This window comes from Vipera ursinii (assembly GCF_947247035.1).
Source record: "Vipera ursinii genome assembly, chromosome: 2".
Classification (NCBI taxonomy): domain Eukaryota; kingdom Metazoa; phylum Chordata; class Lepidosauria; order Squamata; family Viperidae; genus Vipera; species Vipera ursinii.
In genome coordinates this window covers 253873521-254017699 of record NC_139513.1, presented here as the reverse complement: position 1 = coordinate 254017699, position 144179 = coordinate 253873521, and positions in this window count along the sequence as shown.

The following is a 144179-nucleotide window of genomic DNA, read 5'->3' as shown; positions in this document are numbered from 1 at the left end:
ATTTTCATACTCACTCTCAGAATACACATCATTCAATTTTATTTTCCTGATCAATATCACTACAAATTAACAGATCAGGTTTATTAATGGCTATGTGCATTCTTAAGAAGCATTCCCTACCAACACAATAAAATGTTCAGCCTGGACCTATAAATTGCCTTTATAAACCAATTGTAAATACACGCTTTCCTAATTAATATTACAGCACGGCTACTTTTATAATTATAATATAAAATCTCTGGAGGAAAAAAAAATCCAGGATTTATCCCAATTATTATTTAGTATAAAATAAAACTAGATATTTAAACCTGGACAAAAATATGTGAGAATGAATGGTACGGCATCAACCTATGTCTGCAATTTCCTTGTGCTCAAATTGTATTTTCCCCCTTCAGTGTTATACTGAACAAGGTCCTGCCCTCTTGATTAGAGACTTTTGCATTAGAGGAAACTAGGTTATGTCTTCCACTGTCAGAAATAGAAATTATGAGCTGGAGTGCATTTTAGCCAGTCACTCTGAAAAATGTTAGCCCAAGGGGGTAATAATTAGAACTGTTTTTGTCAGGTGACTGCTTTTTAAGCAGAGATGTGTCTGAAAATCTAGCTGAGGGGGTTGAATATAAATATAAATATTTTTTCAGACAGCATTGTAGCTAGACATATTTTGCTCTTTTACGTTTCATTTCAAATGTAAGCCTTTCCCCAGAAATTATCTGCTAAAGTGTAATACCGCTTAGCATTACTGTGACCTGATAATATTATCTCCCTCATGAACCTATAATTCAATGCAGCCTGAGATATCCTTAGGTATAGCAGTAAACTGGCCCATTACATCTCTTTTGTGAATGTTCCTGCTCATTTGCACGAACAAATGTTCAGTGTGGTTTTTTTTTAAAAAAAAAGTGGCAGCATGAGGGAATATAAATTACATTATCTCCTCCCAGAAAACATGTTTCATTAATTTAGTCAGATCATAAGAGATTTGTGTGAAAGAAAAGTATTCGGTTTTAGAATGCAGTCCTAATCAGTTGTATTTGGAAGGAAGTTCTATAGAAATCCATTACAAGACAGCCATATAAATGTCTTAGGATCATGATAGTGGTGACACTGTCAGAGAGAGAAAATGTAGTTGTTGCAAGCAATTGCCAGTAAAAGATTAAAATCAGTGAGCCTAATCCTACCTTTTGCGATAGAATTGTGCTTCTTGACGGCAGATGTTTTCTTTTTTAAAAAAATTATACTTTTTAAATCTTTAAAAATGGAATAGAAAAAGCATTACTTTTTAAAAAACTGTTAAGTCTTAAAAAGCAATTTATCAGCAAATTTTATCAAAAAGCTAAACAATCAACTTTGTTAATAAACTATGAAGAGTCCACAAGGCTGAAGGATGGTATAGGAAAGATTCAGGGTATAACTTACAAGGTTGTCTAGCTATGTTATAGCATTCACTGAAAATAGAATCTATATACTATTCAGTTTAGCATATGCTAAACATAATGCACTGTCTTATTATGTTCCAACTAAGTTCTTCATGTCATTAATTTTCCTTTCAAATCCTTCATGGCATGAGCCAATCATATTTCAGAAACCTCTCTTCCAATGTTAGCAATCATCTTTTCGTACAGAACATTTTAATTTATGTATTTATATCCCATCACATTGTATTATAATTCAAGGCAGCAAACATACCTTGCTCCTTCCTTTCCCTAGTTTCCCCTCAGGTGAGTGGGGAAGAGACAGAGTGACTAGCCCAATACAGTGAACATTGCCATTGGCTTGAAAGATGCAAGACCATGACAGATAGGGTGCATTATAAATTGATACATTCAACCTGTAAAACGCTTTCTCCACATTTTACTTTTTAAACCAACTGTAAACAAGAAAACATTAAAACTCCATTTTTGTTCCTGTCCTGTATTAAAGGTAGCTCAGGTATAAGTTAATGTAACAAAAACATATACAGAGTGAAACCCTCTGATGACAACTGATAATGTCCAGACTGAAGGCTACCACGATGTGCCATTGGATATGCCCTACTGCCATATTGATCACTTTGTTCTAAAAAAAGCAATTGCCAACCACTTTCATTCTTGTGAGCAGATATTAGTGCACATACATAGTTTTGTGTGTGTGATAATGTGCATTTAAATTCAATATTCAATATGGAGGCAAAGCTTGAATGATTTCTAAATTTTTATCACCATTGTCTTCTGCAGATCACTGCTGGAAGTAGTATGTTTCTATAAACCTGGACATGGCCTAGCAAGACCACTGCATTATGTTCATTTTCTAAATATTGTTAAAGTGGAGCAGGCAGCAAAATATAAAAGATGAATGAGAGTTAGACCTTTATCTATGGATGTGCAGAAACAAGTCTTTTCACATGTATGCCCAATTAGATAAGAAGATACATAAACAAATCTTTCTTTCCTTCTCTCTGTCCCGTTCAATGTATCTGTCAAAACAGATAAATCTAATCCAACCATTGTTTAATGTCATACATTTTCATATATTATACGATTTCTTCAATAGTTTTGCAATTTTAAGCCACAAAAATGGTTTTGCTGTTATTAATAATGCTCTTAATATGCATAATTGTACATATAACTTGGCACACATGAAATCTTAGGTTATCTTGAGACAAGATCTAAATGGAATGAAATTGTTCAAAATAGAAGCATGTCAAAAATGGTAATCCAGGTTTTGAGATTTAACACATTTTTAAAAAGCTCAAAAAAAATAATGTTGGTCCACTTAATACAGCCATGGTAGAGAAGCCAAGTATTAAGTGATGGCTAAATAAAATTATCTAGACTTGTGCCTATGGACACAAGCTAAGGAAATTAAAAATCTGATTATGTTGGGCATGACAGAGGGATGAGAGGACTTTCTTATCAGTTCCTTAGGGGAGGGGCGGGTGGGTGGAGCCACTGGCCCAGAGCCTTGGTGCATCATGTGGTTGTGATTTGTCTTAGGGTGGGCATTCTGTCTCTGAATTCACAGGCATCCAATAATTTGCATAATTTTACAATTTAACTCTCCACCTCCAGAGGCCCATGTCTGAGGTACTATATAGTTCTTTATATAATGCTAATAGTTTAAAGCAGTAATTTATAATTGATACCACAAATATATTGCATTATTAGTCTTTATCCATTTCAAGATTTTGTATATGTTTTTTCACAGATGAAAGTGGGGTATTTAAATACTGATGCTTTTACTCTGTTTCTTCTCTCTCCCTTTCATTCTTTTTCCTTTTTCATCTTGGCTTAAAAAATAAATGGTATAATAGACCAAGGTTAATACCTGTCCTTGCACCTTGAATGAATCCATGGCAAGAATGTTTTTTTATTGCCCTGCCTTAGCTAAAATTGCTTAGTCTATACAATCTATAAGACACATCATTTTTCAAGGGAAAAACTTCCAAGTTTTATCAGAAAAGAGCACGGTGTATTTAAAGTGAATGACTATTAAAGTATGGGGACGATGCCAAACCATTTTCAGTTGAAGCGAACACAGGTTTGCAAATTCCATCTTATTAGGACATGTCTTTACATACTGAGATCTTGTTGCAATTAAAGGCTACAGCTATGAGTTCATAATGCACCATAAAGTTCATGATCATCAACTGTTTGAAAGTCAGAGGAGTGGGAGGCTAAATAAAACTTATTGTCCCACTCCTAAACAGCTTTTTGATCTAGTTAAAAAATTATCTGTGGTTCTTTATATAACCCCAAAGTTACATGAACTGCAAAATAATACAAGAAGCAACCAATGGCTATAGACTACATGTTCCACTCCCCAACCTTATAAAAATATATTTCATATTTAATTCAGCAACAGCATTTTCTGCCAAAATGCAATGGCAGACAGCCATTAAGACAAAAATGGACAAACTTTCTTGGATTGAGAACTCTGTGCTCTGAGAGCTAATCTGTTGGAGACTGCATCCTGTGTGGGCTGAAGCAAGCAGTGGTGGGGGCAGTCACTGAAAACACCCCTTTACTCTCTAGCATCTTTTTTTCTAGTCTGTCTTCTCCTATTCTTACAAAAGGGAAAAAATTACTGCTTAAATAGCATTTATATACAAGCAACTACTGATCTATAAAAGATACCTTTCCTGATCTGCAAAAATTAGCAATATAGCCCAGAATGAAGAATCAGTACACATACTAATACAAGTACAGTGAAATACATAGGGAACTAGAAACCTCACTACCACACAAATTTATTTTATATTTATATTATATTTATTTTTTATTTTATATCCTTAAGCAAGCCATTGTATCTTTAATTGTTCAGTTTTCTCCCCCATCACAAATGGTAAAAGATGAATCTGCTTTGAGTTCACTTGATACCTGGTGTTTCTATGAGTATGTTCAGGTAGGATTCTTTGGGGACAACATTGGGTGGTGGTGGGGAATGTTTTGTTTTGTTTTTTTTTACTTTCTAGTCTAGCTTATTGTTGATGATCTGTTCGTGTCTCTAATCCAAGACTGCCCAGATCCATTCAAGACTGGCCAGATCCATTTTTCTTAGCTTCTTGAGATCCACTAAGTGCTATCATCTAGCATGGCTAAAAATGTGAACTTAACCATAGTCAGTCATTTTATTTCAATCATTGACTAGCAAAACAAAACACAAAAGAGTCACAACTTTTAAGAATAAAACAATCTATAAAGACATATAATAAGTAAAATTGTAAAATTTAAGGTAAACATTTAAGAATTTGGGATGCAAATATTAATATAGGTAAAGGTAAAGGTAAAGGTTCCCCTGCACATGTGTGCTAGTCGTTTCCGACTCTAGGGGCCGGTGCTCATCTCCATTTCAAAGCCAAAGAGCCAGCGCTTGTCAGAGGACGTCTCCATGGTCATGTGGCCAGCATGACTAGACACCAAAGGTGCACGGAACGCTGTTCCCTTCCCACCGGAGTGGTCCCTATTTTTCTACTTGCATTTTTACGTGCTTTTGAACTGCTAGGTTGGCAGAAGCTGGGACGAGTAACAGGCACTCACTCTGTTACGCGGCACTCAGAATTCGACCCGCCAAACTGCCGACCTTCTGATTGACAAGATCAGCGTCCTAACCCACTATACAATTTATATATGGGAGCTGAATGGTTGTTTATACTAAAAGTTATGGAAAAATTGTAGTTAATATTGTATCGAGAGAAAATGTAGTGATGTAATGTATAAGGAACCATAATACATAAGATGAGTTAACTATATTACTCCAAACTCTTTATTTTTTTCTCACAATCTAAGAGAGACATTATGATGGAAAAAATAGCAATTGACTTTGTTAGAGACAGAGTTGGAAATTCAACTAGGTCTCCTCAATAATCTAGTAAAATAATTTACATAGTATGACCTTTTGCCTCAATAACAGAAAATGAATGAAGGAATGCATTGGTCTGATTTTATTTCAGTATTTTTCCCTTCTTTCATCAATTTAATTTTGACTCCTTCATTTTGATGTCTTAAGGTCATCCCACAACAGCTTACTCAAAAGTAGGTTGCATTGATTCTGAGGTGAACTACTGCCAAAAAATTGTTATTATAATTGTTTTGTTGTCTATAAGCACTCAAATTGGCTTACAGCAATAAAAAATACAAATATAAAAGCTTGTGCCAAGCTTTTAACAGTTAATTGATTTTAATTGTACTGATTCTATAAAATCAGAATCGTTAAAATCAATTAACCATTAACAGCTTGGCAAAAGAGATGCAGTTTTTTCTCTTTTCCTAAATACTGAAAAAATCATTCTGCCATACAGGAGAAGACCTTCTGTGGCACACCATATAGCTGTTCTTCATGATTGATGTTAGCCCTCCCAGGTAAACTAAACAGGAGACACAACCAAAATAGTAGTTGTACATTGTTGTAAGGCTAAACTTACAGAATCTTGCAAGTCTAAAAATACAAATCTCCTGATATCACTTTTGACTATCTGGTACATAAGTATAGATCCTTTTTCAGTTTCTTTCATTGCCCATTGAGCAGTTGTGGGCTCTTTTCCCTTTTATCTGATAATTCCTAAGGCAGCATCTCATCCCCTCACCCTCAAAGTTATTCTCACATATCATTACAGGTAATGAGTGTGCTGCTTGAAGATCTGAAGAACCAGGTTGGGAATAAATCATCATCAAGAAAATTTATCCATGTTGTTGCTAAGAGTCAATGACAACTTAATAGTATATAATCAGTTCAGACAAAACCACACTACTTTTTGTGGTAATGATGCATCTGTCTAGCTGAGTGGTGCAGTTTGGAGATGCTTCTAGATACATCACTAGAGATGTAACCAGAGACCAAATGGCCTCAGTGACATAGAGTGCCTTTTATCAGGTTTCGCTGATTTACCACCTGCAATATTACCTTCCAACAGGCCAATATGAATATACATGTGCACTGGCTGCCAGTCTATTTCCAAACAAATTCAAAGTGCTGGGTTTTTAGCTTTAAAACCCTCAACAGCCTGGGACTAGGTTACCTGAGGGAATGCCTTTTCCTGTATGTATACAACTGCCAGAACTTTAAGGTCATCCAATGTGCCACCCTCCCACATTAGGTCACCTCACCCAATCTCATTGTACACATGTTGTACTTTGATAATAAAGGTTCATTCAGATACAAGTGAAATGACATGAACTTCTATGAGGAAAAGAACTGTGGCAACTTTTTAAATGTATTTAACTGTATTTTAATTCTTAGTTTTTGAACAACTAACTTGTTGCTGCCTAGTATATATAGTATTTTGTTTTGTGTTTGGTTTGATATTATCAGATATGTTTTTTTAAATTCAGAGTGTATTAATTACTGTGTTTATTGCAAACCTCCCAGAGAGTTCTGTTATTTGGCTGTTTTAAAATATTAATAAATTAATTAAATAAATAAGTACTACTGTTGTGTTCTATACATTAGATGTGTTTATATAACATACATTTAAAGGCAAAATGTGTTAACTGAGAAGAAATTATTTACAATCTTGAGATTCAAATTAAATTAGCCTCATTTATTTCAAAAATGGCTTTTGAATAATTTTCAAATAGTCTATTTTCTATTTCAGTTCTTTCAGAAATAATTTCAATGTATCATTCTTATATTTTGTTGCACACATTTCACAATTTTAAAAAATGTTGCAATGCATATATGCACACTATGAATTTATATTATGATTTTTTAAAAAAAACAGATATCAATGGTATCCATAAAGAGGGCAATAGGAGGCAGATATGAGCTGGGTCATATAATCCTGATGCATGCTTTGCCCCGTCCTGTATGCATTCCATCATCACACACATCCAAAAGAGACAGAGCTTGCACCACAGTGTTGTAATGCCACTGACATCATTCTGACAAAAGTGACAAGTTGCCATAAGGATACCTGATAGCAGGAAATTCTGATAGCAAGAAAATTTTTCAAAAAGCTGAGAGGTAGGTATCCTTTCTTTGCACTTGAACTAGGTATTGAATTCTTGTTTTATGGTGCTGCAAACAAAACTGCTCAATACAGCTCCTTTCCAAGAGTAAATAATAAAACAGTATCAATTGCAGATCACTTAGGGATCTATTGAAACATGAAGCAAGGATGCGTAAACCTTTGCTTGCAATGGATTCTTGAACAACAAATACCTTTCTGTAGATGCAGTGCATTTTCCTGAGAAGCCCTTTTTACTACTCTGAGGGAAGTGACAATCTGATGATTTGCCAATCTTGGGTGAACATTTTATTACTACGGGTGCAATTACAGTACATGTCAATTTCTTGTATGTGTGTTTTATGTTGTATTTATATTGATTTAATGAATGGTTTCATACATCATACCTGATCTTAAGTATTGTACTATGGAATACTGGGGATACTGTAATTAAAAAAATAACCTTTCAGGTTATTCATGAACTATAATAGGAGCTAATGTTAGGCCAACACCTACTGTATATTAATCCCAAGTCACTTATTAACATTTTGGTTATTTTGACCCAGCTCAAAATGAATGAGACATATGACCTTCCCATTGTTTGCCTTCATTACAACTGTTAAGGTAAATTAGAGTGAAAAATAATATCTGGCCTTAATTCATCAAGAAAGATTCAGAGTTGAATGGCTTGACCCTGATTGTCTTCCACTTACTATAAGTAGAACATTTAGCAAGTTATGTCATTCCACATCACAATGGCATTATCTCAAAATAAGAGGATCACAAGATAATTGGGCATGTAGGCATACCCAGAGAGGAGATAAAGAGTCAATATTAGTATCAACGATCTGCCCTTTTTTACATGCAATACAAAATTGTATTGGGTTTTTTTATACCTTATGGACTCACATAAACATTCTGAGATTCCTATTTACTTTTCTGCTTTTTAATAGATATACATTGCCAAAAGAGAGAATGGAAGAAAGATTTGTTACAACTCATTTTTTCTGAATTTTTTTGTTTTAAACTGGATATTTTAGATTATAATGAAACTATGGTGGCAAAAGTCTAATTTACTGCTTCAGATGGATGTCTTGAAACATTATGGACCAATATTTCAAAAAGTTAAAAGATTTTGCCAGGAAAAGCTTTTTTAATGACATTTATCCATAAGTGAATAAAGATGGCCTTAATATCCCCTTTTCCTTCAACTCTTGAAAGATGGAAGAATATTAACCAAAAAAAAAAAGATATCTTAACTTCTTGCCAAGAAAAAAAAAACTGATCAAGACTGAAATGTTTTAGGCTTCTGATTAAACTTTCAATGGTATGTGTCTTTTAGACAAAGCATTTGTCATAAGTAGTGTGTTGACTAGAATATTATTTATGTCACTGGACTGAAATTGGTTGAATAATTTATGCTATTTATTGTTCAGAAAAATGATCTGGGGTTTTGTTTTGTTTAAGTAGAATGGCAATGGCAAAAATGTAAGAGCATATTTAAATGGTAAGATGGTGGTAAAACTGGAGGAAAAGTTATTTTCAGTGCTTATATTTAAAGAGTAAATCAAAGGAGGAAACACCTTATGCAGCAAGATCATTCTTGAGGGGATAACTGTTGTCAGCATATTCAACTAAACCAATTGGCTAAGAGAAACTGCCAAATAGGTGTGAAATTAGGTGAAATTACCAGGGAAACACTTTCTTTTAAGGTACTTTGCTTTGTTCCTTCCAATGCCTTGCAGCAAAAAATTTAATTTAAATACTGAAAATGGAATGCTGCTGTATTGATTTAAATTTACTAAGTCTTAGAATCTATTTCCTTTTTCACAGGCAAAGTGCATGTTCTATGTGTCGGTGTGATTTCCACTATTCAGATTTTCCACTATTTATGAGTATAACAGAGTTTATTAGATCTTGCTGTTCTGTATATTAGCATAAAACACATAACTTGAATTGTCAGTTTATAAAATTTTCAGAATGTACGATTATGGGTTTGCTCTTACTGTAAATTTTTACGCTGCTTGCATGATTTATCTTATCTGTTAAAACACTGGTTTTTATGTTTTTTCCCATTTTAACAGATTAAATTTAATACCCTGAGCCTATTGCAGAGGTAGTACTACAGACAAAAGAAGGGACGGGTAGATGAGTATGCAGGCATCGGAAGGGAAAAAAAAGATATGTGACTCAATTCAGCTGAAAACTATTTCACAGATAACTCACTTTATGCCATCTGGCTAAAAATATTTGAAATGTTTACAGGCTGCACAATATATATGTTTGACATATTAAAGCAGACTCCTATCAGCTGCTCAGTAACCGTTCCAGAGAAACTCCTTAAAAGAAATCAAGCAAAATCACCGCCACTAGTCTGCTGTGCTGTTTTTAATTTGAAGGCAAATTCATCTCTGACACGCAGCAGATTCTGTGCAGGTGGAAGTGAGCCCCTCACTGCTCCTCTCCCTGCCAGTCAAATTATGTCATCAGTGAAGGATCACTGGTTTTTAATGATACGGTGGCCTCCATACTGAGAAGCAGGTCCTGGCAGAGCAATATTCATAGCCAATAAAATGGCTGTCACCAAATTACAATTGACACTTAACATCACTAAATCTGCAGTGTAATTTCTTGTGACAGTTGTGTAGGTATATTAGAAGAAAATAATTTACTTCAAACCCAGCATGTAAAACACCATTTCCTGGAAATAATTCATGTCATATTTACAGTAGCCAAAGCAAGCGGTCTCCAGGCAACCTTAATTCGGGGAAAAGATCATAGATGCTAACATGTTCATTGGAGTATGATTATTTATGTCTGCAATAAACAAAGCTGGAGCAGTTGCTCATTGCAGGTTTTAATTGTTATTGGGGGTTTTAATTGTTATTGGGTTTTAAATGAATATTAGGCTCTTTTGCTGTAGGGATTAAGAAAACTATAAATATAGGGCAACATTTCAGTGGAAAACTGGCAACCATAGAAAGCATCTTGGCAGGTTCAAGAAGCAGAAACCCAGTCTGTGTTTTTTACTTTCTACTTCAATCCTTCTGCTTAACTGATCCTTGTATATGAACATCAACATTCCAATAATAATAACATTCCCCTACGCATTTGAAAGCATTAGTGGGTATATTCAACTTCAGGAATAAAGATAAAGGTGTCAGCACAATTGTCATCTTCCATATTTCCTTTCTCTTGAAATAATAATCTTGTCAAGCAAAATGTATGATTGGAGAAAAAAATACATGCCAGAGAAATTCTTTTATTCTGGAATGTGTATTTTGGTGCATTCATCTGAGCAGATCGGCAGCAAGTATCCTTCCTCAGTATTTTGAGCATATACAAACACGACATTATTAAAGGTCTCCACTCTTCAGAACCAATGAAGTGGTTTGAATATCTGACAAAATGGGACTGCAAAAAATTCATTCCAATGGTGTCTCTAGGCAATTCACCTTTAGTCCAGTGATGATATGACTCTTTTGCTAATGGGAAAGACACAATAAGTCAGGTCAGACACTCTTTAGGTTTCAGATGCCAGTTTGTTAGCAGAGTGAAGCAGGTGTAGTTGTATTGGCTGGATTAACTCCCTTATCAGAAGCTCTGAAGCTTTTATATCAAAATGGGCTACACAACTAGAGCCATGTGTATAATTAAGGTAAGTATAATTTAAAATAGAATATTCAAATTAACAGAAAATAATACATATTAGTAAACTGTCATGCTTGCATGGTCTTTTAGTTGAGACCATTTAGTTGAGAAAACAGTATTTTTCAAATAAGTCAAAACACCTGGAGCAAGAGTAATTAGGATTCTAGGCCTGGGTCTTTGACTACATTAGCTAAAGCAGAAGGTTTGAAGGACATCTGACTGATCTAGAACATACCGACTTGTATGAGAATTATAGTTCCAATATATGTGAGAAGTACAAGGTTATATTATTATTATTATTATTATTATTATTATTATTATTATTATTATTATTATTATTATTATTATTATTTAATTTCTATACTGCCCTTCTCCTGAAGGACTCAGGGCGGTGTACAGGGCAATACAATAAAATATAACATATAAAAGTTAAAAAATATTAAATATTACAGCCCAATTCAATACGTTAATACAATAACATTAAAATACCCCTAAACCCATCAGACCAGGCCGGCTTGTTCAAATAAATACTGCTAAGCTTGTAAGCCCCCCTGAGTCTTCGGAGAAGGGCGGGATATAAATGGAATTAAAATAAATAAAATAAAATAAATATGTTTTTAGGTCACGTCGGAAGGAGCAAAGGTCGGGAGCCATCCGGAGCTCCACCGGTAAATGGTTCCAAAGGTCTGGCCCGCCCACAGAGAACGCCCTCCCCCTGGGGGCCGCCAGTCGACACTCTTTGACCAACGGCACCCTAAGGAGGCCCTCTCTGTGGGAACGCACTGGACGAAGGGAAGTTGACCCATGCCATTTAGGGCTTTATAGGTCGTAATCAGCACCTTGAATCTTACCTGGAGGACAACCGGAAGCCAATGCAGCTTGCGGAGTAGAGGTGTTACATGGGAGTATCGGGACACCACCACCACCACTTGCACGGCCGCATTCTGCACCAGCTGGAGCCTCCGAGTAGTCTTCAAGGGAAGCCCCATGTAGAGAGTGTTGCAGTAGTCCAAACGGGAGGTCACGAGTGCATGAGTGACTGTGTGCAAGGCATCCCAGTCCAGATAGGGCCGCAACTGGAGCACCAGGCGAACCTGGGCGAAGGCCCCCCTAGTCACAGCTCCTATATGATCTTCCAAAGAGAGCTGTGAGTCTAGGAGGACACCCAAGTTGCGAGCCCTATCTACGGGGGGTAATATCTCACCCCCCCATAGTTAACGATGGAACAATCTGAATTTCCCGAGATGCCGGCACACACAGCCACTCAGTCTTGTCAGGGTTGAGCCGAAACCTGTTCCTCCCCATCCAGACCCGAACCGCCTCCAGGCACCGGGACATCACATCGAGGGCATCACTGGGGTGGTTTGGGGTAGAAATAAAAAGCTGGGTATCATCCGCATATTGATGGTACTCAACCCCAAAACCACGAATGATCTCACCCAGCGGCTTCATATAGATGTTGAACAGGAGAGGCGAGAGGACCGACCCCTGAGGGACTCCACAAATGAGAGGCCTCGAGGCCGACCTCTGCCCTCCTGCCAACACCGACTGCGAACGTCCCAGGAGGTAGGAGGAGAACCACCGTAAGACGGTGCCTCCCACTCCCAATCCCCGAAGATGCCGCAGTAACATACCATGGTCGATGGTATCAAAAGCCACTGAGAGGACTAATAGGACTAGGACAGAGGAGCAACCCCTGTCCCGAGCCCGCCAGAGATCATTCACCAGCGCGACCAATGCCATCTCCGTGCTGTACCCGGGCCTGAAGCCTGATTGGTACAGGTCTAGATAATCAGCTTCGTCCAGGAACAAAGGAAGCTGCTGCGCCACCACACTCTCGACAACCTTCGCAAGAAAGCGAAGGTTGGAGACCGGACGATAGTTGTTTAACACAGCTGGGTCCAGGGCAGGTTTCTTGAGGAAGGGTCTCACCACCGCCTCCTTCAAGGCGGCGGGAAAACTACCCTCGCTCAAAGAAGCAGTTATCACTGCCTGGAGCCAGCCTCATGTCCCCTCCCGAGCCGAATATACCAGCCAGGAGGGGCAGAGGTCCAATAAACACGTGGTGGAGCTCAGCCTCCCCATGAACATACAGCATGAACATACAGCATGGAATAATATTGGTGTGGGTTTTTTAAGTGCTGAACTGTATACAGCTTTCTAGTTAGGGAAATACCATGCTGTTAATATTTGGGTTGCAAATTTATCTGATATGATGATGGTTTAATGAGAACTATAATTAATTTTCAATGAAACTCCCTTGGTTTTAATGAAACTTTCTTCCAAATAACTTTGCAGAATATTATAGCCAAAATCCATTCCAAATAATTCAAAGCAATATCCAAAGCATTTGTTTATCAAGCTGCAGTATGATTGTGCAAAGCCTAAGCAAGCTCAGTTCAGATCTCAGGGAAATTAGTAATGCAATCTGCAATTTAGGGATAATAATAATTTTGTTCTCATATAAACATTATTCTGACCATTACAGATAAGGAACAGGCAGCCTATAACCTGTACCAGCCTTTAGAGGTTCTGAATGCAAATGGACAAGTTTTTCTCAACACTTCTGTTTATTCTTCTTAGCTCTGCATAAAAACTAGAGTGAGAGAGATAACATGGCAGAAGGCGGAGTACAGAGACATGGGGGACCAAAAACTTGACAGATTGAGTTGATAAAAGTGGGGAGAAAAATCAATTTAAAAGGCCCAGCCCCAAAACATATGAACAAAGTTTCCTGTTTCATATTTCTTTTCTCAAAATCTTTCTTTAGTGAGGCAGGATATATTTCTATATACATACAATGCAAAATACAAAAAAAAAGCCTTGGAGTTTCTTAACAGGCTATTGCTTCATGATAAATATGTCAAACCTTTTTACATTTGCAAGTAGATTATTTCTTTTCCAAAGGAAGGTTGAGAACATACTTAGATTATGAAGAAAATGCCACAAATTTGTCAAAAATATCAAAGGTTGCCATTATTAAATTATAAGCCCTCCTTAGTGTAAAAAAATTGTTAATGAATTGGAATAGGCTGCCCCCCCCCAAAAAAAAATTGACCCTACTTTTGACATTTCTACCCTAAAGACTCAAAAAACTTTTGGATTGCATGCCTTCATGAGATAAATGATTTGTGGAACCCTATCATACATAACATCAATTTTAATTATATGAAAGTACATGTGTTTTTTGCTTTTTTTAGTTACGTAGAAAATTGTTGTATTTGGCAAACATCAGAGCTGTTACTTGTTACCATATTCTGATTTGCTTGTTTGCTCATTTGTTTGTTGATTTTGTTTTTGCTGCTGGCTATGGATAATCAGCTCAAGGTCTTTACGTTGGATCTTCAGCATCTTCTTAGTTTGGTCTCTTGCTTCTATTATTACTCAGCCTTAGCTGAGTTCCATATTGGTAGCCTAAGTATGATAGCTGTTTAAATAAGTCAATTTCTACAAATTAAACATATATGCATTGACTTCCGGTGGCTGCGCGGCGCCGGAGACAGCCTTCCCGGGCTGCCCGCGGCTCAGCTGAGTAATTTTCACCCGAAACAGCGCCGATCAGCTGTTCGGGTGAATTTGAAGCCCCCTCCTCGGGAGAAGAGGAGGGGGTGAGGCCCCAGGTAGGGGTCGAGTTCTCCGGGGCCGCCTGAGCTTGTAGCTTGGGCGGCTGAAGAATTGAACTCCCCCGTAGCCTGGGTCGCTCCCAGCTGGTCAGCGTCTCTGCTCCGGATTTCTTGGAGCAGAGCCAGGCGTCTGCGACCACCCCTGCCTGAAGGAAGGACTATGGAATAAAGGGAGCAGGCAGAGCGGTACAAGAGGAAAAGGTGAAGAGGATTATTTTATTTTACTCTCGAGCTTGATGAACTTTTTTAAACTTAAAGTGAAAGTGCGTCACAATTGAAAGTAAAAGATGGCGGCTAAACCTCCCCCTAAAACTCTTCGGAGTGCTGGAACTTCTCCGGTGCAACAATCATCATTGCAGGCGTTGCATCCTCCTGATGTATTGACACCGAAGGATTTACAAGATGCTCTTGAAAAACATGCCCAGGTAATTCTGGAATCAATGGGTGATAAATTTGCACAGATGGAGGAGAAATTGGAGAAATTGGAGGAGAGAATGGAAGAGAGGATGGAACAGAAGTTCAGTGTGATGAAGGTAGAAATTTTGTCTTCAGTGCATAAAGTGGCTGAATGTGTGGAAGATTTGGATTAAAAAGTGGAAGATTTGACTCAAAAGAATGCCATATTAGAAGCAAAAGTTTTGGAGAATGAGGATTTAAGAGACAAAATGGATAAAGAATTGAGTCTTGCTCAATATTACCAGATGCAGTTTGCTGTTAGAATCAGAGGTTTAAAAGAGAATATTAAGGAAGATCTAAAGCAGCTGGTCTCTGAGGCTCTCGAAGTGGTATTGAATCAGCCAGCATCTGAAATAAAAGGAGGCTTGGACAAAGTGTTTCATGTGAATTCATGGATTGCCAGACAGCGAAAGCTGCCTAGAGATGTGGTGGTTTATTTTGCAAAAAGGGAAACTAGAGATGAAGTTATACAAGCTGCCTATGATACTAAAGTTGTGATTGCTGATCAAGAAGTTTTGGTTCTAAAAGAAATTCCTCCAAAGATTTTAAGGAGAAGGAAGGATTTTACATTTCTTGTGCAAGAGCTCAAGCAACAAGATATAAGGTTCAGATGGGAGATCCCAGTTGGGTTGATGGTGATGCATGAAGGTAAAAGGTACCGTCTGGTTACTGTGATGCAAGCGCGTGATTTTTACAATAATGTTTTAAAAGCAACCCCATTATCACTTTTGGAAGCTGCAAAGGGATCTGGAGAAGGAGAACATCAAGAGGCTGAAGATGGACAGACAGAGGAGAATGGTGCTGGAGGAGATCAAGCTACAACTTCCTTGGATGATCCTAGAGAGCAGAGGGTGACGCGTGCTGCTTTAAAACGATCAAAAAAGATAAAAGAACAAGATCAGCAGATGTCTATGGAAATTCCACAACGTACTTACAGCCAAGCAGTGGGAGGAGCACGGCCTAAAAAAGATAGTCCTATCAAAGCAGTGCTCCAAGAGCTTTGGGATGATATGTATGGCAACTAAATTCTTAACTTGGAACGTTAATGGACTAAATTCACCACAGAAGAGGAAGAAAGTTTTTCAATATTTAAAACAATTCAAGATAGATGTTATATGTTTGCAAGAAACGCATATTAGGGTTGTGGATCAAAAGTATTTATCGAACTCAAGGTTGGGTACGCAATTTGTCGCTTCTGCAATGAATAAGAAAAATGGAGTGGTTGTTTATGTTAAAAGTGCTCTAACAGCAAACTTAATCGAAGCAGATAAGCATGGAAGATACGTTATGATAGAGTTGCTGCTAGAAGGTAAAAAGACGCTTTTAGTTGGATTATATGCTCCTAATCAACAACAAGCTGACTTTTTTAGTTTACTTCATACAAAGCTTACCCAGTTGGATTATAAATCTTTTATTTTTATGGGGGACTGGAATGGTGTTTTGGATGTACAGATGGACAAGGCTGGAGCTTTTAAGCGCATTCCAAGTCATGCTAGACTGCCTAAATCTTTTTTTGAAATGAAGGATGACTTGGAACTGCGAGATATTTGGCGCGAGAGACATTTGCAGGAAAAGGATTATACTTTTTATTCCGACAGACATCAATCTTTTTCCAGGATCGATTTTATTTTGTTGACTAATGATTTTTTTTAAGGACTAAAAAGGTGAAGATTTGTGCAAGAACTATTTCTGATCATAGTTCAGTTTGGCTAGAGATTGATAAGGAGAATAGAGACAGGCGCTCGTGGCGCGTAAATGAGAATTTGTTTAGAAATCAGAGAAATGTGGAAGAATGCAAACAGCGGATGAAGGATTTTTTTGAAATTAATATGAATAAGGGCACTTCTATGGACATGGTTTGGGATGCTAGCAAGGCCTATATGAGAGGGGTGTTGATATATATGAACAATAAACATAGACGTGCTGTGGAAGCTAGGAGGAAAGAACTGGAGAATGAAATAAAGGAAAAAGAAAAGGCTTTGATTTTGAATTCAGAGGATGTGAAGACTAAGGAGGCTATTAAACTGTTAAGAGGACAATTTGATAAATTAATGGCTGACCAAGTGGCAACCAATTTGCGGTTTGCCAGGCATAATACTTTTTGCAACGCTAACAAACCAGGTAGATGGTTAGCCTATAGATTGAGGAAAAAACAAAGGGCTTCTAATATAGACAAAATTGAGTATAAAGGAACGGTTGTGTTTCAACAGGATCTTATCAAGGATGCTTTTGTGGATTTTTATTCTAAATTATATGCTAAGGAGAAGATTAATGAAAAAGATATTGATATATATTTGGAGAATGCTAGCATCCCGGTTCTTACGCAAGTACAAAAAGAGGAGATTAATCAATTAATTACAGAAGAAGAAATTTTTACAGCAATTAAGGAATTGAAGGTGGATAAAGCACCAGGTACGGATGGTTTGTCTGCGGCTTACTACAAAAATTTACAATTAGAGATGATGAAACCGTTAAAGGAACTGTTCCAGACAATCCAGAGGGGGGGAAAGGTGCCACCGTCTTGGAGAACAGCTTTTATTTCTTTGATTCCAAAGGAAGACCAAGATGCTACTCAAGTTAAAAATTATAGACCGATATCGCTTTTAAATACAGATTACAAGATATTTGCTAAGGTTTTGGCTAATAGACTGATGAGGGTTCTGCAACAGGTGATTCATGGGGACCAAACGGGGTTTATTAGTGGTAGGCAAATGAAAAATAATGCGAGGCATATAGTTGATGTGTTAGAGTTTTTGGAAAGGAACAACCAGATCCCTGCGGCGCTAATTTTTCTAGATGCTGAAAAAGCTTTTGATCAATTGAATTGGCAATTCTTGATGAAAGTTTTAGACAAAATGGATTTTGGGGAAAAATTTTTACAACCGATTAGGGCATTATATCAAAAACAAACTGCCCGAATTATAGTTAATAATAGTCTGACAGAAGCATGTAATATTGAGAAGGGCACAAGGCAAGGGTGTCCGTTATCGCCCTTGTTATTTGTGTTAACATTAGAGATATTATTGGTTAAAATACGGAATTCGGAAAAAATTAAGGGGATACAAATTAGAGATCAGGACTATAGATTGAGAGCATTTGCAGATGATCTGGTTGTTACAGTGGCCCAGCCAGAGAATTCTGTTGTGGACCTGATGGAGATAATAACACAATACGGGAAGGTTTCTGGATTTAAAGTTAATATACAGAAAACCAAAATTTTGGCCAAAAATATGACAGTTTTGCAAAAGGCTCTCTTAGAAGGATTAACTGGATTTGAGATTGTTAAAAGGGTTAAATATTTGGGGGTGCTTTTGTCGCCCTCTAATACAAAGTTATATAAAAATAATTATGAAAAATTATGGGGGAAAATTCAAAAAGAATTGGAGAGTTGGGAAAAATTGCAATTGTCTTTGTTGGGACGGATCGCAGCAGTGAAAATGAATGTCCTGCCTAAATTTTTATTTTTATTTCAAATGATACCGATTCTTAAGAAAGATTCTAATTTGGAGGAATGGCAGCGAGGTATCAATAAATTTGTTTGGGCAGGGAAAAGGCCACGAGTTAAACTTAAGATTATGCAGGATACTCGTGAGAGAGGTGGTCTTAAAATGCCCAATCTTAAACTATATTATGAAGCTGCTGCGTTAGTAGGAATAAGTGATTGGATTAATTTGACACAAGAGAGATTATTAAATCTTGAGGGCCACGACTTGTTGTTTGGCTGGCATGCATATTTGTTGTATGACAAGAAGGTAGACAACGTGTTTAGAGTGCATATTTTAAGACAGGCATTGTTGAGAGTTTGGAAGAAGTATAGACATAAGCTAGATTGTAAGATACCACTGTGGGCAATTCCAAAACACGCAATAGAAAATATACATGCTGGATTCAAACATGATGTGACTACGTACAAGGAGATCCTAAGCTTGGAAAGAAATGTTTGGTGTTTGAAATCATATAGCCTCTTGCGAGAAGAGAAGGTTGTTCAAAATTGGTTTCAATATACTCAGTTACGGGCCAGGTGGAAAGAAGACCAGAAAAATGGTTTTACAATGACTGATGAAAATTTGATAAAGCAAATCAGAAATCAGGGACCAGCACATATTAGACGGATATATCTTGCATTGATAGAGATTGATTCAGAAACAGAACTTGTTAAGGATTGTATGATAAAATGGGCCCAAAACATCCAGGAAGTTATTACAATGGACACGTGGGAAAAGATTTGGGTAAGGAATGTAAAATTTACACAAGCTCAAAATCTAAGAGAGAATTTTTACAAAATGTTTTATAGATGGCATTTAGATCCTAAAAAGCTTGCAAGTATGTATCCGAATTATCAGCCTAAATGTTGGAGGTGCGGTGATGAAGACGCAACATATTTTCACATATGGTGGACTTGTAAAAAGGTTAAAGCCTTTTGGATAAAAGTCTGGTGGAACATGCAGAAGATTTTTAAACAGAGGATAAAGTTTTGCCCGCAACTTTTTTTGTTGGGAATAATTACAGATGCTACAGTTGTGGACACTAAGTTGATGTTGAATTTAATTACGGCAGCAAGACTTTTGATAGGTCAGTATTGGAAGAAAGAGGAACTGCCGACCATAGAAGAGTGGACTTTAAAGGTTTCCGACCTGGCTGAGATGGCGAAGATTTCGGCCTATTTGAAAGATCACTCGCAAGAACGCTATATTATGGAATGGAGAAAATGGATTGAGTTTATCCAGAACAAGTATAGGGTTAAGAAATTTCATGTAGCATTTGAATAAGTCTTCTTTCTTTTTTTCTTTTTCTATTTTGGTTTTTCTATATATATTTAATATTACTAAGGGTTGTTTTATCCTATATAAGCTAGAGAGTGATGGATTTTAGAGTTTATGGTTGTTAGTATATGGTTGTTTATGATTGTTTTTTTTATATATACCTTGTATTTAGCTCTGGGAAGTCCAGGGGGAGAGGGGGGGAGGGGGGAGAGGTAGGGGGGAGGGGGAGGGGGGATTTTTAAAGAAAAAATTGTATGTTAAAACTTTTCAATAAAACATATATGCATTATGTCATTAATTAGGATAGAGATTTTTTTTCTCAATTTTATGTTGCTGTTTTTCAAACTGAATAGGAACATATCAATTATACAAAGCAGCTAGCTAGCAGTCAAAGCTAACTGAATAATGGTCGATGGTCAAAAGAATGTGTTAATATTTCTGTTTTATAACATGAGCTAATTTGTTACACAATATGGGGCTATAATACCTTAGAGTTTCTCAGACAATTTCTGCTCCTGAAGTTACTGTTGTTTTACTGAAATTTATGTTTTCATTCACGAGCCTTTAGGAAACAGTCACTTTTTAGAAGGTTTATCTTTCAGAAGGAAAGGGTAATACTTTTTACCATAGATGGGCTTGTTTCTTTTCTTTAAGTTCCCTATTTATTTGTCATTTCAACACAAAGTACTATGTTTAAGCAAGTTTGATAGGGGGAAAAATATTTCACTGATTCAATATCTAATTTCAGTGTGGACTCATGTTAACTTTGTATAGGAATTCCCCTTTAAGTAATCCCAGTGGCATGTGGTGAGGAGGGTACACTCATACCTGACTATCACTTAAAGTTGTTGTTGGACACAAAGATATCTTCTGCTTAACCTTTATTTACTTTTTACATCTTACTTTTATAATATAATTTTGCAGTGGGTACAAAAATATGGATATATATATATATATATATATATATATATATATATATATATATATATATATATATATATATATATATTATATACCGTATATACTTGAGTATAAGCCGAATTTTTCAGCCCACTTTTTGGGCTGAAAAATCCACTTCGGCTTATACTCCAGTGAACAAAAAAAACTTACCGAGGACTTGCATTCGGTGCTTCCGGGATCGCGCGCACCTCTCCCAAGCCGGAGACCTGCCGAAGTTTGGGGAGGTTTGGGGAGGTGCACGCGCACCTCCCCAAACCTCCCCAAACGTCGGCAGGTCTCCGGACCTCCGTGCCCTGCCTGCCTGCTTCTTTCCGCTGCCTGGCTGCCCTACGATGTAACCCGCTTCATGATCCAGTGCGACGCCTGCAAGGACTGGTTTCACGGCAGGTAACACAAAGCGATCAGGCCTTTCCTCCCCCCCTTTCCCTCCCCCCTCCCACTCTAGGGCAGAGATCCCCTTCCTATCGCTCGGGGCCTTTCGTCTCTTTGGCATACCAGGGCTGGAGCGGCGAGAGCGAGCGGCAGAGGAGAGATGGTGGGCTCCTGGCTGCCGCTTCTGCTCTGTGCAGTTTTCCAACAGGCCTTTTTGGAGAAGAGGAGGCAGAGGCTTGCGGAGTGCGGATCCAGCCTCCGCCGGTGGCAGAGGCTTGCGCAGCACGGATCCAGCCTCCGCCGGCAGCAGAGGCTTGCGCAGCGCAGATCCAGCCAGCGGCAGAGGCTTGCGGAGCGCGGGCAGCCTCCGCCGGCGGCAGAGGCTTGCGGAGCGCGGATCCAGCCGGCGGCAGAGGCTTGCGGAGCGCGGATCCAGCCTCCGCTGGGGGCAGAGGCTTGTGGAGCGTGGATCCAGCCTCCACCGGGGGCAGAGGCTTGCAGAGCGCGGATCCAGCCTCCGCCGCCGACAGAGGCTCGATCCGCCGTTCTGCAAGCCTCCGCCGCCGGTTAATACCCTGTATTCAGCTCTGGGAAGGGGGGGAAGGGGGAGAGAGGGGGAGTTTGGGAGGAGGGGGAGGGGGAGCTCCACAGTGCAAAAATAAAGCCCTGCCGCTCTTCGCGTTGCTTGCCCGACTGGCTGTCACGGGACCGCACAGATCGCCTCGCTCCCACCGGCAGCTGATTCCTTCGAGTTTGGTCTCGAGCGATTTTGCATTTTCTCCAGTGCTGAAAGCCACTCGGGGAACTTGAGTTACCGGCTCCCCGATCGCTCCACCCTCATCTTCTCTTCGTTCCCGCTTCCCCTTCCGAAGGTTCCTCTCGCCGTCCGTGACTAAAGTCCCACTCCCACCCCCTGCGGCAGGTTGGATCCCCCCCAACTATCTTGAGTACCTCCTAGAGCCCCGTGCTGCCCTCCCCCAGGCCACCACAGCCGGAGAGGACGGCTCTGAAGTTAGATATTCCGCCCGTAAGTCGCAGAGGGACCCCGGGTGTTCATAATTGATCCATAAAGACTTAATACCGAATAAAAGTACGATACATCAATAAAAAGATCCAATTTTATTTTCCCCCCCCCCGCCACACACACACACACACAGGTTGGAGACCCTCCGACTTGGCTTGGGCACCCAGAGGCTCCCGCTGCCCCCTTTTCTCCACCGGGCGAGAGAGGCAAAACGTGCACCAGCCCTGCCCCCATCCACCTCCAGTATGGATGGCTCTGCCAAAAGAAAAGCAGCTGAAGCAAGCCTCCCATTGAGAGAATGGGGCAGCGGAGGCTTGCAAAATGGCGGATCGAGCCTCTGCCGGCGGCGGAGGCTTGCAGAACGGCGGATTGAGCCTCTGCCGGCGGCGGAGGCTTGCAGAACGGCGGATCCCAGCCTCGGCTTATACTTGAGTCAATGACTTTTTCCAGTTTTGGGGGGTAAAATTAGGGGTCTCGGCTTATGCTCGAGTCAGCTTATACTCAAGTATATACGGTATATATATTCTTTTTTAAACATTATAAAATATTTTGTGGTACTATATTTATTTGTCAAACTTGTATAGCTCTTGATTTGAGATGACTTAAAGAATCAAATCAAGGAAACTGCAATAAAAGGGGAGAAAAAATTAGAAGGACAGACTAGATGGAAACAAAGTAAAGGGTTTTATCTCTAGCCAATAGCCTGGGAAGAAGAGACAAGTCTTCACAATTCTTCTAAACAACAGCAGTATGGGCCATTCAGATCTCAGGGAGACTCTTCCTCCAGAAAACAAGGTCCTGATAAATTTCATTGTTTAATTGAAAAACCCAGAGTATGCCTCCCCTATGTATATAAAAACACATAGATGCTCGTATGTCTGAGGTTGATTTCCCACCTCTGGAACTGGAAACATAACCGTACATAACCAAAACTAAAATGTCTCACTATTGAAATTATGTTCAAAATTATTACAGCTACAAAAACAGAATGAGACAAAGTTTAAAAAGAAACCAAAGATCCTATATATCTCCTTTCAGATACGATATTGCAGACGGATGATGAGTTGAAAGTGTTTTAAATAATGGCCAAATTTTAGCATTTGTGACCCAAAGGAGAACTTTATTCTAGCCAAAATTTCTTCATCAAAATATACTGTGGTGCATATTTCTTCATCAAAATATACTGTGGTGCATATGCCAAAGTATCTTATAATTATTAAACTGTCTTATCTTTTCTTGTCAATTGAGAGTTGCATTTCTACTGTGCATCAGATCTCTATATGACACAGGTAGTATCCCTGCATGTTTGATCTTTGACCTTAGCTCACAAACTGTTTTATGTAGAAAAGTCCTGTGGTTAGTGTCTTTGCTTTCTTTAACCTACTTTTTCACCTTGAAGTGTAAAGGGTCACAGTTAGGGGCTGCCTCTTATTACAACCTTTAAATGAAGAATACTCTATTAAAAGCACAGTGTTTTTATTTCTTTAGAATTATTGGCTTTCAAGTCTTTGAATTCTATGAAGTTAATTACTGTTTCTGCCCCCTTTTTGCCTGATATTTGATGCTGATGACTAGAATAAATTACCTGCCTAACAAGGAGTTTTAATTGTTAGTTGTAAGGCCAGTGTATGTGTTCCATACTATAACCCCTTATTATTTCAAAACCACCATATCAAGATGTGTGTTTTGGTTTTAATCCTTAGTTAAAGTTGCAGGCCGAGTACTGTTAATTTTAATCAACTGATGGGATATTTTCTTCTCTTTGTGTACATAAATTAATAGAGCATCTATGAGAAAGAAAGAAAGAAAGAAAGAAAGAAAGAAAGAAAGAAAGAAAGAAAGAAAGAAAGAAAGAAAGAAAGAAAGAGGAAGGAATCCGGACTTTATCTAAATATGCTTGTTCTTTCTTTCTGGTGGCTAGTTACTGTCATAATCCTACAAGTTATTACTTTTAAAGCTGCTATAATTTTACTTTCATTCTGATTAGAAGCTGACCAGTGACTATTAGTATTAAAATGACCACATATCCCATTAAAGCACCATGCACATTTTTTAAATATACATGTTTTAAATATACATATTAGGTCAATTGGATCTAATTGTAGGAAGTTTGCAATATTCAGTCTAATCCTCATGGTCCATAAAGTAGCTGGTGCCATTGTGTCAGTTTCCTGTACTTTGAATTATATGAATTATCTTTGGGAAAAGATAATAACAAAAGATTGTGTTATTATTTTGTATTACTAAATACATGGGAAAAAATACTTTCTAAAGGTAAAATATTGGCCATAGTTTTCATGGATATGAGTAGGAAAAAAATTTCAGAAACCCACTCTAGAGGGGAAACATACTCCTATAGTAATAGTTATGATAAATGCCAAGAAACATAAACTCTGTGTAGTATAAATGTACTGCATTTGTGAAGCAATGTGAAGATAATATAGTGGGAGGGGGTTGCCTACTCTATCCACCATATAGTGGTTTGGATTTCCTGGCCAAGATTTTGATGCTGGACAAAATGAGAAATGTTTCTCCATGAATGTTCTAAGGAGTGTGATACTATTTAAGGAACTACTCAGTTTACTACATATCTGTAGTTCCTCTCAATAATGCCATTAGCTATCATGCTACTCTCTAATAAAAGGCTCCATTTTTGTTATGTCATGATCTTTCCTACTGTTTGTTGATCTTTCAATACAAGGGAGAAGGGACGTTCCCAAACACCCACTCCCCAATCTTTAAGCAGCTACTGTAAAGAGGTGGTGTTCTTCTCAGCTGGAATGTTTAGAAACCCTTGGAGCTAAATACCTTGGTGTACTGCTTAAACACCAACAACCGCCTTATGGGGCCTTGCCCAACCTTAAACACCTCTTTTTTGTTGAGAATATTGCATTCTGTAGGCTAACCCTGGGCTCACATTAAATATACCGGCTTCATTGAAGCTTATTGAATTGAACTGAGTGGCTTTTTGTTTTATTCTCTCTTTACTTCACCCCCAACTGGGATTGGGCAGCCTTTCTTCCAACGGAGCGTGCTTTAAAGTAGCCCCAAAGAAGAGAATAAGAGGTGGAAGGAGAAAGAAAACCAAAAGGTGCTGCTTAGGCCCATAATTAGCCTTGATCCTTAGAGTCTAAAATATTTTAATGCCAGGTTTCTGATTGCAGTGCAGCAAAGTGGATTTGGGAATGCAGAAAAGTAATTAGGTCTGTGCACTGAAGTGTGGAGAGCATTTAAAAGTGAATGGGTGGTTAGTACATTCTTGGCAGGCTGTTTTTTATCTTTTCATGCTTCGCTGTTGTTCGAGGTGATGGGTTTATTGCAGTTTTAGCACTTTGGAGGTGGCTGTGTTTTTCTTAACCTAGCCTTTCACTTCCCTGTCTCTTAAGATGAATACTTGTGGCAGAATGGAGATTGAAGAAAAATGCTTAAAAAAGAAATCCTTAAAATGCTGGATTCCTGGAAGGAGGGGGAGGGATCATTTGGTGAAGGAGAACAAGGAGAAATAAGCCCAGCCTTGAAGTAAGCCATGTACAAAGAAACTGCCTTTAATTAATGACTTACTGTCTATAGAACCAACCGTAGATAATGGTCACCCTAAGGAGAAGCAAAAGAAAACATTTATTCTCTAGAAGGATCTGTTCACATCGGGTGCAAACCACCAAACCCTGCAGCCCTAACATCCTTGTGCACTTCAATGAGGCTTACATGACAACCCCCTGAATGAATAGAAGCTGTGTAGCAGCTGGGCTTTGGAGATTGCAACCACCGTCTCCAGGAGAAGCCGCCATACTTCAAAAGGCTAAATGGAGTGGTATCAAGATCACAAGTGATCTGGCATCTTGCAGTAATTTATAGATTACTGAAGCTTTGACATAAACACTGCAATTTAAAAAAATCTCACCAGGGGTCAGTTATTCTTTAATTGTGGAACCGGGCAGCTCTTTCATTTGCTATTCGGAATTTCACCAGTGCTGACCTGCATGTCATAGATATTTCCAGCTTTATTTTTAAAAAAAGAAAGAAAGGAGGCTGGTGAGAGAGAAATCTGTGCATTTTACTATTTTCCTTATGGGCAGTGAGAAAGACTTTCTGCAACTTCCTTTTGATTATAATTACAGGACCATCTTAAACAAGCTGTGATAGCAACATAGGGAATTACAAGATGGGCACTTGTTACCTTTGAACAATTGCCTTTTAAAAAGGCAAGAGAAATGTATTGTGTCAATGTAGAAAGGAACAATAGATTTATGAGGTATAATCCATTGGGACGTTCTCCTGAGCAACTCACATTACAATGCACAGGAGCTGCAGAAAAGCATTGTGTACGTTATTTCAGTTAGTCTTTTCTATGAACAGGTTTCAATGGTTGGTATCCTGAGAAATCCAGCTTCCCAAGTCAGGCTCGCTTTGCAGTTCTCAGGATTGCTAGCCAAGCTGATGAAAGATCACAGGTGCTAGGAGTTCTGGATATACCAATTGCAACAATTGGAAGGGAAATGTGATGGGGACAATTGTGATAAGTTGTCTGCAATGCTCACAGGTAAGTAGTTCTATTATACATAATTTTAATTCATAAAGGAGACTCGTCCAACTCCTTGTTGTAAAGTATTACTAAAATTTAAATGGGATTTTTCTAACAGTTTCAATAATTGTATAAGCAGGTTTTATCCATTTAGCATTATTTTTAGAAAAGCAATTTTTAAAAAGAGGATGGTGCAAGAAATAAAGCTTTCTTTATATTCAAAGCCTATTTAACTGATGGTATGTTTATCTATATATTTTAGTGTCAAGCATTACATTCAAAATCATATTCTACTGCTCAAAATTGTATCTATATGGAATCATTGACTCAAACCTCCTGTTCAGTGCAGAAATCCAAATTAAAGCATTCCTGAGTATGCATTTCAGCTACCATATTCTCAAAGTCATGTTCAACATAATGGCTAGGTCTACTCAATTTAGCAAAAAAACTGTAAGTTTGTGACATCTAATTGTTCAAAGATGTTTTTTCTATATCGTACATTTAGGATACATTTGGCCAATAAAGCCACCAAAATTGAATTTATTGCATTATTACAGTGACATGAGTTACATTTTCAAACAACCAAAATACTCTTATTTTCATTTGACAGTGTATCTAATAAGCAGTACAGAAATGTTAAAAAGTATCCACATGATTTAACTGACATCTGGCTAAATTCCATAGGAGGAGACATCGTATAAATGACTGTAATAAATAATAAATATCAAAACTCTTACATTGTATGGATAAGTAAAAGAGAGAGAAGCTACAACAGACAAATAGAATATGGACAAATTGATCAGAAATTATTCACTAAATTCCCTCAACTATTTTCCTAAGATTTTTAGACTGAATCATATTAAATGCATAAATATTTAGTTTTTCAAATAGCTAAGTAGAAAGAGACTTCTAATCACTTCCAACAAATAGGCCATAGTAATTAAAGACTTGGTTTGAACTGAGTTCTCTCATGCTGCCTACTATGAATATGAGCAGAAATTTTCAACAATTCTGTTTGATCTTAATGACCTCTGATCTGTCCTAGGCCTAATATTTAAATAGTAATGATTGCTAAAGAATGGAAGGCACAGGGAAACAAAAAGGACACCTGCAAATAGATGACAAAGTGCACTGACAAATATTTGGATGGAAAATCCTAAGACAAACTAGAAGGAACATGATATCTGAAGCTAGCCAATGTTTTTATTTTATTGAATGTAGAATACCCATCCAGAATGTTTGGAAAATATTAGTAGAAAGTTTTAATATTGCATATTTTTTCTTCCTTGACTGTTATAGTGAGACAGCAAATTGTCATTGCATCTTCTAACGCATAGGTGTCAAACTGCCGGCCCACAGGCCGGTTGCATCATGCGGAGGCCGCACCCACCCCAGCTCTGGCAATGCAAAAAAAGTCATGATATGTCGCGACACATCACTTGATGCAGCAAGTTTGACACCGTGCTCTAACATATAAGATAAAGCTTAGGAATACACGTATTCTAAATAAGGCCCATTTAGGCTAACAAAATATTCTTCTATTCTAGATGTTTAATTATGCCGACCATATGGAATGGCTGTTAGTCTTTCAGTTTACCACTTAGTCATGAAAAATAGCTTGCTATTTTCTTTTGAACATGTTTCTTTTAAGTACTTATGCTGCACAGGCTACATTTCTAGATGGAGATTGTCCTATACTGAGCAATGTTTTGAATATGAAATTGATGGTTGTAACGTACTTTTTTAAAATATATTTTTGAATGATTTGGAAACTTTAGCTGCTGCAAATTCTACATCCCTTCTGTCATAATATGTCAAGTTCCATGAACTCCATTTTTGAACACCAAAAAAGGAGTACTTTTCTAAATTAAATCAATAATTGAATATTAATAGTGCAGTTTCTCACCATTTTCTTGTGAAAAATAAATAAGTAAATAAGGTGTTATCCTTAAGCTAGCTGTGGAACCAAAAACACTTCAAAATATAATGACTATTTTAAAATATCCATAATATAATAAACACAAAATAGATAAATATTGTGCTTTCTGATAGAGATATAAGATAGATAGATAGATGATAGATGGATAGATAGATAGATAGATAGATAGATAGATAGATAGATAGATAGATAGATAGATAGATAGATAGATAGATAGATAGATGATAGATAGATAGATATTTTTCCAAATGTCTCACAGATAATGATAGATGGATGGATAGATGGATAGAGATAGATGGATAAATAGATGATAGATGATACATATTTAAAATACAAATATTTCCTCATATGACAGGTTCTCAATAGAGCAATTTTTTTCATTTGTGCCTAGCCTGGCATCCACTTTTTCATCTTTTTAGTGCACATTTTTAAAAGTTTTTATGTAATCTTTAATTTGAGTGTGCCAAATTATTATAAAGATCTAGGTACTTTTAATTTGAAAAACAAAAAGAGTGATTCATGAGCTCAAGTTAATCACTTGTTTCTATGTACCACAGAATGTGTGTTGTAATTCCAGGAAAAATACATGTGTAGATAAAGCCAGCTGGTCCAGAATACAGACCAATTTTAAATGGGTTGATTATTCCTGTTTATAGGAATTGTCTGAATTGTGACATCTGTTAAATGCAATGATATTAAATAAATTATAAACAAAGGAAATAGGAGTAGCATAAATTTTAATTGGAGACCTGCAAGAATTCATCAATATTAAAATGCATTAACTATTTTATCTTTTCCTATAAGCTGTTTTAAAAATGTATGAAACAGAGGCTTGCCTTGTGAATCATTTTTATCCAATATTCAAAAATGTTACAGTTTTGAAAATATTGGGAGATATTGAAACAGTCTGGACAAAGATAGAATTCAGAACATGAAACTAAGCTGAATTCCATAGACGTTTCAATTTCTCTATTTGTTTCTGCCATTACTTTAGTATCAGATTCTAAATGCCTGCTATATACATTTTGCATAGCTGCAGAAACCCAAAGACTTCTGCATATCAGCATCAAGAACTGGATTTTCTTCAATGGTGCTAGGTTTATTTGTATACCTGAGTTCAGCCTGTTGGTCCAAAAAAGGTCCAATTATACTGGTCTTCAAGGAGAAAGCCTCGGAAATGAAAGTAGCTGAATTTTACCAGAATTGGGTCATTAATAAAAGAAAATTAACTCCTGAGTATTAATTGGCTCCGGTTTCCAAGATACAGCTTCAGGTCAAAATTGCATCAAAATAATTCAAAATTATGAGTGGGGTGTGAAATTATACTCCATACCTTTTCTGCAAAATGTGATATAGCAATGACAATTGTGCCACACCAATCATTATAAATTTATCTTTTTATTGATACCAATAACATAACTTTCCATTCATTTATTGTTTTTTTTCATGTAAAATTTTCATGCTTTTTCCATGAAAAACTGACAAGCTCTAACATCAGATTAAATGGCAAGATTCCACTGTTGTAATCTGGAGCCCAGTAGCTCTTCCTTACTCTTAGGCAATTCCAAATCCCTGACTAGGTCATTTAGTTCACTCTGTGAAATTAGGTGTGGTTCAGGAGGAGCATACAGTGGGCTAAAGTTTGGATCCACTGACATCAACGGCCCCGGATCAGCTGCATCCTTTATCATCATCTGAGTCTAGAGAATAGGATCTGGAATTGGCAAGTCCTCACCATAAGGGCGAATGGAATATTTAAATATTCCATAATCCACTTTCTTGAGATCCCTTTTGCAATTAGGGGAACCATGCAAAAAGAGCAGTCGCTACTTTGATTGGTGGGTTCCCTCCACACCACTGGAACTGTGAAAGGCATGGACTTTTTCTTCTTGTTTAGACAATGATGCAGATAAGTTGCACATGTAATGCAACAATAATGAGGGGCCCAAATCTTGTCCTGATCCCCTATTTTGCACCCAAAATATAGGTGCTATGCCTTTTTTACCACTGCCATCATACTGCACTTTTGAGAGGCAAATGTAACCTTGCCACAAATGTAGCAGAAGTTATCTGCATTATTTACACAGTTTTGTGGCATCTTGGCTTCTGAGGGAAAATATCACGCAACTGTTCCTTGAAAATGTTAGGCTATAACACTTTCACAAGCCACCAGATATAACTGTATGATGTGTAGATCTGACCAAGACAAATGTACCTTGCAATACAAGAACAATAAATTATAGTTAGGTAATAATCTTTAGTCTCAAAGTGAAGATAACTTTATGCACTTCCATGTCGTACCATTTTCATTGTTCTACCATACTTTGTTGAGAAGTTACAAGGCATCATGATCATTAGACACCTCTCTCCCTTATAGGCAAATATAAATAAATATAAATATAAATATAAATATAAATATAAATATAAATATAAATATAAATATAAATATAAATATAAATATAAATATAAATATAAATATAAATATAAATATAAATAGGCCTGTGTATAAATCTTTAGTGTGAAATATCTTGAAAACCTTAGCCAACCAGCATCTTTATCACCTATTTTCTAATTTATCTAAACAAAATTTGTAAGAATTAACACATTTTATCTCGGAGGTCGGTAATGTCCCAAAATTTGTAGACCAGTGTTACAGAACACAAAACCATCAACAAAACCATCAACAACATATTCAAAGGACTCCAGTTTACCAGAAAAAAAGAAAACAAAAAATCACTACCCTCCCTGGACATCCTGATGAGCAGAGACCACAATGGCAACTAGAGACACAAGTGTACCAAGAAACCACCCACTCCACTACCAAAGCAACAACCCAACCTCTATTAAGAGAAGCTGTGTAAGAATTCTGTTTAGATAAGTACAATTTTATTGTAGCAACTCTGAACTGCAGAAAAAGTAAACAGAACATCTATAAACATTTTGCAACAAAATGGATATCCACTCAACTTTCTCAAAAAGTGCTGAACACTCAACCCAATGCAGCACAACCAACACAAGCCCTAAAAAGAAAAACATTGTCATAGATAAAGAATATCTCAGAAACCACCAATAGCTACTACAACCTCATGGAATCAGCATAGCACACAAGCCAACGAAAGTCGTTCAAAACATCCTAAACAAACCAAAAGAACCAGCATCCCAAGAAGAAAAAACAGGAGTCATCTACAACATACAGTGTAATGATTGAAACAGCCACTACGTAGGACAAACAGGCAAAAGACTGGCAAAATGCATCCATGAACACCAACTAGCAGTCAAAAGACATGATGAAAACTCTTTAATTTCACAACATATGGACAGACTTAACTATAATTTCAACTGGGAAACTGTGACCATCCTAGAGCAAGCCAAGTCCAAAAATGCTAGGGGAATTTCTAGAAGCCTGGCACTCTGACAAATTAGCCATCAATAGATATATAGACATAAACAATACTGTATATACATACTATGCAAAAGATGGAACAAAAAGGGAACAAAGAGCAAAACACATTCCCACGAGCAATCAGCACCCAGATGAGTACAGATTAACTCCAAGATTAACATCAATCAAGTAAACAATACCCCAACCAAGGAATTGCCACCAAACCAACAGTAAACAGCCTAACCAAAGAACCTCTAAGACCATGCCACCAACACTGATAGGGCAAGCCTAGAATATAAACTGAGAGCAAACCCCATTCCTTACTACCACATATGAGAAGAGCAGAGAAGAGCAACAAATATGATTAGGGGACTGGAAGCTGAAACATATAAAGAACAGTTGCTGGCATTGGGTATGTCTAGTTTAAGAAAAGAAGGGTGAGGGGTGACATGACAGCAGTGTTCCATTATCTCTGGGGTTGGCACAAAGAAGAGGGAAGCGAGCTATTTTCCAAAGCACCTGAAGGCAGGACAAGAAGCAATGGGTGGAAACTAATCAAGGAGAGAACCAACCTAGAACTAAGGAGAACAGATTAATTGACAGAACAATTAATCAGTGAAACAACTTGCCTCCAGAAGTTGTGAAGGCTCCAACACTGGAAGTTTATAAGAAGACATTGGACAACCATTTGTCTGAAATGGTATAGGGTTTCCTGCCTGAGTAAGGAGTTGGACTAGAAGACCTCCAAGGTCCCTTCCAACTCTGTTATTCAGTTCTGTTCTGATGTTACCAGTTTGGATAAGGAAACATCTGCAAGAAAACAACCAAGCTCACAGACCACCAAGGACCCCTCATTTCAACCCTGAGCTACCAATATTTTCCTTTATTTGTTTAGACTATAAAATAGCATGAGGCGGGGGGGGGAGAAAAAAAAAGTTTTAATGTTTGGGCAGGCAATCTACACTTTGAAACCTGCCAAACTTAAAGATGGATTTCAATAAGACACTTAGAGTTTTACTGAAGGTATTTCACTAATGGTTCTTTCCCACAATATATGTATATTTTTTAAAAAAAATATCTATACAAGTTATTGAAGGATAAGAATAATATAAAAAAATTAAGTAGATATTCTCAAATAAATCTATATAGGGTTTATGGTTAGTTAATCCCAAATGTCCTTTGACAGAACATGAAAAGAAAGAATACCAAAGAACCAATGAGTAGAATATTTCTTCATAACCTCTCTGAATAAGGAGATGACAGGAAATCACCCACATCTGCTCTAGGCAGTTGTTGCTCATGAGGAGATCATAGGATAGTGGTCTCCCATGATTTGAGCATCAGCAGATGAAGTCATCAAGCTGTGTGTCAAGCTTGAAATGCATGTGTGATGTTGCCACCATTATTGCTTCTCAGCTTGCCAACGAACTGGTGGCAGAGGAGAGGGGGAAATGGAATGCAGGCTCTAGACAACAAGAAGTCAGCCCATGTGGACCAAGGACATTTCAGCAGGTGTTTGCAAACCCACAAAGACATTTTCTCATAACAATAATTTGGGAGTCAATTGGACCATATAACCTGCATTAATAGGGGAGGAAGAATTCTATATTTTAGTTATAGGAGTTTGCACAGGAATTAACCAAAGCTGGTTTTGCTTCATTTGTGCCAAAATAATGTACTCAATAAAGTTTTGCTTTAAAAGATCAGATTGTCTCAACGGTGCTTGCTCAGTTGGGTTCGTCAGTCAGAATATTGACACTGTGCTGCCCCGCTCCCCCCCACACACACACATGCGTGTGCGCACGCACACACACGCACACGTATGGCAAGAGTTATACAGGTGTTTATTCCAATCCCCTAAACAGGTCCTTGGAAAGTATCCCTATTGCACAGGTCTGGATTCCAAACTCAGTACAGCAAGAGTCACTGGGTAACCAAGTGCAACTGGCACACACAAAGTCCAGAAAAGCAGTTCAGGAATCAGAATCATACAAGGCACAGAACTGGGCACATTGCTTCAGCAACACTCAAGTCCTCAGCATGGGGTTAAGTAGGCAATGCTGGTGCAACCCTTTATGAGAGTCAAGGTTGCCTCCTCATGAGTAATCTAGCTGACCAGTGCTGTACCTGTCTCCTCTCTGCTCTACGTGTCCTTGGATCAGGAGGAGGTGTGGAGTCCACCTCCTCTTCATTGCTAATGGGTGGCAGCTGCTCCCAGTTCAAGCCTGGAGCCTCCTGGCCAGCTTGCTGCAGTTGTGGCTCACCTCCCTCACTTCAGCCTGTCATTTGTCCAACCGACCCAGCTGAGGCTGCTCCATCAGGCTAGCGTTCTCTGAGCCCAGATCCTACCCAATACTCAGCTCACACTTTCCTCTGCAGACTCAAACTCACCCTCGTCCTCTGAACTTGCACCTGGAGAGGGATCCAAGGGTGGATTCATGACACAAGCTCACAACTGTGTCAGAACATTTTAAATGATACTAATTATGCTAATAAAGTGCTAATCATTTTCAGAAATTGTTTATTTAACCATCTTAAATTTATTGCAGATCTTCGGAATGACAAAGTTGAAAAACAACCTGATGAAGCTATAAACCTGAAGAAAAGAAAAATTAACTATGGTTTAAGAACATTAAAAAATTGGAATAATGCAATTTTTGAACTAAGGAAATTATAAACAAATTAAGGGTCCAGACAGATTGGAAAATTGAAAGTTTTGCTGCATGATTTTTGGATTAACTATATAAAATAAACAGCTTTTTATGAGAACCAAAATTATGTTATCTATTATAAATCATAACAGAGTTTATGATTTAAATTGGACACTATAGAAACTAAAAATCCCAGGCAAAAAGGGAAAAAATGTGTAAACCTTTTTGTTTTGATCAGTATCAAGCTTTACAAAATATACAAAATGTTATATTTGAAATATTAAATGAAGTCTTTAAAGTATAGGGTCAAAAATTAGTAGCCACGATATCAACAATATCACTGAGGTTTGCTTCTATGGGTAGACTATGTTCAAAAGATGTCAATGAATATATGACAGATGTGAAACAAATCTTGCTCGATGCAGAAATAGTAGAATCAGACATACTGGAGAGGGGGAAGTATGGATTCTGAGACCAAGAAAGCTTTTAAAATGAAAATACAAGTCACAGACCAAGAAAATGAGTCAGATAAGGATTCTTCGTGGGATGTACAAAAGAAGTTGGCTGAAATATTAACAGTTAAAGGAAAAATGATAAGCCAAAAGAGAATGATCTGAATAATGACTTTTTACTGGATTTACAAGAGAGGTTTGCTAAAACCTTGAAGAAAACTTTGGGATGTGAAAAAAGAAAAATTGAAGGAAGACCAAATGCTATGAATTAAAGATCAAATGTCAGAAGTAAAAGGGAAGGATATAAAGTTGGTTTATTTTATCGAGGTTAGAATAAGTTTTTATAAAGTTCTGACAACTCTTTTTATCTCTGATGAAAATCTAAAGTCACTTCTTTATATATTTATTTTCTTTGTCTCACTCTTTCCTTTTCCTCATTTCCTTTTTCTTTCTTCTTTGCATTTTTTATTTTTATGTACTTATTTGTATAGCAAACCTCTTTACTACCCATATCCCTGATAGAGGGATTTTTTATTTGCTTTTTACTTTACTTTCTTTCTCTGGATTTATTTTACATTAGTATTTATTACTATAATTAAAATCTTGAAAAAAAAGTATATATAAGAGAATAGAGAGCATTGTATATGCACTGGAACTGAAATAAAGCCACAGTTTTGAAGTTTACAGATATTGTCAGTGGAGGAAAACCATGAAGCCAGGTTTTTCGCCATGCGATTAAAAATTGTCCCTTATTTTTGGAACTGACATCTAAACTAGGATTATTCTGTTTTTATATCATTACATGAGTTCATTACCTTGCCATCCTGCCCCCATTATATTTATTTATTTATTTGTTTGTTTGTTTGTTTGTTTGTTTGTTTATTTATTTATTTATTTATTTATAATGAGACTTGTATGCCACCCTATCTCCTGAAGGACTCAGAGTGGCTAACAACAATAAAATACAAATGAATACAAATATTAAAAAAGAATTAAATTGTGTCAAATTCCCACTAAAACCAATAAAAACATTTAAAATCATAATTAAAAACCCCATTATCATCAGTCCAGGTCGGCCTGTTGGAAAAGGTCACGGCGAAAGGACCGAAGGTCTAGGGCCATCCGGAGCTTCCGGGGGAGTTGATTCCACCAAGCAGGTGCCCCAACAGAGAAGGCCCTCCCCCTGGGGGTTGCCAGCCGACATTGTCTGGCTGACAGTACCCTGAGGAGGCCCTCTCTGTGTGAGCGCACAGGGCGATGGGAAAATGTTCTTGGCAGCAGACGGTCCTGCAAATATCCCAGGCCTAAGCCATGTAGGGCTTTATAGGTAAGAACCAGCACCTTGAATCTCACCCGGAGGGCAACCAGTAGCCAATGCAGCTCACGCAGGAGGGGTGTAATATGGGAGTATCGGGATACTCCCATCACAACCCGCGTGGCCACATTCTGCACCAGCTGAAGCCTCTGGGTGGTCTTCAAGGACAGCTCCATGTAGAGAGCATTGCAGTAATCTACCCGGGAGGTGACGAGAGCATGAGTGACCGTATGTAAAGCATCTTGGTCCAGATAGGGTCACAACTGGCGCACCAGGCGAACCTGTGCAAATGCCCCCCTTATTAGTTTTTAAGAATAAGTGTACCAGGCCTGCAGCTTTTTGGCTTTAGTTTAAATTTCTGCAAAATAATTGTCACATAATCGTAAACTAGAAATATTTTTTTAATCTTTCCTTTACATTTGACTCTTCACGTTGACAGCTGAATGATACCAAGTTTCATTGATGGCTGTCATTAGGTTAGGATGACTAAATCATAGCTACTCAACGAGTTGCAGAGAAGTCCCCTAGAGAACTTTCACTGAGGAAAAGAACCCCTGAAAAATACCTTCTCACTCTTTCTTTTCTCTTTTTGTGGTGCCTGTTGAATTCCCAGGGGTAACTTCAGTTAAAATCTTGAATCTGTCATTCTTTTCTTCATTTTATATTCTCCAGTAGCAGGGGTTTATACTAGTCCAAAGTATTATTTCTGGAAAGACCCAAAAGATTTGCATTATTTCATGTTCTTTAGACAAATTGTTTTTTTAATTATATGACAAAACAATTCTTTCTATGTCTGGTAAATTAGCAATTTATTTAATAAACGTGAAGTTCAGTTGATTTAAGTCCACATTCTTCTGTGACAAATTTAACTCTTACTGAAGGAGATAGTTGCAGAGAAGCCCCCTAGAGAACTTTCACTGGAATACATTTAATTTTAGGGAAACAAACTGAACCTGCATTTGTTCATAAATCACTTTCTAGGTTAACAGAAGAAAACATTAACATGCAAGAGACTAGCACCATATCTAAACCAGCTTCTGAAAATATATTAAAACACATTAAGTCCCATTGTAGCACTTTATATACTGTATATGTATACTAAACATTGTAATTGTAGTCAACTCAATTTGTGGATGTCACTGGACTTAATTGCTCCCATATTTATTTTCTTCCAAGATAAAATTATACATACATGAATATCTAGACATATACACACTGTAAATATGAATATTTTGTACAATACAATATTATAATAGAAATATATGCATAATTATATATTTAAATGGAACAATACAATTATATAGTCATTTTAGAAACACTGAAATTTTAGATGAAGTAATTGTGGCCTTAGAAATGTTAAATAGCTTTGGATCTATATAATTCTAAAACTCGTGTGTCTGTAACCTTTAACTGAGTGAAATAGTGCAGCATAGGGCAACAATTTTTGATCCAAAATACTACAAATGGGCTAATTTATAGAATGTGTCCAAAATTCAGGACCTATAACTCCCAAAAATTGAAATTTGGCAAAATTGAAGTTGCTGGTTCTGCCATTAGTTGCCAGAGGGCAGTCAACTGCAATCAAGCTAGCAGGAAGCCAGAAGTTGCTTCCACTCCCACTGCTATTTTGTCCTTGGTCATTCTGTTTCTCTGTTAGTTAAGGAAATATGCTGAAAGGATGACCATTGAGTAACAGGTTGTCTATTTCTAATTAACGATCAGGTACGAATTCTAATTTATGATTTATTAATATTACTTAATTTCTCTTAGAGCGTTCCCCCCAAAGATAATGGAAACTATGGATTGGCTAAATTGGTTTGATCCAATATTCTTTAACATTCTTTAGCATTTAAAGTATGGTGGGAAGGGAAGTGCAGGTACTGACTGCAGAAGACTTGCCCTGTTAATCAAGGTTTACTGGTGATGTACAGTAATACCCCTGCTGCATGAACTTTGCTTCCAGGTACAATTCAAAGTGTTTAAAGCCCTACATGGCATGGGGCCAGGTTACTGGCAGAACCATCTTCATCCCATTACATCAATTTGATCAGGCAGCATGACAATATGTTGCAGACCCCAGCAGTTAAAGAATTTCAACCAGCAATGTCAGGAACAAAGCCATTTCTGCCATTGTCCTGCCCTTTGAAACATGCTCCTCCCAGAGGTGAGGCAGGCCACCTCTCTCCTGGCCTTTCAGAAATGTTTGAAGACCTGGCTCTGTCAATTTTTTGGGGGAATCACAGAGGAACATGCAGCATGGGGCTGGCTGGTGCCTTGGAGTCCCTCCCTTAACTCTGAATTTTTATTATTTTACTCTTGTTTTTAATTGCCTCCTCATATAATATTTATAGCTTTTACGTTTTTATATTTTACTTGTATAACACCAGAGTTAATCTGAGGAAAATGAGTGGTTTCTAAATTTGATAGATGTATAAAAATGTTTAAGAGAAAAGAAAGTGGTATAATGTCAAAAATATATGTGTAACTCAATATGGAATTTTCTGTCCTATATATAACAATTGAGAAAGTGTTAAAATCCAATCACTATATATTATATTAACATCTAACAATAGACTGTCTATATTTACATACTTCTTATATATTAAAATATTACAATCTCTAAAATAATCCATGATAGAAGCGGTTTTGTCAAGCTCTTGAGATGCTTAGTCCTGCTGATATGCAGGAAGTAGCTTAAAAATTGTGTAGTTCCTTCTGTTATTCCTCAGTGGGATCTGAGACAGATTAGGGATGAGTAATTATTTTGTTTGTTCGTATTTTTATAATAACTAAATAAAATTTAGACATGTTTTCACAAGCAAGATTAAAAGTTCTTAAGATTGTAAAAATGGAATGCAGAAAAAGGAAAACAGGCAATTCATTTCAATGTTACACTGAAAGGGCTTATCATAGAATTATAGAGTTAAAGTGTGCACTCCAATGGAAAAATATTTCGGTATGGTTTTTAAGCCAACTGTGTATCCAGTTTCTTGTCATGTCATTCAGTCCACACTTAATTAGCTATCTAATCAGAATGTCATAGAGTACTTTGTGGGTGTACTTTATACATAATATATCTTGATTTCAGCAAATTATTTGACATTCTTCCAAATTTACCAATAAAAAAATGAGATAAGGTTAGTCTAGTAAAACTTGTTTCTGACAAATTCATGGTGATTTCTATTAATAGCTGCATTATTTTCTAGGATCTTACAGATTCATCTCTTTTTGCTTGATCTGTAAATGATCAAGTAAATTACTTGTCTGTAGTCTCTTAGATCTCCCTTTCCCCCCATTTTAAAGATAGGGACAATATTTGCCCTCCTTTGAGTGTGAAGCACACTTTGTCATTCTCCGGGGTTTCTCAAAGATAATACATAATATTTCAGTCAGACCATTCAGCCCGACCCTAGGATACAATTCATCCAACTCTGGACGTTTAAACACATTCAAAATTGCTATGTTACTATGAGTCTCAAGCTTCAACCTTACTCCTTCATTCTGCTCTTGACAATTGTATGTATTGTGTGATACATACCTCTTGCTGGGGAATACCGAGCCAAAATAGAATTTCTGTAGCGCTGTCTTTTCTTTGTTACTTGTTAAGCGTTTCACCATTTTTACTGAGCAGCTGGTATACCAATGTGTTCCTTTTATTCTGGACATGTCAAAAGAAACTTTTGTTGTTGTTCCTAGCATCCTTCACAAGCCTCATTTTAATAAAGATATAGCTTTATAGTTGCTTAATTTAATGCCTAACCCAGAAAAATCTAAAGTGGTATTTAGCACATTCAGTCATTCAGAATGTGTCTAAATTCTCTGTCCCATGCAAACTTGTCTACACCAATGTTATGGTGAAAAATTAGGTTTTTTTGAACCCTAAATCTAATCTAACCCTAACCTTAACCCTGATAAGTTAGTTATCTTTAAACGACATACTGTATTCTCTGCCTATCAAATGCAATCAGATTGCTTGGTTCAGGGTTTTTTTAACATACATACAAAAAGTTACAAACTTCCTTAGCTTGCAAAACTATGTGCAATTCATGCTTTCTAGAGGTTTCAGATGCATCTGATATATGCCACAAATGTACTAATGTAAGAAATACAAGTGGAAATATTTGGGTAAGAGCATCCAAACTTCCAAGGTTTGCAAATATCCTTGTTTTATAGAAATATCTATGAAATTCACCTTTATTCATAGCAATCATACAGTAGCTATGGTTGTGAGTCTTATACAGGATAAATATAAGAGTGAATCGACAAAAAAAGTGAGAAATGTGAAAGTATATCTCTGTGTATGTGTATACATAGACATAGACATGCATGCTGAAACACACTATTAAACATTTCATGCTTTTTATTTGCTTGTTTTAAATATGGTATCTCTGGTTGTCTGCTCTCCCAGTTAACAAAGTGTCTGTGTTCTTTTATATGTAATCTGCCAGTGGTTATGAATGTAGAATTCAGCAGCAAAGGGTTTAATTTAAGGACCAGTTAAAGAGACATGTGTTTGTAGAAGTAGTAGAACTTTGTTTAAGGTTAATCTATAAACTAGCCCAAGGCAGATTTAGTTTGAGTTAAACAATTGGACAAAATTCATATCTTGTTTACTCCTAAAGCAATAAAACTATCATGCCTAAAATATTCCCAAGCAATTTTTCACCTCATAGTATGAAATTATGAGAGAGTGCCTTCGAGTCATTGATGAACTGCCTGGATGAGTCCCCACAGTTTTCTTGGTAAGATTTTTCATTACCTCCTTCCTAAGTCTGAGAGTGATTCCCCTAAAGTCACATGCCTAAGGTGGGAGTTTCTACTCCAGTATTTTAATTTTTACACCAAATTGGTTCTCAAAAATATATATGTTAGTCCCATAAAAATGCTTTATTTTTACTACTTTACTAACCATTAAAAGTTCACGTTGAGATTTAACTGTCAGAGCTGAATTTAATTTTAATACAGACTGCTGAAAATGTTTTCATTGAAATGTTTTTTCATATATTTTATAACAAAATAATAATGTTCCACTAGATTTCAACCTAATGTGCCATAATAAATTTGAATGACACAGCATGGGCAAAATGATAATTTTATGACTTATTTATGAAGTGTACCTTCATTATCTTCTTCTTAAACAGTGTGGCAAAAGTCAGCTGTGTAAAAGAAGGGTTTTGCCAAAATGGTATGATTACATCTCTGTTAGCAGAGGTTTTTTTAAAGTTGAGTGGTTAGTTGGTTTTCATGAGATCCTGAGCTCTACCAAACCAAACATATGCATCAGAAAGATGCACTTATTTTAGAAAACAAGTTAAATATATACCTAAATATCTGCCATGAAGTAAAAGTAATTAAAAGATTTGTCTCAGATTCTGTGTCAGTTCTTCAATAGAAGTATTTTTCCCTGAAGGCCACACTAGTCTGGCAAGGTGTTGAAGAAGATATGGAACAAAAAGGAACATGTGTGTGATTAGACTGATCCTACATTCCCTTACACAAATGTTTGAGATTTTGGGACATCTCATTCATAAAAATCTATTCTCACAAACTATCATATGACTCCATTTTTTTCTAACACATTTTCTGTTTCAGCATAACAATTATGCTTAGAAAAATAAAGGAAATGAGTGATAAAATACAAAATTAATATGAATTCTAGAAATGTTATATGCTCCCCTTTAACAATCGTAATTAACAGAATAACAAAGTTGGAAGGGATCTTGGAGGACTTCTAGTCCAACCCTCAGCTCAAGTAGGACACCCTATACCATTTTTCAGAGAAATTATTATCCAATCTCTTCTTTAAAATCTCCAGTTTGGAGCACCCACGACTTCTGGAGGTAAGTTGCTCCGCTTGCTCTAAATAAATGTTTGCATACCTATTTAATATACAAGAGATATGAAAATATATGTGTATCATTGTATAAATTGTAAAATGGACATATAGTGTATGAATACCTATGTTAAAAAGTCATATGTAGCTTGAAAATGGAACTGGTATCATAACTCAGATTACTTTTTAAATGAATTTTGATCCTTCTGGTGTACTTAGTGGTAGCGCTAAAGTACATACTGGTGAGGTTAGAATTATGACTCAGGATACTGGAACAAGTAAAAGTACAGTTTCCTTCAAATAAATGTTCATACAATCTTATTTTACCAGAACAGTTAAATGGCCAAAAAAAAAGATTGTATGAATAATAAGCAGTGCTTACAAAGAAACGCATGTTATCACATACAAACTGGCTTAGATACGACTACGTTTTAATTAGGAAGGATTTTTTTCCCTTCTTTCTATGATGAGTAAATTTAGATTCTTGTTACTATTTATTAAAATACAAATCCCAGACTTGAAATACATCAGCATTCATATGCAAACACTGGCAATATCACACATATGTTATGAGAGCCCCAAAATATAACTACAACAGTGAATGTGATAATATGCATGCACTGCATAATTATCTGCAAATCCTGCTCATTTCAAGGGAAAAGTGATTATTAAAACCTTGAGTCAAATAATTGGCAGGAGATCCTGTGGCTGTGTAGGTGGATTGTGGGTTAACACAGAGTCAGTTGTACATGTTTGGCCACAGTTTATTTCAGCTTGCATCTGTTAGTTATTCTGTAACCGAGCATAGTATTTGTGCTTGTGTACAGAGTCTTTCATGGTTTTTAGCAAGAATTGTGCAGAAAATCATTCTATAAAGTAATTACATCAATATGCCGATGATACCCAGCTCTTTATCTCCACCCCGAACCAAGCCAGTGGTGCCCACGACGTGATGTCCCGTTGCCTGGAAGCGGTACGGATTTGGATGGGGAAGAACAGGCTCCAGCTCAACCTGGCCAAGACTGAGTGGCTTTACGTACCGGCATCTCGACTTGTCCAAGAGGTTCCATCTTTGGTTATGGGAGGAGAGGTGTTGCCTCCTGTTGATAGGGCACGCAATTTAGGCGTCCTCCTGGACTCATGACTCAGTTTTGAAGATCATATTGGGGTCGTGGCCAGGGGGGCATTTGCCCAGGTTCACCTGGTGTGGCAGTTGCGCCCCTATCTGGACCGAGATGCCCTACGTACGGTCACTCATACACTCGTTACCTCTCGGATAGATTACTGCAATGCTCTCTACATGGGGCTGCCCTTGAAGACCACCTGGAGGCTTCAGCTGGTGCAGAATGCAGCCGCGCGGGTAGTGATGGGAGCATCCCGATACTCCCATATTACACCCCTCCTGCGTGAGCTGCATTGGCTACCAGTTGTCTTCCGGGCGAGATTTAAGGTGCTGGTACTTACCTTTAAAGCCCTACATGGCTTAGGCCCGGGATACTTGCAGGACCGTCTGCTACCAGGGACGATTTCCCATCGCCCAGTGCGCTCACACAGAGAGGGCCTCCTCAGGGTGCCGTCGGCCAGACAATGTCGGCTGGTGACCCCCAGGGGGAGGGCCTTCTCTGTGGGAGCACCAGCCCTTTGGAACCAGCTTCCCCTTGAGCTTTGGATGGCCCCGGACCTCCGGTCCTTTCGCCGCGACCTCAAAACTTTTCTCTTCCATCAGGCTGACCTGGATTGATGATGGGTTTTTAAATATGTTTTAATTTTTAACTGTAGTTGATTTATTTTGGGGCTGTTATTTAATTCGTTTTTAATTTTTGTATTGTTGTTTTTTTATTGTTGTAAGCCGCCCTGAGTCCTTTGGGAGATAGGGTGGCATATAAGTCCCAAAAATAAATAAATAAATAAATAAATTTAAATCTGCAAAGAACCCAAAGATTCTTTTCCCTTTTACCCAACACTTAGAAAGACAAGGTGGCAATGGTGTGTAAACTTTTTCAAATCCAAATCATTTCAAACTCAAGATAGTTCATCAGACTTGAAACTAAGCTTTCTCTTAGTTTCTATTCTTTCTGCGAAAGAATAATAGAAAATGTGCACAGATGCCCTAATATAACATTTGGGAGAAAACAGTTGGACTTACGTATCTAGACAGGAAAAACTTGTACAATCTCCTGGCTTTTGTTTTTTTTTTTTACTTTTGCTTTGTGTGATCATTTATATCCACATTCTCAACCATAAAAAATGTCCTTAAATTGGCTAAGAAAGCAGTAAGGTTAAGAAAGTAAATTAAAACAATAATAAAAAATAAAATTCAATCACAATCTATTAAGTAATAAATTCTATTACTATTAAAAATGAGTGTTAGTGAGAAGTCCCTTTTGGTGGGATTGCAAACTTTTGAACAAATCTCAACAATTCCAATTAAAACTGTGAAAAAAAGTAAATTAGGCAACACCGTTCCATGTTGGTTGGGTGTTCTAGAAATGATAACTCATCCAGAAGACATGTTAAACATTCTGTATTATAGGATTACCAGACGTGATGCAAAAATAGGTCTCTACTATGTGACAAGTATTTCTGTTCATTCTGATTTGCTTTCGTTGACTATCCTGATAAATATAGCTTTTGAATTTTCATTTGCAGTTCAAACATACAGTATATACATGCATATACATATATAAATAAAATGCATGCCTATATCCAACTGAATAGCCTTGAAAACTAATTTTTGGAGAAAAACATATAACCATTTGATGTATAATACAATTGCCTACATTATTTTAATTTTCATATATTTGGCAAATCTTTGAAGCATTATAGTTTTTCTCCTCCTTTTATTGCTATATTATAAAAGCAATGCCATTAAAAACTTTCTGCAATGTACTGCAAATAGAATAGAATTGTTCCTTTGTTTTGTTTTGGTATATTTATTCATCTTTTGTGATGAAAACTTGTTTAATAGGCAAACATGAAATCACAACTATAAAAGTAATTTGGAATATTCAGCAGCTTTTTTGTGGAATTATATTGGTCTACAAATCAGGCAAGAAGTTACTCAAGATACAGCATTCTGTATAATGGAGTGAAACATAATATAAGGACCAAATGACATATGTTTATTACAGTTCTCATATTGTTATTTTTGTTTCATTTGACTTATATCAATACAGTTCCTGGATGATTCTGTGTCCCATTGAGAAACTCCCAGTTCATCTCCTATTTCAAGTCATGCTAGCCAAGATTAAGATCCTAATAACTGCGTTGTAAAAACAACTGTATTTCATTTTATTTTCATTTTATTTTTTATTTTCAATTGGTCGTCATTAAATAGCAACATTAACTAACAATAACATTATATTGAATGGAGTGTACACATTTTGAGAAGCATATACAGTATAGGATGCACTTGTTTTTACATTCTGTTGCTTTAAATTACAGAAATAAATGCTCAGAGCAGAATGCTTGTCATTTGTAGCATCACTGAATCCAAAGCTGAAAAGATGCAATAGTCTTGCTGTTCTTTTCTTACTGCCTTTTATCTATACTTCATATCTGATATCTTTGTTCTTCAAGTTTGATTCCACTAAATGAAATGTTGAGACAACAGAGTGTGCTGTGAATAAGAGAAAGTAAATATCAGGACTGAGTTTAGTGAAAAGAATCTTACTATGAACTACAGTAATGTTACAATATCAATTTTGCAAATAAAAGTTTTGAACACATATGAAAAGAGTCGGAGAAGGGAGGTGTGAAATATATTTTTGGAAAAGGTAAAATGAGGTTGAACATATTATTTGCACTGTTCAACCCTGTGTATTTTTATTTTTTAAAAGATGCCAAGTTGTTTGAGGGGATTGGGAGAAATAGCACATTTTTTTTAAAGGAGTGAGAATTGAATAACAAGCAGAAATGGCAGGATCTGTTTTCTTTGAGAAATTGTGTTAATTTATTGATTTTATCAAAAAGATTAAGGATTGTGGAGAAGGACCTACCTTGTTAGATGACAGCAATACTTATCTCTCTTAGTCTAAAGTATCTCGGGGAGGTCATTTTGATGATAAAATGAGGAAGAGTGAAGGGTTGTGTTCATTGTCTTGAGTGCCTGTAAAAAAGAAAAAGAGAAATATAACTATAATAGATAAATTATTATGACTAAATCCACTAATTTTTATATGCAATATTATTGTTAATATGCAAAAATAATTGACCTCCATATATGGTCTGAAATAATCATCATCATAATCATCTTCGTAGTATTTTTCTCACAGGGTCAGGATCCACTTTTTGGGTTGACAAACACCATCTTACATGATCAAACGCAGCATGCAGATCATTTCTGCATTTTGACAGAGTTGGCTGAAGATGCATAGCTTACAGTCAAAAAATTGACCAACCGGCTTATCGCCTGGGCCTGACGTCAGTTTGGGCTGCGTTCAGCTCAGCACCGCTTTGGCAGATGGGCAGTATTAAGCGGCACCACTAGGAGAAGCAGACCTCACTTTCACATAGTCTGAAATAATAAACTTCAACATAGACAAGTCCAATAAAATATCCTGATCTTCCTTGTTTCCCCCACATATTTAAAATATGTGTCTATTTGCTATCAGGTAAAGAGTCACTGAAGCAAAATAAATTGAATTATGAAAATATACATATTTAGTACCTTATATCTGGATTTACAATAAAGGGTGATTAAAGATACATTTTCAGCTCTTTTCCATATTCCATTCTGTCAATTTTGCTGTGAGCTATGTCTAAAATGACAATTATAGTATCTTACTATTTACAGATACTATCAATGTAATAGACACTGATAAAGAAAAAAACAGTATATTAAGTTTCCTTTTTTTGTGGCATTAAACATTCACTGGACAATTCTAAATAAGTTTCCTGAGTGTATAGTGTGTTTAGGCTTTCATGGAGCTTATTCATAGATAAAATGTACCATATCACTTTATTATTAGATGTCTTTAGATAGTGTGTCTCTCATAGACGCTCATGTGACAGTTTCATTGGAAAGGGCAGTTTCAAGGTCTTTTAGTGGAATGATAGAATTATAGGCTTTGATGGGGTTGTTTGGATTAAATCTAACTTCCTGCTCCTCAAAGAATTGCAGTTGCAGCATTCAAAACAGATGGCTGATCAATCTCCGAATACATTCAGAAAAGGGGTCCATCACCCCTCATTGTAACTAGTTCCACTATCAAACTGTTCTTATTGTTATAAAACCTTTCTTAACCTTCATCTGGAATTTGCACTCCTGTAATATAAAACCATCATTCAGGGCCCTGCCCTCTGTGATGATAGAGAACAGATCTTGCTTCTGTGTGGGATTTTTTTTAGCTATTTGAAAAATATTATTATATTCCCCCCACCACACTCAATCTTCTGGTCCCAAAACTAAACATTTGCAGTTCCTTCATTCTATCTTCGTAAGACTGCATTTCTAAAAACCTGGACATTTTTATTCTCTTTCTCTGAATTGCTTTAAGTTGTACAGCCCAATAGTAGATACAAGGTAGGATCTGATGAACACAGAAGAAAGGGGACAATTAGTTCCTGTCAGTTGGAAACTTTATTTCTGTTGATGTAGCAATGCAATCTACCTCACTCACATGCTCTCTAAACATTGCACTCTAAACTTAATTGAGCATATCCCAGAAAAGAGTGGGATTCCTTCTAACTGGAGCTACCTTTGCATCATTAAACATAGTATAATGCACTATATTTTTATTTGTTTATAAAACTCTATTGAGGGAAGGGGAAAAAGCAAATTTTGTGAAATAAAAATAGCATTTGTATTTGGCTATTTCTTTTCAGTGAAGGAACTCTTGATCTACAGTGCATGGACAATCTTCTCATCTTAATTAAATATCTTTTATATTATAAATAACTTTAATGTAAGTTAGGTTACTGTATCATCTGTTTCATGGCACTGTGTATATGTGTATGTATTATATGTAAATGTATTATACATTGTTAATAACACAATTCTGGATTAGATATCCTTTGGTTTGATCCGGCAGGTTTTCTTACTTTCTTATGCTCTCAGGATGAAGCAAATATTAGGAACTCAAAAAAAGGGAATAGTGGACCAGTTACACAATTTAGTAAACTGCCCTAATACAATTAAGTCCTTGATTAGAATTGAGAAGTATCACTATTTGAATTGAAATATTTCATTTTATTTTTGGTGAACCTGTGACCTAGAAGGCAGAATGAAAAGGGAGACTACAGTGTAATCATATAAAATTGTACTCTGGCTTATCCAACTCATCATATCCTTAAAATATGTTTTTGACAGATGTCTTGATTTCAAATACCTCCACAGTTACATAAAACAAATTATGCCACATAATTTAACTTGATCTATGTAAAATTTACTTGCGCAGATTGACATATTGTAATGTATGCTTTTACCTTAAGTTAAAGCAAGGAAACATGAATCACCTGGTATTTGATTATATATGGTAATTCCAACACATAAGATCTGCTCCCAGAAAGAGTTTGCATGTTTGATATTAGTTTATTATCTTGTGGTGTGTATTGAACTAAGACTTTTTGTGTACATAATGTATGCATGAAAATGAACATATTTTAGGGTAAGTTGGTATCTGAAAGAAAAGCTACTTCTTTATGCTATTGTAAAACTTATAAAGAAATATCTAGGTAGGGGAAGATAAAAATAATAAAACCTTATTTTAAAGGATGTTCATAGTATAAATAAGGGCAGCAGATTCACCTGTTTATATCTGGATTCACTCCAAGCACATTATGGCAATTTTCATACAACACACTAAACAAAGTAAGAAAACAAGCAGTAGTATTTCTGATATATGCATTCTTGTTAGGTTTAATAACTGAAGTTCACTTTTTAATTTGAAGGGTATAGTCCACCCACCTTCCTGCCTTGTATGTGATTGGAGCACACTAGATACAATGCTGTCAAATGGAGGTTTTTCCATAAATCAGGACAACTGTACAAAATATTATGAATAAGCTTTTTGTCTACATTCCCTGCATATAGATATAGAATAAATAATTACTGTTTTACTATTGTTTTTCTGGCAGAATTAGCAAGATAGATCAATACTGGATTTGGAACTAGAACATAAATTTTCATTCTCCATGCAATAATCTTTTAATCTTTTTAAGACAAATTGTTAAATAGCAGGTTTTTTGGGGCAGGAATGAAGACGCGTATTTGAGTATAGGGTAACTCATACCGTATTTTCCGGCGTATAAGACGACTGGGTGTATAAGACGACCTCCTACATTTCCTGTTAAATTATAGGGTTTGGGCTATACTCGCCGTATAAGACTACCCCTCTTCCAACGCACACCAAATAAAAATTAAAAAACATCAGATTTTATTTTAATATGGTAATTTTAATTCAAATGCTTATGACATGCAGGTGCTTAGTAGGAAAACTGTCACTTATAAACATAAGGCTGTTTGTCATCAAACATGTAAACATAAAACAAGTGGATTAAACTATAATAATAATAATAATAATAATAATAATAATAATAATAATAATAAGAAGAAGAAGAAGAAGAAGAAGAAGAAGAAAAGAAGAAGAAGAAGAAGAAGAAGAAGAAGAAGAAGAAGAAGAAGAAGAAGAAGAAGAAGAAGAAGAAGAAGAAGAAGAAGAAGAAGAAGAAGAAGATGGAGGGGACCTTGGAGGTCATCTAGTCCAACCCCCTGCTAAGGCAAGAAATCCTATATCATTTCAGACAAATGGCTGTCCAGTCTCTTCTTAAAAACTTCCAGTGTTGGAGCATTCACCACTTCTGGAGGCAGGTTGTTCCACTGGTTAATTGTTCTGTCGGGAGGTTTCTCCTTAGTTCTAGGTTGCTTCTCTCCTTGACTAGTTTCCATGCATTGCTTCTTGTCCTGCTTTCAGGTGCTTTGGAGAACAGCTTGGCTCCCTATGCTTTGTGGCAGCCCCTGAGATATTGGATCACTGCTATCATGTCACCCCTCACCCTTTTCTTCGTTAAACTACACATACCCAATTCCAGCAACCGTTCCCTATTTTCCTAATTCACTTTTTCACTTTTCCTAATTCACTCTAAAGCTTTCCCTGCACAGAGCCTTAAGTAACACCAGCTGCCTGCAATTAGTGCAGGTTCGCATCCCACCAGGCTCAAGGTTGACTCAGCTTTCCATCCTTCCGAGGTAGGTAAAATGAGGACCCAGATTGTTGGGGGCAATAAGCTGACTTTGTAATAATGCTGCTTGGGGGGGGCGAAAGCCCTAATAAGCAGGCATATACATAGAATGAAGGCTATTGCTAAGCACATTGATTTGTGCTTTAAATTGTAAGCCACCCTGAGTCTTCGGAGAAGGGCAGGATATAAATGGGATTTTTTAAAAAAAAGACCAAATGGGAGATCTGCTCCAGGTTTTCCAGCCAGCCCGCCCAGTTCCTGAGTCAAATGTGTCCTTAGAGCTAAGCCGCTGCTCTGGCTGCTGCCTTCCCCACCTGCCTTTCAAGTTGGGATAGACTACAGCTGCTCTTCAACTTTAGAAGGAAAGACGCCCAGACCCCAGCCTGTAAAAAATCACAGACTGCAGCTTCTTCTCCAATTGGTCCCGCTTTCCCTGCGCAGACTAAATGGGAGATCCGCTCCAGGTTTTCCAGCCAGCCCTGTCCCTAAATTTTCAGCACTCGGCGTATAAGACGACCCCTGACTTTTGAGAAGATTTTCATGGGTTAAAAAGTAGTCTTATACGCCAGAAAATACGGTAGTTTATTTCGTGCAGAAACTGTAATGGGGAAAAGGCTGCAACTAGCCTCAATATGTAGTCTAGCCCCTAGGTGGCAGCCAATAGGTTTGAATCAACCATTGCCACCTGGAGATAGCCAATTGCAGCACAGGAGTCTTGTAGTCTGGGTTGCTGGAGAGCTGTTAGCTGCTCCAGCAACCCACGTGGTATTCCTCAAGAGCCCAGTACATAACACAAATCATTATATATAGTTATATATAGGCAATCCTCTATGTGGAATGATACTAGAATTCTTGTTCTAAAGGTCTCAATCACAGCTTAAGTTTGACATACATATTGGATAAAAAGTATTTATTGTGAGTTATTCCTCTTATACTTTTTACACTCATAACGTTTTAATTCCCTAGACGTGGTTGAGATAAACATTGAAAAATAAGTAAATAAATATGAGGATTTTAAAATGATTAATACAATTAAAAGATATCCAATGTCCGATGGCTAAATTGACTTATTTGATAAAAAAAAGACAATATCTACATTTATTGCTGACCAGAAACCCCTTATGGACATTTTGTGTAAAAAGATAAAAATAAACATGATTTATGGTTTTGATGTTTAGATAGGATAGATTACAGGAAGAATAAAGTTAAGCTATAATCATAAAATAAAGGGCAGATTTATAATTATAACTGTTGTCAAAAATGTAGGAGCTATTTCATTGGTTGTTTTTTTCTATTTTTCTTTATATATTTATTTTATTTATTTATTTAATTTAAAAAAATTAAATAAAAAAAATTATTTAATTTGAAAGAGCCTTGGTGGAGCAGTGGGCTAATGCCTCCTTAAGTAACACCAGCTGCCTGCAATTAGTGCAGGTTCGCATCCCACCAGGCTCAAGGTTGACTCAGCCTTCCATCCTTCCGAGGTAGGTAAAATGAGGACCCAGATTGTTGGGGGTAATTAAGCTGACTTTGTAATAATGCCGCTTGGGGTATGTGTGAAAGCCCTAATAAGCAGGCATATACATAGAATGAAGGCTATTGCTAAGCTTGTAAGCCGCCCTGAGTCTTCGGAGAAGGGCGGGATATAAATGGAATTTTTAAAAAAATTAGATTTCTATACCGCCCTATTCCCGAAGGAAATATATTTGAAAAAGGCAGAAAAATTACAGTTTATCTGTTACTAAACTCTGGTTAAATAATAAAGTAACTCTGGTTAAATAATAAAGTACATTTTGAAAAAATATTTTTAAATCCAAATAGCATTCACTGGTTAATAACTCATCATAAATTTCAAATGTAGCTGTCTGAGTCAGCAGATTAAATCCTCCTCAGTACTGCTGTTAGATATTCCTGGTGCTTTTTACAGGAATTGCTGAGCTACAATTGTTCCTATTACTATTTACCTCAGCAATTATCATCTGATATTGTCATCTCCATTGACAAATGATGAGAGCAAGACACACCAACAGCGCAAAAATACATTTTTGCATACTTAAAATTGAAGTTCAAAACTTTATATATGCAGGATCCTTAGATATTGACTAAGCATATTACTGTGAGAAAAACTCCATAATAGAAGAAATCATTTGATTGAGAGATAATAAAATACTGCTACAATATTTTAAACTGTAAATTTTAAAGACATGAAATCTTCACTTATATTACCAGTTTAGTAAATATATGTAATTACTTTATTTCAGCTCTTCCCGATCTGTTATTTCATGAATATAATGCTAATGATTTAAACCAATGATATCACTAGATAGCAAGTTGAAGATAATAGGAGCTATAATCTAAGCACACCTGAAAGGTATGTGGGAAGTTTTATATCAAAAAATATTTTATTCCTTATCAGTCTCCATCTTCCCTTAGATATTAACAGAATCCACAATGGACTGAGAATCAGTATCTCCACTATTAACAGTCAAACTGAAACTAAGTTAATCAAGTAAAAATAGCAAATGGGGGAAACTCAACTTCCTCAAACCCCCAAATAAGTTACCCACACCTAATCCACATATCAAAGGAGAAGGCCTGTAAAAACAAGTAGAATTAATTAAAATGGTCTCCCAATAGAACTGCATGTTGACAAGAAAAAACATCACAGATGACACGTACCTACACACACATACACAAATGCCCCTCAAGTTTTAGTGCCCCTAGAATCAATGCATACACACTTCCACAATCTCGACAAGCTCCCCTATAAAACAGTGTCACTGTACCCATTCTCTCTGCAACTGACCCCAAGGCAAATGTCTTTGCTTTTGAAAATAGATATTTCAGCTATCTGGATTTCATTTTTATTTATTCTTACACAAGCCCACATTATTCTTCTGACAAGCGTTACATTGATTCCTTAATTTCTGACATTGCTGTAGGGATTCAGGCATGGATGCATGCTCTTTCACATACAGAAAGGAAGGCTTTTACTCATGTCGTAGCTATCATCTTTACTTCTATGACTCGTGCTCTCAGTGCCCCTGGATCCAAAAGAGATATGAAATAACCATAATTATTTCAAAAACTACGTTCAAGGAACGATGATGCCATTGCAGTTCATTTTGTTTCCATCCAATCTTTTCCATTCTTAGTATTGACAAAACAGGCTACTACTAACCATGACTGGACCTGCTTAACTTTTAAGTACAGAAATGGTTAACCATGTGCTATATCTACCGAGGAAGCGGAACCAGGACAAAATTTTAATCTGATGTAGCTTTAACTAAAATTAAACTCCATCCCCATTCTATCCTTTTTTCTTTCTTTTTTTCATTTATTGAAATATTTTGGGCCGTCTTTTCCATTAAGACTACTGTTCAGCAGCAAATTTTGGAGAAGCTGTGAGGGCAGTAGCTAAGCAAATGTAGTTTGCTTAACACTATTCTAAGGCAGCGGTGTCAAACTTGCAACATCACCTGACATGTCACGACATATCGTGACTTTTTTTCCGTTGCAGGCAATGGGGTGGGCATGGTTTCTACATGACACATCCAGCCCATGGCCCAGCAGTTTGACATCCCTGCTCTAAAGGATTGATAATATTACTTCATCTATGCAGACATGTCAAACTCGTGACGTCATGTGACGTTGTGCAACGTATCAGACGTTTTTGCCATTGCTGGCAATGGTGTGGGCGTAGCTTCTAGATGACATGTCTGGCCCGTGGGGCGGCAGTTTGACACCCCAGTATTAGTAGTTTAAATTAAAATTCTCCAAGTTTGGGGGACTGGGTGATTGTCTAGTTCCGCTATGTTGTGGAAGTTTTATTGCTGATGTCTTTGTCTCCCAATAAATTGTCTGTCCTTTTCCATGTATTCTTCTTATCTGTAAGTTGTCAAGAAATTGTGTCAATGCTGCAAACATTGACATGTTTTTGTACTGACAATATAAGAGGCAGCCTTTTGCTTCAACTGTTTGGCTTTGAATCACTAAAGCACGGGAGGAATTCAACCCAGATGTTTTAAGAAGATAAGAAATAGCGCACTTCAAGGGAAGTGAAACTTTGTGTGTTAAGCTAATTGGTGAATGTGATTCATGACATGTAATTAAGGGAGGAAGATTCTGTAGGATATGATGTGTCAGGGGGAGGAGAATTTAGATTCTGGCATCCATCCATGAGTGCTAATGCTCCGTTTTGCTCATTATAGACTTTTTTAGAATAAATAATCATGCAGTGGTGTTTGATGTGTCTCTTTAATCAGAACCATGACATCATGCCAGAATCTACTTTCTTTCAAGCATCCTGGGGAGTCCTGAGCCCCTGCTGCTGTCTCTAAAAAGGGACGGAAGCTGGCAAAGATTCAGGAAAGAATCTCCATCATGGGAAGAGGAAGCCTGGCAGCTGACAAAACCTCAGAGGAGGGACTTATGGACAGCTTGCTGTGGGAAGATGAGTTTGGGTAGATCTCCAACCCTTAGCAGCTAAGTGAGCCTATCTGGTTGTCAGGCTGGAACCACTACAGCGGAGACTACAGATGCCTTGAGACTGCACTGCCAGAGTCTTCAAAAGCAGAATGGTGGAGAGCTACCAGACCATCTCCCACTGAGAATCTGGGTGAGTGGAAAATCCTGTCTGCAGAGCAGACATCCTGCCAGCCCCATGAGTCCCATGCCAGGCCCTCCAAACCCACAGAGACAGAGGACCCCAGCCTGGGGCCTCTGCAGCAATGGAAGGTTGGAGAACCCCCACAAGTGAAAGGCCAACAACCTCTGAGCTTGCCACAGCTAATAGAGGCCTTGCAACAGCTGGGGGTGGTGCAGAAGCCTGGTGATCAGAAGCTAGTGGGAGGACAACAACAGCAAGAGTGGCAGCAGCAGGGCCTGAACGTGCAACCCCTGAACATACAGCAGGACCAGTGGGGCCAGCAGCAGTGGAAGCCCTGGCAGCCATTGAATCCACAACCAGGATGGGGCTAGCAGCAACTGGAGAAACATGAAAACAGTGTTAAAAAGACTTCTGAGACTTATAAAAAACAAGCTGATAAAAAGAGGGCTCCCCAAAGAACATTCCAAGTTGGGGAAAAGGTTTATCTGTCAACTAAATATTTACACCTCAAATTACCCAGGAAGAAATTAGGACCGAAATTCTTGGGGCCTTTCTCCATTGTGACAATCATCAACCCGGTCACGGTAAAATTGAAGCTCCCCAGACTTTTGGGAAAAATTCACCCAGTTTTCCATTGTAGCTTACTGAAACCTTTTTGGGCCTTCACTTTAAGACCTCCCCCTAACAAGGAACCCAGACCCCTTATAGTAGTGGGTCAGAAGTGAAACATATTCTTGACTCTAGAATCTTTAAGGGAAAATTGCAGTACCTCGTACAGTGGAAGGGATACCCATTATCTGAAGCCATTTGTGTGAAATCTAGCGATGTGAAAGCTGACAGACTTATCAAAAAGTTTTATGAGAAACACCCTAATAAACCAAAAGCCAGCTCCTAACTTGTGTTCTGTTTACATTACAGGATCTGTCCTTTTTGTAAGGGGGGGGCAGATGTCAATGCTGCAAACATTGACATATTTTTGCACTGACAATATAAGAGGTAGCCTTTTGCTTTAACTGTTTGGCTTTGAATCACTAAAGCGTGGGAGGGATTCAACACGGACATTTTAAGAAGATAAGAAATAGCGCGCTTCAAGGGAAGTGAAACTTTGTGTGTTAAGCTAATTGATGAATGTGATTCATGACGTGTAATTAAGGAAGGAAGATTCTGTAGGATATGATGTGTCAAGGGGAGGAGAATTCAGATTCTGGCATCCATCCATCAGTGCCGATGCTCTGTTCTGCTCATTATAGACTTTTTTAAAAATAAATAATCATGAAGTGCTCTTTGATGTGTCTCTGTAATCAGAACCATGACAAATTGATTATATAAATAAATAGAGTGGACAGAAAAAATGGACATATTTGAATTACACTGTTATACATGGATCTCACACTCATCATATCTCTTATCTGTTACATAGTTTGCTTTCTAGTTTATAATTTCAATTGTCTGTTATTGGCCATAGAATAGTCGTCTTCTGAGAAGAACTGGGAGTCAGTTTTTAATAGCTGTCATCCTTTTCATTTCTAGAAAAGCCATTGAGGAATAATAATTCGGTATTTTTGGGTATGTGGATTCTGTTATGTTCAGACAATGCCATTATAACTTTCAAGTTATACTTTTTACCCAGATTTTATTTATAGAATTGACAGAAATTCTTGATGAAAGCAATAGTATTATTTCACCAAACTGGTAATATTATATATTCCTGCAGATTGCAATATTATTAATTATAGGTTATTACATTAAATATGCTAGTGAAATGGAATTTGACTGTTTATCAAAACCTGTTACAATTATGGTTGTAACAAGTTTTGGACTTTAAGTCAGAAATTTACTTTGGAAGATCTCTTGCTCAAGGTATGGTTGAGAAGAAATACTATCCAAGAATCAAGAGAATTAATGCCCGTCAAGATGGACAATATGGAACAAAAGAAACAAACTGACTTGGCATAAGGCAGCTTCTAATATTTTCCTACACCGAGAGTATAATTTGTGGCCATGAAACTAGCTGGTTTTAACAGAATAATAAGCAAACTCCCCTTTAATCATAGGTGCTTTATATTTCTCATCTCCATCAAATACATCTGTTGGGTTTTAAGACAAATTAAGATGGCTATGAAACACAAAACAATATTGGGGTATCTCATTGTGATCAAAAACAAATTTTAGTGTGGCCCCTACAGACAAAAGTATTTGAATTTGCTTTATGCAAAATGTGGAAATAGATGGCGGCATATTCTTTAAAATTGTGTTTAAAACATGTGCTCTGTTTATATTCAGCCCTCCAACCTCTACAGATTATGTTGGCCTATAGCTCATTGAAATTCTGAAAGAACTTGCCTTTCTGCATAGTCCCTGTTAAAATGCTGTAAGACTGCTCATACTATTGATATTTTAGTAAAAATGAAATGACAGCAACATGAAGATTCTGTTTCTGGAAATGTAAAAGATTCTATTTAACTGATGTCTGGTTGTCCTGAAGGAATTCTGCAGGATGATATTTATTTCTTCTGGGAAACATTCTAGATGTGAATAGAAAGGGATTGGGCAATGGGCAATGATGCAGAAGTAGCTGTGAACACAAGTACCATATTTTATTGCAGTTGCCAAAGTAACAGCATTCTTCTCCCTTCCAGAATAACCAAGAGGAGACCTATAAAGCTCATTCAACTTACACAGAATGCACTATTTTGTTTCAGCATCATATTAATCATATTCTTCATTTGCAAACTGAAACATATTTATTTCTGTATCAAAACAGGATGATATATGCATTAAAACAGAGATCTCCAACCTTTCCGGGCTCATGGACCAGAGTGAAGGAAAGTAACTTCAAAATTGGTGCACATGCATAAGACCACACATACTGGAATGGCATTAGCATCCCTGTTCACACATGAAGCATGTGCTGGTGCCATACACATGTGTGAATGGCCACACACACACCCATGACAGCTAGCGGCACATGCGTAAATGGGCTGCAGACACGCATTCTGTGCTAGCATCCCCATTCGCCTCTACACACATACGCAAATGGGGCTGCGAAGGCTAGCATGAGTGGGGGGAATGCAAGCCCATGTGTGCATGCACTGGCCAGCCATTTACATGGCCCACTGGCCAAGAGGCCACAGCCCAGAGTCATAGGTTGGGGACCCCTGCATTAAAAGAACAGAAATTTTGCTAAAAAAACAAGGCCCTGGTAAAAATTTCTCTGCTGAATGTGAACTGCAAATAAGCATTTCCAAAATTCTGGATATACTTTATAATCTGTCTTGCTTTATACAGTATAAGATTTTATATAAGTAGCCATGTTTTTATTTAGATAGCATACTACAAGAAATTATATACTCACCTGAATGTGATGATTATTAGGTTGCTAGCAATGATTGGTGTCACTTATAAACTAAGTTTATGGTAAATTATTGTTTGGATAAATGTGAGCTAGTACAAAAGTTCTATCTGCATTTCAGATGTCTGATGGATCATTCACATATATCAGGGCTTTTCAACCGGTGGTGGTATGCAAGCACCTGGCTGGTGGTATGTGGTGTTGCCTTCCTCCCCCCCACCTCCCCGCCTCCTCCCTCCTCTCGCGCTCTGCTCCTTTCCAGCTCACTTGCTTGCAGAAAACATGTTGCTTGGCAGCGGCCTGCAGGAACCCTGCTGAGGGCAACCGAAGAGTGCAGGTGCAGAGCGAGGCCCTGTGCTCCCCAGGGACTTGTGCAACTGGATTGACTTCTGATTGGTGCTTCTTCGGGGCACACATGGCCAGGAAGGCACGTCAGAGTCCCAGGTACCGGTAAGGCGATCACCCTGCTCCTCCCCCATCGCCCGCCAGCCCTGGGAGAGCCCCGTATGAGCGCCTCACCAGCTGCCGAACCCTGGCTTTTGAGCAGGAGCGGCCTTGCCCTGCTTGGCCTTGGCCACCTCTGCGGGTGCTGGTCTAACACAGAGAGTGAGGTCGGTCCCCATTCAGCCCGCCAGCCCCAAGAAAACCCTGCGCAAGCACCTCACCAGCCACCAAACCCTGGCTTTCAATCAGGAGCAGCTATCAAGCCCCGGGCTCGACAATCAATGGGGGGGATCCATGCAGCAACCCAGCTACCTGGCCTGCCAGCCGCTCTTTGCTCTGCCGATTAGCTGGGAGGCTGAGACTCCAGATTCAATGATGCCAACCAGCGGAGAGCACCACTGATCAGCTGGGAGACTGGGACTCCGGATCCAATGGCACCAGCCAGCTGGAAGTCTCAGCAGGCGGCCCTGACACCGCCGAACAGCCAGGAGCATCAGCAACCTTCTCTTGTGGCCGCCAGTCAGCTGGGAGTGCCAGTGCTTTCGAGCAGGAGCGGCTGTCAAGCCCTGGGCTCGACAATCAACTGGGGGGGAATCTGCGCAGAAACCCAGCTATCTGGCCTGCCAGCCACTCCAATCTGTGAAACCATTAAAAGCTTTTATGAGATTAGGGCCCAAACGTGATCGAGAATAGATGAATGGAGGGCTGTGCATGTTTTCGGCAAGATGCAAGAGATTTTGAGAAGCTCACATCCGAAACAACACATCCTGTATTTTATTTTAAATATTTTTAAAGACTGGGGGAGAGAGGTAGCCGGGTTGCTGTGCGGATTCCCCCCCCTCCCGGTTGATTGTCAAGCCTGGGGCTTGACAGCCGCTCATGCTCAAAAGCACCGGTGCTCCCAGCTCACTGGCAGCCATGAGAAAAGGTTGCCGATGCTCCCGGCTGTTCGGCAGTGTCAGGGCCACCTGCCGAGACTTCCAGCAGCAAGGCAAGCAATTGGGACGAGGAGCTCAAGATCAGTGTTTCTCAGCACATGCTGATCTCACGCTCCTGACAGTCTCCCTCTCTTTGTTTCAGCTTGCTTTCTGCAACAGAAAGCAAGCCGAAACCGAGCTGGAGAGATTGCAGGAGCGCAAGATTGGGCCGTGGTGAGAAACGCCAATTCCCTCTCCTGCACATCCCAATTGCTTTCCTTGCAGCAAGTATTTACTGGCCTCACTTAAGAAGCAACCTCAAGCTCCCAGAGAAGGGAGGGAGGGAGGGAAGGAAGGGACAAAGAAGGAGGTAAGAAAGTAAGGAAAGAAGGATAATGGGAGAGAGGGAGCGAAGGAGGGCACCCACCCCAGTCCCACCCCCCTCCACCAGAGACCCATGGATTCCCCCACACACACACAGGCACCCTGCAACTGAGGGAGGGAGGGACAATGGAATGGAGGAAGGGAAGGAGGAAGGGTCAAAGAAGGAAGTAAGAAAGGAAGGAAAGAAGGAAGGAACAATGGGAGAGAGGGAGGGAAGGAGAGCACCCAGCCCAGTTCCACCCCCTCCACCAGAGACCCATGGATTCCCCCCACACAGGCACTCTGCAACCTGAGTGATGAACTGCCCCCCCACAGCCATTGACTTCGCTTGTCAAAAAGTTGCAAAAGGTGATGACATGACTCTGGGACACTGACCGTCGTAAGTATTACAGTCCAAATATAAATCACATGACCCTGGGGATGCTGCAACAGTCATAAGTGTGAAAAATGGTCATAAGTCACTTTTTCCAGTGCCATCGTAACTTCGAACAGTCACTAAGCAAAATGTTGTAAGTCGAGGACTGCCTGTACTTTATCATTTTTTTCCTCTTGTTTTTGGTCATGTTTTTGACACCTTGCTGGGCATCTGGTGGTACTCAGAGAGTGCCTTATCCTAAAAGTGGTACAATGGGTGAAAAGGTTGAAAAGCCCTGACACCACTCAATGAAACAAGCTATAATATAGCTTTATATCTTATGGCACAGGTTTACAGAAGTAAATTACTTTATTAAATGAATATAGAAGATTTAGTTCTCTTTCTTGTATTATGCCAGAAGAATTGCTTTCATGTGTCCCTCATCTGCACAGTCAGGTCGATATAATAAACCTGAAGCTATGTACTGTATAAGGCACTGTAAAAACAAGGTGCTCTGGCAGTAATTCCTATAACAGATGCATCATAAGAAAAGAAATTCCTGGCTTTGTAAATCTTGCAGACTGCATATATTTACAAATTTATGTTGTTTTTTTAAAAAATTAATGACTCCATTTCTCAGAATTGCTGTTTCTAATTCCAATTCATCCTGATCTAGAATAAAAAGTATGACAGTCACAAGATAGCAGATAGGATTAAGTTGCAAAACCCTAGAAAATCCAGATTTCTAAGTAGAAAAAAAGTGATGATGTGCACATCTATATTTTACTTGACTGGGTCCAATGCTGGTAAAAAGAAAGAACATCAGGTCAACTTTTCTCTCTTAAAATCATTTTCTTGAACCATGAATATGTGGCCCAAAGTCCTTGCTGAAAAATTAAAAATAGAAAATAAATGCCATCAGTGGCACTGACTCTCTTACCAACAGATTAAAGACTGACCTGTAGAGCAAACATATTATCAGCCCTGAACTAATGTACTGTATTTCAACCAATTTATAATGGCTTAGTTTTTTCTGTTGGTGTGATTAGCAAGATTCAAGCAAGTTAAAGTAAAAGTAACATTTGGGGTCAGCTATTCTTTCTCAGTATACCTCACTAGGTTATTTTGGGGTGACCAAAAGGAGACTCTGAGATCCAAAGAAAAAGCAGAATATAAATGTAACAATAAATAAAATACTATGAGACTAATTTTCCAAATTAAGAAGTACATCCAAATAATAAATAAGAACTAATAAGGGCAGAAGCAGAACTTGACTTTGATTAGTCTTACAATCAAGTTTGTCCCCTTTCTGAAAAATTGCACATGTAGCAGATTTTTTTTTTAGGGTATACCTCAAGAGCCAATGATCATTCAGTGCACTTTTATTTCTTCAATATGCTGGTTTTGGTTGTCAATATACAAATAATAAATAATAAATAAATAAATAAAACCTTTATTGTCAAAGTACAACATGTGTACATTGAGATTAGCTGAGCCTCCCCCTGTGCTCTCTCCCCCCAACACACAGTGATAACAAACAAACTGTTTCTAATATCTCTGTGTTTTGATTATGCTCCAGTGTGTCCTTTTTTATTCCCTAAGAAATGTCTAACCTTCCCAGGAAACCTGACAATGAAGAATAAGCAGGGCTTTTTTTCTCATAGAACGCTCAGAACGGAGTTCCGGCACCTTTTTTGGATGGAACCTTGTAGGGTAGGCAAGGCATGTGTGAGTTCCGGCACCTTTTTCTTTTACAAAAAAAGCACTGAGAATAAGCAATACTTCACAAAAGAAGATAACACAAAGTATTGTATCTTTGGTTGCCCAACAGGTGGTTCTGGCAGTTTGAACTGATGACAACCTGACAATCTTCATTTCTAGGCCCAGGCCAGGTAGATCTGATAAACAGTAGCTGAACACAAGCTTTACACAATTATTATTTTGGTAGCTCTGTTATAATGTATCAGCAAATTATTCTAAAGAATCTCAATTTAAAGGTCAGATTTTTTTTCCCCTATAGTATCAGATATAGCTATTGCCATCAATATTGAATAATTGACTGGCAATTTTTGCTTTGTCCAAATTAGAATATTCTGCTCAAATTTCTTTGTTTCAGCATGCCACAAGGCAATTTCAAAAGATTCTTCCACTGAAATATAGCTAAAACAATTAAATATGTCATAGTCTCACTTCTAATTGCTAAAATCAACAGATAGGAAGCATCCATTTCTTCTTCCAGATGGACGTAAAAAACTTATCAGGACACAGAAGACAGTATGGATGGCTTGAAAGGAATTATCCAATTATAAGTCAGGATTAGCGTAATTAACACATTATCTTGTTCAACCAATCATACAGCATCCTTTATAAGACTTATCAATCTGGAATGAGTAAGAAGAAAAAGATATAAAAGATCCATTGCAAAGAGATTTTGGCCTTTAAAGGGATCAATTTTCTTGAACCTTTCCGCATATAACATAGTGAGATACAAAATGTCATTTAAGGTCATGTCTAATATTTAGGATCCTTTCAGGTGCAATCAGTGATGCTTAATCACTGAATTCCAGCAAGCCTAAGACTTTTTCTAACTGTATGTCAGAATGAAATGCCTTTTTTTGAGAAATTCTTTCTGTTGGAATTTATTTCACAGAGATCTACAAAAAATTGGTAGATCAAAAGAGACAGTCTTTGCCCTATATCTCGCTCCTAGCTATGCTAAATGTGGAACCAACGTCATATATTTTCTCATTTTATTTCTTCTTTAGTAGCTTCAGAATTTCATCCTGCTTGCCAATCATTTCTGAAGTATCATCTGACACAAAACACCTCTTAAGGCTGAATTCTAAATCTTAGTGATATTTTCAGTGTATTTTGCAATATTTTCAGCAGTAGCATGTCCAGAAAGTGAATCCTAACTAAAACCTGAGCAACTTCAAAGCTGAAAATTATTGAAAAATCGTGTTCAAATTGCTATTGGTACAGTACACACTGAAACATGTTTGTTGCTGTTTTAATCACCTCAAAATTATGGTAAATTTGCATATTATTTTATGATAGAATTATAAATGTTATATAGAAATTAGAAACAATTTGATGGACACTGGTTTAACAAACGTTAGATTTAATGGCCTAAATCTTCTAAGTCTAGAATAGTGTTTCTGTCCCAGCAATATTAAGATGGGTGCATTTCAATTCATAGAATTGATTAAGGAATTCTGGGAGTCAAAGTCCACACATCATAAAGTTGCTGAGGTGAACAATTCAAAATGATCTAGAGGCAAGCCACATGGTGACTAACCCACTGCTCATGTCTGCCATTTCACTGTTTACGAAAACACCTCTGAATCTTGAATCTGCCTGACTGCCCTAGTTTTTGGGTCTTTCACGTCCTAATCCTCTGCCTCTGTTTGGCCTCTTTGTGGCCTCTAATCCTCAGACTCCATGTGGCTCATCTTTGACACAACAATTTGCCATGTTTGTGCTTGCTGAGTCACCTTCAATCACAGTTCAAGCTGCGGCACACAAAAGCTCAGAGATCACACTGCCTCTTGCTCCTCAGCTGAGGCTAAAATTCCTTTTATTTCTTGAGGGGAGGGAGCTCCTGGCCCATTCAGCACTTGATGAACATTCACATTTCACAGATGCCCTTCCTCCCATTCATCTGGTAATCCTTTTGGATGATACCTAGGTGCCCAGTGTAGTGGATAATGTAACTGGCTTCTGTGCAGCTGCATGTACATTTTTGTTGCCATTTCAAAGCTTATAAACAGTCTGCATACCAAGGGCAATTGTATCATAGTTTTTTCTTAAAAAGTGAACACTCACTTCTGTACTCAGAATTCTATCACTGTGTTGTATATGTTGGCCAAGAATTACTCAGTACATAGGAGATTTTAAACACTTTTGATTTTTTACATTAATCCTAAAATTTGGGGGGAGGGACGGATGGCTTTGAGTCAGTCTTGTTTCCCAGTGACTGCCTGATCTAGTCTTAATCCCTGTAGTTTTCCTTAGGAATCCAATAGTTATTTTATATATAGGGGTGGTCCTCAGTTTAGGAACCCAACTGTGTCCAAAATTTCTGTTGCTAAGTGGGACAGGAAACACAGGGCAGCCTAGAAATGTAAGTGCCCTCCTAACCATACCCAAGCACTCTGAATTTGTTGGCGATGTCCATTTTGCTCTATGAGTTCATGGTGACCTAACCCTAACCCTAAGTGGAATTTTCCTCCAATGGGATTTTCCCATGTATTTTACCTGGAAACATAGATAGGGCAGCCTAGAAAGATTAGTGCCCTCCTAACCATACCCAAGTATTCCAAAATTGTTCATGATGTCCATTTTCCTGTATGGGTTCATGGTGACCTACCCCTAAGTCTGTGGTGGCGAACCTATGGGACACATGCCACAGTTGGCACGCAGTGTGCCATCACCCCAGTCCTTGGCCTTCAGCTGGCTTTTATAAAATCTTTTTGCTTTAGGCCTCCACCGGCGTGTGCAAAATAAAAAAAGGTTCAATCAATCAATCAATTTCAACTTCTCAGGGGGAAAAAAGATCTCGCAAAGTTGGAATTAAGTGATTGAACTTTTTAGTCCCACCCAGTCTGCCTTTATCACCGCAGCCACACCCACCCAATGGGCCATGCCTACCCAACTTGCCACACCCAACCAATTGGCCATGCCCACTTGGCACCTGGTGATACATAAGTGGGTTTGGGGTTGCAGTTTGGGCACTCTGTCTCTGAAAGTTTTGCCCTCATTTGGACTACTCCCTGTAGTTTTTCTGGCAAGTTTTTTAAAGTAGTTTGTCATTTCCTTCTTCCTAGGAGAGAAGGTGACTACCCCAAAGTCATGAGTTGCCTAAAGCAGAAGTAGGACTTACAGTCTCTCACTTTCTAACATAGTGCCTTTTAACTGTTGTATGGAACTGTTCCAAATTCTCAAAACTTAACTTTGTACATGTGGGCAGTGTGTGTGTGTGTGTGTATGAGAGAGAGAGAGAGAGAGAGAGAGAGAGAGACCCTTTTATGTCATGAATCCCACCATAAAATATTGTAAACTTAGAAACACATGCTTCAGAAAAGATATGTGTGTCTCCTTTTCTGGATAGCGTTGTATATGGAATATGAGAACAAATATGTTTTTGTTTGCATTTCTGTTTGGGCAGAGTAGAAAAATAATATTTTGAAAATAAAATATGATTCTGGATTAGCAGAATTCCTTCTTGATCACTTGTAAATTTGGCAGTTTTGATTTGTTTTATTTTTGTACTGTCTGTTTTTTCTCTCCTTTTTCTCCTTTTCAATTATTTTTATTTTCTGTGGTTTGTTCATTTCTTTAATGAATTTATACAGTCACTCATATCAACAAGAGATTCTAAGATGTGAAAAATATTAAAACTCAACAATTACAATAGCAAGTAGACAAATTAAAAAAACCGAGCAGCTGAGAGAGATGCAATAATACTCTATCACAGATAGTCAAGGCACCAGGCCCAGGCCTAGAGCCAGACAGCAAGCTTACCATTCGGACCAGCCAGCCAGCATTCCTTTGCTACAGAACCTGGACTGTACCCACCCTGCCAGCCAGATCAGATGAGTAGAAAGAGCCAAGAAAGGTAGCTGTCCCAAGTCCTGAAAGGCTTTAAAAAAATTGTTGGTCTCTGTAGGTTTCAATAGAATTTAAAGAGGAATGAAAGGAAGGAGATTGGTTGGTAGGTGGGAAGGAAGGAAGGAAGGAAGGAAGGAAGGAAGGAAGGAAGGAAGGAAGGAAGGAAGGAAGGAAGGAAGGAAGGGAGGGAGGGAGGGAGGGAGGGAGGGTTTTTTGCAGTGGTGAATGATGGTGGTTTTGTTGTTGGAGCTTGGGGAGGGGGGAAGAAGAACAAGGTTTAAGTGATGCTACCAAAACCATTTGGTTCAGATTTTAAGCATGCTTCTATGCCCTGTACACGGTAATAAAATATCTATTTAGGAGATGTATTAACAAGCTGTTTCCTGAGATAAGGTACTGATTTGCTATCTGCAAACTGTGTGGAAGTTTTTCTCTGCTTTTCCGGTTCACTGTCATTTACAATATGCTGCATCATGTGCTTATGGCTTTTAAAGTCTATTTTGTAGTTTTTTTCTTCACAGGCCTGCTAGCTTTTTCCTTTAATTATCTCCACATTGTTATGTTTGGCCAGGATGTACATTCCACCTTGAAATCTTTAACTACCAAAGAAACTTCTCTCTTTTTATTTTCTTTGGCTTATTGATATTTTCTATTCCAACCATAATCTTCCCCAATAAACATTGTGAAACAATGTTACCTCCTAGGTATCATATTCAGATACCTCTTCTCTCCTTATCATCCTTTTAGGTCACAAGCCATTCTTATTTCATCTCTTAGTTAATTGCTTTGATCTGTACCCAAAAAAATTCTAACATTAATTTTGGCCAAGTCTACTCTTGTGTTTCCAGTTTGAGTCTTCCATTTGAGTCTGAATCCTGGGTAGTTCTGGCTCCATAAATCATGTTGACTAGTTAGTTAGGCATCCTAGAATCCTGCATATAGCTGAGATAATTGGTAGAATTTAATCCCAATTGGTGAGGTGATATCCTCCATGGATCTTACTTTTAACTCATGAGAACCCTGTTTCAGTACGATGTGAAATCTGTGTTTTCTGTTTCATATGCATTAAAAAGTTCTTATTGAGAAGCAAAATGCTGATTCAGTTATATTTATTCAGCTACCTCAGATTTTCAGTTATGGTCTTCAGGTCTTTAGCAAGATTACATGTTGTCTGGAAACTAATTTACCATTCTTATCAAATGACTACTGGGGGAAATGAACGACTGAATTGTAAAACACAGATGCATTTTAAGCCTTTGCCTGCTTATGCAGAAGCAGATATAGCTGTGTTCTGTGAAGTTTACTCCTGAATAAGTGTGCACTAGCTAACAGCCTTACCAAATTACCCTAAGCAATTCAATTCTGTCTCCAACATTATAGCTGCATGCAAATATTACAAAGTAGCAAAGTTATGCAGCTTAATGAGAAAATTATCAAAATACAGCATCATTCCACAGCCTTTTCAGTCTAATATCAAGCAAAGCTGTAGAATATTTATATCCCTTTCTACCTTAGAGAACCCAACTATCTATAATAGAATTTCAATCTATCTCTTTCTTAGGTGCCCTTTTAGAGATGACCCTTTAGCTGTCACATTGTACTGTATGGCTTACTTTGCCTCACTAAGTTTGCAGTAAAATTACCTAACCCTCCTGAGGTGTTGCTATAATTATAATTTAATGACAAATTCAAAGGCATCCATTCATATTGTATGGAAGAAGACAATGGTAAACCACTTTTGTATTTTTACTGAAAGCCCACATGGATAGAAAATATAAAATGATTAACGATATAGTGCCAGATGATAGGTCCTTCAGATCAGATAGCACTCAATATGCTACTGAAGAAGAGCTGAGGATCTTTCAGAATACTAATGGCATTTATGACCTGGTTAAATTAATCCTTTAGGATATCTAGTTGCTGATGTTGACATGCAGGAATAGAAGGATCTGAAGGTGCTAAGACATAATTAGAGTGGGAACATTGAATGTAAGAAGCATAAACACTCAAAAGCTTAACAGTGAAAGATGAAATAAATTGACTAAACACTGACATCAGTAAATTGAGATAACAGGAATTAGACTTTTTCAGTCAGAAGATCACACTGTTTACTATTCAGGGCATGAAAAACAACACAACCCACTTGCTTTCATAGTAAGGAAGAGTAAAGCAAGAACAATACTTGACTATAAGGCAATCAATAATCAAATAACATTAATTATATTTTGCAGACAACCCTTTAATGTGATGATTATCTAAGATTATGTTCCAACCACTCATGCATAACAAGAAGCATTTGATAAGTTTTATGATCAAGTTCAATTTTAAATTGTCAGAACATACAAACAAAATGTGCTATTAGTGGTTGGAGACTGGAATGCTAAATTTAGAAATTTTAAGGAGCAAAATAAAGTTGGCCTATGACAATGGTTCTCAATTTGTGGTCCATGGACTGATGTTTTCACAGTGGATCCCCAAAATCTTGAAGAAATATTTTGATTTAAATCTTGAGTTGAATCTTGGGGGTCTGTGGCCATGATCCATGGCCACAGCAGATATTTAAAGGGTGTCCATGGTGAAGAAAAGTTTGAGAATCATTGTCTTAGAACATGAATGAAGCAAGAGAATGACTACTATTTTCTGCCAAACCAATTATATCTTCATTGATAATACAGTCTTCAAACAACCAGCATAATGGTTTTATAAATGGATATCACTAAATCGGTACACATAAATCAAATTTTCTATATTATTGGTACAAAGAGATGAAAGAGGTCAGTTATAACAGCAAAGACACAGCCAATTCTATTGTAGCATTGCTATGATCACTTTTATGCCATTCAGTTCATCACATTTTGATCTTCAGATAGTCTCCACTTAACTACAGTAATTGGGAATGTAACTTCTGTCACTAAGTGATGCAATCATAAAGTACAATATCAAGTAACAGGACCAAATAGCAACAGCAGTTTCAGCTCTTCCAGTTGTCATCATTAAGCAAATCCCATGACATCATCAAATGTAACATCATGTGCTCAACAACTTGCCAGCTTTGCTAGTCAGAAGCTGGCCGTGGAGGTCTCAAATGGCAATCAAATGATTGTGGGATGCTGCAATGACATAATGGGAGCTGATCAACAAGGATTGTGCATAGTGTTCATGTGACCCCAGGGCTACTGAAATTGCCACATTTATAAAGACTAGTTATAACTATCACTCATTTGCAGTGCTGTCACAAGTTCCAATGATCCATATGGTTGATTGTTCAAAGAATGAGCAGCATCTAAAACCACAACAACTGTGCATGCACCAGCCTGAATTATGCATGCACTAGTCTCACATTAGCTGACTGTTGGCTTGCATTAAATGCAACCTGGTATCAGTTTAAATTCATACTAAATAGAATATCCCATTAATTAATATCCCAATAAAGGATGCCAATGAACAGATAATAACTGTTTCAAAGAAGATCAAAGATGTCTCCATGTTAGCAAAGGAGTGATACAATGTCATACTTCTGTTACTTATTCAAGCTATATGTGGAATATATATTCAAGAAGTTAGACTGGAAAAATGTACATATTTTTAAAATTAGACAAGGAATATTAATAACCTGCACTATGCTGATGAAAATACTCTGGTATCAAATGTCATGCATGGTAATGAAAGCCAGGTAACACTTTGAAGAAGCAGGTTAAGACTACTGGTGTTTTTTGGACTTTAGTGTTGAAGAAAACTCTTGAGAATACCATGGACAGCCAAGAAAACAAACACATGAATCATTAAATAAATGACTATAGAATACTCACAGGGTAGAAATTATCATACTTTGGACATACTATGTGAAGGCCTAACTCTCTAGACCAGTGGTCCCCAACCTTTTGGGCACCAGGGACAGGTTCCGTGGAAAAAGGTTTTTCCACAGACTGGAGAGTGCATGGTTTTGTGTGCTGCCTGAATCCTACGGATGGGGTTTTGCTTGTTTGTGCGGACCGACTGATGGCATGCAGCAGCCCAGTACTGGTCCACAGACTGAGGGTTGGTGACTCCTGCTCTAGAGGACTCTTTAATCCTGGAATTGAAAGGAAAAAGAAGAGGACAACCAGCAGTAAGTTGGACAGACTCAATTACAATCCCTGAAATTTAAGCTTTCATACTTCTTTTTCTAATCATTTTTGGAAATTGCTTGTCAGTTACTTTTCATCTATTAGAAACTTTAGGATGGACAAGTTTGAAAGTATCTGGTGCATTTGCCTTCAGTCCTTAACAAAAGAAAGTTTTAACTACAAATTTAAGGAAAAAAATCTTTGAAATAAAGAATAAAATATTGATTAAATCTTTTATTTCAGAAAGCCACAAATGGAGCTTGTAAGAACTAGATAAATTTTAAATAAGATTTGGGAACTAGGAACTGATTATAAAGAATCTTTCTCATGGGAAAATGCTTTTGTTTTGATTTTTTTTTAAAAAAAGTAAAATTTGAAATATAGAAACTAAAGATTTCAATTAAAGAAGAACACATAAACTAGACTAAGGTATGGAATGGCACAAAATATTCTAACACTGGAAATATTGAAAAGCATTTTTGACAATGAACTTAATATTATCAATGTTAACAGTGATACCTGCCTCTATGGATAGACTGTGTCTAAAGGACACTATGGAAAAAGAACACTTTTACCTGATAAAACAGGACTCTGCTGAAATTTGGATATACAAAGGACAAATGTATTTATTTATTTATTAAACATATATGCTGCTCCAAACAGACATTGAATGACATGCCATACAAACATTAAAATAATAAAAGGTTACAGGAGTGACACAGAAAAAGATGCTACACTGGATGTACAAAAGAAACTGTCTGATGTTTTAATAATTAAAGGAGCCATACAAATAATAAACCAAGAGAGTGACTGGATAATTTTTCTATATTGGACTTACAAAAGAAACTTTGAAGAATCTTCTGAAAATCTATGCTATTATTTCAATAAACTAAAGATTAAGGTTGTTAGAAGTAAAAGGAAGAGATACAAAGTTGGTTTATTTGCTCAAAGATAAAATGAATAAAATCTGATAGCCCTTAATGGAGTTTTGCTGATACCAGCACTGAAATGACAATGGTTTATGGATTTGTTTATGGATAATATAAGGGGTATGGTAATAAAAGATCATTTATTGTAATTTAAAAGGAGGCAAAATACCAAATACTAAAAATGTTTATACTGTTGTGATGAAGATTGAAAGTCACTTCCTTATATATTTCTTTTCTTTTCTTTTATTATATCCTTACTTTTTTGTTCTTTTCTTTCTATTGTTCACACCTTTTCTATTTTTCTATCCTTATTTAGAAGGGACGCGGTGGCTCAGTGGGTTAGGACGCTGAACTTGTCAATCGGAAGGTCGGCAGTTTGGCGGGTCGAATCCTGAGTGCCGCGTAGCAGAGTGAGCGCCTGTTACTCGTCCCAGCTTCTGCCAACCTAGCAGTTCAAAAGCACATAAAAATGCAAGTAGAAAAATAGGGACCACTACGGTGGGAAGGTAACAGCGTTCCGTGCACCTTTGGCATCTAGTCATGCCGGCCACATGACCACGGAGACGTCCTCGGACAAGCACTGGCTCTTCGGCTTTGAAACGGAGATGAGCACCGTCCCCTAGAGTCGGAAACGACTAGCACGCATGTGCGGGGGAACCTTTACCTTTACCTTTATCCTTATTTAGTTTGTATTTTTACTATTGTAATTATAATGTTTGATATAATTACTTGGGGGGAAAATGTATATGTTCAATTACAGTAGCAGTGGTCAACCATTGGAAGGACCAGGCTGGTAATTCTCTGTGTGGTGGGTAAGCATCAACTTGATGGCACATAATCTGTCAAACAGAAAAATGATTATATTCATGCCCTGCTTTCCTGTTATAATCAGCAGGAGTTATAGATGTTCAAGCTCAGACTCTGAACTAAATCACAGTCTCAGAATCAATCCAAAATGAAGTGCCTGTTTTCTGATCACCAAATAATAATCTATACTAAAATACAAAAGCTTATTATGTCATGAAGAGACATGAAAGGTTGAAACTTTAATCCCTTAAATCTAAATTCAGAAGACAAAAGCCCATAACTGATCAATCACATGCACCCATATTTTAAGGTATAAAGAGATTTTTCATTCATCAATAAAAACATGATTTATCAGTTCACAACACAGTTGCTTCTACAGCTCATCCCTCAACCTGAAAGGAAAACACATTTTGAAAATTTAAGACTATTTTCTGAAAAAGTACATTTGTTTCCCATGAGAAATACAATTTGTCTCAACCCAACCTGTATTTCTGGGTCACTCAAGACATTTAAACTGCACTTATAATTAACAGCTATTTTTAAACAGTGAAAAAATAGAGCACTGGTGAGGTACAAAAGCATTAAAATTGTCCCAGTTTTGCTTTTCAATAGGACACACTACTGCAATATGCTTCAAGATCAAAGAGTCCTCAGTAGAAAAAGACAGGCCGATCAGTGGGGATAAATAGTTCCCATTATGATGGTGTAAGAAAAGGGTTCTTTCAATTGAAACAATTTAATAACCACATTCATTACATTGGTATCCACTTGGTTTTTATGCGAGCAATTTTTGCATAACTGGGGAGCAAGTTCAATTGAATTTATTCTCTAGAAATTAAGATGTGCTGGGTCTGATGCTTAAAAATTAAGCACTAACAGCCTGCAAAGCAGTTGTCTTGAGATTTTTCCCCCCCTGGATATAGTCAGATCTGCCTACCTCTAATTATGTCAAATGCTACATTCCCTAAAATATACCAAAATGTTCATTAGCTGTTTCAAAGCAGCTAAGATTACTTTAAGAGGGCTTCTGGTATTTTGAGCATCAAATCATATGAAAACCAGAGTTACAAGTCAACAATGCCATATATAAACTCCCCTAACAGGGGACTGGGGATGAGAAGAGCTAGAAAGTTTTTTAGCAGTCCTGCTATGCAAAACAACCAAGCCATGTCACCAGGGTGACATTTCCAGCAACAATTTTTTAAAGAACAATAGAGTCATTGATAGATTTCTCTTCTTCCAATGCTGACTTCAGCTGCGGACACCTTGGTATTAGAAATGAGCTGAATTCTCTGCCAATCAGCCTGGTTTAGAATGATTTAAGTTTGTAAATTCTGTGCCACACAGCAGAGCAATGTACAAAGTGAATGGCAGGGCTTTGTTTTTGTTTTTGTGTATATGTTTGAAAGGCTAGAAAAGAATGAATGTACACAAACTTTTTTTAAGGAAAAACTGGATCAGACTTTTATTCTCAATCCAACCAAATCTCCCAAACAGTTCCTTCCTGCTTAGCAAGCAATGAAACATTCACAAAAACTATTTTTAAAAAATGATTTGGCATTAAACACGCTCTTGTTTTGTCTCTCTACTACTGCAAAGCTAGATAGGAATAAAGAACTCTTGAAGCATAGGCTGCTTCACCAATTCTCTCTTTCCAATTTTCTTTTTTTTTCCCCAAGACAAGATGTTTAAAAAATAAGTAGGTTATATTTCCCTTACTGAAAATGTGAAAATTGATAACTTTTCCAGAAGTGAAATTGCTTTTTTGTTGCCTTGTTCCTCAGATGGGATTTGTAGGATAAAAACCAAGCAGGGAAGGAAAAATGTGAACAGAAAAAGAGACTTCTTGGAGAAAAGTACTCTGAACTATTGCAGTAAAGAAACATAGTAATTATTATCCATATTGAGTGTGTGTGTGTGTGTGTGTGTGTGTTAACTCCCTTAGCAACAGACTTTTTGGGCTCAATTGTGGTCATAAGTCGAGGACTACCTGTAGAGTCAAAAGCTATTGGAAAATCCAAGCAAACTATGATTTACATCTCCCATCCATTTTTTTGACACAACTCTTTATAAAGGCATCATACAGCTTAGTTGCTCAACAGCAAGACACTGGTGAAGCGGACACAGCAGCGCCTGCATTTTCTGCATCGCATGAGAAATGTACATCTTCTTTTCCCTGTCCTCACCACTTTCTATAGAGGGAAAATCAAGAGCATCCTATCATATGGCATCACTGTCTGGTTTGGAAGCATCACTACATCAGACAGGTAGGTGGGTGCAGACAGTGGTGAGGATGGCAGAAAAGATTATTGGTCCTTCTATTCAGGACATAGCATATAAGAGATGCTTGAACAGGGTTCTCAGTATTGTCTGGGATGCTACACATCCTCCTGTTACCTTCTGGGAAGTATCTAGATATATCTATATAACTATATTTACATCTATATCTGTCTCTAATAATCTTAAAAACTCAAATCCCAGGTGTATTCATGCTAAAAGTACAACAAAGTCACTGAACTCCGGGATAAATCTAAAAACAAGCTGTTTAATACTAAGCTTTCGTCGGTCCTCTGCCAACATCGTCAGAGTGAAAGCCGGTGGCTGGAAGGTTTGCTTATATAGCTAGCTGTTTCAACAATCTGTTCATAGAGCGCGTAACCGATCTACTCGCCCCTCATTCTCCCCCAGTTGTATTGCTCCTAATCACATCGCATCTGCCTGTGTATGTTTGAATCCTGGTGCTTTCCCTCCCACCGCCCTCGTTCCCTCCACCCACTCCACTCGCGTGCAGCTATTCAACATCATTGCCGGACCATCCTCTAAGTTGCCTCGTCCTATAGCCTCAGTAAGTTGTTGCGTGATTGCGTCTGGTGGTGATCCTCCTGTCATGTGTCCTGCTCTTGTTAGTCTGTTGTCTCTCTCCTGATTCTCGGGTGGATCGTATTGGCATCTCCTTCTTTCCACTCAGTGTGATTTCATGTTGTTCTATGGATGGGCATCCTGGGTCTTTCATGTACCCCTTCCTCCTATATATGGGTGGTATTCGTTGCATTTGCTGTAAGTCTTTGTGTTGTTCATGTTTCCTCAGTGTCTGGTAAGCAGCAGTAGATCTATATGTCGGTTAATCGAATATTCATTTGATAACCAGGCCTCTTTAAATAGGCGGCACCCTTCGTAAAATCTTGGGCTATGGTCTCTGCTCCCCCAAAGTTGAATGAGTGGTTGCTGTCAGCTATGTGCATCCACACCTGTGAGTGCTGTTCATGTCATCTGACAGCCAACCTGTGTTCCTAGACCCTGGTCTTACTTTGCAGTTTCCCCAATATAATTACAGTGCAGTCATTGCATCTGACCTTATAGACCACCAATGATCTTTCGTCTTTGGGCAACGGTTCCTTAGGGCACATTATTTTGGCACGCAATGTCTGGTTCAGTTTGTGTGCCACATTGACATTGTAGGGTGCCAGTATCCATACTGTTGTCTCAGATATGCCATCAACGTACAGGAGCATTGTCCAGACCGTAGTTGTTGGTCTATTTCAGACATGTTAAACTCGCAACATCACATGACATTGTACAACGTATTGGAAGAGTTTTGCCATTGATGGCAATGGGGTGGGTGCGGCTTCTGGTTGATGCGTCTGGGCTGCGGGCCAGCAATTTGACACCCCTGGTCTATTTTGTAGTTTACGGAGCTCCGGCAAATGTGATGTGATGCAATTAGGAGCAATATGACCAACTGGGGAAGAATGAGGGGTGGGTAGACTGGTTACACACTCCATGAGCTGATCGTTAAAACAGCTAGCTATATAAGCAAATCTTCTAGCCACCAGCTTTCACTCTGACAACGTCGGCAGAGGACTGACAAAAGCTTAGTATTAAACAGTTTGTTTTTATATTTATCCCAGAGTTCAGTGATTTTGTTGTACTTTTAGCATATCTATATCTATATCTGTATATCTATATATCTGTCTATCCATCTATCTATAATTTTATATATATTTGTGTGTGTGTGTATATGTATATCTATATAAATATGTGTGTGTGTATAGGTTTATGTGCTCACAGTAAAAAAAATGACAATAAATCTTATATCTTATCTTATCTTACCTTACCTTACTTTAAATTACATTACATTACATTATATTAACATCTAATCTCTCAGCACCTAATGGCAATTTTCCCCAATATAGTGCACTGTAAATGAACTGGATACAATTCATGAGACTGATACCCAGAATGAACACTGGCTGAGCTGACAATGTATTATGGTGGATTCTAATCCTGTGCATTTGACAACCCTGTTGTGTAGTCCAGCATATCTGCAGATCACTGAATAGCAGAAGGCTATGTCTGCAAGTATTTCAGGAGGATAGAAAACTTTTGCAAGCATAGGTATGGTTTTTTTGTGTGTGTAAGTAAATGCAGACACAAACTTATATTAATTAAAATAAACTAAGCCAGCTTTATTTTTAAGTACATTGTTTCCTGCCTTAGAGCTCAAATAACAGTGCAACAGCAGCATGAAATGTGGTTATAATAGCCTTAGACCACATTTCCTGAAAGTAAAACATAGGAGATAATAGTGTGAAGGTACAAATTAAATGCAAATAAAACATAATTTCTATTGTTGCTAATCCTTGGATACGATTGCAGTGAGGAAATTAACTATCATGTTTAACCTCTTTGTATATAACCAAACAAATTATGAAAAGTTACCTGTATGTGTACATGAGTTTAACTGTTTGCTTTTCCTTTTTTCCTTTCTTTCACTGAGAAAACCATCTCTCACTTTTTAATGATGGGACTAAAAGAATTTGGGCCCATGAACTTAAATTCATCAATTTCATTTAAAAGTATTTACAGTGTGTTAACCAGAACTGAGGAGGGTAAAAGTGAGGTGAGAATACTGGAAGGGACAGGAAGGAATGCAAGATGAGGAGAAAAAGCAGAGAATGTGTGTTGAGAGTATGAACATGTCTGTCTGGAAGAAAGAGGATCCAGCAAGTACTTTAGGCAGGGTTGTTCTCCACACAGGGCAATAACCAATTCCAACAAAAATTGTTATGCTGGACCTTGAAAATAAGAAATAGCAAAGTAGTTACTAAGCTAGGCAACTTTTAAAAAGCTGAATCGCAGCACTATCTATAAGACTGGGTTCTCAAACTTTCCAATGTTGCGACCCCCTAAACTTTCAAATAGGATTAACCTTTCTCACCATCCTGTTATCACAACTTCAAGAATCTGCTCTAAAAATATAGTTTAACTAAAGCTAAACTGAAACTCTTGAGAAATATAGTTGTTTTCAAATATAAGACTGATAAGGGGGGTGGAAATCTTCCATATAAAGAATTCCCTTGAGCTGGATGACATTTCTTGATAATAAAAGGTACGAAAACCTAGTCCTGATTGCTTTACTCAGAGAACTGAAGACATAAGGAGGAATAGCTTGAATACGGGGGCAGGGGTGAAAGTACAAATGCTTAAAGATAATGTTTTCATTATTTAACTCTTGTCCCCATTCCCCAGTAATATAGCTAACATGGTATTTTAAAGTCTTTACTAGTAAGGAACATCTGCTGTAATTCTAACTCACTGGCCAAATTTCATCTCGGAACTTCATTGGTATGATACATTGTTGTGATCAATGATCTACACCGACATACATATGCATGCAAAAATGTGGTAAGACTATTATATGAGGTAATGATATTAAAATAATCAATGGAAATTAAATTCTTAATCAGGAGCTAAATCCCAATATTTTCAATACAATAAGAGCAAAAACAAACATTCTCATTTTTCCTTCTCTTCTTAGACAGGCTGGCTGTAAAAAAAACTCTGGAGTGCAATCCTTCAATTTTGTCAGTACTTGTCAAGTCCAATCCCTATCTGAGATATTCTGGGCTTTTCTTTTGACTGCCTGGACAAACAGGAAAAATTTGTATGTTGGGCATAACTGCTCTGCTAAGTGCAAAACTTTAATAATAGGTTTCTGTGGACTAAACCAAAAGATAATCCCCCAAATCTGGGTGAGTGGATATGGACTGCAGGAAATGTGGAAACAAGAAGACAATTTTTTTAGAAAGTGATCCTGAAACGCAGAAAGAACTGTAGGTTCAAATGGGTTGACTGTGATGGTATCTGTGATTCTTTCTGAAAATTTCAAATGTGACTGCTCAAAACAAAACAAAACTGCCGATCTCTCTAGAGTTGACTACCAACTATGGTTGCTTCAATATACTTGTGGTGCAGCAGTTGACCTTCTGCAGAAAAACTCTTCTTCCAACAATTAAATAAATCAATTCATAGTGACTGTTATGTCAGGAAAGCTTTATAATTTACAATTCTATTATCCAACTATTCTAAATCACAGCACATAACAACGATTGTTGCTGTTTTCTTCCCAGAATGCTAGAACATCATATATTTGGCTTTCATGAATGACCATTGAAGTTTGGATGTTTTTTTTTTCAGTTTACACCAAAAAGCTTCATATGATAACGGAGGATCATATATTCACCTTTGAAAGAGAAGCACAGCACCACTATTAAAGAATGTTTCCTTGGGAGCCATGTAAAGAGGATGTTATTTGGACATTTGAAGTGCAGTGACAACAAAACAGTAATGAAATTAAAACATAAAAATCTACTTCATATACACACATATTATGCTCTAACTAAAAAAATTCCTCAGCCTACTGTTTTCCATATGGAGTGCTCATTACCCCTAGTTAGCAACGGCCTTTGATTATTTTAACAGGACATGTTATTATAAAGTGATTGGAGGGAGATGGAAAATGATACATAGTAGCCTGAGCATTTGAACTTCATGTTTCTGGTGTAACATCTGAATTGAGAGCTCATTCCATGCCTTTTCTTATAACAGGTCTCTCAGGGATGGTAACTCATCCATTTTTTGGTCAGGAAAAGGCATAACCTTTTCTTTCTTTCTCATGTTATTCTATAAGAGCCTGGAAAGGATGTCTTGTCAACTCTTATGATACATGAAGCTTCAGCTAATTTTATCAAGAAAGGACAAAAGAAGGGCTACCTAGCAAAGTCATGATAAACTATGGATAATGGGGGGAAATTAATATGGTTTGGCATTTAGTGAACAGGCAGACAAGAAGCTCTGAACTTGTGTATTCCCTGCTGAAATCATGTTTCTTTGTCAGTTTCTGGGAACTAAAACAATTGCTCGATTCATTTATATAATATGCTCGAGGATTTATAAACTGTAAGTGCTTTTATCATTTCTGAACTATCTCATGTTATCTCATATCTCACAAGTTGACTTGTGTTATTTAAGCATTTCTTTCTTTTTCTTTCTTTCTTTCTTTCTTTCTTTCTTTCTTTCTTTCTTTCTTTCTTTCTTTCTTTCTCTTTCTTTCTTTCTTTTTCAGACTGCCCAAAATTAATGCCAACAGTAAGGAAACATTGCCTGCTAACACTAACCATGTTCTTGGGCAGGTAACAAGCCAATCAGTCCATTTCTGTCACAACCAATGGATCAACACTCAGTTCATTTTTAAAAAGTGGAATCCCTGTAATTGCAGGAAAACACAAGGGGGGAAAAATAAGACTCTCATATATACCATAACCTATTCCTGGTAAAGGTGATTAGTTATTAAAAATTCAGAATAAACGTTACTACTTTATATCTTGCATTTCTACCCCTAATTCCACAAAGTAAAAATCTCTAGAAAAATCTTTATTTTACTTTATTTATATACCACCAACTCCATGAAGATTCATAATGGCTTACAACAAAATTAATCAATACTATTAAATATCAACAACAACTAAAGACCTCTGGAACAATTCAGTTTTAATGCTTACATGGAAATAACCCTTATATTCAGAGGGAGGCCATTCCACATTGTTGGAGCCATTAAAGAAAAGTGCCTTTAGTCTTTCTAATCTTCCAAAGCTATTTTCACATGATGAACATATTAGATGGTCAGTTATACCTGGATATTACTATCTTGCAGGTATCTAGTGTTAAATCATAGATCAATTAATACCGGGATTTGATTTGCACTCAGAAGTCTATTGGTAATCAGCATGGGGTCTAAGCAGAATGTAATGTGCTCCTAGAGGTTGATTTTTACCAGCAGATGCTCCACTACCAATTGCAGCTTCCAGATAGACTTCATCTAGAGCAGGGGTCCCCAACCTTAGCAACTTTAAGACCTGTGGACTTCAACTCCCAGAGTGTTTGTGTCATTTTCTTGGCAGCAATATAGAAATGACTTGACTTTGTCTTCATCTAGGATATTTTCTCAACTTCTCAATTTAACCTACAATCCTGGGATGTCTTGCAACTTCCCACCCATGTGATTGTGTAGCACTGATTTTAACTACATCTGATCCTGCTTAGTTTTTGCAATGTTTGTTTGTTTGTTTGTTTTGTTTTTTTGTTTTTTTGAGAGAGAAAGAGGGAGCAGCTAAAACCAATGACATGGAACAAATCCACACCAGCTCCAGGGCTGGCATAGATTACATGCTGATATAAGCCATTTTGGTGAGCAAGTTGAACTTGGAAGATTTCTAACAGATCTTTGACCCCTCGTGACATTTCCTATGGCAACCCTGCCAAGTATACTTTTCCCTCTTTCTGACTTCAAAATTGCCAAATGACAAATTGATGGAAATCTGAATAAATCTATGGACTCTAGGATGCTCCCCAAGGAACACACAGTTGCACTATTAAACTACTCTGTATTTATGAAAAGGACCAATAAAGGTCATTTTGTCAAAGGATAATAAAACAAGAATTTGTATTCCAAAATCTAAAGGCTTTCATTGATATATTGTCTTTCTGGAATACACTTTTAAAATGGTTCCTTATAGCCTTTTATATTGCTAGTGTGGTTTTTACAACTATCAAGATATTTGGGTTATTTTGTGCCCTGCCCATTCTGGTTGGTTAAACTAATTTGATGCCATTGGCAGCTATAGTTAATTTACAAGATCTACTCCTTTTGATATTAGTGTCCAGAAATATCTCTTTATTCAGTAAGTGCAGTTTCATTTTATCTTTGGGGGCACGGGGACATTTAACCAAAGGACAGACTGATTACAAACTGTGTAACAGAATTGTTAAAAGGTATGGGAATAATGTACAAGAGGCACCACATTTGCATAAGGCTTATGGTGGTTTAAAGGCCCCGTTTTTTTCTTAGTTTTATATAGACAATGCTGCAAACAGAGCTCTGCCTTCCACTCTATAACCTTGGTAATAGTATGTGTTCAGTTAATCTGCCGAGTGTAAAGTCATCCTGTCGAAAAGTAATTCACTTTAAAAAAATGGGTGGAAAATAAATATGGTGCCATAAAATTGTGGAGTAGAGGAATCTATCTGGACATTTCACAAAACATTTCATTATGCTGATAATTCCCAGAAGGGCTCTTGAGAGTGCGTTAAGCTGAGGATTACTGCACTGGATCTGATGGACTTTTTTTGTAGCCCCTTTAAAAGGCAGTGAACCGTTTTTCTATTTTATTTAAATAATGCCCCTTAAAATGGATTTTTAGAGGTATAATAACTCCTTAAGAGTCAGTTATGCTAAACAGTTTCTCTTGATAAAAGTGTTGTAAAACTCGTTAACTGCACAATTTCAGATGCCGGCTTGGTGAACACTAGCTGACATTTGAATGGTCAGAGTTTGTAAAATAAATTGAAATAGTAGTGGTATCACACAGCTAGCTGTGCACAAGCTGTAGGCCACAAGGGGCTTGAACCTGACAGAAAATTACTTCAAGATGAATGAAAAGTGCTTGTTTCTCTTTATTAGTTTTTGGAGGACAATGAAAATGTTGAATTGTTTACAGAAGAACTGATTAAAAATGGTCAACAGGGCTGGGTCCCTACTGCTAACTGTTAGCCTGCCCAGTCCACCCCCCACTTTTCTCCACCACATGCATCGTCTAACAGCCATTATGGTCACACATCTGTGTGTGAAATGTGTTCATTCTGACATTCCGTGGCTGCTAGGAGTTGCTGAGGCCTTTGTTAGGGAAAGGGCTCTTGTCAAGCCTAACAAGCCGGTCATGCAATTTACTGGACACCACGGCAGAGCATAACCCATGATGATTTGCTTCAGCCCCTAACAATGCTTGGTTCAATATTAAAATACAAAAGAATTCTTGGCTTTCTGCCATTCTTGTTCCTACAATACTCTGAAGCATTCTTTGCAATGTAAATATAATTTTGTTCTTTAGAAAGGCATATTTATCATCCAGAAAGGACATATCATGGCAATCTGTATGTTATTTCCAATAAATGCTTTTAAATAAGCAAAATATAATAAATGCAAGAGACCCTCTGGTAATGAAAATTCTCTCTTTCTCTCTCTCTCTCTCTCTCTCTCTCTCTCTCTCTCTCTCTCTCTCTGTGTGTGTGTGTGTGTGTGTGTGTGTGGTGTTGTCCCACTCCAGGCACAGCAGGATGCTTCAAACTGCTATCCAATATTCTGTCAAACTGTTTAGTCCAATTTCAGGCCAATTCAAGTCAAGACCCCTTTAGTACAGCTTTCTCTGTAATTTCTTTTACAAACACATATGGTATTGTTCAACAAATTTTAAAAGTTTGGGAGTAATTAATATTCCTATGGGGTAAGAGAACAGTGCAATCCCTTTGAAGCTTCAAAAACATTTCTCTTGATTCTTTTAAAAAGAAAGAGACAGCAAGAGAAAGGGAACTAGGAAGAGCGAGGGAGAGGGGGAAATCACTTGTATTTACATGGTACTTTATAAAAAAGCCTTTTTTTGCCTTCCCTCCCCTTTCATCCTCTAAATCCCTTCTCTTCCCCCCCCTTTAAACACACACACATACACACACACACACACACACACCCCAAGAGAAATCACCTATTAACATGCAAGGGTATGAATGCTATTTGTGGCATTCTGTCACTATACATTGTGTACCGCCCCAATCTGAAAGCAGGATTTTCTTTTGCTTTTTTCTATCTGCAGAACATGCATTCCAGATCTATTATGTGTATAAACAATAGCATATGTAATTACCTTTCCAGGGTGGCAATTACTCTTCAGATTCAATGGCTAGAGTTAAAGTAAAACTGCTCCTTTCCCATTGCTCACAAAGCTGCCAACTTTTATGGATCAAACCTTGGTTATCAGTAGCACAGGACAAGCCCTATCAATCCAGTTCTTCTATGGTGCTTAGGAGGAGGAGCTGCAGACCATAGACCCCCACAGCTTTGGGAGACTTTGTTTCAAACATGCTCATTTCAAGTTTTGCCTCCACATCAGCCGTGCACATCATCCAATCTGTGAAAAAGGGGAAAAAAGGACAACTTTCACTAAAAAGAATGTTCTCAGCAATTATGGAACATGAGAATAGCACGCCAAATGGTATGGCAACTGTATAAAGTGCTGAAAAGCGTATAAAATTGCTTGACTTTCTTCATGTTATTATCAGTTTGCTGAATAAGAGAAAAGAAATTGCATTTCTTCTCCCAGATCTTTTTCATATTAGTTCATATGGTCAGTATGGTTGTTGCAATGAAGCTCCAGCTTTCATCAATTAATCAGCATAATTAATCAACCAATCTTTTAAAGGTACTTTAAAATGTGCGTACAGTTGATGAAAGAAAGATCCCATGTCATCTGGAGTGAGGTCACATGCAGTGGGAGTGTAGGAAATGTTATATACAATTTTTGCTTCTATTTTCCACTCAAAATAATTTATTAAAGCTATATACTGCAGGACTCCCAACAACTCTGGTTGGCTTACAATCAGTAAAACTTTTAAAAATAAAGAGCAGTAGGGAAAACAACACTCATATAAAAACAGTAAAAGACAGTACTTGATCTTTTTAAAAAACTTTTAAAAAGCTCAGGATTTAACTGATTTAAAATATATACTGCTCAAAAAAATAAAGGGAACACTTAAACAACACAATGTACTGTATTTAATAGTAGGATGTCTTATCTTGTGTTCCCTTTATTTTTTTGAGCAGTATATATTCTATTCAACTTCTTTAAAATACTATATGTTTAATAATATGTAGCACTAAAATAAAATTTTAAATATGCATATAATAAGCATATGAAATTTAAAGGAATTACAGAGTTTTTTCAGAGAGCATTCATTCTAGAAAGAAAGAAATGCAGTTAGTGCAGTGCTGTAATCCCATTCATTTCAAACTGGAATATTATAGATTCTGAAGAAACCAAAAAGATCACTGTAATATGGTTGCTTAGAGATCTACCATTGAAAACCATCTGAAACTACCGTAATACTACAACAACAAAAATTGTGGGCTCTAATGCTGCCCAGGACTGACTCTGAATGAATATAACTTGGTAAAGTTTGGAAGAAATATTTAATAACTCCCAGTCTAATTACTCACTTTATTCAAGTTCCTGAATTTAGTCTTAGTCACAATTTAAGCGCAGTTCATTTGTTGTTGTTTGTTGTTAGTGTTATTCAGGGCTTTTTTTTCTCATAGAACGCTCAGAACGGAGTTCCGGCACCTTTTTTGGATGGAACCTTGTAGGGTAGGCAAGGCGGGTTGTATGACGTGTGAGTTCCGGCACCTTTTTCTTTTACAAAAAAAGTAATGGTGTTATTATTTGCAATGCCTAGAAAGTTTTCAGTCTTTAATAATGATTAAAAAATTCAAAACTCAGAAAGTTGCTTCAGCAATTGTTCATTGTTGAATTTTCTCTCTTGCAGAATAATCAAAACCCAGATTCTCCATTATCAGATTAAACGTATGCCTAAGTAGGATAAACCTTACTTTAGCTAAAGATCATCATACACAAGATATGACAATAGTAAGGTAAACAGCTATACGGTAGCCTTTTGTTTGCAGATAGAAACATATAGAGCATAGAGTCAAATTAATGAGTGTTTTACCACAAATAGAATCATATAGAATCACTGAGGATGAGATGGAATACGCCTATTCCTATGACTTCGTTGCAGCCTTTTCTTTATGCCATTTCTTCAAGGAAACTGAAGTACATTTGAGGCTCAGCATTTTCAGAACTGGTAAACACAAGGGAGACCTATTACATGGTACATCTTCTACAAGGCATGTCATAATCAATTATAACTCAATTACATTTGAATAAATAGTTTACATATTTATGCACATGACTTAATCACTCATCATTTGATTACTCAAGATTTGATAACTACCAGAAGATGAAAACTGTAACTGGGAAAAGCCATGTGTTTCAATTGGCAGAACTAGATGATGTCCTTATTCTGTCAGAGATAATAAACCTATGATGGGTACATGTCATCATTTGAAACCCAGTTATAAATAATGAACAGACATGTGAGAATTGACTGATTTTAGAACATCATTATTTAGAAAGGGCCATTGGCCTAATTGCTCTCTAGTCATTCTGTATATTTGCTTGCTTGTTTTGGGGGGATGTTTTGGGGAGATTAAAATATGTTTAATTTTACCTTAATTGTGATGCACCTTAACTCATATGCTTCAGGTTTAAATTATCTAATTTTATTGTTATTGTTGTTATTTAAGCTTCCTGTTTCCATTTTGAGAAAAGAGGGGTGCATTTTTACATTCATTATTTTCTTCAGCAATTGCTGATAGATAAACTAACTCAAGAGCAGAGAAACATAAAAGTATACAGAAGCTTTGTTCTTCCAAAACTTTTACCTAGGCTATGTTTATCAAAAACAAACATTACAATGACCCCTTACTTGTTCTTTCTTTCTTGGAAACCTGGATCCAAACAAACTATGCAAGGCTGCTGGACTATTATCTCCTGCTTTTTACCATGAGAATGACAAGCTTCCAGATAATTCACTATGGGAACAGAAATTAATCAATGATCTTTTAGAGCAGGGTGTCAAACACGCAATGTCACATGACATGTCACGACATATCGCAACTTTTTTCCCATTGCCAGCAATGGGGTGGACACAGTTTCGGCATGACACATCTGGCCCAAGGGCCGGCAGTTTGACACCCCTGTTCTAGACAAAGAAGTGGTAATGTGCTAGACAAAAAAATGGGAAGGGAGCCACTAGAGTTGAAAGTATATGGTGAAATTATTTTTGAACAGTAAACAAGAAAAGAACAGAAGCAGAAGCCAAAGTCATCAAAAGAAGCATTGATCATGCAATCTACCATTGAGGTGTCCTTAATGCCCTCTGAGCTTGATTGTTTTCTTGCAGACATTTTATTACCCAAACTAGGTAATGTCATCAGTGCTAGTAGGGAGTGGGGTTTGCTTATATTCTTCTGGCTTGCCCCATCCGTGTTGGTAGGAGTACTGGAGGTTCTTTGGTTGGACTGTTTACTGTTAGCTTGTTTGGCAGTTAACTTGATTGAAGTTTTGTTGACTTCTTGATTGTTCTTGTTTCCCTCATTTCAATGCTGAGCTACAAATATTCTCCTTTATTGGAATCTACTGTTTCTGTTGTTCAGAAGCCTCCTCCACCAAAGGAAGATAAGTTTATTTTTATCTGTCTGTCTGTCTGTCTGTCTGTCTGTCTCTGTCTGTCTGTCTGTCTGTCTGTCTGTCTCTCTCTCTCTCTCTCTCTCTCTCTCTCTCTCTCTCTCTCTCTCTCTCTCACACACACACACACACACACACACACACACACACACCACCTTAGCACTAGTGCCTCCTGAAATCTTTTAGAATAGTGTGGGAAATAGCACTAAGAGCTATAAGCAAAAGGAGAGAGTTGCTTCCTTCATCAACCCTCATTCATCCACTGCAAGCCTCCTGTTGTGATTCAGGGTCAGCCTGTGGGTTCGGCAGTTGGGTTGGACAATTCAGAGGAGGAGGAGGGGGGTGTTGGAGAGCCTGCAGAGAACAGCCCAGAGGCTTCGCAGAGCCCTCAGCCAGGCCCCTCCCATCTGGTCACAACGCAGACCTAGCTGTGTGAGCCTGACAGTGTGGATGAAGATGACCCACAGCTGGCCCTGTTCAAGGACGCCCGACGCAGGAGGCAGTCAATCAGGAGTAAACAGAGGAAGGCAATGGGGCACGTCGAAAGGAGGCAGAGAGAAGCCACGCTTTGAACTGTTTAAAAGGGGAATGTGTGGGAGGGCTGGTTTGCTGAAGGCAACCGTTTGAATAGCTCCTGTTTCATGGTTCATGTTTTTGTTTGGTTCTGTTTGCTCTGTTTTATGTCAATAAATTTGGCAGGCTTAGTTCCAGCCTCTTGCCTTTTTGTAAAGGGGTTGTCCCTGCCTTTTCTGCAGGGCCGGTAGTAGGCTGGTACAGAACACCTCCGCTGGAACCCTCATGTTTCTGAAAAATAGAAAAAGGCCTGCTATTCACAGTCGAACAAGTGTAGCTTAAATTGACTTCTTAGGAGCAAAAGGAACAGTCATGAAAGGAGAATGGTAGGCAATAGGCATAAACTAAGGTAAAGGTTCCCCCGCACATGTGTGCTAGTCGTTTCCAACTCTAGGGGCCGGTGCTCATCTCTGTTTCAAAGCCAAAGAGCCAGCGCTTGTCCAAGGACGTCTTCTGTGGTCATGTGGCCGACATGACTAGACACCAAAGGCGCACGGAACACTGTTACCTTCCCACCGTAGTAGTCCCTATTTTTCTACTTGCATTTTTACATGCTTTCGAACTGCTAGGTTGGCAGAAGCTGGGACAAGTAACAGGCGCTCACTCTGTTACGCGGCACTCAGGATTCGACCCGCCAAACTGCCGACCTGATCGACAAGTTTAGCGTCCTAACCCACTGAGCCACCGCGTCCCAGGCATAAACTAGTGAGCCCCAAATTTTGCTAGCACCTAGTACTGACAAAAGTACCTTTCTTATACCATTAGTATATTCTAGCTACTTAATGCAAGAACTACACTGAGAAATGGTGTGCAGAATCTCTTTGAAATCTGCCTTTAACCATTTTAATGATATAAATGGATAGATTTTTAAATTAAAATAAATAATAAACCACTGATTTTAGTTCAGAAAAAAACCAACATCAAAATCCCTACACAATAGTGAAGTTGTTCAGTAGGTCATCTGAGCTGCTCATCTACGCCAGAAGATTGTTCTGAGTTTATACTGAGGTAGGAAGAAGGAAAAATATTGATTCCTGGTGCTCCTTAGAGAAAATAATAAAAAGGTAATAAATAAAATATTTATATGTGACTGAAGCATTGGATTAACTCATCAAAAGATGACAATTTCATATACAATTTGTCATGAGAATTGAACAGAAGCGGGTTTAAATACATTTCTCAAAAAGATAGCTAGTAGAGAAAAAAAATTCAATAAAGTAATCGGTTAGTTCATCTCATCCAGATGAATTAAATAAACAAAAGGGGCATGAGTAACCAACCTTTCAAATTGAAACTTCAGTCTCTTTTATCTTGTCTGAGGAGTAGAGTTGCTACTGAAGACTGAATTTGTTGCTTTATCTACCAGCTTTCCCCAAATTAGTGGGAAGCTCCTACTTCAGTTCTGTTTCATGACTGCTGTTATACTTGAGCTGTACTTTGCTAAGTGTGGAGGTTTGCATGGTGCTGATTATCATGCAAATGAGTTTTCTCCGCCCGGCTTCAAAGAGACTCCCAGCTTTGCTACCCTCATTGATCCTTTCATTGTCATAGAGATAAGGCTAACCCATCTCTTCTGACACTAGAAGCTACAAAAATAGGCTCCCGTGACAGTGATTGGTGGGAGGAAATGAATCTTTCATGTACAGCAGAAATATAGTTTGATTTAAGAAAAGAAAATAACCATGTGTAATTGGGCTTCTGTCACTGTAAATTTTAATGGTAATCGTAATACTGTGGCTTCTGGAACCCTAAATTACAGCTTTCAGTGGCTTCCCACTGAATCTCTCTATTATTCGTCATAATGACTTGCTCAAAGCATGTGCACCATGACATTGATATCACAATCCATGTCTACATTCCAAATTGACTCTAGGACTGGAAGGTATTGCCCTTGCTTGATTTTTACCCTGTCACCAAATATCAGAAGAACTAAAAGAAGCTTGTCATTTCTAGAGCTATAGCCACCTGCTTCTCAAAGCATTTCTAGTAGGCCAACTATTATATGCTCATCCTCAAAAGAGACTAGAAACACTTTGCTTTGAACAGTTAACCTACGAAATTCAGCTTCACAAGATGGGATAATAGCACTAGTTAGTTGACTTTAATTCATCATTAGCTTAATTTATTGAGTGTACAGTTCCTTGTGATTACCAGCTATGGTCTCCTAATTCCAATTTCAGAGGCATGAAATCTCACAATACAAGATGCTGGAAAATAATAGTGCAGGTCTCCTACTGTCCTTATTACCTCCTTGGGATTTTGTACACATGTCTTGGCTATTGTGGAAAAGTATGTACGCTTTTATTCATTTACATAAATAATTTATATCACTGATACCCAATTCATCACTTTCCTCCATATTAATTTGACTAAGATGCAATAATGTATTGTTTTACCAGTAAGATAATTAATTTGCAAAAGGCACATAGGTATACACCCAAACCATATTTGTTTCTACCTCATCCAAACATCATTCGTCAATTATTTATAACTTCTCATCTCTCTCTTTCTCGAGGACTCACCAGCACTGTATAACCAAAGCTCTTTCCTTTAAACCCATTAGACCCATTCAACCTTTCTGCATAAGTTTATTATGCAGTTTGATATTCATTCATTCTTTCTCCATGACTTAAACCAACTCAGTGTACTGGTTGCTCACTTTTGTATTCAATCCACATTCAGATGATATGTAGTGCCAATCTAGATCATTACTCTAGACCCAAGGTATGGTTTTGCCTCTAGAAAATGAACAATACTCAATGCTCAGATAGCATTAAAAAGTGGGATTTACTAGATTGTTACCCTTTTTTACTCGTCCATGTAACAAATATGTGTATTCATAAAATGAACATGGTTATATACCATATTTTGTATTCTAACTATGTATAGCATACATTCGGTGCATCTTCAGCGAAATAAGCTTGCCTGCGTGGAATGTGTAACATGGTCCTATATCCAGCTAAAAGACAACAAAATCAAGAGGTCAATTTTTCTCAAAGTATCCTACATAGGTTTAATGGACTCCAGAAGATGGTAGAGGACAGGAAGGCCTGGAGGAACGTTGTCCATAGGGTCGCAATGGGTCGGACACAACTTTGCAGCTAACAACAACAAAGGTTAAATGGTAGATGTACAAGTATTCTTTGCATTTAAAAGAAGAAAAATCCTCATATAGAAAAGTTGCTTGTCACATTTTCTTTCTTTGTAATATGCTGGGGAAGGGTATATTTTCATATATCCAACAATTCTTCCGCTCAATTATATACGGTAGGTAATGCAACTGTCTATTAGTATGCTACAAAATAGATCTCTGTATTAAAAGCATGATCCAACTCTGGAGTACAAATACCACAGTTATGGAATTCCATGGTCATAAGGAGGAGGGTGTTTTCCACCTTCATATCTTGCCTAAATATAAACAGATATTACTGGATGCAAGCCAATACCAATGTGATAGTATAAATTTTGTCATATTACTGTGTAGAGATTGTTAGCATGTTTCATAATATACTCCAAATCAACAGTCCAATTTTGCTGATAACACTTTTTCATCAGCAGAAGTGAAAGGAGCAGTTTCTTCTTTCCTTTAAATATATGTTATTTACTAATTTATTTTACTAATTTATTTTCTCAAGCTTATAGGTTGCTTCAGTTTCAAAGAACTCTAAATCACCCTAAACATCTGCTGTATGGGGATTAATGTGTTCTCTGGAATTAGATTGAGCAATGGGTAGCACAATTTCATATAGGCTGGGTCAAAGCAAGTCATAATCATGCAAATAGAACTTACTTTTATGTTAGGAGCTATAGAACTAAATTCTTAATTTTCATCCAACTCATAGTTCTAAGCAAAGAAACCATATTCAAAAATTCAGAACTAAATACAGTAATTTTAATCTATTTCAAGGAAAGTTCAAAGTTTCTTGCCTTTTCTTGCCTTTGTATCTTTCTGCACTGCAAAATAATAACAGGTTTTATGGGGGAAAATAATTGTTTCCAACCCTAGACCATGACCAATTTTATTAAAAAATATGACAGACTTATACATAGTAAGTACCAAAGGGGACAGAAGAGTGTACTTCTTCCAAATTATATCGGTATGCTGCTACTATCCCTGCTTTTTACAAACAGCTGTTTCACATTGCAGTAAAATCAGAATTTCATATTTTGACCCCGTACCAATTCAACCAAACTCTCAGAAAAAAGAGTGTCTTTTAAATGTATCTTTTATGAATCACAGACATCCATTCCTTGGACAGTTACAGCTTTTCACATAGATATTTTTTTAACACATCACTATCTGGAACAAATATTATTTTTCTTTCATATTATTTAAAACAACATGATTAAAGTCCATATTAGAGAAGGTGAAGGAACTGGTGCTTTAATATTAGAAATATATGAACTAATCGTCTCTTTCTTAAATCAGATTTTACAGGTATTTTTTGAAAACAAGAAACATCAACTGATATTCAGATAATCATTCTATAAATACTGTGGATTTTCATAGCAGTCATGAGGTCTGGAATGTACAGTATGTGTGAATTACAGATCCCTAATCATCTTTATTCAGTTTGCAATTAAAACTGAAATATTGTCATATAATACAATTCTAAGGTTCATTACAATATCTACCAGGCATGCTGGTTATTATTTGCATATCATAGTCGATTTTGTTTCAAAATAATTGTTTCACTTTTGGTTTTCTTATGCTTGCTGTTTTTACAGCTGGGAATAGTTAAGATTTCATAGTAGTGTAATTAAAGAAAAAGTCCAGGAATCAAATATTTTTACATGGATATTCACATGTGCTAGACTTCAGCGGAAACCAATGATAATTAGAAGATACATAGGTTATGTAAAATTTATTTATTTATTTATTTAATTAAATTTTTATACCGCCCTTCTCCCAAGGGACTCAGGACAATTGCAAATCACATGCTATTGTCTCCTTACTATCACAGGATGGGGTATAAGTTTTAATCCATATAGTTTTAGAAGTATGGGCTAATACATAAAAAATAATGCAAATTTAGGAAGAATATTGAATTATTCAGTAACATGTTATGTGATTAGATCTGATTGGTTCCTTACTAAGATAATGCCCATAAAAGTTATTTTCATGACAATTTTGTTCTCAGGATGAAACTGGGGGTGGGGGAACAGAACAAGGCTTACTTGAGCTAATAATATCATGGTTGCACGGAATGATTTATGGTCTTTAAAAAGGCCCTGATTGGTTTCATCTTTCTCCAGATTTTATTACTTACTTGTTCATAGTCATGTACAATCACTAAAGCTAAGAGACAGAGGAAACAAGTATTTGATGTATGACATATTTGTCACAGCTGTGTTTATTCTTAAAATGTATGTATAAAGCACACATACACATACATATACAATGATTAAGTGGTTTGAGAGCTAAGCAAATAAGTTGCTGTCTGCTATCCCACAAATAAATCAAAATTAACAATTCTTTCTACAAATATGACTCTTTTAATTACAAATTAAATGTATAAAGAAGCTTCTCAAACTTTTGATCTCCTATTTGTACCTTCTTAGAACTTATCATTTTTTAATTGCAGCCTGTCAGTTTATCAGGTTGATTTTTTTTTAAAAAAAAAAGATACAGTGAAGAATTTAATTTATCTCGCTCAGCCATATATATGAGAGTGTTTTGAAGCTTCTTGTGTGCTTTATATCAAAGAGGATATCTTAACCAGTTTGCTGGAAACATTTTCATCTGTATCACATGCATGCTAGATGGAGACACAACAGAACATTGAATTGGTCTAGATTAAAAAGTGTTGGAAAGAGTCTTGAAAGGGTCACCAAATAGTTCTGTGATAAGAGTAGTTATTATATGAAGATTCATCATCTCTCTTTTCTTCTATGAAAAAGTCAAACTAGAAATCAGATACCTGCAGCTTGAATTCAGCTACTGATGTCAATTTCATGCTTGGGAAGGTATGCATGGAGGAAATAGACTATGTCTCCAAATTCCTGTGCTGATTGTAGCAAAGTGCTTGTCCAGAGGTCTCGTCCAACATGTTGAGTTTATCTCCCGTAGAGCTACATGTTTTCTGTTTTGACAGCTTAAGCACTATTTCGAGATTGTTTAACAAAACTAAAAGCAGTTCTTGGCAATTAATTTCTGCAGTCAATAGTATTCTTAAACTGGGCAACTCCCCTTGGAACTCGGGAAAACAACAGAAAAAGGCTGTGCAAGTGAACAAGCAAGACAATTCATTAGACAATTCTGCAGCAGCTCTAAGCGGGGTGGGGTGGGGAGGATGTCAGCCCCTGCTCCTATGCTTCAATACTAATGAGAGTCATTGCATATTCATAACCCTAAATACAGTCAGCTGCTTATAAAAACTTTTGTCATTGAGGCTTCATCACAAGAGCAAAGCATTGCACTCTTCGTGTTGTGGCACTTCCACCAAGAGAGTGCGAGAGCAAGATTGATTGTTTTGCAACGCTGCTTGACAGGGAACTAAGAGATACTGCCCCCAGGGTCCAGGAACTAAGCTTAGTTTGATTACAAGGCTCAAAGTAATCAAAGACACAAAAGAGGATGAAAAAGTGGATTTTTAAAAAAAGATAAAGGAAGACTCTAAAGATATAGCTTTCCTTATTGAGTGTTCAGAGTAATTATCTGCCAGCAGTTTAAAACAGTTCATATCAATTTTTATCACAGAGGAAGAAGAGCAGTGATCTCCAGCAAACTTGTTCCCATGTTATGCGTGCAGTGCAGCATGTCTTCACTGATACAATCTCTAAAAGCAGATGAAGCTTCCCATCAATATCAATAGCAAAGATTAGGGAACTTAACCTGTCAGATATTAAAATCACTTCTGCCAGTATTGTGCTGCCCAGAACTCTTTCGTGGCAAGTTTATTACCTTTCTTGTCAATTCCTTCTTTTCTGCTGTGTCTGCATCTTCATTAAAAAGAAAAAAAATTAAATCTTTACCCATATTCTAGTAAAATCCTGAGTGTTTTTTATAAATGCTTGGGCACATGCACGTACGCACACAATAACATACACACAATTACTGACCTTAAGATACCTGTTTACTGGGGCAGCTCTTAGCATCCCCTGGAGTTAAAAAAGTAAAGCATCTCTTTCAGCGCCCACTTTGAAAAATGGCCTTGAGCATTTTCTCACTCATAATGATGTCTTCAGCTGGAATGCCAGCACATTTCCACATCTCCTTGACAGGCGAGCAGACTACAGGGTATCTATAAAATTAAAATAGAAGGCAACGTTAAAAGCAAGGTTTGCAGTTCTGATTATATGCTGGCTTTTTGTAATTTTGTAACTGAGGCCATTTCCAAGTGAAACCACTAATACATGCAAATCAAAGTTCTCTGTTGCTCAATAAAACATTATAAAATATTGAAGGAGGGAAGAACAAAATCTGAACTATTAAATATCTTGAAGGTATTTATACAAACTTTTAAAAATGTCTTACATATATGATTGATTAAAGTAACTAATTATCTGTAGATATTATATGAGGCAAGAGTTTAAATTATCTGTGATGTCAGTTTGATTGCAGTAAAACATGAAAACCTTGACTTTTTTCTAGTTAGATAAATTTATTTTCCATGAATGATAATCTTTTAAGTAGGAGCCAGGCAGGCTGCCAGCTTTTCAACTCCATTGAAATATTTCTGTAAAAAATAGTAAACCTCTTTTGAACATAGGTTCATGCAGTAGTTTAAAATTTTTAACAGGATTGAAATAAATGCTTCCCACAAACCTATCAGAACATAATAGATTTCAGAAACACTTTTTGTTCTCAAAGGCTTGTACTATCTTAAGGAAGCCCATGGTCACTTTCTGCTACATAAGAAGCATAAAATATCAGGGAGTTTTCTCAGAAATCTTTGAGTCTTGCAGGAAACTTCTTATCCAGCACTGCCCTGAACTCTATACCTCACCCTCTTTGAAATATACTATGATCACTATCCACATAGACCTCTCTTTTGCAGACCATGGCATACATCTGGCATCCCAATCCATGGAAGCCATCAATCCAACAACGAAGAGTGGTTGTCTTGCACAGTACAAACTTTATTTGTTTATTTATTTATTTTGTGCCCTTGTCAGTATTGACTAGTGGTGACTGCCTGGACATGTTTCCTGCAATTTTCTTGGCAAGATTTTTGATAGAGACTTGCTATTGCTTTCTCTTTAAGGCTGAGAAAGAGCAACTGACTCAAGGTCACCAAATTTATTTAATGCCCAAGCTGGTCTAGAACTCACAATCTCCCAGTTTTTAGCCTGGCGCCTTAACCACTACACCAAACTGGTTCTAAGAACAGGCAAAAGCAAACCAACCCACTATAAAAGGGGATTTATTTTTCTACTGAGTAAAAAGGCTTCACTGTATTGGATGCATGTGCCTTCAAGTCAGTTTTGATTCCTGCTGACTACCTTGATGAATCCATGCAGTTTTCTGCCCAACATTTTCTGAAGATGTTTACTATCACGTCCTCCTAGAACCATACTGTAGATGGCATATATTGGTAATCACTTAGAGTGTCTTCCTCTCATTCTTATGCTTTCTATAGAAATTTAATAAAATAATTTTTATATGGTGCTGATCTGATTAAGTGTAACACGCAATTTAATTTAATTTAATTTAATATTTGCATTTGTATACCGCCCTTTCCCTGAGGACTCAGGGCGGTTTACAGGGAATTAAAATCGAAACATACAAAAGTTAAAACCAATTAAAAAAGCATTAAATTCACCCTGTAGATTAAAACCCCAGTTAAAATTTTCTCCTCAGCCTGGGCCCGAGAGCTCAAAGAGCCAGGTCTTCAGGCCCCGGCGGAATGATCGGAGGTCAGGAGCAGTCCTCAGCTCTACCGGCAGCTGGTTCCAGAGGGCAGGCGCTCCCACCGAGAAGGCCCTATCCCTGGGTGTCACCCGCCGGCAATCTCTCACCGGCGGAACCCTGAGCAGACCCTCCCTGTGGGAGCGCACTGGGCGAAGGGCATTTGATGCCGGCAGCAGGTGTTCCCTCAAATAACCCGGACCCAGGCCATGTAGGGCTTTATAGGTGATAACCAGCACCTTGAATTTCACCCGGAGGGCAACCGGAAGCCAATGCAGCTCGCGGAGTAGAGGTGTTACATGGGAGTATCGGGAAACCCCCATTACAACTCGCGCGGCCGCATTCTGCACCAGTTGAAGCCTCCGAGTGGTCTTCAAGGGCAGCCCCATGTAGAGAGCGTTGCAGTAGTCCAGACGGGAGGTCACAAGCGCATGAGTGACTGTGCGTAGGGCGTCTCGGTCCAGATAGGGGCGCAACTGGCGCACCAGGCGAACCTGTGCAAAAGCCCCCCTGGTCACGGCTCCTATGTGATCTTCAAAATTGAGCCGTGAATCCAGGAGGACGCCCAAGTTGCGAGCCCTATCAACGGGGGGTAACACCTCACCCCCCATCGTTAGAGGTGGAATAACTTGGTTAACCCGAGACGCCGATATGCACAGCCACTCAGTCTTGGCGGGATTGAGACGAAGCCTGTTTCTCCCCATCCAGACCTGCTTCTATGAAAAATGAAGCAACAGCAGTTTTAACAAGGACAGTTATTGAATTATAGTAAACTGAAGATATAAATTTCACTATTAAAATAAGATTTAAAACTCTAAGAAAGGGCATTTCCACATTGCCATCATTCCTACTCCTCAATTCCTTAGTAGCAGCTAAGAAATTGTGAGGCAATCAGTGCTCCCTCCAGCTGTCAAGAGTGCAGAAAATAGCATTCAAAGAGTGTTCTGCTCCTTTTCAAGTTTCATTTTCACACTGAGTGCATTTCTCTGGAGGTTACTTCCCTCCCCCCAAAAGGTTCAATGGCTTTTATAGTGGGACTGCAAAGCTGCCAAGGTACTCTTCTTCACCCTTCTGCATGTTCATCTCCTGTGAGATACAGCTGAAACTTGGGAGGGGGGAGAATAGTCTGGGTTGAGTTCAGGAGCCAGGGTGCCAGAAATGTACTCATCAATGGCAAACCATCCAAGATAAATCAGTTCTTTCTCAGCTAGAAAACTGGTATAAATCCAGTTTGAAAATAGCACAAGACCTTATGTGAAGGTCCCAGAATTAATAGCATTCAAAAACATGTTTCTTACTAACAAATTCAAGAAAAAGTTAACATAATGTGGTTGTATGAATTGACTAAAGGCAACTATTTCAAATAAAAGGAACAAAAATAAATTATATTTTTCTTATTCTGGATACAGCAAATGGAAATATAATTTATTTAATTCACTAACATAGAGTTGGTTGGTAGGGTGGAAAATATCAACTTCTCAGGGTTTGACAACCTGTAATCCCATGTATGTGAATATGCTGGATAAGGTCATCCCTTGATTTAAAGTCAAGTAATATCAATCTAACCTGACACCAGGCTGACCACATGATGGCATCAGGGTCGGTTCCAGTATTTGTAACCTGCCAAGGTTTGGATGGAAAGGAACAAGCTCATACTCAACTCTTACAAGATTAAATGGCTATTGAGATTTGGGGGCCTTCTATCTTTAGTCCTAATGGGGTTACATTGCCCCATTCATGGCTGATGTTCAATTTAAGTATCATTCTGAATTTGCTAGAGGAACAAATGACAACTGTGATTGGGAAGGTTCATCTTATGTATTATTGGGCCTCATCCTGAAATGGCTATTTGTGCTTTGGTCACCTCGTGTGTGGACTATTGCAATGTGCTCTACATAGGGCTGACCTTGAAGGCCGTTCAGAAGCTGCCCTTGTTCTAGAATGCAAAGGTTTAAGCAGATACAGGCATGCCACATTATGCCCATTTAACACTCAGTTTCGTAAGCTGATTTGCTTACCAGTAGCCTTCTGAATGCAACTCAAGGTGCTGGTTATCACCTGTAAAGTTTTTACAGCATAGATCCTCATTATCTGAAATGTTTATACATCTTAAATCAGGCAGAATCAGTCTTGATACCTGCATCCCTCCAGAGCATTCCCAAAGTACTTGTCTAACTAGGGCTGGAGTTGTTTATAAAAGAACACATTGATCAAGGATTCCTAGTGGACAATCAATTAAATATGAGCTGGCAGTGTGCTGCAGCTGCCAAAAAAACCAACGCAGCCCTAAGCTGCATTAACAGAGGGATAGAATTAAGATCACGTGAAGTGTTAATGCCACTTTATAATGCTTGGTAAGGCCACACTTGGAATACTGCCACACTTTGGTCACCACAATGTAAAAAAAGATGTTGAGACTCTAGAAAGCATGCAGAGAACAGCAACAAAGATGATTAGGGGACTGGAGGCTAAAACATATAAAGAATGGTTGCTGTAATTGGGTATGTCTAGTTTAATGAAAAGAAGGATTAGGAGGTGACATGATAGCAGTGTTCCAATATCTAAGGCAGGGCTTTTCAACCTTCTCACCCATTGTACCACTTTTAGGATATGGCAATACCCGAGTACCACCAATCAAAAACTTAATGACCAAAAAAAAAGGAAAAAAGTGATAAAGTACCATTAGCCCTCGACTTACAACAGTTCACTTAATGACTGTTTGAAGTTACAACAGCATTGAAAAAAGTGACTTACGACCATTTTTCAAACTTATGACCATTTCAGCATTCCCAGGGTCATGTGATTTACATTCGTATGCTTGGCAACTGATTCATATTTATTATGGCTGCAGTGTCTGAAGGTCATGTGATCTCCTTTTGCAACCTTTTGACAAGCCAAGTCAATGGGGAAACCAGATTCACTTAACAACCTTTTATATCGGGGTGTCAAACTCAATTTCATTGAGGGCTGCATTACCATTGTGGTTACCATGGAAGGGGGTTGTTCCTTCCTTTTTCCATTCCTTCCCTGCCTCCCTCCTTCTAATTCCATCTCCTTCCTTCCTTCCTTCCTTCTTCCTTTCTCCCCTCCTTCTTTCCATCCTTCTCATTCCGATCTCCTTCCTTCCTTCCTCCTTCCTTCCTTCCTTCACTGATCCTGGCATTTCTGCTGAGCCCTGACATGCATACCACCGGTTGAAAAGCTCTGTTCTAAGGGACTGCCACAAAGAAGAGGGGGTCAACCTATTCCCCAAAGCACCTGAAGGCAGGACAAGAAGCAATAGATGGAAAGTAATCAAGGAGAACCAACCTAGAACTAAGGAGAAATTTCCTGATAGAGCAATTAATCAGTGGAACAACTTGTCTACAGAAGTTGTGAATGCTCCAACACTGGAAATTTTAAGAAGAGATTGGACAACCATTTGTCTGAGATGGTATAGGGCTTTCTATCTGAGCAGGGGGTTAGACTAGAAGACTTCCAAGGTCCCTTCCAACTGTATTGAACTGTATTTAATATTTTTTTTAATTTTTATATATTGTATTTTATTGTATTGCCCTGTACACCGCCCTGAGTCCTTTGGGAGAAGGGCAGTATAAAAATTAAATTAATAATAATAATATGATATTACAAAACATTTCTATCCATAAGTATTATATATATAAATGCACAACAGGTCCAATAACCATAATAATAAAAATCAGATTTGCTGCTTTTTTAACACTTCTTTTTCACTTATTTGATATTATCTTAATGATATGTGACACTTGTCAGTACAGGTTAGTAAAAGTGCAATGGTACCCAATGTGCATAAAAACCATGAAAATCTCAGTGATAACTAAAATTACGCTTCCTCTTTCCTTTCCAATGCCCTTTGTATTTACTTTAAGACATTTTAGCGGGTTCTCAGCAAATTACAATAAAAATGGAAATAGTCAGTGTGCTCAAACAGAATTTAGGATTCAAAGCAAAAGTAAAAAAAAAAAAGCTCCAAAGTTTATTTTGTATCACATAAGGAAACACCATTCTAATCACTATCATTTTGTTTATTAAAAGCAACTAAAGATAAATCACTATCATTTTGTTTATTAAAAGCAACTAAAGATAAACATTTCCATCAATTATTTAGAAACATACCAGATTTTTCAGAGGTGGTTTACACAGGACACTCATGCTACATGAGTAGCAAACATGTTTTTGTTACATGTTTCTATGTAAAATTGTCATTTCAATAAAATGTATGCAATCAATTTATAAGAAAATAGGCAAATAGATATATGTGCACAGTACTTCCTCATCAGATGCTGTGATGATTGCATATTTTTATGACCTTGCCATAATGTGCCAAATTGTAAACTTAAAATACATGTTTCATGTATAAATGAGATCATCCAACTATACTTGAAACATTGTTTCACTCCTTTAGTCAGTGCTAAATTTTTGAGCACTAATTATATAAAGACAATTGTGTGATCCAAGAGTTCAATATGTGTTATACCATCTTTTTTCATATCCTAGGTGCAATTTTAAAATATATATATATATAAAAAGAAATGCATATACATTTGGCATCCATATGCATGTTTTTTTCAAACATATGCATGCATATTATATTGCCTATCACATATATGTAATTATTGCAATCCAATAGAGAACTCCATATAACTTTTTTGCAGGCTATAACTTATCCTTAGTACCCAAATCCCTGACAGTAGATCCCAAAATATGATGAGACATTTCCATACTTCTTCAATATTATGGGCAAGCATCCCAAATTGATAGCAGAGGAGCATTTTTCAAACAAGTGCACTCTTTAATGCAGAGGTCTCCAACCTTTCCAGGCTCATGAACCAGAGTGCACATCGGCCAGCCATTTCCGAAGCCCACTGGCCAAGAGCCCGCAGACCATAGTTTAGGGACCCCTGCTTTAATTTTTTATTTTTTTATTTTAATTCCATTTATATCCCGCCCTTCTCCAAAGACTCAGGGCGGCTTACAAGCTTAGCAGTAGCCTTCATTCTATGTATATGCCTGCTTATTAGGGCTTTCACACACACCCCCAAGCGGCATTATTACAAAGTCAGCTTATTGCCCCCAACAATCTGGGTCCTCATTTTACCTACCTCGGAAGGATGGAAGGCTGAGTCAACCTTGAGCCTGGTGGGATGCGAACCTGCACTAATTGCAGGCAGCTGGTGTTACTTAAGGAGGCATTAGCCCACTGCTCCAACAAGGCTCAGTAATGAGAAATTTGACATGTGGAATTGCTTAATTCTACTTGCATTAATCCTGTCTGATAAACCATTCATATACCGGTAGCACCTGGATTAGCAACACAACAGCTTCAGGTATTCATAGCAACTTACTAGCACATCTGCAAGATTGGGACTGGAAAGAGATTACCTACTATCCCCTCATTTATCAAGCACCACCTGGTTTTGGAAAGTTGCGTGCCATTACCAATATGGTGTTTTGGTAGACATGGCTCCCTCTTTCAAGGACACAGAAGAATGGTGGTAGTGGTGATAACTGTGGAGAGTATGTTGCTGGTTCTCATTCTCTTTCATGCGCTCCTGAAGAATATTCATTAGCTTCATACTGAAGAAGCTTTCAAGGTGATTCTGCTGCCTATGACAGTGTCTGCTCTGCTTGTCATCATCTAAGAATAGGATGAGGAAGGCCAGTGTGGAGAAGAAAGAAAGTATGAAGTAGGAATTATAGGTTTCTTTCTTTAGGCTCTCCTGTTCATTGTCTTCTCTGCTGTCACCAACCCTACCTATTTTCAGTCTCTCTACTATTATGCAATGATGGAATTAAATGTTTTTGTAGAAACAGAATCCACTTATTTCAAAGGGAAAAATGAATTTATTTTAAAGTGGGGGGAAATAGGAACCTATTAATGTTAAAAGAAAAAATATATTGTTTTTTAATAAAGAAAATCAATTTCTTCCCAAAGAAGCAGAGTGAGGATCACTTGATTTTAGTAGGGTAGAAATCAATTTTAGGAGAAAATCAGTTTTGTGAATAGTGACTTTTACCCCGATACTTCCTAAAAATTTCAAACACATCTATGAGGCCCAAAAGTGTGATTGCTTCAGCAACGTGAAGACTAGAAAATTTAGCTTTAAATAAAAGCTCCATCTTTTATAAACACTTAAAGTAAATATAGTGGGGTAGTTTTTTGCATTTCCTTTTTAATATTTAATCCTTAAACCTTATGGACACAAAAATGAAATTTAAATTTGAATACATTCCTTGCCTGAAGATCAACTGCTAATAATATCTGGTAACAAACCTTGCTATTGTGCTGTTTTAAAAAATAAATTCAGAACCAGATTAGTGTAACTCTCATTAAAGTATTTTGTTATTTTCATGAAGGAAATGTACTTTGGGATTGAGAAAATGACAAGATATACTGGTCAATAGAAGTCATGATGGCACAGTGGTTAGAATGCAGCAGGCTAACTCTACCCACAGCCAGGAGTTCAATCCTGGCAGCTCAAAATTGACTCAGCCTTCCATCCTTCTGAGGTCAATAAAATGAGATTGTTGGAGGCGATATGCTGACATTTGTAAAATGTTCAGAGAGTAAAGCACTATGGAGGTATATAAGTCTAAGTGCTATTGCTATATACTGAGAACATCTCTATTATGCATTCTTAAAGAATTAAATAAAATTCTATCTAGTAATTTTGTATTTAATTACTGATTAAATCTAATTGAATGACTATACTATTGCTACTCTTTACCAACCTGGACACAACTTCTAGCAAACCATTTTGTTGGGTCACATATACAGAATTAGGCTATTTCAGGGAACTTTATGGATTTCTTATGCTGAAAGTTGAAGAAAGGCTGTGATGAATCAAATATAGTTTGTATAACACATCAAAGTTTGGTTCTTTTTATTCTTTTTTACTCTCTAACTTCATCAAACAATGCAACTTCTTATAAATCTCTTATCTTAAATCTCTCTCCAACAGTTAAACAATTCAGTATAAAATACTGGAATTATTTTCAAATCATTATGGATAAAGTCTAAACAAATAAAACATCAACATAGTAATTAAAGCTGCTTGCTGTTAGTAGCAAGGTCAGAATGAAATTTATACATAATATAATAATATAATATAATATAATATAATATAATATAATATAATATAATATAATATAATATAATATAATATAATATAATATAATATAATATAATATAATATAATATAATATAATAAATATAAAATTATATATATTTATATTTATAATAAATTTTATATTAGTAATATACAAGAAAGTGATTGTAAATGTATACCATTTTTTCATTTCAGTTGCTTAAATTACTACACTATTAAGGCCCAGATGCTAAATATGAAAAACTGATATGGGGAAGGGGTCTGGAAAACTAAATCCAGAAACAAAAGGAGGTTTAATCCGGGAGATTCTTTTCAAAGAAAATTCCACCAAGCTTTCTGTAGCTCTGCTGTTTGGACAAAAATTATTGGAAATCATAGAGCCAGCAATTTAAATAATCCGTTAAAAAACTATTAGATTTCCCTAATGTCTATAGTCATTTTTAAATGGCTTTCAAATTGATTCACGAACAATATATAAACAGTTCATGATTTGTGCAACCAATCACTTAGCAAAAATGCAAATTTTATTAAGACCCTCTTCAAGGAACTGATATAAATTTGGGCAAAATCCATTTTAGCTTGTAGCATTTCAGCACAATTTTTTAAATGGGTATGCTTCAAGAGTCAAAGTTTCCACAAACCAAAGTTGGCAGAAAACTTAGAATTGGTAGTGAAGATCCAGGAGCCAAAAAGTTCTGGAAGATACTTCATGGATAATTGTAAAAATTATGCTTCAATTGAAGTGCAATTGAAGCTCTATAATGACTTGGAGCCATTAATGCATTTCAGATTTTATAGCAATCAGAGTTTATTGCATAGTTATAAGGAGTGCACACATCAAATGGGCAGTGCCTTACTTAATATTTAGAATCAATCAGAAAAATACAACCTAGTGCTTTTCATGCTTATACTGTTGGACAAACTGAAACTGCCACATGGACCATATAATCATATCAATTATATTAATGTGTATGCTACTAAGCATAAGTCTGGAATTAGCTTATAAAATTTGGGGAATGTAATACAAGTGAAAGTTAATGTAATTAAAAGATGTGATACCCAAGGCTTAAATGTTATATATTTTATCTTTTATGATCTCACTGATCTCCCATGCAAGCTACCTGAGCACTTAGAGAAACTTCTATATCAATGCTTAACTATTATATTAGTGAATTGCTTAAGTCTACCCAAGGCTCTAGTTGATCATATTTATTTTATTTATTTAGATTTATATACTGCCCTTTCCACTAGGGCGGTTTACAGGATATTTAAAGGAAAATCAATACAAAAGTTAAAACAAATTAAAAAAGATTAAATGAAACCCTGAGAAAAAATAATAACCCAGTTAAAATTAAAAATTAAAATATTAAAATATTAAAAAATATTTAACCAATCATTCATTACTCAACTCCCAGTGTTTCTGTCTCCAGCCATCAAAAATAACAGTGTTTTTTCTCACATCTCAGGCTAACTGCTGACATATTTTCAGCCCAGACTTAACAACTGGTTCCACATGGGAAAATGGCTTTGGTTTTCTCTGTGGAGCATTCAGTTGATGAAACTCTTAATGTTATCATCTCAAAATATTTCTTGGGTACTTTATGCTCTAATCAACTTCCAGTACATTTTCCACTGCTCCTCAGAGACTATATGAGAATGTATGAAACAATCGGTGAGAGATGCATAGCTTTTGGAATGTATTATCATTATGAATAATGACCAGAGAATGTACAATGTGCAGTCAAGATACACACATTCCCCAAAGCCTGTTGGAGATTATATATACTGGCCAAGAAATATGCATAATCTCTCTTTGTAGATAGTTTGTGTGCACTTTTCCACTGAATGAAATGAATATTCACAATGCCTACTTGATATGCATGTTATCTGTTAAAATCATGTCAATTTACTGTTTTGGAGATTTTAATCATTTTTCAAAATAACTAATGCAGTTTTCACAAGTTTATATATTTAGGAATGAAAATATTGTTTAGTTAAGGCATAACAGATGTTGAATTGCGTAATTCAACATATTAATATAACTCCGAAATGTTACAGTATGTCAAGTATCTCAAGTGACAAGAAGGTTAATAATATGATTATTAACTGTATTCTAATTTTGCAATAATAAGTAATATTTTAAAACTGCACTGGAAACATAACAAAATTCAGAATAATTTTCCTTAACTCCCAAAGGGCTTGTTCTCTCATTACAGAGTTTAATATTTATATTACATATACAGTATGCTTAATGTAATAATATCTACAGTCTGAAGTATGCTTACTTGTAAAATTCTTAGTGCAATCAAATGGATATTTATTAGCATCTAAACGTAGTTAAATTAATATGTCCCTATCATCAAAACAATGTAGTACTGTTAAGCATAAGTATCTCTAGTGATACTTAAAAACTTCTTATTTCAGTTTATTGTTTGGGCTTTTCACAAGTTGTTTTATGTGGCTCAGTCATTCAGAAACCATGGTTCACAGGGAGAACTGTTGCATTACACACAGATCTCAGGGCCAACATCTTCTCAAAGCCTGAAAACCAGTGCCATGGAACAATATCTGCCTAACTGAACTAAGGACCTGATTTAGTAGAAGACAGTAGCCTATATAAAACTAGTGTCATATGAAAATGCTTTGTCAATGAAGCAAATACAGAGCATGGTGTAAGCTATTCGAATATCCATTTAGACATCAACATTATGAATTTCTATTACACTCTTGTTAAAGGAGAAGTCACAGCCACGTGCAGCATTTAACCATTTCTAAATAAATTTTGGATATCATTACAGACCTCTCCTTAAACTGCCTAGGCATTCTTTATTCAATCATTAGTTTCATATCATGTTGAACAGTGTGGCAAAATACAAACAACTCATAAGGCAATCCTCTTTGGAATCTGCTAATAAGTATTCCTCTCTAATCCTTGTTTGATAAAAGTCACTTAAAATAGTAGCCAAACTTGCAATTAAAAACTGAATGTGAATTTTTCATTCATTTTTGATTATTCTTGAAATAACCTGATTAAAGTTTTGCATATTTACATCTCTTTCATTTAAATGGGGGAAAGATGTAAACATGTACTTAAGCTAAAAAAAATAAAAAAAAACCTAATTTTTGTATACAAATTGAGTGTATGTCACAAGAGAATTATAACTTAGTGTACTATTTATTAATAAAGGTTTTCCACTAATGTCAATATCTTGCTCTCCCTGGCTGATCTTGAAAAACTGGACAAGTTTATACTGATTTAGAACTTGGATAGAAAATAATGGGATATACAAGAGCTGTGCATTACAATAGATACTTTGAAAAACAATCCCAGGAAAAAAATCAAACAACTTTCATATTGGTAAAAAGCTCACAACTACTTATTTAATAGTATACTGTAATGTATTGGCCTTTTATATATGTTGTAAGTGTTTGCTCTTGTTGCACTGATTGCTAATTGCTTGCATTCATTTGCTAAGTGCTAGTTCACGTGTATTTTGTAATGGTTGCTAGCGGGCCCAGACTGGTTGTCTCCAGCTGGCTAAGTAGGTCTTTGGGTGAGAAACCTATGCTTCAAACCTATTGGTCGCTGCCTATCAGTCAACCATATAAATAGCTGTGCAGCTGAAGGCCGTGACTCTTCTCTGCGTGTGCAACCCAGCCACCTTCAATATTGCAGAGAACCTGGTCGCCCCAGCACCATTGGAAACCATCACACATGCAGACCTAAAGAAGAAGCTGTGCAACCATTTCGAACCAAAGCTTTCAGTGATAGCGTGGAGGCACATCTTCGAACAACGCGAACAACAACCCAGTGAGTCGGCGACAAAATTCATTGCAGTGCTTCATCAAGCTTCACGACACTGCAATTTCTCCGACCTAGAGGAGCGACTAACAGACTGCTTAGTCTGTGGACTAAGAAACAGAGAGCTCCAACAAAAACTCTTTGTGAAGGAGACTCTCTCACTTCAAGAAGCCTTAAAGGAAGTTATGGCAGATGAAACTGCTAGAGGGGCCATGAAGGCATTGCAGCCCTCCAAAAGCATGGCATCCACAGAAACTGTCCACCACAAGGACACCGAACGAGTGGAAGACACTGACTCCGACTATGAAGTTGACAAAATTCAGCAGCACCATGAAAGAAGAACGAGTCTGGCTGACAAGGTAGTTCTGTTCCCGAGGTATTTGGGCTGCAGAGGCTGCCATCAACGTGTGGATTGCCATTTCAGGACAGCCATGTACTGGGCGTGTGGAAAACCAGGCCACATTGCCATCTGTCGAGGTCGCCAGAGGGACCACCCTCTGGACGAGACTTCCAGGAGAAGTACCGGGGCCCCGGGGCAACATCAAGTAGGATTCTGTTCCAGCCACCGGAGCATTTTTTGCACGGGTGCCCATCGACCTCTTAAACAGAAGTTGCGACTGCAGGTCGAACTTCAAGGCATTCCATGTAAAATGGAACTGGCCACAGGCTCCGCCATGTCCATCATATCCATTGAAACTTTTCAGCACGTTTGCAGCCGTAGTAACAGATGGGTCAAGCTACGACCATCTAATATCCTACTTACCCACTTCCAGAATTCCAGAGTGGCGGTCAAGGGCGAGGCCACACTTGCGGTGAAGTTCAAGGGGTTTTCAGGCCCGATAGATGTTATTGTGATACATGGCCAGCGAACGAGCCTCATAGGGCTCAATTGGTTTGATGCATTGGGCATTCAGGTCACCAGTAATCACCGGACTCAAACAACAGATTTGTCTTCTGTCTGCAAGGAATTCGCAGATGTTTTCAGCCCAAGTTTGAGAGGGTACAAGGGCACTCTGATAGCTTTTAAATGTAATCTCCAGGTTGGGCCAATTCGGGTTAAGCCACACCGTGTGCCATTTGCGTTAAAGCATAAAATCGATGCAGAGCTGGACAAACTTGTTAGTCATGGGTTTTTAGAGCCTGTAGACAGTGGGGAGTGGGAGACCCCCATTGTAATGCCACTCAAAACCAATGGAGAGGTACGAATATGGGCTGACTACAAGTGTACCATTAACCGGGCACTACAACAGCAAGCGTACCCTGTCTCAGTCATCAGCCATATTCTGGCGTCATTGCAAGGTGGTCGCATATTCGCTAAATTAGTTTTAGGGCAGGCCTACCAACAGCTGACAGTGGACAAGGCCACGGCAACTGCACAAACAATTGTTACGCACAGAGGGGCCTTCAAGGTAAGGTGCCTTCAATTCAGGGTAAGTGTAGCCCCATGCATTTTTCAGAGGATCATGGAGTGCACACTCAAGGGTATTCCGGGGGTCTGCCCCTACTTTGATAATGTGCTCATTGCCGGGGAGTCCACAGAAGTTCTGGCTGAGCAGCTTAGAGCCATCCTTCAGCGGTTCCGCGCCACAGAACTTAGATTAAGGAAAGACAAATGCAAGATTGGGGTTCCATCCAAAGAATTCATTGGGTTTCAAATTGATGCCAAGGGCATCCATCCTGCAGAGTCAAAGCTGAAAGTGATTCAGCTGGCACCAAGCCCTAGGTCCAAGGTAGAGCTTCAAACCTTCTTGGGCCTCCTGAATTTTTATCATTCATTCCTCCCCAACAAGGCTGCAGTGTCAGAGCTGCTACACTGGCTCTTAGACAAAAATACTCAATGGCAGTGGACCAAGCTCCACAAAAGGAGTTTTCAGGCAGTCAAGGTGTTGTTGTCCTCGAACTCGGTGCTCACGCACTTAAACGAAAAGCTGCCAGTTTGCATCACGTGTGATGCGTCTCCATACAGGGTTGGAGCTGTGCTAAGTCACTTGTCGGCGGATGGGAGACAGTCACCCATCACCTATTACTTGAGGACCTTGTCCTCAGCGGAGCACAACTACGTGCAAATTGACAAAGAGGCCTTGGCCGTCGTGGCTGGGTTTAAGAAGTTCCATGACTATATGGGAGGCAGTTCACGGTCTTTACTGACCATAAGCCCTTGCTAGGCTTGTTCATAACGGACAAGCAGACACCTCAAATTCTGTCGCCACGAATGTTGAGGTGGTCTATCTTCCTTCGCCCTACGACTACAGGCTGGTTCACAAACCCGGCAAAGAAATGGGCCACGCAGACAGCCTTAGCAGATTGCCCTTACCACACGTGGAGCCCAATCTGGCTCCAGCTGCATGCATTTTAGCAATTCAAGACTTGCCAGAGTTTCCCCTACATGCAGGAGATGTCGCCGCAGAAATGGCAGCAGACAAAATCTTAAGATGTATTGGCTTGGATTCACACAGGATGGCTGGAAAATAGCAGGGGGGGGCGAGTTCCAGAGTTTTTTCAGTCAGAAAAATGAGCTTTTGGCTCACAAGGGGTGAATCCTTTGGGGTAGCAGGTTCATAGTCCCCACTTCACTCAGGCCCAGAGTTCTCCAGTCTCTGCATGAGAGCCATCCAGGTATCGTCCAGATGAAGGCACTGGTGAGGAGCTACCTCTGGTGGCCAGGGCTAGATAAAGCTATTGAGGCCCAAGTACATGGCTGTTACATGTGTCAACAGTCCAGACCAGAGATGCCGCAGGCTCCTGTCCACCGATGGGAGGAAACACACACACTGTGGTCAAGAATCCACATAGATTTTGCTGGCCCCTTTCAAGGACAGTTGTTTTTAATAGTGGTCAATACCCACTCTAAATGGTTGGAGGTGGTTCCAATTCCCAATATGACTACTGCAAGGACCATCCAGGTGTTGCGGTCACTGTTTGCAACACATGGGCTGCCAGACATCTTAGTCTCCAACAACGGAGCCAGTTCACCGCATCAGAATTCCAGGCCTTCCTCAGGACCAATCTCATTAGGCATGCCACATCGGCTCCCCTTCATCCGTCATCAAACGGGCAAGCATAACAGATGGTTTGCACAACCAAAGAGTCCCTTAAACGCATTACTACAGGAGACTGACACCACAGGCTGGCCAACTTCTTGTTATGCCAGCATAGAATGCCTTGTACGGCTACTGGCAAGAGCCCCACAGAACTAAACTGAGGCAAGAGACTAATAACAAAACTGGACAGACTGCACCCAGATAGAGTAGCCTTCCACACAGCATGCCCAAAGGCACCTAGGCTTTTACAGGTGGGGGACCAGGTTTGGACTCGGAACTATGAGCAAGGGCAGTTGTGGGTGCCAGTGAAAATTGTTAAAATGTCAGGACCACTCTCCTACAAGGTGGTCCTGGAAGATGAGCAAGTCATTCACTAACATGTTGATCAGTTGCGGCAGCAACTAATGGATCAGTCGTCAACTCAGGACTCCCAAGGTGAGCAGACCTGGAGTCCACAACCTCACACTTCAGCAGAGCAGTTCAGACACTCTGAGACATTTTGCACGACAGAGAATGGGGATGGGGCCGTAAAAGCACTTCCCCTGACCGGACCACAGGGGTTGGGCAGTCACCCAAAACCCAGCTGCAGCCATGCTGATTTAGCGGCACCATTAGACTTTGGGCTAGGCCAACTGGGACAGGCCAGCCAAAGGAACTTGAGTTGTTTTGACTCCACCGAACCACAAAGCCCAGGTCTACCAAGCACAGCAGATGAAACAGTAGACCAGGAGATTCCAGCAACCCCTCAACGCTCTGAACGAGCCCAAAGACCCCCCCAAATATCTTCAAGATTTTATAACCAAATAATTGTGTGTTCCATCCAGGGGGAAGGGGTGTAATGTATTGGCCTTTTGTATATGTTGTAAGTGTTTGCTCTTGTTGCACTGCTTGCTAATTGCTTGCATTCAATTGTAACGGTTGCTAGCCGGCCCAGACTGGTTGTGTCCAGCTGGCTAAGTAAGTCTATGCTTCAAACCTATTGGTCGCCCCCTATTGGCCAACCGTATAAATAGCTGCATAGCAGCTCCCTTGTTGCTTCTGTTTGTTCTGACCTTCAATAAAGCATGTTGCTGTTTTGAACCTTCCATCTCGCTCAATGCCTTCAAAGAACCGGCTACACAACATACACCATCAACTTGACTTTTACTGTGGAAGGAAAGTAGAGTATAAATGTTACAAATTAAGAAACTTCCATCATACCATCAGTAGAATTTATATTTTAATCGTTTATACATGACAGTTCAAGAACCAATCAAATTCCTTGCTTAGTGGGAGTTTTAAATTCACCTTCAAAAAGAGAGAGATATTCAGAAAATTGAAATGGGCAATAGTTCATTAGGGCAATAAAATATTAAGATAAAAGTCCAACCTGGAATAGCAGCCAAAGGAGACAGTTAGTTAAATAAATAGGAAAAGGACTGAGATTTAATTATTCTGAAAACATATTTTGCAAGAGAAAGTCTGAATTATTATAACAGTAGCACAGAATTAGGAATAGCCTTTGCACTGAATGTGGATTGAGTTGGATATTCTCCTAGGTAAATTCTAGACAAACTTTAAAATGTTTAAGACCCATTAATTCCATGAAAGAAAGAAAGTTGTTAATGCTTTTCCGCAAAAATCAATGTGACAAGTGTTTAACTTTGTACAGAACATACTCATGTTTGCATCAGTGGTACGAGTAAAAAGGATGCTGAATACAGATGATGGTGAAACCCAGAAACTGGATAGGTGTGTGAAAATAATTTCCTTCTTTTACTAATTCTTTCTGCCTTTCTATTTCAGAAGCCTGACTGCAAGACCATCACTGTAATGATACTTCTAGTCTCAAGGGGACAGGAAATGCAACATCACTTTATCAGAATTTTCAGACTGCAGTGCATAATAGCATGAGTTGTACAATTTGACACTCTACTGATACTATCATTTTGCCTTTAAAAAAGATGTCAGAACTGTTTCCTTTCTTGATCGGAGTCTGGACAATCTCCTTTGAGGCTGTTTGAACATAAAACAAGTTTGACTGAACTTGGTTATTTGAGCACTCATATCAAGTATAAATTTGAACCTATAATATCCTTCCCTGATATTATCTTGTACTTCAACTCTAGAATTCCCAGTTCACACGTTCAAAGTTTAACACAGGTGAAGACTATCGTTGTGGAAAATCTTGCTGTATAATCATATATTTCCTGATTGTCTTTAAAACAGAAGGGCTACAAGATCTGGGCAGCAAAAAATCAGGACATCCATTAGACTGCAACAAAGAGTTTTTCTGTATTTCTCTGCTGCCATCTGGTGATCATCTGGATTCTTGCAACCCAGACACAGCCATCCTAAAGCTTTGTTTGAAGCTTGCTTTCTTTCCCCATTGTTATTGTGAAAGCTCCAGTTTGAGCTTGACAACAATGCCTGCATCATCGTTTCAGTGCGGTCCATATGGCTTCTAATAATAGTTAAGAGATTGCATTTGTATTATCTATCTTAGAGACTTTTAAAATCCTGATATTGAAAGGCTGATTTCATTGGCCCCATAGTTAAAGGAAAGCAGACCCTAATTAAAAGAATTCTGTTCTGAATTAACTTGTTTGACATGTGCTAATTGACAGTTCCTGTGAAATGGTTCTAATTAAAGTCAATATGTCTTTTTCAATTAAAAGGAAATTAAGAATATACTAATATACATTAACAACTTAATCTGCCTTAAATATCCCATATATCAGCTGCTGGAATGTTACTGGTGAGCCATCTGACATATATCTTCCCTTGTTTGACTGTGAAGGCTTTTTATTCCAAAAGAGCAATAACCAGCTCTGTTTTGTCCTACACTCAGCAAAGAGAAAACCAAATTCGTGTAAGTTCTAAATGCAAAGATGGTTAAAGAGAAACCTGCTATATTTAACAACTGATTCCTTCTTAACAAACTGGCTATAATGAATACATTTCCTAGAAGTAATTGTATATTAATAGACAGAAAAGTGGTTGCCTTGGATTCAACATTTGCCTTGCTATAAACAATTAACTATGTGAATAGACAGCAAACTGTTTTATTATTATTATTATATTTATCAGGTAGATGGGGTTTCTCTTTTTTATAAAAGTCATTTTCATTGTATATGAAACATGAAGAAGATAAGTGTCCTGTAAGAGCTGAAAGTCACCCCCTTTATTATCTGTGGGAATATGAAAGAGCCGTTTATAAACCACAGGTTTACAGTAACTCAAATGTTTAATACCAACGTTTTAATATTACTAGTTTTGCTGACATAGCAAAGAATATTAGCAACCTCTAATATCACAATGATGTACACATAAAAACTTACCATTTAACTGAACATAACAAGAATATTGGGTGAAACCTATATCTCATAAGACCTGTTTTGTCGACCATCGACAATATATAAGTTCATTCTTAAAAGAAGATATAATACAGAACCTATACAGAAGTGGGCAGAAAGTAAATTGAAATATTTCTAGTAAACCTCTGCAAGATTTATAGTAGCTTACCAAGGATTTCTGATTTCCATTTGTCAAAAGAGCAGCAGAAAATACCTTCTTTATTCCCCTAATTATTCTGCTGAAACGAAGAAAGTTTGACAGATAACAAGGATTTTTGCATGAAAGGATTGTTTGCTTGGTTTGCTAACACAAGATTTTCCCACACAACATTGTTGCTGCTGCTGTGAGCAATATTCCTCATACTCCAATTATAAATGATTTAAGATAAAAGTGAAAGAATGCAAACCAAGAATGCAATTATGCAGGTGGTGGATCACCCTCCCTGCAGGCTGTACAGCACCATCAATATTAAACATGTTCTGAAGATCTACCTGTCATTCTGTGTTTACAGAGCTGGTGTGCATCTGCAAAACATCTTTTCCTTGGACCACACTTTCACTTTGCCTGGAATATTGGATTCTGGCTCATTGGTCAGCTCAAGCCAAATTATAGCCTAAGAAATACTGATTTCCTTGTAAATTTACATATATGGATATGCAAGACATGCTTCTCCATAAATCAATGTATATAGATGTATGTTGTATTGTAGATGGCATAATGTTATTTGGTTTACAACAAGTGTAAAACAAATGCATCTGAGTGCTATAAAAGTTCAGCCCAATTTGCACCTATCTTTGTCCTTAAGCAAATAATTAACTAAGCATCCTCTCTGTTTATACCCTGGCTAACAAGAACAGAACTGTTTGTGTGGGGAAGAAACTGCTGTGTTGGCAAGACAAGCAGATCCCATAAACTCTAGAGTCCAAAGAAAATTTATTTTGGCAGCAAGTCTGTTCAAGTAATCAGCATGTGGGACATGGTACGTTATAGCCCAGGCAAGACCCCCTGTAACTAAAACATGTTTTTGCTCTAGTATCAGTCCCAAATCTTCCCTCCTCCAAAGTCCACCCCCACCTTTATTCATATTTGTCTTACTCTAAGTGCTGTGAAACAACTATACATCCTCTCTTAATGTATACATACTGGAAACTCTTTGCACTGCTAAAAAGAAACAGATAAACATTTTTTCAATATTTATTTGTTCAGGAGATAGAATATAGTCCTACTGGGTGGTTTGGATATCTTATTGGCTTTACTATCCAGAGCCCTTGGCCTCGAGCAGTCTTCCTTTGAATACCAGACTCCCCTTCCCTTCCCCCTTGTTTGTTTTTCAATTGAATATATCATACCTTGGATCAGCTGATTCTGACCCTTGTGTATTTTCCATGGTGTGTACCAGCTTCAATTTTTAATTGTTGTTGTTATGGAAAACAGGAAACTTTATCCAAGTGCCTGGGAAAAGATTATGTAACTCTTTTTAGTAACTGCAGCTATAGTGTAAAGAAAAAGAAAAAAATGAACAAATATTAACCCTATGGATTCATCAGCATTTTTAAAAAATCCAATTTAACTTTTCAGAACATTGTAATGTTTTCCAAACTATGTTTAAAAGAACACAGTGATATGGCTAGGTTACAGAATATAGTCTCTGAATATTTTGAGACCATGCTACCAGAAAAGTGCCTAAAATTTGTCGACATAATTTCATCCCATTTCTTTTATTGCTAGATAATTGCAAGAGTAGAAAAGAGGGCAGCTATTCCTCTGAGGGCCTTAAAACGTCTCCCAAAAGGAACCAAGCTTTTTTTAAAAAAAAATCCCACCTCATTGAGTGATGTCCGTCCAAGGCTTCCTGTGGCCCTTCAAAACATTAGGAGGCTGGGTTCGAATTCCCAATTTGTCAAACATTGTCTGAACCTGACCTAGGACTTCCCTTGTCAAATGGGCATATTTGAAATTTTAAGAGCATCTCAAAGGCACTACATAAAAGGGCTGCTACCAATAACATCAATTTCCCAATGATTTTTCTTCTTTAATTAAAATAACCTAGCAAGTGTTAGGTGGCAAGAAACCCGGTGGCCACAAATGGAGCTGCCTCTGTTATAAATTGGATACAATACACAAATCTAGTATAAATGAAAAAGGCAATATAGCTGAGGCACTATTTTAAAATTCAAGAGTTACGACAAGTAATAATATTTAAAAAGCTAGCCTCTATGCATCCCATTAAAGAATATTATTTAAAACAATGTTAAGCTGAAGGTATGCTCTCCTTTATGGAGAAATAGAAAGTACAACCAACTAGGAACATGCATTCACAAGAAATATTATGCCAGTGTATCTTGTAATTTCTCAAGATTTTTATTCCTCTGTAAATCAATCTTCTGGTTTTCTAACATATTTTAGGACCTCTAATTTTCCTTTCACATTTTTCTGACTTCTCAAAACTTTTTGAACGTTTTTATTGACTGTTGTTGCTGGCATTCTGGCTTTCTATCACCCATCATTCTATCATTCTGAAACCTTCCTACTGACTGCTTTCAGATCTGAAAAAGTCCAATGGAAGGAGTTGATCACAATGTCTTAGACTTACAGGAAGTGAAATCAGGGAAGCTGCATAAGTGCTAGCCAGAAGTTGGTCTGCTAGAAGGCTATTCCTACACTGCCTTTGACAGTAAATCAAATATATGAGATTCCTCCTATGCTAAAGTTCCCTGAATTCTCCTCTGAAACAAATTTTGAAAACAAACTCTCTTTCATGAAGTAGGATTAGAACTAGCAAAAAAAAATCCATCAGGAGAGAGAGCACAATTCTGAAAAGCTATTGCCTGGTGTCATCCTTCAAAATCAGTTCAAAAAGCATCCTACTTGGGCTAGTTGCAATGATATATGAAAAGCAAAAAAAAAAAGGAAAGGTAAAGGTAAAGGTGAAGCTTACAAGATTTGTGAGATATAATTCATGTTATATGGGCTATTTTGATATGGCATACATAAATATTTTGTGTATCTTTAAAAAAATATTAGAAGCCAAATAATAAAGAACAATCTTATTCTTTCAAAGTAACATCTGCAATTCATCCTCTGCTTGGTTCTACTGCTAGGTTCGTCTTATGTCCTTAGGGTAACAATGCATTAAATTCACTGAGATCAGGTAATTTATTTTATTTATTTATTTATTATTCATCCATTCAATTTCTATAGCCGCCCAACTTAACCAAGCGACTCGGGAAATGGTTTCTCTATTGGTGACCCTCTGGGATTCCAGAGCTCATCCTAATCTGCAGAAACAGGAAGCTTGGGGAGAAGAGCCAGATCAATTCTGTCCCGTACAGATATACGTGGCATGGTGACAGCCATGTCTGAGAACTGACACAGATCTGGAGTAACCTGAATAGCACAGTGACATGTATATAACAATCTTCAAGACTATCCAGATTGTAAAGTTAACAATTCTTTTTTTTTTTCCCTCCTGCCTTACTTCCTTGACTCCACCAATTACTTCTGTTCCTCTGATTTACAAAGGTTCTTTTTTTAAGCAAGTTTTTTTGTTCTAATCAAACTGTCACATTTATTTTTCATCCACTAATTGTACTGGAGGTCTCCCAACAGCTTCTTTTTATTATTAAGAAACTGAAAGGTTTGTGAGCATTCCATTCCAGTTCTATTTCTGTTATTGTCACTTTAATAAGTACAATATAATAAAGATTACTAGTGGGTACTAAAATTACAGGGGATTGGCCTCCAGTCTTTCACGATAACATTAACTCTCTGCCCGTTATTGTATCCTATTGAGGTCTCTGTGCCTAGTACTGTTTCGTTCCCTAATGCTATATGTACACATTTACTCATTTTATTCATTTTGTTCACAAGGATAATCTGGTACCTTATATGATAAAATTTACTTACTGGTTGTAGAAAGTTACAAGAGGCACAGTCTGATTAAATTCAGAAAAAAAACAGAGATGGGATTTTGGATTACATATAGGGACTCCATTCTTTTCTCGACTAAATTAAGGAATGTGTCCACTCCCAAATCTTTGGAATAAGAGGCATGCATAAATATACACTGTCTTCTGTGCTAAAAAGAGATCACCAACCACAGGTAGAGTTTGAGCATTTCCAACATGATAGTTAGGTTTGCATAAATTCAGCTTCCAACATAACAGCTACATTCTCGTACTAAATTGTGGCTTATTTTAGTCGTAACTTTTTTATCAAAATATTTACATGCTACAACAACAATTTATGGTGCACAGAGACTGAGTTAATACGTCACACAAAGCTAATATGAAACAAATCATATTACAGCCTAGGATAGTTTGTGACCCCAGCCAGCATATCAAGTGAAGCTGTTTACAAACTAACTGCTGAAACTAATGTCAAGGTATACGTGAATCAACTCTATATTTTGATTTTTCTATGTCATATATTCCGTAGTTTTCTATCTATTTTTAATTGCTACCCAGTTATTCAAGGTGTTTATCAATATTTGCATCCCCACAATATGAGGATGAGACAGTAATTATCTGACCCTGTAAAAATGCTTTTAATGAAGTGCCAAGTTATGATGAACCATTGCTTGTCTCCAGCAAAGCTGATGAGATGGGCAGAACATTGGTATAATAAGTAATTATTCAGTAACGGGTGATAAAGCTTATTCATATTCTGATTTTTGGTGTCTGAATAATATATATTGCAGTTTTGAAATGCTGTGTAATTTTACTGAAAAGCATCTGATAGGCAGCAAATGGGCACAATTTTTGCATGACTCTCATAAGCCTTCAATTATTTTCCACCCTGATTATGTAGAAAGCGATACAGATATACTCTACGGCATAAGAGAAAGAGAATGTGCAATAAATGGATCCAATTTTCAGAGAATAAATCTAGATACTATAGACAGATGAGAGAGAGAGAGAGAGAGAGAGAGAGAGATGATAGACATACAAATATCTTGCCATTTTTCCAAGTATAGCAACCTGACCCTGATATGTGACAATAATTGAATAATTGGACTTTTAAAAAATCATTGTGCCAAATTTTTTCAACTCAACAAATAAATATACTCAGTCAAACACTTATAATTCACTGGCTGAAAAAGTCTCTACAATGAAGAGGATTATTGTCAGTTCCAATGTGCATTTTTTAAGACATGGTAGTGGAAAATGTCAGAAGAATTGGGGCACGGGTCAGCAACCCGTGGCTCCGGGGCTACATGCGGCTCTTTAAGCCGTCTCCTGTGGCTCCCAGTCCTCCTCTGCCATGTGCAGTTCTGAAAAAAAAAGTGGGAGTAAAAAAATTCAATCAATCAATTCAAAATGCTCACAAAAAAACTCCCGAAGTTTGAACTGATTGGTTGAACTTCTCAAGCCGTTTGTGGGACTGCCCACAAACCTCTTTGCTTCTTCAGACTGCAAAGGGCGGCAGCGGAGGAAGAGACGGGAGAACTGGAAAGGTGAGTGGGCCTTTTTTCTACCTGCTGCGTGGTTGGGGGCGGCCAGTCTTGGGGTTCCCCGGGCCTGCCTCTTCCCTGCCTGGCAGGTCTCCCCTTCTGCTAGCCTCGGAGGGGTTCCCACCGGGGGTTTCAGAAGCTTCCCATTGGCCCCCACCTTTTGGCCATCTCCTTCTCTCAGCTGGCTTGCCTGAACGAAGCAGCTCTCCAACCCTCCACCACCCCATTCTGAATGAAGGGGGTGGTGGAGGCTTGCAGAGCTGCTGCTTCATTCGGGCCAAACAGCTGAGAGAAGGGGGTGGCAGAGGCTGGATCCCCCAAAAGAAAAGCAGCCGAAAGCAGCAGCTCTGCAAGCCTCCACCCCATTCATTCATAATGGGGCGGCGGAGGCTTGCAGACCTGCTGCTTCGTTCGGGCGAGAGCTGAGAGAAGGGGGTGGCAGAGGCTGGATCCCCTGAAAGAAAAGCAGCCGTTCTGAATGAAGGGGGCAGTGGAGGCTTGCAGAGCTGCTGCTTCGTTCAGGCCAGGCAGCTGAGAGAAGGGGGCGGTGGAGGCTTGCAGATCTGCTGCCTTCGGCTGCTTTTCTTCCAGGGGATCCAGCCTCTGGCGCCCCCTTCTCTCAGCTGCCTGACCCAAACGAAGGAGGCGGCGGAGGCAGGTGGATCCCCATACGGGCGCCATTCCTGAGTTGACCAAGTCTGGAGGGCAACTCGCAAAATGTCTGGGAGCTGGTGGGTGTTGCCTGGCAGAGAGGTGGGGGCAGCAGGAGTTTGCCGGCGAGGGAGGGGAGGCAGGCGAGCACCAGAACACCAGGGAGATTCCCACCTTGGTTGGTGAAGTCACAGAAGATGCTAAACTGGAGGCAACCCTCGGATTGAGCTGCAGGAGAGGCAGCAAGGGCAGGAGACGAAGAGGAGGTGGCTTGCTGATAAACCAACGGACTTGGTCTCTTTTTTTCCTCTCTCTCTCACACACACACAAACACACAGAGAGAGAGAGAGAGAGAAGGGAAAAGAAGGAGGGTGTCTGGCTTTACGTGCAGTATGGCTTTACGTGGCAGAGAGAGACAAGAGAGGCAGCAAGGGCAGGAGACGAGGAGTCAGCCTATGTCTGTGCACACGCACAGACTTAAATGGAGGCTTTCAAACCTGACAAGCATACATCCTCAACCTCCCCCCACCCATTTTATTTTAATCCCACCACCGCCTCCCTCTTTCACAAAGCCTCTCCTCCACTTCTTTGGAACCTTCACAAAAGGCAGAAAGAAAAAAGTCCCAGAGAGAGAGAGAGCGCAGGGCAGGGGGAAAGCAGTTTTTTCTGAGGGAGGAAAAGCCAGGACGGCAGAGCCATCCATACTAGAGGTGGACAGGGGCAGGGCTGGTGCACATTTTGCCTTGTTCTGCGCATGCACATGCGCATGCGTGCACACATGCATACGCACATTTTGCGGCTCCCACTTTTTTGTGTGTGTGATGGAACCGGTTCCAAGTGGCTCTTTTGCTGTTTCAGGTTGCCAACCCCTGAATTAGGGGAATGGTTCTGCCTAGAACTAAGCATGCATTGCATTAGGCTCACATTATAACATCATACTTTCCTGCGATTTTTTTTTCCTTTAAACCAGTGTATTTAAAAAAAAGTCTTCCAGCACTTCCATCAATCACACCACAAGAGAAAAGAATTTTCCATCTTCATCTTGTGTATTTTTGCAGGTTTTAAAAGAAGTAGCACATGAAATGCCCAACTAAATCAGATGTGGCCAACTTTGCAGCAGCCAAAGCCTACTTGCTTTTTATTAAATGTTTTCAGCAACCAAAAGGAGCTTTAGAAATGGCAGTGACACAGTACCCTCATAAACTTTGGCAGTGCAAGGATTTTTCACGTAGTTCTGAGATCTGAGGAGGATTCTTTTTGTGATACTGTTACTTTTGGGGTTTGGAATATCTGCAGAGGGAACAGCCAAAACACTCAAGATGCAATAGTGGCTTCAGCCACACAATCAAAGCCATGCCTCTTTTTATCTGTGATAAGTATATGACATATTAAAAAAGAGATTGGGCTTTTGATCTTATAATCACAGTCATCCCAATTTTTTAAACATCCCTATATGGGATGTGTTGAGTCTATTTTGGAAGTTCTACACCCACTTTTTCTTTGCTTCTTTGCTTCATTTTTTTAAAGGTGAAGTTCACATCAACACTAAATGAAGAAAACTCTTTGCTTTTCCTTTTCTCTTTGCCATATTTTTTTTTACTAATCTGCACTAGAAATGTCCAGAGCACTTTAAAGCTCCAGATCACATTTTGAATATTGAATCTGAAATCCTGCCAATCCTATTATGTACACTGGTACCTTAAAAATGAAGCACCATATTATAGGCCATCTTTAGATTGGGAAAATGTCGCTTAGAAAATGAAATTAGCATAATGCTTCTGTCTTACTTTCACTTGTAATACTAATACTTAAAATTGGATTCTTAATCAACCACCTCTGAAACATTTTCAGACTTTCCATGTTTACATGTTTTGGTTCAGAACTGCAATTATTCTTAGGTCATAATAGATAGTAATCAATGACAGTATTGAGGCATCCTGTCGGTGATGCTTGAGACCTTTGGCTTTCTCTGAACCAAACCCAAGCAGTGCCATTTTTACTATCTTCCATACTGCTACTGAACAGACAAAATGACAAAGAAGGTAGTTTTAAGGAAGCTTTTCTGGAAAGCTTTCCAAGTCTATTATTTATGTACTTTATGTCTTACATTTTTTAATTTACCTTTCTTCATGGACTCTCAGAAGGTGCAGCATCTGGCCAACTTTGTCTGGGCGCAAAAGATAAGCAGAACTGGACCTGCTTAATATTTGGAAAGGAGAATGCCATTGAATGTCAGGACTTTAGAGAAAAGTAGAAAGTCAAAAAGTATGTCAGAAGAAGGTCATGGTCTTGTTGCCAAGAAAACTACATGAATTTCCCCATGAAATTAAAGTGAAGCTCAACTTAAGGGAGACTTTACCATAATCTCCCTCTTGCAGCAGCCATAATTAACACCTGCAATTTATCAGACCTTTTATGTGCATTCCTCAAGTCTCACTTCCCTTGTTAAAATAAATTAGTAAAGCAGCCAGAAATGTAGAGTTAATGAAAAAAAAATCTTGTAACATCTTTCATGTACATATAATTAAGAATGAATGGCTGCTCGTGTTCTTTTCTTGAGTTCACATGTCACCGTGGAATATTCAGCTTGTATTGATAACTCACATTGTCAAAAGATGATTTCACCCATGAACTGTAGACTGATTTTTACTTCAGCTGATCTGTAATGCAAATATAAAAAATAAGTTGAACGGAATATGTTTGACTTGAAGGCTACAATTTTATGCCATTTTATTTTAGGGAAAAAATCCAGCATTACATAAGTGGACATAAAACCCACTGCACTCCAAGGCATTTCTTACAATAATATATATATTTCTCCACTGGTATAGCGGTGTGGGGGAAAATATTAACAACTTTCACACTTAGCATAAGTAGCTAAGATGAAGACTAAAAAACTAATAGATGTGAAAGTGCCCATGGCACTTGGAATATTTGTGAATTAACTTGGATAGATAGAATGAATTCCTATAAGACAGAATAAGATGAATCTCAATTCAATCATACTTAGAGTTAAGCTGGATGTTGAATATGAAATCCTGGCAGTCTATTTTGGAAGCATAATGAAATTTGGATCCAATCCAGCTGCGGATTAAGATCCAAATATCTAATCCAAACTTTTAATTGAGGTTATCCTGCTAGCATTACTCATCTACAGAATATGATATTTCCAATTAAATGCAGGTATGAATTTTCTTTCTGCATTTGTTGACTTTACTTATTGTCTTTGATTTTTTTCATTCCTTAAATCTTAGATCCGTAACATAAAATCACAGGCTTGGATCTAAAGTGGAATAAGTAATTGCTTGATAGTTCCTTGCTAACTTTTGAAAGTGGTGTGCAGCTGCTGATGTATGTTTGTGCTGGCACTGCAGAGTGGAGTCCTGGGAATAAGGATTCTGACTTCAGAGAAACAAGAGCTAGCTTCAAAGAACAGAACAACTCTCCCCAGCTGATAGAACTTCTACTGAAAGAAAAACAACAATGAAGTAAAAAAAAGCACACCAGTAATAGCTCCTGTTACAGCCCTGCAATCCTAATCCAAGTGTTCTTATCATTTATTTGATTGCACACTTCCATTTCCACAATCTTCTATCTATTTTATATTTTGTATTCTTGAAATTCTTATTATTTTATAGTATTTTAATTTTGTTACTTGTTCAGATGGGAAAAGAAAGAAAGAAAGAAAGAAAGAAAGAAAGAAAGAAAGAAAGAAAGAAAGAAAAGAGGGAGGGAGGGAGGGAGGAATAAAGAAAGAAAGAAGAGAGGGAGAGAGGGAGGGAGGGAGGGAGGAAGGAAGGAAGGAAGGAAGGAAGGAAGGAAGGAAGGAAGGAAGGAAGGAAGGAAGGAAGGAAGGTCTTCATTAAATAGTACATTTTTGTTCAGTTAGGTCTTTAATGATAGATTATAGCATGAGTCTATTTTACTTCAAATGTATTATAGTGATGAGCCAAAAAATGACTATCATCATTTTTTGTAATCCTATTATTATTATTATTATTATTATTATTATTATTATTATTATTATTATTATTATTATTATTAATTTTATTTGTATACCGCCCTTCTCCCGAAGGACTCAGGGCGCTGAACAGGGCAATACATATTAAAAAACAAGATACAAAAATTAAAAACGATTAAACAAAATGCCCACGAATAAGTTAAAACACATTAAAAAGTAGGTTAAAACAGATTAGTAAAACCCAACCCCATCCCATCAGGCCAGGCCAGCTTGTTCGAAAAGGTAGGTTTTATGATCGCGCCGGAAGGAGCGGAGGTCAGGCGCCATCCGGAGCTCGACTGGAAGATGGTTCCATAAATCCGGCGTGCCCACAGAGAACGCCCTCCCCCTGGGGGCCACCAGTCGACATTCTTTGACCGGTGGCACCCTGAGGAGGCCCTCTCTGTGGGAGTGTACTGGGCGGAGGGAAGTTGATGCCGGCCGCAGGTGCTCCCCAAGGTATTCCAGACCATGCCATGTAGGGCTTTGTAGGTCATTACCAACACCTTGAATCTCACCCGGAAGACAACTGGAAGCCAATGCAGCTCGCGGAGCACAGGTGTAACATGGGAGTGTCGGGAAACTCCCAACACAACTCTCACGGCTGCATTCTGTACCAGCTGGAGCCTCCGAGTGGTCTTCAAGGGTAGCCCCATGTAGAGAGCGTTGCAGTAGTCCAGTCTTCTCCGAAGACTCAGGGCGGCTTACAATCTAAGCACAAATCAAATGTGCTTAGCAATAGCCTTCATTCTATGTATTTGCCTGCTTATTAGGGCTTTCGCCCCTTCCCAAGCGGCATTATTACAAAGTCAGCTTATTGCCCCCAACAATCTGGGTCCTCATTTTACCTACCTCGGAAGGATGGAAGGCTGAGTCAACCTTTGATAATCCTTGGAAATTTCTACAAGTGTTAGGCATATAAATTGCATGCTTTATACAACAACACAATTTCACATTTATGCTAATATACCTGATCAAAGTTATTATAGATTACAACACATATTTCAAGTGTTGTAATTGCTGTTGAATCACTAATTGCTTTCATTTTATTTTTATTATTTAAAAAGCATGTACAAAGCATGTGGGCAAGTATACTGTTCATTATGTATGATTTTCAGAACTGAACCTCAGTGAAATTTTAAACATTATTGTGCTATCAAAACATTCTAGTAGACTACCACCTTTTGAGATAAATAGGGTTTTAGCCATTGTAATTAAAGACAGAATTGGCATATTTCTGCCTGGAAATATGAAAATATTTCATGAAAATAAATTAGTATGTCCATATCAGTCATTCTTTTTTATACCCAGTAAAGAAGCTGTTTGCTTAAAATTCCTCCATTTTTTCTATGCAACATATTTCTTAAATTTTACATGTGAAAATAAAAAAATTGTCTGTAAAAAGGATAAAAGATTCTTTGGGAAGATGGTCCTAATGCTGCCAATCAAAATGACACTACAAATATATCTTGACACTCCATAAAATTATATAAATGAAGCAAAAGTTTGAATGTTTTGTCTAAAGACTTCTAAGCAAGTAAGATTGCACATGACATCTCAAAAACTATACACCAAAATTTAATATAGGAAAATTAAGAAATTATTTTAATAAATTAATAAATTTAATAAAAAATTAAAATTGGAACCTTAGGCTTACTTCACCTGGAAATAAGCCCCACTGAACTGAATTTTACTAACTTCCAAATAAATATTTTTAAAAATTGAAAAGCACAGTTCCAAGTCAAAGAAAATGGCATTTAATTGTATTTAGACTGGCACAGGGATGGATGGAATGAGGCCTTTCTTTCCTTTTTCCTTCTTATCTACACATTCAGCAGACTTTGGAGATTTACTACAACTTTCTATTCTCTATATAGAAAAACTGAGTTTTGTTTACAAGAGGAAACAGTATCTAAATGTTATTGTGTTCAGTTAGTTGTACATAGTAAATCTATTTTTTCACAGTAGCTTATAAAATATGTAAATAGCCCAAAATGAAAGACATCAGATCATCTTGTTATTTACTTATTCATCACACTTAGACTATTAACAAATAGGCTTACCTGAATTAATATTACACACTGATTTTTGATAAACCAAAAGGAGGATGCAGATGATTTCCTGTTGGACATTTTTATAGGTTCCTTGCCAATGATCAGTGGGAACAGGAAACTGGCAAAGCTCAACCTGAAAATCAAAATGAAGGTCCATTGTTCAGCTGGAGGAAAGGGGACAGTGGGATATATACGGTAGTTATGCCAAACTTCTAACTTTTCAACCTTGTTGCTGTCTTACAATTCACAAAAGATTTTAGGGTACTGTTCACATTTATTCAATCTTTATAGCAACCTTGAGAGGTTAGGGTTAGGCCCTGTAAACCGCCCTGAGTCCTTCGGGAAAGGGCGGTATATAAATTTAATAAAATAAATAAAATAAATAAATGTTCTAAAATTCAGCAGTATGCGTAATAAAAAATCTGAAAGAGCAGAAAACAGTACGGACTGATCAATTAGAATGGGGCTCTGTCCAACAGCTTAAGTGGTCAATCTTGTCTTTAGTTTCTTTATGGGCAGAGATCTTTTTCCCCCTATCTAATGAAACTATCATTCCCTTATCAAAATGAAAACATACAAGCAGGAAGAGGGAGGGACACCCTTGGTAGCACTAATAGATTCTGCTGTATGTCCAAGGACTAATCAGGGATTCAAAAAGGTTACATGAGCCTTCACCTTCTGGCCAAACAATGGGCATAGTAGATATGCAGGCTAATCAATTGCTGGCTTTTGTTATATTGCTGCTTTGCTTTGTTTTGCTTCTTCTTTGGGAGATTTGTAGCCGCATAGCTGGATAACAAGTATTTGTCAGGGGAGAGGCATTAAAAAGTCAAGATGGCAGCCACAACATGCTTGAAGTTGCCACCTTGACTTTTTTGAGCTCCTCCCCTCAGTAAAAGTAGAAGGTAAATCAGAGGGTCTATACTAAAACAGGTAGTGGAACTTTGAGTTTTCAGTGCTAATAGAAATAGGCAGGGCTTTTTTCTCATAGAACGCTCAGAATGGAGTTCCGGCACCTTTTTTGGATGGAACCTTGTAGGGTAGGCAAGGCGGGTTGTATGACATGTGCGAGTTCCGGCACCTATTTCTTTTACAAAAAAAGCACTGGAAATAGGATATACAATAAAATAGTTTTTTATGTTTTAAATGGAGACCAAAAAATCCTTTTAATAAGTATTCCTGAAAAAGGCTGCATTCTTAATTATGTTTAACAAATAAATAAAAGAGTTGTGGAATAATGTTCTGATTCTAAAAAGTAGTAGTAGTAGTAACAACGTAGCAGGGAATAATAGGGAGACAGCTATGCCTTTTGCCCATAATATTTTGATGTTCTCACTGATCTATGTAAGAGGATGGGAAACCTGCAGATTTAGATTCAGATATTTAGATTTAAAATATACTGCATGAAATTAATAATAATAATAATAATAATAATAATAATAATAATAATAATAATAATAATATGAGGACTTAACAATTGTCAATAAGAAAGACAAAAAAGTTTGGATAGTGGACATGGCAGTGCCTGGAGACAGCAGAATAGATGAGAAAGAACTGGAGAAGATAACAAAATACAAAGACCTAAAAATAGAAATAGAAAGACTGTGGAAAAGGCAAGCAAGGGTAGTACCAATAGTAATAGGTGCCTTGGGTGCAATCCCAAAATAACTGGAGCACCATTTGAATACCATTGGCATTGACAAATTCGCCATTAGTCAATTACAAAAAGTGGCCTTACTAGAAACTGCTTCCATACTATAATACCATCAAACATCCACATCTGCCTATCCCAGGTCCTTGGTAAGGACTTGATAGGTAGACAAAAATGTGAAAATTCAGTCTGAACATCTGGCTGACTGTGCGATAATAATAATAATAATAATAATAATAATAATAATAATAATAATAATAATAATAATAATAATAATAATAAGTTTGAAGGGACCTTGGAGATCATCTAGTCCAATCCCCTGCTCAGGAGAAAACCCTACAGTATACCATTTCAGACAAATGGCTGTCCAGTCTCTTCTTAAAAACTTTCAGTGTTGGAGCATTCACAGCTTCTGGAGGAAGGTTGTTCCACTGATTAATTATTCTGTCGGGAAATTTCTCCTTAGTTCTAGGTTGCTTCTCTCTTTGGTTAGTTTCCATCCATTGCTTCTTGTCTTGCCTTCAGGTGCTTTGGAGAATAGCTTGACTCCCTCTTCTTTGTGGCAACCCCTGAGATATTGGAACACTGCTATCATGATACCCCTCATCTTTCTCTTCATTAAAGCAGACATATCCAATTCCAGCAACTGTTCCTTATATGTTTTAGCCTCCAGTCCCCTAATCATTTTTGTTGCTCTTCTCTGTACTCTTTCTAGAGTCTCAACATCTTTTTTATATCGTGATGACCAAAACTGAATGCAATATTCCAAGTGTGGCCTTACCAAAGTGTTATAAAGTGGTGTTAACACTTCACGTGATCTTGATTCTATCCCTCTGTTAGTGCAGCCTAGCACTGTGTTGGCTTTTTAGGCAGCTGCAGCACACTGCTGGCTCATATTTAAATCCACTAGGACTCCGAGATCCCTCTCACAGTTACTACTATTGAGCAAGGTACCACCCATATTGTACCCATGCATTTGGTTTTCTGGAGATATTATTTTTTTAATATTTAAAAATATCTTTGGGATAGTGGGATGTTTTGCAACTCATCAAAAGAATAAAGAGAATTTTTCTAATGAAATCCTGCTGCAGTCAGAACTTGTCCAGTAATAAACCTCCTGGCAGGAAACCTCTCAGTGGTCTGTTTCCAGGTTTTTTTGGGATAAACAGCAATACAAAGTGATTCAGAAGAAGAGGCCCAAGATGGTGCCTAACCTTTGACTTCTAACATTTCATCCCTCTCTTACCTCATGCTTATTGAAAATCTGACAGAATACTGGATTGTCCTGTTTATGAACAACCTATTTATTCTTCAGAAACAGCTTGGAGAGAGAGATCACAAGCTCTGAAATATAATTAAGCCAAATGGATACCCTGTTGTGGGGGGGGGAGGAGACAGTTCAGCACCAGGGTCTGTTTCAACTTTTTTCCCCAGAAAGTTGAATTCCTCCAACCTGGGCCAATGATAAAATAAAGTATAGGGAGAGCAGACCACTGGATTCATCATCAAAGAAACCATGGTTGCTTACCACTATTAGTTGGATTCATGCAAAAAAACCCACAATAAACGTAGTTACCATAGTAAGCCAAAACCAAACAAATTAGGCTATGTCTTAGATAGTGAGTGAGCCCAGTGTTAGGGATAGGAGATCTATAGAACAAGAGCTCCAATCTTTCTTGGTCAGTGAACACATTTGAAATTCTGTCGGTAGATAATCGGCACTTCCACAAAAATAGGTGTCCTGATGGCCATGGCCAAGCACAAGATACAAGGCACATGTTCTATCAAAAAGCAAATTAGTGTCATTTCTTATTGACCCTCTTTTAGCCTTGCAGGATGCTCTGTTTTCCTACACTATTTTTGGACAGAATATCCACAGGGTATTGGGGAAAAATGGTAACCACAAAAGTGTGATTGAAGCTCTGACAGTTATTTTTAAGAGCTGCAGCTAAGAAACCGGTGGAGCTTCGATGGCAAAGGGCAAAATTATTATCTTTATGTGATGATGTCAGCAAGCAAATATTGTGGCTTATATACTTGCATCAGACATGATCATTGTGTCATCATGATAATATAATGGTAATATAATCATCATTTCTTTTGTATTCCATGAACACTAACCCTAAATCCACTTCTATTTTTTCTGACCTTTTGTTTTATAATCCTACAGTATAATCCTACAGTTCTGTCTACTCAGAAGATCCACTGATTTCAGTATGTTTACTTCTCTTATAAATCATTATAGATTGTACCTTGCACAATCTTTTTGAGAGAAAAAGCAGAGGTTAAATTATTGTTGTGGTTCCTATTTTAAAAAATGGAATCATGAATCTGTTGTAATCTATGTATACAAATGGATCAACCAGTCTGTAACTATGGAGATTCTCAGTCATCCAGGTCATGGTTGTCCCAAGGTGCTTTTTCAAGAGTCAACTGGACTTTCTTTTTCCATGAAGATGTTTCGCTTCTCATCCAAGAAGCTTCTTCAGTTTGCAGTTTGCTTCATAGAAAGCAAGATGGGCAGAGAGCAAGACAGTAAGAAAATAAGCAAGAGTTAGCATATAAAAAAGTGAAACAGAATTATACAAGAAGAGATGACATAATAGCAGTTCCCAACATCTAAAGGGCTGCCACACAGAAGAGCACAAAGCACCTGAAGGCAGAACAAGAAACAATGCGTGGAAACTAATCAAGGAGAGAACCAACCTAGAAACAGGGAGAAATTTCCTGCCAGTTAGAACAATTAATCAGTGGAACAGCTTGCCTTCACAAGTTGAGGGCTCCATCACTGGAGGTTTTTAAGAAGATATTAAGCAATCACTTTTCTGAAATGATATAGGGTCTCGCTTGAGTGGGAGATTAGACTACAAAGCCTCCAATCCCCCTTCCAAATTTGCTATTCTGTTAGAAAAAACAAGAGAGTGGAAGTAAGAAAATGAGCTAGCAGGACGGTGAAAGAGCACGAAACTGTGGTAAATCAAGCATGGAAAAATGACAGAACAAGCAACAAAAGAAGAAGAAGAAGAAGAAGCAACAGATAGTCAAAGACAGAATCCTAAACCAACTGCAAAGGCTTTATATGATAACTCAATAATAGTTGGGTGACTAGAAATCCATTATGGGAAAATGATGTACTGTAAATCATATTAATTTCAGATAATTTTTTTCCTTTGAATCTGAAAATCTCGAACTAAAAACGTAGTAAAATTACTGCTGGTAACAGCGAGGTAAAAACTTAAAAGAATACAATTTATACTGAACTTCAGGAAAAAGATATCATTTAGCTTCACAATGAGCATTGCATGTTCTAAAATTGAAATATCGGGATGGGATTTAATCTGTTACTGTACATCAGAATAAAAAAAAATTCATTCAGTTTGAAATAGATATATAGTATTGAAAGGAAAATCAACAACTGCTGTGTTTATGATACAAATTACTTCATTGCAAATACTACCTATTTCTCTGTAGAACCCTTATCTTGAGCTCCTGAAGAATTGTTTCTTCAAATGCACTTCAAATAATATGGGGGGGGGACCACAGGGCTAAGTAGTCATAACAGAATGGAAAAATAGAGAAATCACACAAAATAAGGAATACACTGTAGGGAGAAGAACATACAGTTCTTTAATACACTTTAATCTGTGAATTTAGATGTCCCCTTCAGTGAAATGTAATATATGAATGTATAAATGTTTTGCCAGTTGCAGATGGATTTGAGGTACTCAAAATAGTTCAAAAGAACAAGTAAAAAGGAATAATAAGATAGTTGCCAGAGGAAGGTGGAAATTGCCACACACACACAAACACACACACAAACACTACATATTTACAGACCCAAAAAGTTCACACTCAAAAGTTCTCAAAGAACAAGCTATGCCCCTCTTGAGTGATTCAGGCAATAGAAATTTAAACTTTTCCCTGAACTCATTTCTACTTGCTATGTCTCTCTTAGCCCAAGAAGCAAAGTAAACTCCTTAACTTAACTTGTGTTAGTTAAGAAAACAATCCTAACAAGAATTTTGCCATCCTAACAAGTCTTTTTCCATGAAACAATTTATTAAAGGGAAACAAAATGACCACATCAGCTTTTTTTAAAAAAATGGCTACTGGAAATGTAAAGAAGATGTCTATGTCTTCAAACATATGAGACTCTAGAAGAGAAGTTATACCATTAATTAGAAGCAAAGATTTTTGCATTTAATCCCAGGCCTGGGGTAGAGTATACGTCAGCCTGAATAGGTTTTGTGTGGTAATTTAGGTATATGTTTTTCTGGTTTTGCTTCTTTTTCTCTTTTCATTTTAATTTTGACAACTCCCCAAACTTATTTTGGAATTGGATAGCCTTGTAAATTAAATAAATATTTTCTTCCCTGTTCAAAGGGAAGAAAGACAAATTATGAAGTGCTGAATTGAATTCATGACTGAGACAAAAATAAATGTTGTTATACTCACAGATTTAGTCATAATACTATAAACCCTCAGTTCTGAACATTATGAAAAGCTAAAATTTTCATAGAAATTTGTGATTTAAACTAAAAAAGAATCCAGAGCAATTCAGTGCATCATAACTTCACGCTATTCTGATTTTTGCCATATCTGAGAAAATATGTAAGTGTGCACATATTTCCCATTAGATTTATTTTTTGCAATAAAGAGATATATTTTTTTGTTTTTCAAATATTAAACCACTGATTGAATGACTTTTACAAGTATAATTACTTTGTTTTCAATTTTTAATCTAAACCTCTCAATGGTATTCTAATGTGTGAGGTTTGTTACACATGGCAAAGTTTACTTCTCTGATAAAATGATAGCTCCAAAAGTATAGGGAGGGTTTTTTTTTCTCTAAACAGTAATATAGTTTTAAAATACTAGCTGGGCAAAGTTAATGAAATTATAATATGCTTTTTTTCTTAGTGTTAACTCCATCTGATTTGTATGGTTTATTTCATTCATAGTAGGTGTTTTAATAGAAGACCCTAAGGGAATACAGGAAGACACGTAATGTAAAAAAAAATAATAAAATCCTAGAAAAATACAATAGCAAACTACCTGCAAATAAAATTGTATGGCAGATCTATCTTTTTATGTTAGGATTAACAATATGACAAGGAGATCTTCTATGAAATACCTACTCCATAACTGCTGTCAAAATAAGCATATACATTATTAGCATTACCAGTATCAACATTTTACAATGGCCGTATAGTAATTAGAAATATAATTTTTAAAAACTTATGAGAGATACTCATGCCTGGAACTAGACAACAATCTAATAGCTAGCTGCACACAGGTCACCATGTTCAACAGGCTAGAAACAGCTATAATACACAGTGCTATCTATATATGTTTGCTCAGAAGGATCCCAATTGATTCTAATGTGACTTACACTCAAATCTGAACAGAGCACAGTCTAAGACTCTATTCACGTAGGAGAAAATCCTATGGAAATCAATGTGCCTACTTCTGCAAGCTTATATAATATTATATATTGCATTATATAATCAGCCATTTTCCTTCTTCTGCCTGGAGAAAATACATTGAAGCTCTTATATTTGAGTCTTTTAAAAATGAAACAGGTGTAGAAAAAAAACCAATTTAATAATCAAAGTAGTTTTCTTGAAGATAAAACATGACATAAAAGCTCACTGTGTGCAGTTTTATTTAGTACAAATGTTATTGTACTAAACCAGTTTCCATTCTTAGAAAAAGATAGAACAAGCCACTTGTTCTACCGTAAGTTCTCTGGAAAATTTTCCAGAAGTGTTATGTTTTGGTTTGGAAGGTCTGGAGAACCTGCATAGACATCTATGGTGGCAGTCAAAAGGGGACAAATGATGAAATATGCAATATACAAAATCCTGATGCATATTTCACTCTGCATATTTATGAACAACACTGTAATGTCAGTAAAAGAAGAAGAAAGCCTGTGTCATAGTATCATGATGCATGTTTTGCCATTTGGTGAACTCATGCTTAGGAATGGATGCCTAGGGGAATAATGAACATCTGGATCCAGTAAAACATTATTCTTTCACTTCAGATCTTGCCTACTGTATTCTCTATTTTCTTTAAATAATGTTATCCTAGCCTAGAGTACTAAACGTAGTCTACAGTTTTATCTTGACATAATAATAATTTGAATTCTCAAGTCAAGAATCTGATCTGGAATATTTTTTCCTACATAATGATTCCATAAAAGATATTTATCATTATTTATTTATTTAACCATATTGGCTGTCCAAGCCCAGTGAACTCCAGTTTTGATTACAATTGCAACCTTTTGGCTCTCCTGTGTCCATAGTAGTCAGAGGTAAAAATTATAGAGCTTGTAGAGTTTACAGTAAGGAGTAAGTGCTTGTAGGGAATTGAACAGATTGTATTTGCAAGTTTATCAGAGGAAAATGAAATATTTCTGAGCACCATATGAGAAGTAAAAATTTTCTGTCGGAATAGAAAATTCATTCTTCGTTTCCCGTACTTTTACAGTACAACAAATCTGCTATCCTCTATCCATATAATAGGGTTTTCTGTCAGCTCAGGGGAAAAAATAGTTAATTTTTAATTACTTTAAAAAGACAATATTTACGGGAAAGAGATTAAAGATGGGAGGGGTAACAAAACAATCCATCAAGGACTGGCCATACTGTGTCCTCATACTATTGAGGAAGAACCAGGAAATCAGCATAAGACAATTAACATGTTTTGGCAGAGAAGAAAACTTGACCACTTGGAACTCAGTTGGAACTCAGAACAGAGCATTTTACATTATATTATTTTGTGGCAGGACCCAACTGTCATTTTTAGTGTCTTACAAACAATTGTCACTAATCCAGATCAAAGCATATTTTAGATATTTTTTTAGATTTTAGGGTCAGATGTACAAAAATTGTGAGATCACATCATTTATTAAGAATGCAAAAACAATTCTTCTGCACTTTAATTTCTGACAATTGTGTCACCTTCCTTTAGTTGCCTTGCAGCAGCGGAATTGCTTGCATCTGTCAAGAACATCTTTCAAGAACTCCAGCTTTCTTGGACAGCAAAAACAAGGTTTCTTGACATTGTAACCTGCAATCATTCTAGGTAATCATAAATTATGATGGATAGATATTAATATAAGATTCATTGACTTGGATGCATGAGCGTACTATGCTGAAATTTATTGAAACTTCTTGGAATATTTTCACAAAATGGATGAGGCAGATATATTCTCTGCTCCGAGTAACTTTATATTGGCTAAATAGCAGCCAAGATGGTTGATCATAAACCTTACTTCGAAAGGACTGATATGAAATCGCCTATGCTGCAACAATCAGAATCAGCTCTGACTTTGTAAAAGTACAATAATAATCATGTTAAATAAAAAATTACATAGTGGGTTTTTTAAAATTATATTCAAAGTTTACTCTATGCACCTGTATTTCCATATTTTCCCTTGTAACTATGTATTCCAACTATAGAATAAATATATAATAGATAGACTGATAAGTACAACAATTAATTTAAAATTGTTATTTTAACAAGGACCACTATCCCAAAATTGACATTGTCATTCAGATATGTTGATATACAAAGACTTTCTACATGCCTCCCTATAAAAAGCACAGGGGTTTTTTTAGGATTGTTTTACTCTTTCAACAGAAAAGGGTCACCTATTCTCTTTATCTATATTGAATATTTTCAAAAATTTCTGTGACAGTGCCACATATAAACTGAAAATATGATATTCACCAAATAATTTCAGATTATTCAGCTAAAATACTTAAAGCTATTTTGTTGCATTAGCTTCCAACATGGAATAGCAGGCAAGAATTACACTGTTGCCCTGTTAAAATGTTTACAACCACATTTCATTTTTTTGAAAAGGCAATTTATTTGTCCTGAAATAAAGAGTTGATTTTATCTCTTATTACTGTTACAAGTGCTTGATATATCATAAGAAAGAGTTACAACATGTACCAACTATCAACCAGAAAAAATGAACCTGATTCATAATTCACTTTGAGAATGTCTAGTTAGTCAATCAAGTGATTTGTAATCATAAAGGCTGCCAGGAACTGAATGAATAATGGGCCATACTAAAATCCTTGATTTCCTAGTATTCTTATTTCGTTATGTGACTTCTACTGCTATTTCTGGTAGTTGTCTCTACTTCAGCAGAACCAATTAAGCACCAAAGAGTTGTTTGCATAAATCTATCTGGCTATTTAACATATATTCAAAGAGAATCATTCAACTAAGACACAAAGGTAGATTTTCCTCTCTGAAAACTGCTGCCTTTTAATGATGCAAAACTGATAGAAAAGCAGAATACCTCCAACTCAGCTCCATTTTTTTCTCCTGCAAGTATTTTGTAGGAAATAAATCTTAGCATGGATCATATTGCTGCAGTACATTTTCTCAAGTGTTAAGTATAGAAATGTGGTAATTTGTATAACATGCCATCTGTTTAACAGCAGCATCCCTTCCCATGCCTCTTCAGCTTTACAGATCATCATCCCATTCTCTTAGTTAAAGATCAACAATTCTATTATAATATGCTGTATAGCATGTACCCTCCAAATGTAGATTTCTGTAAAAAAAATTCCAACTAAGAGAAAAAGAGAGAAAGCTTAACTCCATGACCACATGTTGCCCCCTCATGTATTTTCAAGAACATTTTGCTTTTGTTTGGTCTCTTTTCATACAAGGGTAAGAGATTTTGTTATGATTCCGACAGTTCACAGGAAAATCTTAGCAAAGCATTATTTATTACCTACTATTTTTTCGTGCATTATGTAGCACCTTAAAATATTCCTTTTTTGCAATTATTACTTTAATAGTTTTTAGGTTTTCCCATATCTGTACTAAATGCAATTGATTTAAATATAATCAGATACAGAGTTCTGTGAACATCTTTTACAGTGCACTCTCTGCAAACATATCTACAAAGTCTTGTTTTTCCTTTTATTTTTTAACACCTTTAAAATAACATGGCTGACATATTCAATAGAATATATTTTACAAATGCATCACTGATCTTTTAAACAGAAGGACTGTAAATTCTACAACTGCCTTATCAGCTATCTCTGTGTGTGAACCAGTCTTTCTATTAAAATTAAATACAAGTTCCATAAAAAATGATCCAAAATATTGTTAAATCCAGCAATTATATGTGAAATATACTATTAATATTATACAAACAATACATCACATTTCAAAATATAACATGAGTATTTTTCTCCAAAGAAATATATTTAGAATATAAATAAATTACATTCTATTTTAATTAAATGTTTTGGGCTTTCATTTTCTCTGTTCATAGACATTTATGGATTGCAATTCTTGCCAAGACTTTTGCATTTTTTCCAAAAAATTGTGATTACTTTTGAAATAATAATTTACAGTTTCATCTTAAAAGCACTTTTGTGAGTCAATTTATTTTTTATTAGAAATATGCATTTTCCCAATGAGATATTTGTGCTAAGAAATCAGTATAGTAGCTACATTATGAATAGACAGTGACAAATATCCTGTATTTTCAATTAAAGGAAGTAACAGGAAAGTAACAAAAAGTAATCAGAAAGAATATTTACTAAATGTAAATATCTGAAACTGATATTTAGCTTTAGTTACATAAATTGTTATCAAATATTCTGAACTATGTTCTGTTGGTTATAAGCAAAAATTAACCATAATAAATACATTTACAATACATCCAGATCATAAACTTGAAGATTTACAGTTGAAACACAGGAAGTGTGAAAAAACAGAAGAACACAAAGCAAGAATGATCTGCAGCCCTCTGCCATCACACATTGCTAAGGAAAGTATGTATATTATTACTGTGAGAGTTTTGATGTATTATGAATTTAAATGGCTGTATTATTGGATGCTTGTTTCCCAAATGCTCTTGCATCCCATTGATGTCTGTGATTGACACATTCAAGTGTTTTACCAAACAGGAATAAGATGAAGAATTTATTTAAGTACTTTCCTGATTCCATTTGCTTACAAGTCTATGCCATCAAAATCAATGAGATGTACTTCCAAGAAAAACAGTTTAGCGTAAAGTGTTCGCTATGATTGAAACTCTGATCCTAAGCACTTGAAGCAAATTCTGCAGAAATTGGTGAGACTGGGCTTTTATATCAAAGTCCTTAGAACTGAAGTATAATATTTGAAGGCTCTCGTCTTTCAGGTATAACACAATAGACACAGCTTATATAAATTTCAGTTGCCAGCTTGATCCCAAGCCTCCCAACCTGCTCCCCTCCTTATTACAGAAAAAAAGGAAAAAGACATGAAAGGACTGCTAAGAAATGCAATGTATGAACTCATACAAAGGTTACCAAACTGCAATAGGATGGGATACTTTCCGATCTATCTGGAACAAATTGGAACTAACATGTTTAACTCTCTACACACATTAACATTCCTGAAACCCCTAGACCAGGGATGGTGAACCTTTTAGAGACCGTGTGCCCAAACTGCAACCCAAAACCCTCTTATGTATTGTCGGGTGCCGGGTGGGGTGGCCTATTAGCTGGGTGTGGCCTATTGGCTGGGTGTGGCCCATTGGGTGGGCATGGCCCATTGGGTGGACGTGGCTGTGGTGGTTAATGGCAGACTGGGTGAGACTAAAAAGTTCAATGAATCAATTCCAACTTTGCAAGATCTTTTTTTTTCCCACGAGAAATTGAAATTGATTGATTGATTAAACCTTTTTTTTTTGCACATGGTGGCAGAGGCCTAAAGTGAAAAGGTTTTATAAAACCCAGCTGAAGGCCTAGGACTGGGGCGACGGCACGTGTGCCCACAGAGAGGGCTCTGCGTGCCCCCTGTGGCATGCATGCCATAGGTTCGCCACCACGGCCCTAGACTCTTCAGAGCCGCTTTTGTTCATGGTATCTATTTTCTCAGAACCCTCAAATGCAGTAAAACTAAAAAGCTGCTTAAGATGTTTTATGCAGTTAGAGTTACAGATACAATTGGATATAGCTAATTCTCATAGTTTGGTCAAATGTATAAATATACATTTTCAAGATCCCACCATTCTAACAACAGGAAGCATGGAGAACAAAGTGTTGCTAGAGTAACTTTTTAGCACTCTGTCAAAAGCATTTTTCAAAAAACAGATGCGTATAATAAAATTAAACATTTCCTCATTCTCCTCCCCCTCTCCCAGAATGCGGCATATGTTTGGCTTATATGAGTAGAAATGTATTGTTTGGGAAGGCTACAACCCTACACCTTTTTCCATCAGAGTAAAACCAATATATGCAATGAAATTTACATCTGAATACACACACACACACACACACACACACACACAGAGAGAGAGAGAGAGAGAGAGAGAGAGAGAGAGAGAGAGAGAGAGAGAGAGAGAGTAAAGAAGGGGTTTTTTTTTCAAACAGAACCTAAACAAATTGACTGAATTATGTGCACATTATGTACTTTGGCATACAACATCTCAGTCTTTATAGTACTAGAGCAACTTACATAACAGGAAAATGGATTTTGCTACCATTACCATAAAAGCATTGCAATGGCAGAGGTTAAAAGTCATCCACAAAACCATAGATCCTCTCTAGGCATAATTCAAAAGTGTTTGCATATTGGCCACATAAACATCCATTTATCTATATCAAATCCATTAAAGTTCTGGGTTAATGGTAAATATTACACCATCTCCCTAAAAATGAAAACCCATCAGGGCATTAGATTTTCAAGATACCTTTTAATCAGAGGGTCCTTGTGGCTTTTGCTTATATATTATTGCAGGTAAATTGAAATACAGATAATTTGGGAGGAAATAATTTGTAATATCAGTACCTTATATTCAATCAGTACCTTATATTAAACAGTCCTAACAAAATGGGTAGTACAACAGTATTATTTTCTGTTTCTGTGCAACAATAAGCAGTGAAAATTATATTAAGAATGCTATTTGTTTTTACAGTTTGGTTTACAATGACAAAATATCTGCTAAAATATACATTAAGATGTTTCATGGCTATTGGCATACAATATAATGTAACTGGAATGTGTCAAGCCCATTAAATATAAGCTCCTTCTTTTTATAACGACTAAAATCAAGAGACTAAAGGCTCAAATGCAACCTACTGGAAAATGTTAGTTGGTTCCTTGATATATATACTGCATACCTTTACAGCAATACTGTATATATATTGCTCTGTGTTGGTCATTAGTTCTCTTCCTCCCTTACTAATTATTAATAATAGTTCTTAAATTATATCAACATAAAGTCTTAATGCTATTTCATCTGCATTTATACACACACCCACAATAGGGGGGGAAATTAAGCCATATTTTGTCAAAACAAGCCATACTGATCTGTTTTGTGTATAATTGTAAACCAAAATAAGCAAACACTATGGCTTTGTGTTGCATGCAGATCATGCTATTGTGTGTTGAGAGTTGCTCAACGACTGTTAGTTTACAATTCCAGAAGACACTGTTGCTCCCAATTATAGATAGTAGCAATATTCTTAAATCTAATCCTACCATGGCTCAAGTGCCCAGTTTCTGAAACCAAGAAGAATGCTCAAGGTGAAATCTCCATTGCCATTCTGAAAAGCCATTTTCCCTGTACCTGGGAAGGGTGATTCTCATTTAAATGGTATGGAATAACATAAAACCACAGGGAATCTTCTCGTGGGCAACCCTACCTTTTTATTGAGTTCTAGAGTGTTCCTGCAAAAAAATTCCAGAGCTGAAAATTGTAGTACTAGACTTGAACTCTCCGTGTGGTTAGAAAGTACTGAGTGATACACAGTATTTTAAAATGTTGATGTCAAGAGTTTATCGAATGGTTCTTATAAATCTAGATTAGAAGTTGTGCCTTGCCCAGAACATAAACTCTTTAAGAACTTTTCTTCTTCAAGCTGATAGAAATGAACATCTCTGCTAATATATTGTTCTTTTCAATTGAATTGGCTGAGGAAATGATTCCAAATACCCTTTGAGGATAAGACCAGAGTACAGCAAAGTCCACAAGGAAAAGCTACAACCTATCAAAGATACCCCCTATGGGCTTATCATACTCAGCAGAACTATTGAAGTAGCCTGATCATCAATCTCCCTGGTTGGCTTTGAACACAATATATTTCCCACAGTATGTTTGATTCAAGTACATGCTGGTCATTGGTCTGTGTCGGTTGAACAAGCTGATCCGTGCCTGGGGTTAGCCTGCTTGGTTTGGTTCAATAGAACCACTATTTTCACTGCACATCATGGATCTGTCTTTATTAGCGGTCAAGAGATCAACAGGCCTTTCAAACGGTTCTTTATGTTCACATAAAAAGTAAAGCAATGCTTTTATTCATTTACTTAAATGAATATAAATAGAATTGTCTTTCTTTTAAAAAATTCTCAGTGGGGCTGCTCTTGGCTTTAACTCATTTAACCAGACTCAAAATAATATGATTTTGTTTTGAACATTGAAAATATCTTTTATGTCACAGAAAAGGGATTTTTTTAAATATTTTGCATCATTGTAGAACTGGAGAGTCTCACATATGTAACTTCAAAGGCAGTGTTTTCAGGAGGGAATCCTTAAGAAAGTCTTACCAGATGAAAGGTAAATTTCTCATACAATAAAGCTGATGCCTTATTGTTGGTGTAATATAAAGAAATCTATACAATCTCAAGAACCATATGAGTAAAAACAATGTGCAGACTCGGCACAGACATGTGGAGAGAGATGGTCAATTTTCCCCAAAGACAAGCTGATCCTAAAATCAGAGCTAGTATTGTGATATGGGTAGTCTCATGTTATATTAGACTTTGGGCTAAATATTAAAGTTACATGCATTTTCTATAAAATAGGGAAGAAGTAATTAACAAAAAGCAGATTGTAATTCAACATGTAGCTTTTTCCTAGCATATGTGGAAGTGCTTTTGTAAGCAACTCTTTAAACTATTTTAAAAGTACAATAAATTTACTCCATAAGGGTTGTATATCATGGATTAATATTTGCCATTCTTCTTCTCTAAGAATTAGATTTTCCAGTTTGGAATCTACTGCAATTACCTTCATCTTACCGATTTATTGTAGGTAGCAGAAGAATGGTGTGCAGAAGTATATAATATATAATTTGGATTCACGGCTTGGATTTACCATGATGGAAAGAAGAAAGATAAGCATAAGGAATTAGGTTGACTATAAAGAGCACCAAAGAAAGAGCAATTTTAGAAATGGTTTATTTCACTAATACTCTCCTCTATTTTATTGAGCCTGGTATACTAAATACCTATGAAAAAGTCTTGCCTTTAAATATTTATGTTAAAAAATATGCATTCTTCAGTTAATACTGAATTATTTTCTATGAGGTTTTTTTTTCAGGGAACACCAAGTGTGGAATCTTTTTCTTAAACCCATTTCAATTGTACAAAATCAAAATGGTTTATAATGAGAATTTAATTGCTTAAAATATACAATTCTGAACCAAACTTCCAGAATCAAAAACACTACCATCCATTATTACAACTGCAGACTTTTTAGATTATTCTCACTGCCTGTTTGTTTGTATCTATTCTTTGCTCAATATGCAACCTGATACAAAGTTCTAAAGACCCTGCATCAATATTGTTCTAACAACAATAGTGATCTATTCCAGTGTTTTTCAACCATGACAACTTGAAAATATATGGACTTCAGATCCCAGAATTCCCTAGCCAGCATGAGTTGAAATTCATATATCTTCAAGTTGCCATGGCTGAGAAACACTGCTCTTATTCAAATCAAATCAAATCAATTTACTATAACCATAAGGCTAGATATGACTGCTCTACTTTGAAATGAACATCACCCCTTTAAATCCCCACTCTCACAAGAAGTATTCCTTCTTGCCTAAAATCAAGGCACCATCACACCTTTCCCTCTTCTGCCAGGCTTATCCTCAGGATGCGCTTCATAAAGTCAAGATGTCAGCAGCAACAGAGCAATCAACGGCGGCGTGTATATTTTTATGTGTGTAAACACCTAAAAACAATCATGTTTGTCTCAACTTGTGGGGCCCACACCCTTCAACCAGCCATTCCTCTCCTTGCTTATTTCTCTGAATAAGTTATCTTTTCTTCCAGTGCTGTAAAGGAAAACTTCGTTTCCATGATATCAACAACAGTGTGGAACTGAGATCATTTGTTTTTCAGCTCAACTGCAGCACAGTTGAAACCACTACAAACCTATTGCTATTTTTAAATCCTGTTGCTTGGTGGGAATAATTGGTTCATCCCTCCTCTATTTCCTGATTTCAGGAAAAATGCACAGGAGTGAAATTGAGAAAATGTTTTGCAGGTTTATTCTTCCTCTTCAGCAAAGCTTTTTTTTTACAGGTTTATCCTTTCTCTGTTTTGCAGACCAAAGAGTCTGCAAAATAGCCAGTCTGTTAGGAGAGAATATTTTCTTTTCTTTGTGCTTTGTGTGAAGTGGCAGCTTCTAGGGGTAGGAACAACTTTCAGTATCTCAAGTTATCAGAAGTGAGGAGACTCAGGGATGCTTATAAAAGTCTGAGGACTGAAATGGGCAAAGTGGAGATGCTATAGCTAGCTTCTTGCTGACCTGGACCATCATTAAAGGAGTTGGCCTCTATAATATATTAGGAGAACAACACCAATTCACAACTTATGCCAAAGAGTTTTGAAAAACAAAGAGGCGTAGGTCACTGAAGTAGACCATAGACTACTCCGCAGACCAGGAATTCAGCTTGTGAATTAAGTTAGATACAGCCCTCAATTAGGCACAACCAGAAGCGGTCATGAGTTTTCCTGATATTTTATTCAGAAAATAAAATATTTATTTGGATTGAGAAGTCTGTTTTTTTTTTCTCCAATACACATCTTTTGACTCCATCACCTTGGAGGTGATTTTTTTTTTCCCCCTTGTCTGCTAATTGCCTTAAAAGCCTAGGCAGCGAGTTCACTGATGTGTCAATTAAGGGCCAGGCAGCTAATCAACTTTTTTAAAAAAAACAGGTCGACAGCCTACTAATGGCAGATAGAAGTATACCGTATGAGGAAGCGGTTAAATGTCTGCAGTTTAAAAACTTAGGAACATGCGGCTTCTGGAAAGCCTTTTGCCGACGCCTGTGGAGCGAATGGGCTACTTGAGGCTGATGATCAGTTTAGTGATCTCCTTACATCAGCGTTTCCCAAGCTTAGGAACTTGAAGATGCGTGGACTTCAACTCCCAGAATTCCCCAGCCAGCTATGCTGGCTGGGGAATTCTGGGAGTTGAAGTCCACGCATCTTCAAGTTCCTAAGCTTGGGAAACGCTGCCTTACATAACGTTTACGACTCTCCCGCAGGGCACATTCGCCACCTCGCTCTCCAGACGCTCTCGCCCCAGACAAATCGACCCGACGGCTCACTGGCTGCGACGCGCGCAAGAAGAAACGCCGAAGCCCGACGCAGCCTATCAATACTGCCGCGGACGGATGGGGTGGGCGGGAGGCAAATCGACAATAGATTAGCTCTAGGCCGGCGCGTAGTACAAAAAGCGAGTTTCAGCTTCCACCACCGCACCTTTTTTTTTTCTCTCTCTCCTGGAGTTCTTCAGAGCGCCTTTTAATCGTTTTTCCAACGCCAAGATCAATCAGCCCGAGGGGAGGGGGAGGGAGGGAGGGAGGGAGCTTTAATTGGAACTGGCCTTGCCCAACTCCTGGGTGAACCGCGGAGCTTGGGTCCCCTTCATTACCGTAGCAGAGTAGATAAGAGGTTGGTTGGTTGGTTGGTTGGTTTGTTCCCCTGAAGATCTCCTGCGGGGGTGGGAAGGAAAGGCATTCTGCACATGCTCGGGTGCTCTCTTGTGAATTCTCGTTTCAGTTGTACGCTCCAGATTGGGAGGGTGGTCGCGCTTGGAAAACCCTCGCCGAAAGGAGCCCTCCTTACTTTTCAGTCACCGCAGAAAATATGGCCTCTTTTCGCGGATTTTTTTGTTGTTCTTTACTTATTTAAAGACCTTTTTCAAAATATTCCCGGACCTATTACTTTCTGAGCGTTCCTCTGACAGACCAGCCTAGCCTAAAGAGCAGTGGAGTTCTGCCTTTCTATTTTTACACAAATACTGGCTTATTTGTCTTAGGCTGTTACTGTCTATTAC